Below are 136781 nucleotides of genomic sequence, written 5' to 3' on the forward strand. Positions count from 1 at the left end.
TAGCACTGTGACTGCTAAATTAAAGCATTGTCACTAATTAAAGCTTTCAGAGCCTAATAACTAATGCCATTATTCGCCTTGGAGGTGCCTCGACGAGAGGGCGATTCCTGGGAGCATCTGTGGCATCTGCCGCGGTGCTCAGGGGACACCTTTGTCCCCGCAGGACAGGGCTGAGCCCCGGAGCCCCCAGCTCGCCTCCCTCACCCCGGACACTTGGGTGACCCGGCAGCACCGATGGCACCGGGTGGCACTGAGAGCATCGGGGGCGCGGCGAGGAGCCGCCTCCGCAGCCAGGAGCACGGAGGGCAGGGCGAGCATCCCGACAGCGGCGTCCCTCCGCACGAATGAAAGCGCAGAGCTGGGACTTTGAAACTCCAAGCTTTATTGAGTTGCTTCGGCAGCGCGGGCATCACACGGGGGGAGGCGGGAGGCGAGGCCGCGGGGGCACAGCGGCGGCCGGGGGAACGCTTGCTCCGCTCCCCGCGCCCCGGCACGGGCCGGGGGCTTTAGTTGGTGGGGTGGTAGGCACCGCGCTGGTGCCACTGCATGTCCCGGATGCGCCTGACCGACTGGATCTGGGGGTGCTGAGCGCCGAAGTCTGAGCTGTCCTTGTAGTCCCCCTTTTCAAACAGGTACTGGTAGCCCCGGTAGCCGGGGTACTGGTATCCCACCCACCTGGCAAGGCAAGCGCGGGGGAGGTCACACAACACACGCAGCCCAAGCGTGGCCCGGCGGAGCCCAGCCCCGCGGGGATGCTCCGGCACCGCCCGGGGCCCCCCCGCGCCTCCCCCGGTACTTACGTGCCGCTCTGCACCCGCACGGACGAGACCTTCTCCTGGTAGCCGTGTGCGTGGAAGCTGGGCACATCGTCGTCTATGATTTCAATCTTCTTGCCGGTGAAGCTGGGGTTTTCGTACAGCACGATCTTGTGCTCCTGGCTGTCCTGCAGCCCGGGAGAGCAGAGACGGGGCTCAGCGGCCGCGGGCCCCGCGGGGCTGGGCAGGGGGGGCAGAGCCCAGGGCTGTGGGGGAACCCGAGGCCAGGGCCGGCACTGATGCCGGGGGTGCTCCGCGTCCCTCCATCCAGCTCGGAGAGCCGCTGCCTGCGCGGGCACTGCCAGACTTACCAGCAGACGTTCCTCCGCTCTGGGGTCACCTGCCACTGCCCCCGTCCCCGCGGAGTGTCCCCTCCGACCCCCCCACGGCTCCCCGGGCCCCGAGGGCTGGGGCGAGGGTGCGCAGGAGGGGCTGCCCCTCCGCCCGCGGGGCTGGGGAGGGCGGGGGAAGGCTGGGGAAGACTTCTGGCTGCAGACCTTGGTCTGGCGGGTGGGTAGTGGCTGTCTGGGTGCTCTCACCACTTTGATGGGTCTCAGGGAAGTGATGCTGTCGCTTCTCCGGCTGTTGGTCCAGGAGTCCCAGCGGGGGTACTCCCCCTTCTCAAACACAAACTGCTCCCCTTTGCAGCTTGCCTGCTCGTAGCCCACCCAGCTGGAAGAGAGCAGGGGACGCGCTTCAGAGGGGGCAGAGACGCGGGGATCGGCCCCTGGCACCGCCCCCGGCGATTGCCCGGGCTGAGCCCCGGCCGTGTCCCCTGCTCCATGCCAGGAGGGGAGAGGTGCCAGGGATGTGCCAGGCGGGGCTGCGGCGCCTCCAGCCAGCAGTGGCACCGCAGGGCTTCCCGCTGGGGATGCTCCGACCTGATGGCCACCCGCCCTTGGTGCCTGGGGACTCAGAGGATCACCCAAATGTCCGAGCTGGGGTTGTGCTCCTACCAGCTGCCCCGTTGTTCTGGGAGCAGCACAGTGGGTGCAGGCTGGGAGCACTCCAGGGGCTTTTTGAGGGCTCTGCCTTGCCCGGAGCCCGTGGCTTGGAGAGCACACACAGGGCCAGCAGGTGGGGAGAGGGCACCAAGCGGGTCCCAGCCTCACCTGTCCCTGCACCCAAAGGGAGGGAAACCAAACTGGGGGTAACGCTGTGATCTCTGCCCATGCCCACACCCCTCCATTCTCCCGCTGCTGAAAGGGGTTATCAGCCTGTCCAGGTGACAGTGTCACCCCCTGTTCACCCGTGTCCCCCTGCTCACCTGCTGGCACCCCCTGGCACCGGGCACTCCCTGGGGTGAGGTGGGCGAGCAGCTCAGCGGCGTCGGCCACACGAAATCCACGGTGCCGTGCGGGTGTGGCGGTGGGGAGACCCCTCCTCCTCCCCAGCCCCCTCCCTGCCACCCCCAGGCCCCAGGTCCCTCACGTACGGTCCGGAGTGCACCAGGATGGAGCCCACTTTGTCCACGCCGGCTTCCTTCAGGTTGGGGCAGGCCCCGCTGAGCTCATGGCAGCGGCCCTGGAAGTTCTCCTGCTCGAAGATGGCAATCTGGAGGAGAGCAGGACCTCAGCGCGGGTGTCACCCCGCCCCTGTCACCACTACGGGGGGCACACGCTGTCCTCAGCACATCTGCAGCAGTCCAGACCTCTCCCTCTCCCAAAACTGCACTCCAGAGGCTTTTAAGGAGCCTGCGAGTCAAGGCACTGCTGCTGACTCTCTGAGGATGCAGATCTCACTCACGGGTGCCCACCAGGCCCTGCCAGCTCTGTCCCAGTGCCCCGGTGCTCCTGGCAGAGGGATGGCCAAGCTCACAGCAGGCATCAAACAGCCGAGGGACTCGGGTTGTGGCAGCCACCAGAGGGACACGGTGACCCAGACACCCGGGGACAGGTCGGGGACAGCCCCGGGGCCGCCAGCTCAGCACAGACCTTGGGGTTAATGCAGTGGGGACAGATCTGCTGGGTGTGGGGGATCAGCACCTGATCTGTTCCCAACAGCTCCACCTGCACCGAGGCTGCGAGATGCCAAAAAATTCCCATTCCCCGTCCCCTGGCCCTGCTGCAAATGGCTCAGCTGTGCTTGGCACCAGCTGGGAGTGCCAGGGCGGTTGGCAAGGGGAGTTCAGCTGCTCCCAGCAGTGCCTCCGGGTATGATTTGGGCACCCAGAGAGGCTGAGGGTGCCCTCACCCCCCTGCAGGGCCGGGCAGTCTCCCACTGACCTTGGAGCTGGCTTGCTGCTGCTTGGAGGCTGGCATTTGGTGCTCGGAAGCCATCATCAGCTGGGCTGTCTGCTGCCTTGGGAGAGAAACCCAGCAGGTTAAAATCTGCCCCTGAGGACACGCTGGGACCCTGCTCAGAGCCCCGTGCCCTGTGTCCATGCCCCCATCCATACCCTGCCCAGGGAAGAGGGTGGTGGGACCAGGGCTTGCAGCAGATCGGGCTCAGCCTGGGGGTGCCAGGGACAAACTCTGCTGAGAGCTGCTCAGCACCCAAAACCTCCCCAGGCTCAGAGCACAGGCAACGGTCCTTGGGACCTGCCTGGAGTCTCCAGCACGGGGAACTGTGAGCCCAGGGAATTCCTAAATCATTCCCAGTGGAGCCAGGCCCTGTGATCGAGGGTTTCCTGCTGTCCCTGTCCAGCAAGGGACAGCTGAGTGTCCTGGTTCCATGTGGGGGCTGGCAGGGTGATGGAGAGAAGGACTGGGGCTCCCCTGGCAGCCCCAGCCACAGGAGCCTGTGCCGAGCCCTCCCGGGCCAGCCTGGCACTGCCAATCCCTGGAAGGAGCCCAGAGGGACCCTGAGGATCTGAGCAGCTCCAAAACAGGTGAAAACTCATTCCTGACAAAAAAGAAACTAAGCCATGGCAGGGTGGCTTTGGGCTGCGGGGACAGGACTGTCCCCAGCTCAGCCACCGCTGGCACTGGGAAGGGACCCGGGGGTCGGGAGGGGGCTACAGCAAAAGAGAAGATGATAAATAGCAAAGTCTTACCAGTTATACCAGTACCCGCTTGAGCCAGTGACGGGCTGGGCCCGGGAGGTGGAATTTATACCGAGCTGCAGCAGAGAGGTGCCAAAACTATTTACAAACTAGTTAAAGCCTGATTCAAAGCGAGAACGCTGGATTAAACCCCAATGAAAACCGGGGTCAGCTGATCCCGCCGCTGCCTTTGTCTGCCCCAGCACCGAGCCCGAGTTATTTCATTACCTGTCACATTCGAGTCACCCGCTTTGTCGGCTTGGTGGCGAGGAGATTTGGACTTTGCAAGCATCAGCCGAACGCGTGCCAAGAGCTGGGGAGGGCTTGGCCAACAAAGCCCCGCCAGCCCCGCTTCAGGATTTTTGGGGCCAAGGGAATTGATCCCCCCCTGCCGCCAGCCTGGGGCTGCTGAGCTCGGCTCTTTCCATGCGGGATAAAACGCCCCAAAGCGCTGGGGATCGTCTGGTTCTGCCCGTCTGCAGCCCGGGGATGGGCAGGGCTGGGGCAGCACCCAGGCAGGGTTGGGTGTTGGGCTCCTCCTCGCCTTTTTGGGGTCCATGGGAAGCAGCCAGGAGCCCCTTGCTTTGTCCTGGCTGGATGGGCAGCACGGGCAGGATTGGGGGGCCAGGACAGCAGCAGAATCCCTTTGGTGGCATTGTCCCAGCAGCCAAGCCAGGAGGCTGCACGGGGCTGGGGGTTGCATCAAAGGAGGTTTCACAGAGAGGGAGACACTGCTGCAGCACCCACCAGCCTCCTTCAACCCCACAGAGGAGCTGTGGCACCCTAGCTATGAACAGACCCCACACCTTCCCCTTCTCCCATACAGCACCTCCCGAGGGTCCCACAGCAGGTGATGGGGGCTGTGGGGTCACCTCTGCCCCAGGGTGGGTGCACACAGGGTCACCCACAGGGTGTTGGAACCACAGCCTGCTCTGGTAGTGATGTGTTGGGGGGCCAGTCCCCGTGGTCTGGGGTAGAGGGGCCAAGGTGACCTTGCAGCTCTGCAAGAAACCCATGGACAGGTCAGGGTGTGATCCAGAATTTCCAGCATTCCCAACCCTGGAATCTGCCTTTCTTGCCCGTGTGTCCTGCTGCAACCCCACAGATGGACCCAGTATTGCCCTCCCCAGCTCCTGGGTTAATCCCTTCAGTTAATCCCGAGCCTGGACCCTCATGGACCCATTCCAGGTCCCTGCAGCCACATCCATCCCCTCAGCAAGGGGCTGCCAGAGTGCTCAGGGACCCCCTCCCTTGCCTCTGCTGGGCTGGTTTAGCTCATCCCAGCCCCGGGCAGTGCCAGTGCCACAGCCCCTGGCCGTGGCAGCCCCATGGACTGTTCTGGAAGCAGCTTCTCTTCTGCCACTCGGGGCCAGACACTCACCTTTCACAGCCACCTACCCCCCCCTCAAAGGGAAAAGCTCTGGGGGGTTGCTCAGGACCTGCACAAAGCCCTCGGGTGGACTCAAGCCCATGTCCCATCCCTGCCCCAGCCCGGTGGGTGCCCAAGCGTGGCCACTGTGCCCCTGGGGAAGGGCAGTGCCAGGGCAGCTCAGCTCCCACCAGCACCCGTGGTACCCCTAAACCCCCCACCTCTGCCCCCAGGACAGCCCCCCCATGTCAGCGCTCATTCCCGTGGGGAAAAACCACCCCAGAACTGTGGGAAACTTCCTTGGGGACAGGCTGGAGACGCTGCAGGATGCTGAGGTTGGGCACAGCGGGATGAGCCCCCCTTGGGGTGCACAGGGCCTGGCAGCACCCAGGGGTGGCCGCTCCACATTCCCCCCGGCCCCCTCCCTGCCCTGGGACTGGCCAGCAGCCCCGGGAGCGGGCAGGAGCTGCTGTGGAAAGGGACAGAGGCACTGGAAAAACCCTGACGCGGCAGCACCGGGGGTTATTTGTGGAAAGCCGCAGCCTTTATGTAACACTGCAAACATTGGCACTGCCCCCTCTGCCCTGTGCGGGGCTGCTGGGCACCACCACAGCCCCATCCCCATCCCCCTGCCCCCCCTTCCCCAACCCCCCCAGCCCAGGACCAGGCAGGCCCCGGCAGCCTCCAGCTCAGAGCTTTATTGAGGTTTTTGCACAAAAAACACCACGGTCACGGCAGCAGCCGGGGGAGCCCGCGGGCGGCCCCGGGGGGGCCGGGGGTCCCTCAGCTGTTCTCGAAGCAGCCCCGCTGGTGCCACTGCTGGTCCCGCACGCGGCGCACGGACTGGATGAGCGGCTGGTTGGCGTCCCACTCGTTCCAGTGCCGGTACTCGCCCTTCTCGAAGACGTGCTGGCGGCCACGGTACCCGGGGTACTCGTAGCCCACCCACCTGCAGGGACCGAGGCAGCGCTCAGCAGTGCCCAGCCCACAGCCCCACAGCCCCTGGAGCAGGGGCAGTGTCCCCATCCCAATCTCAGTGTCCGTGTCCTCATCTCCATCCCAATGTCCCCATCCCAGTGTCCCCATCCCAATCCCAGTGTCCGTGTCCTCATCCCCATCCCAGTGCCCTCATCCCCATCCCAGTGCCCCCATCCCCATCCCAGTGTCTGTGTCCCCATCCCCATCCCAGTGTCCTCATCCCCATCCCAGTGCCCCCATCCCCATCCCAGTGTCTGTGTCCCCATCCCCATCCCAGTGCCCTCATCCCCATCCCAGTGCCCCCATCCCCATCCCAGTGTCCTCATCCCCATCCCAGTGCCCCCATCCCCATCCCAGTGTCCGTGTCTCTGCCTGCCACAGCCCGGTGATGCTGCCCAGGGCCACTCTGTCACCGAGTGCCACCGCCCAGGCGGCACCCGGGTGGGAAATGCCCTGTGTGCCAGGAGGGGATGGAAAGTTCATGGAGAAGGAAGCACAGCTCCACTGCTCGGTGGTGGCTTAGGGCAAGGAGCCATCATCCAGCCCCAGGGACACCGGCATGGTCCCTATTACTCCTTGTGGGCCAGGGAAAAGGTGGCAGCAGGGAGGGAACAAGGGACACGATGGGCACAAGCAGCACCATGGGAGCAGCTGCCCTGCTGCAGTGGCTGTGCCTGGTGCCCGTCACCACCCTGGGGGGACCAACCACGGTGCCACGGGCAGGAACCCGTTGGGGTGTCCCCTGTGTCCCCATCCTTACGTTCCATTCAGGGCCTTGACGCTGGCCACGCGGTCCTGGAAGCCGTGGGCCCAGAGGCTGGGCACGTCGTCATCCACGATCTCCATCTTGCGCCCGGTGTAGCCCGCGTTCTCAAACAGGTGGATCTTGTGGTCAGCGCTGTCCTGGGGGACAGGGCGGCTCAGGGGCTGTCCCCGCTGGTCCCCAGCGCTGTGGCCAGCCCAGCACAGCCCTACTCACAATCTGGAGGGGCCGGATGGACATCAGGCTGTCGCTGCTGTGGCTGTTGGACCACGAGTCCCAGCGGGGGTAGTCGCCCTTCTCCAGCACGAACTGCTCCCCGGCGTAGGCCTGGCGCTCGAAGCCCAGCCACCTGCAGGACCCCAGGGTCAGGGGGATGCTCTCCCTGCCACCCCCTGGAGCTGCTCCACCTTCCCCACCCCAGACTTACGGGCCAGACTCCACCTGGATGGAGCCCACCTTCTCCATCTCCTTCTCGGTGATGTTGGGGAGCTCCTCTGTCAGCTCACACCTTTTCCCCTGGAAATTCTCCAGCTCGTAGATCGTGATCTAAGGTGGGGAGAGACGCTGTCAGCCACCACAGCAGGGGAACGCCCCAGGAGATGGGGGCAGCAGTGATCAAAGGGCTCTGGCAGTGTCCTTCCATGCCAGCCATCCTGTGCTGAGGTCACTCCTCGCCTGGCAGAGCTGGGTCCTGCCAGTGCCTCAGTCCTGAAGAGCTCTGGCCAAGGATGTTTGGTAAAGCACAAGCTGGAATTCTGTCTGTGACAGGCTGAAAACCAGATCACACACAGCACTGGAAATGCAGAAGATTTGAGCTAAGAAAATTCCTGAGCCATGGGCTGCCTCTCCTACCCCCAGCCTGGTCACTGCCCATTATCATTTCCTTATCACTGCTCCCTCCAGATCCAACCATCCCCGTGACTTGGCCTGGCACGAGCTCTTTGTTCAGTGTTTCTTTCTACACCCTGCCAGGTGCAGAGACCCCAGTGGCTCAGGGGTGCCCTGCTCTCAGCAGAGCCTCGAGGCTGAGTTGCAGGATGGGTTGGAGCCAGTCCCAGCGGCCAGAGCGTGGCACAGAGCAGGGCCCAGGGTGCCCAGCACCATTCAGGGACCAGGAGGGTCCAGGGACCAGTGGGGTGACCCTGGCACTGTCCCAAAGGGGTCCCAGCTGCAACACCTGAGTCTGGGACAGGGCAGAGCTTCCTGCACACACCACATAATGGGGACCTCAAGGGATAGAGGTGACACCCAGGTTCCTCAGGAGCTTCTGTGCACCCCAAACCAATAAACAGCCCCAGGTCCTGGCACCCCTCTCCCACTGGCAGGATTTGCTTCCACCTCCAGCCTTCCCTGTCCAGGAGCAGCTTTGTGGGAAGCTCTGCACCCACTGCATTCTCTCCAGCTGATTTACCTCCAACCAACCTACGAGCTGAATCCCAACCTACAAGCCCACCTGGGGAGTTTCAGTGCCTGGGCCCAGAGCTGATCCTGCTGTGCTGGGATGCTTCAACTCCTGGATGAAATCCCTGGGCAGCTGCACACCAGCCTGGCCAGCCAGTGGCCTTGGCAGCCACGCAGGCAGGGAGCAGCAGCAGATCCCCAGCCCCAGCTGCTTCCCAAACCTGCAGCCCACCCTGGGCTCAACACCAGAGTGGGGCCACCCCCACTGCTGCTGTGGGAGAGCTGGAGGCCACTCCTGTCCCCAGCAGTGCTGCCACTGCTTCCAGCCTGGCGTGTGCACACCCATCCCATGGATGCACCCAGCATCCAGCTGTCCCCAGTACAGCCCAGTATAGCCCAGTATACCTTGTAGTTGCCACCTCGCTCGCCAGCACCCTCCCCAGTCGCCATCTGCTCGGGGGGACTTTGCTGCTCGGTCATTGTGCCTGGAAAACCCAAATTGCAGGAAGTTAAGGCGGGAGGCACCAGGATTTACAGCTGGGAATGAAACAGAGGATGAAGCTGGCATGGACCACGCAGCACGGGTTAGCACAGACCCTGGTGCAGCAGCTGTAAATCCCCAGGGATGTCCAGGCTAGCAGCAAGCTCCGTTCTCCATCCTCCTCTCCCTCCTGCACACAGGCCCAAATCCTCCCCCAGGCACCCACAGGACTGAACCGAGCCCCGTCCCAAGTGCCACAGAGCCCTCTGCCCAGGGCAGCTCGCCCAGTCACCACTAAACTCCCCTCTCACAGCCCAGCCTTTGCTCCCAGCAGGAATTTCTCAGCTTCCAGCTGCTGACATCTTTCCCCACAACATAAACCCGACACCTCTCCCTCGCTCCAGCATCCTGGAGGACACCAAACCCGGCTGGGGGGATGGCGGTGAGAGCCCCCTCCTCTCTCTCCAGGAACATCCACAAAACTCTGCTCCAACACTGGAACACGCCTTCCCCGGCCACGCCACGCCGGCGAGGGGCTTAGGAGATGACAGAGGAGTTTGATATCGTCCTGAATCAAACCCTGCAGCTTCACTTCTCGCCACACCCTTCGCTGGGGGCCAGCTGGACCCAGACACACCAACTTTGCGACAGCCCCTCGCAGTCCCGGCAGCGCTACCTGTCCGTGTGGTTCCGCTGTGCCGGGCGGCGCGGGTGGCCCCGCTATTTATGGGTCACTTCTGACCAGAACAGCAGAATTCCCCGAGCGCTGATGCAGCAGCTGCGTCCACGGAATTCCATCCATGAGATTTCATCTCAATAGCGCGGGCGCGCAGCGAGCCATGGAAACATCACCCGGATTTCTCCCGGCCGTCCCTCGGCCACGGGCCGCTCGATTTACAGAAGATTAACGTCGAAATTCACATCAGCACGTTCACGCTGCTTCTTGCCAGGTTCTCTGGAAAACTCTGCCGTCAGCAGTTCACGGGAGGGTTTAGCCTGGAAACTGAGCGCAGCACGAAGCAAAATCCGAGGAAAATATCCCCGTTTGTGGGGGCTCCAGGGCAAGGTGCAACTCAGGGCCGGGGTCAGCTCCGGGAGCTTGGCAGGAAGCTGGAGAAGCTCAGCATTTCCAGAATGGTGTTCTCGATTTAACTTTGCTCCTCAGCAGCTTCTCTCCATCAAGTCCCTTTTCTTCCTCTGCCCCAGTCTGGCTCCCTCTCCGGTATTTCCCAGGAACAGGCTGGGAACCCATTCTGGGGTGTGTGACAAGGGATTTCGGGAGCCTGGCACAAGGGTTTGTCCATCTTCACAGGCACAGGATGATGTAAGGCACCAAACTGGGAGCATCTCACACCAGGCACCAAACTGGGAGCATCTCACTCTGCTGGTAGCAGGCCTGATTCCCTCTTCACCTCTGAGCGTCCTTTCAGACCCAAACCATCCTGATTCCTCAGGGAACATTTTATTCAGCTGCACAGATCCCAATTTACTTCGGCCCTTGCAGGTTTTTCTACCTGCTCTGAGTGTGGCTCATCTGAAACCAAGAACTACCCACGAAACCTTTACTGTAAAAGCCAGAAAGTTGAATCCCCTGGGCCAGGCTGGACAAGCTGGATGGAGAGGGATGGAAACCTCTCCTGTTGTACGTGTTGGAATGAGGCTCCTCAGCCCCACCCCACCCCTGGCCTCGCTGGGTGATGCTCCAGGCCTGGTATGGCAGGGATGACCCAGGTGTCTCCCACTGACTCTTCCTCACTCTGCCCATCCTGTGCTCCCTGATTTTGCTGTCCCCATCAGAGCTGCCCCACAGCTCGAACAGGCACAGACTGAGGAGGAACGGATTCATTTCTGTCTTCTCAAACACAACATCAGCTGTCCTCAACAAATCAGAAACAAAGAATTTCTCGTGCCAGTCCCTTCCTCCCCAGCAGCCTCATTCACTGAGCTCTGTCACGGCCACAGGGCCCTGGATCCGCCTCTCCCAGCTCTCCACACTGACAAGGCAATTCCAACAACATGGCAGAAGGGGCACTGGATCTCCTTGATGCCTCTCCCAAACAAACCTCAATTTCCTCTTGCTGTCAGCCACTTAAATCCCTTTGAAAAACGACTGTTAGAAAATCGGTATTTTTTGTTAATACCTGCCAAAGCTAAACTGGAACGGTAATGTTGCAGAACAAAACAGAGCAGCCAGGATATCTTTATTCCCTAGGAAACTGTGTAACACAAAATACAGGATTTCTATCACACTATCTATGTGATTTTCATCTATGTATTTATTGTGACCCAGACTGACAGACTCTATAAGGCTACGTGGAGCAACATAAAAGCTTGATCTCCACAAGAGCTCCTTCAAAACTAGATTTCATACAATTTTGTTTAATATGGAATGAGAAAAACCACCAGATCTTGGCCCTCCTCCTCTGCCAATCCCACCAGAAGAACCAGAAGTTATTTCAGATTATATTTTTGCAATACATTTATATTTGAGTGAACAGGACAGGCATGGAACAGCTCACCACCAGCTGGGGAAGGATTCCCACCCTTCACCCTTCTCCACTCCCAGGCTGGGAGCAGAACTAGAGACTCTTCAGCCTCTGTCAGAACACCCCAAATCCCTTTAAAGCTCCATGGAGGTGCTTTCATAGAATCACAGGATTGTTTGAGTTGGAAGGGACCTCAAAAAGCTCATCTCATTCTGCCCCCCTGCTCCCCCAACTTTCCACTAACCCAGGTTGCTCCAAGCCCTGTCCAACCTGGCCACAAAAGCCTTCACCTCCTGGAAGCTGATTTTTAAAAGGAATTAAAGCAAATACCTGTTTTTCCTTCTCAGCAGTGGGCTGAAGGGATGGATCCAACACTTCCCTCACTTGGCTGCAGCTGCTCCTGCACCAGTGTCCTTCAGGGAGGTGCAGGCAGTGACCTCGGGCTGATGGGGAGCACAGTTATGGTGACAGCTCTGCATTTCACTGGAATAGTTTGTTTTACCCCCCGAGCTGGACTGGGGACAGCAGTGACAGCACTGGGAACTCACCCCAGAGCTTCTGTACCTGGACACACCCCGTGGCAGCACCCCAGAACTGCCCACCTGCCCCTGGAACACACCATCCCTGCAGAAACCAGGGATCTGCTGCTCCAAACCTTTTACAGGTCACACTTTGCATTCCCAAATCTGCCCCAGTTTGAAAACAAGCAACAGGGTGAAACAAGCTTCTGGGGGAGTGGAAAGGGGATGGTGTGTGGGGGTTAAGTCCTATGGAAAGTCTGGGATGTCAAAGGTTGGAGAACCAACATTGCTTCTTTCTCTGCAGGAAGTGAAAGGCTCTGGTGGATGAGAAGCAAATCCAAGATTCACAGATGTTAAAAAGGTGAATTTGCAAACAGAAAAATAAAAAGGAAGAAATCCACAACTGGGAATTCCAATAAAAAGCAGTGGAGCAGTTGTGCAAGTCCTTGACATGCCACATGGAGCAGGGATACCTGAGGATCTTGAGAGGAGGGCAGGCAGAAAGTGTTCCTGAATTCCACAAAACACATCATCCCACCTTTAAAACCCAATATTGATGTGGCTTTTTAAGCAGGAAGAAACAGCTGAGGAGCTGTGAGGGGAGAGACAAAGGAAATGACAGGGCCTCCATCACCTTTAGCATCACTTTTTGGACAAGAGCTGAACCTGCTCCAGGCAGGATCCAGGAGTGAAGGAAGCAGCACATCTGAAGGAACATCAGAGCTCACTTCCATCTCCAATCAACAGCAGGAAAAAGCACATGGCAACAAAAGTTAAAGCATAAAAAATTCCAAGAAGCATTATTTGGAATTAAAATAGAATTATATAAAGTGTATTACAGTCTGTTCTATCATTTAAGAAGTAATAACATATTTATATGTCTTTTATTACAGAGTGATAACCCAAAGAGAAGTCGATATTTAATCCATGTACAATATAAAGAAATAGCAGAAGAAACACTTTCCCATTCAACAACATTCTAAAGATGCTCTTTAATTAGACATTTAAGCATTAAACATTTCTCAGTAGTAGGTTAAACTACTCAATACAGTAATTTCAGTGCATTGTCCAAGCAGACGTGGAAATGCAAACACATTCAAGGGCTGTGTGGAAACCTCGTGTCAATCCCCTCAGTTTCCTCAACACAAACAGTTACAGAATTTCTGGCCTGCACCAGGAACCAGTAAATCCTCCAACTGTGTGGAACACAACACTGTCACCTGTGGAAGTGGAAAACGCAGCCTGTGTGAATGTTCCTGTGAGCAGGGACTGATTTCTGGACGTGGGAGGAGCAGCCACCATCATCCTCCTCACCTGCACGTGCTGCTCGGGCTGGGCCAGGTCAGTGTCACACCTGGGACACGCCCACGGAACCCTTGGGTGCTGCCATGGGAATATATCCCAAAAAAACATGCCAAGAGTCACCTTTTCCACCATCATCTAAAGGGCAGGGAAGGAAAGCTGTGCAAGGTTTTAAAAGGAGCTGCTCAATGGTGGTGGCTGCACTGACACGGCCCCTCCCAAAATTCCATCGGAATCCTGGGGATCGCTGCTCTGCGGGGAGCAGAGGGGCTTCCAAAATAATAGTGGCAACAGCTCCCATGAGAAACAGGGCAAAGCAACAGGGAAAAGACTTTTACATCAGACAGATGTCTCCAGCTCATCTCCAGGGAGCACAGGGAGCTGCCACCGGAATACAACCCGGGAGCGAGAGATGTGCAGATGGAACTCGTCTCCTGCCATCCTGCTGCTATTTCCTGCAGATTGGGACTGCAAATCCTCCCCCAAATGACTCCTCCATGAGGTGAATTGGCACATGGTTTTGGCAGCTCCAAGCCTGACAGACATTGGCCTGGGCAGGCCCCACGGGAGCCACGCTCCCAAAACGCTGATTGGGGGGAAAAAAAGACAAAAAGGAAAAGGAGCTGAAGTGCTGGTGCTTTATGGTTTGTATCCAGAGCAGCCCCCCAGCAGGATGTGGGGAATGCAGCCCAAGGAGCTCTGCCAGGTGAGGAGAGCTCTCCACTCTCCTTTTCCCTCTCCCACTTTTTCCTGGTTGAGCCTGAGGAGCACCTGGAGTCACCTCCCTCCCTGGGCTACTGCACTTTTAAAGGGTACTGGAAGAGCACTTATCTGGGGCAAGAATCGAGTCTGTCTTCCATGGCTGTGGTGGGTGGTGCTCCAGAATGAGTGTCCAGGGACAGGAATATATGAGAATTAGGGATACCCAAACACCCGTGTGGTCCAGGAGGTCTCTACTCCGCTATCAGCACGTCTTGCCAAAGGAAAGGCAGGAAATCAGCTGAGAAACTCAAGATCACATTTAGGTTATCCCACGAGATCAGCATAAAAATAAAAACTTAAACCTGGTATTTACAGATTAACAAATAAAAATATGAAGTGGGACTATCTGAACTGCTATTAAAGTGACATTCAACAATTAACTGGAACCCTGATATGAGCGTAACATCCTCCCTCTTCCCTTCCTTTTTTGTTATAAAAACAGTATTTACAATATTTTTACTTGTTTTTTTAAAGAGAACTGGTTGACATTATTGCTTGATCCTTTTTAGGAAAGACATTCCAATGAAGCAATTATTCCACATGCTGACAAAACTCAGAATACACCACTTCAAGAGTGACAAAAGTTAACATTTTGTTCATCTAAAAATTATCTCCATCTGCCAGGTCAGCAGATCACATGTAAATACAAGCCAATCAAAAATACATTTTACAAAAAATAATCAAGTTTCCTTTTTCAATATGGCAGTAAACATGATTTGTTCTTCCACTCTCACCTTCCACAAATTTCATTCTAAATAGGAGCTTACTATTTGTTCACGAAAAAAAAAAAAAGAAAAAAAAAGATAAATTTGATTAAAATTATTATTTTCATAAACAAACACAAAGCCCAGCCAGATATCTCCCAGAGGTGAACACCTACAGAGTCTGCTCCACGGTGAGGGGAGTTCCCTGGATCACAGCACTCCCAGATATCTCTCTTTTCCAAGACTTTCTGAAGTGCCACCCATGACCCAGGGGGGTTCTCCTGGCAGGCAGGTCTGAAGTGCCACTGTCCCCACAACTGACAGACACAGCTTTGTATTTGACTATGAATTGAAGCAGCTTTTCTCCACAAAACAGGAAGGCACCATGCACAGAGCAGTTGAGGCAGGAAGCAAACAGCAGCAACATGACATGGGGGTTTAGGTTCAGATGAGTTAAGGCTTCTGTTAAACTTCTTTATCTTCTCCTAGTTAGATTCACTGTCTGGAAAGGAAAACAGAAGGAAGGGTGTGATATGGCCAGCTGGAACAGGAACCCCTTAAAATGTGTTTTCTGTTGTAGTGCCACCTTGGTTTTGTCTGTTTAACACATTAAATGCTTAAGAGCCACCCAGAATTGTGCTGAAACCACACAAAGCTTTCAAACTGGGAATTCCCAACAGAGTGAGGGTTATGGAAATCAAATTATGTGCAGAGAATCAGTGGAACTGTGAATGGGAATGGAGGAGCACCAATTCCTGACACCCCTGGTGCACAGGGCAGGGGAAGGGCAGTGTTGGTGGGGCCACAGTGGTGACACCAACACATCAAAGAAAATGTGAGTTTGTCACTGCACATCTGCACTCAGCAAAGCCCCCCTTCCTACCCAAGTACCTTTTCAAACCTGATTCTCATAATGGCTCTGTCTCTTCTTTGATTTCAGCTCCTTCAGCCACTGAGGAGACTTTTCTTCTGACCTAAGATACATATTTAAAAAATACTCTTTATTCTTTCTTTATGAAAACTGCCAGAAACAACAACAACAAAAAAGGAATGACCAGCTTGTTGTATTATTTTTTCATTCCACCAAGAAGAGCTGGGATTCTCTCACCTGTCCTCCTTTTCCACACTGGAGGGCAGCACTCTGCTGCCAGGAGTGCCGAGCTGTGCTTTGGGGGATTTGAAGAGCTGAGCAGAGCCGATGTCACCAGTGCTCTCAGACTCCTGTCTTTTCCTCAGTTGGGCCTAAAGATAAAAATAAAGAAAGGGGTCCTTTTAAGCCAGCATCCAGTGGTTTTGGGTGGGTTTTTATGTTTGTTTGTTTTTTGGTGGTTTTTTTTTTTTGGAATGCAGAACGGATCACTCCAGATTTATAAAAACAAAAAAAATCCCCTGAAACGAGTGAGGGAATTCCTTGCACCTGCAGGTACTGAACTGGTTTATCTCCCACCTACTGGGCTCTGCCTGAGCTCACCTTGAGAACAGAGTGATCCATCCCTGGGAACACGGGCAGTCTCTGGGCTTGCACAGAAGATGACTTCGGAGTGTGCTGGATCTTCTCTTCCTCCTCAGAATCTTCCTGTTGCATAGTTTTCTTCTCTTCTAATTAATTGTTACCAAGGAAAAAAAAAAAAAAAAGCAGAGGTGGAAACCATGAGCTGGCTTTTCATCTCTGCCTTGCTCAACATTTCTCCCTGCACTCAAGCAGGAACGAAGAGCTGTATTTAAAAAATGCCTTTTACAAACTCCTGCCCTTGCACCCAGGCTGACCACAACCAATTACTCCAGGTGGCTGAGGGGTTACCTGTGGAATCTTTGAACATCCAGCCATTATCTGGTTCTTCTGTCAAGGAAAACCTGTTCTCCAGGTCCAGCCCTCTGCTCCTGCGCAGCGAGTGCGACGCGGGCGCCCGGCACCGCCGCTTCTTGCTCAGCTGCACCCGAGTCTTCAGAGCACTGGAGTCCAGGACAGCTGTGTGCTGGAGAAACACACACCTGGGAATGAGCCCCAGCTCCCCCACAGGGAAATCCCAACCCACCTGATTGCATCCACCAATTAAAATGGGTATTTGTCTGATTATTGTTATTATAGTCACTTAACGTCATAGTAAAGAGTGTATGATGAGGATATGGTACTTCGTGGCTAACTGGGTGTAATCCTTTGATCTAGGGTGTGGATACCCGAGTTGCATGAATAATTTGCACTAAATTAACACAAAAAATAACTGCAATAATCAGGAGTTTAGTTCCTAGAGTGTTTTATGAATACAGGCCTCGCTAGTTGGTTGCAGATGACGGCAAATCCCGAGATTGGGGTCTAAAAAGAACAAATACACAAAACTCCCTTGGAGTGCAGAGCTGCAGCTTCCCTGCCAGCCACAAACAAAGCCACTCACCAGCACCAGGGACACTCCAAGTTTAGTGTCACAGCATTCAGAAACCTGTGACCAGTCATTTCTAACTCGTCCAATAAGCAGTAACATCTACAGAGCTGTAATTTATTTACTTGCTTAAAGCAATGTGCTGTTATAGATTTGCCTGTAACCACCAAATATCCCTGAGCCTCCCCTTCTCCAGAATATGTGGGTTTGCTCCTTTTTTTCAAAAGACTCAAGGTCAAGAATAAACTACTTATCACACAGCATTTGCCAGCTGCACTTAGAGCTATTAATGTTTTACAGTGACACCTTCAGTGGCCCAGGGAAAAAACAAAACCTTCTGAAAGTGTTAAAACACCGTGTGGATGTGGAACTTGGGGGTGGCCCTGGCAGTGCTGGGATAACAGCTGGACTCAATGATCTTAGAGGGATTTTCCAAATTAAACCAAGTTTTTGCAGCACTAGACCTCAAAAACTGTATAGTCAGAAACTCCTTGTCTTACACCAACTGCAAAATTATTCAATATGAAAAAAAAAATCCTTTAAAATGCAACTGTGAGCTACTGTGGAAAGAAACCGATTGTAAAATAAGAAAAATATTAATTAAGGTCCTTAAATTTGCCTTAAATTTGCATGGCTGACAGCACAGCAGCCACTGACTGTTTGTGTTATTTAATCATACTTCCAATATTCATCCCTGGAAGTGTCCAAGGCCAGTTTGGAGAAAGTCTGGTCTAGTGGAAAGTGTCCCTGCCCATGGCAGGGGTAGAACTGAGTGAGCTTTAAGATCCCTTCCAACCCAAACCAGTCTGGAATTCCATGACTGATTATCCAAGGCCAGCACTTTATGGAATCTCACAGAACCTAAACACCGCAGAGACTTATAAAAACTCTGCAGTTTTGATCCTAAACTTTTCAAGCAGGAAAACATCTGGCAAAATTCAGTGTGGGAGAGGCAGGGCAGACCAGGTTGCAAAGTTTCCAGAAGGAACTGGGGAGGGCTTAACTGAGGGAACACACGATGGCAACTTACATCAATGAAGGAGAAATAACTCTTGTCCTCGGGGAGCGTGTCCCCTGGAGGAGGCAGATCAGTGCCATCCGTGGAGTCCATGTCCGTGCTGGAGCGGTCCAGGCTGGTGCTCCGTGGCTCTTTGGAGAAGTCATGGTGCTCAGGCAGGGAGGGAGGCTCTGTCTGCGAGGACAGCGAGGACGCGTGGCTGCCCGCGGGCTGCTTCCGCCCCGACCCCGCCTCCGTGTCCAGGGAAGGAGATTCTCCCACAAAGCTGCAAATTGGAGCAAATGGAATCTCTTGAGACTTCGGGGCAAACACAGGCCTGCAAGGCCAGGCTGGATCACACGTGATCAGCAGGGGTTAAATAAAAGTGGAACAGAAAGTTTGAGTACCAGCAGCATGGTGCGGATCCCTTCCGCTGGCACGGCCCTCACCCCTTGGATTCACAGCGTGTTGGGATTGGGGTGTATTTGGGGTGCATTCCTGTTGGAACTCAAAATGTCTCTCAGACATTTTTAGAGGTTCCAGGCCTTGGTCAGAAGCATTTTAGACCCTGGCAGGCAGCTGGAAACAGCTGTGATTTTGAGTTTGAGCCATGGAATGAGTTACCAGCTTTGGAGGTGGAACAAGCAGTCACAAAAGGTTAGATAGTATAGTAAAAGTAGTTACAAAGTAGAGGGGAATTTTTTTTTTAGTATTGTACAGGGGGGTTTTAGCACCTGTACAGGGGGTTTTTTACTTTGTACATGGGGCTCAGAAGTTCTAAGATGGAGGAAAGTGGGCTGATCCTGTTCTTCCTCCTTCTTCTTCCTCAGCTCCATGTTCTTGGTGATACTGGCACTCACAGATTGGTTTAGAGTAGAAAAGCACTTTGTAATATAGGTAGTAGGTATTGGGGGCCAACTATAAACATGTAATACGTAATATATCATATAAAAGATAGCAGCAGCCCTGGGTGGGGGGAGAGAAGAAGAAGACACAGACAGAGAGGATGTCAGGGTGTGTGTGTGCCTCTGCCTGAGCTGTGAGCAAACCACAGCAGCCCGAGAAGAAAATCTTTTAGATAACTTGCAATAAACTGCCTTGAGACCGAACAATAGAGACTGCTGAGCCTTTCTTTGGAAGCTTGGGTTGGAGGAGAGACTTTTCCACCACACGAGACCCCAGACCAAGCCCTGGGTTCTCACACATTCTGCGCAGCCTGAGGATTTTTTCCTTCAGGAATGCTGGAGATGAAGAGAGCTGGGCACCAGGTGGCAGCCTAAGGCAGGGCTCCATGGGCAGAAGGAGGGCAGCAGCACCTGCTCCCCGGTGTGGGATGCTCCCAGTGTATTCCTAGAATTCCTCCCATGGCCCAGACTGACAGGAATGAGCTGCAGGGTCAGGACTGAAAGCTGGACAGAGTTGTGTCTGCCTTTGTTACAAATGCTGGAGTATTCTTTGAAATAGGAACATTCTATTGTCAGTAAAAATTGGGCTGTCGTGCTTCTAATTCTCAGTTCCAAAAAAACCAAAACCGAAAGGATTTAGTTCTGATTGTTTTTTCCTCCTCTTAATAGAAGTCTTTTGCCACTAAGCAGCATTTCTTGGGCACATATCTAGGAAAACTGTTCTAAACCTAAAAAACCCACACCTCTATCAACATATGCACATCTTTTAAGCAATAAAGCTTACTATTTGGTACAGAAATCCCAGGATAAAAACACTTGGCAGTTTAACCACTCAGCATTCCATCAGCACCAGCACATGGTGCCATGTCCAGTCTGGCAGAGCAGACACTGCCCAGAGGGTTTCCAGCACACGAGCAGAGGGAATGCTGCTTCCCTCCTTCACCAGTGGGCCCCAGGATAATTAAGAATGGCACTAATGAGCTCTGGGGGAAGGTTTTTGTCTAGGATTTTTGCTTCAAATGACATTTGGTATCTGCAGCATTAGGCTTTAGAGCCACTGCAATATGGAAAAATGGAGAGGGGAGGGACAATGTGCAGGACCTTTCATGGAAATTAAAGCGTGTGTTGAAAGGATCCTGTTGGACTTGCACATCTCCAAAAAGTCTGCTACATCCCAGGGCTGCAGCTGATACAATTCATTGAGGTTTTTAAAACTGAAATATCTGAGATTAGTATGTGATGGAAATCCAGCTGAAATAGGACTGGTTGGTGGTTCCTCATTCCCAAACCTTCCCAACGGATTTTCCTTTGGAGTTTATGCACAATTACAGCCTCATACACCAACCCCTATGGCACAGCTCATCCCCAAATGTGGGAGGGATACCCAGAGTCCAAACCCAGTTATGTGCAGTGGATTCTTTCCAGTGAACAGCTAATGAGAGGGAAAATTCCCTTTAGAAAAATGAAATTGAAAACATATTTTCAGTTCTCATTACTGAGATATATTATGCACCTCTTTCTATTACTTCATTAAGATTTCAGGGTTTGTGAGTGTATCCATGAGCTACCCTGATGCTCCACAGGTACATTTATAGACACTTCTGAGACATCATCCCTCACGTGGAGCACACAAACCCAGCAGGATGGCTATCACAATGGACAATAAACTGACAGCAATCCTCACTTCCAACTGCAATTAAATTTAATTAGTTTTAGCATGACAGTGTATAGAGGCCATAAAAAGGTGTTGCTTCAGCCTGTGAAATGAGGAGTCAGAGCTGTATGGCTCCACCATCTAAAACCAATTCCTTTCCTGTAAAAAACAAAAATTTTCCTTATGAAGATTGTTCTAACCTAAAAGGATTTTCTACACTGCCAACTTGGAAAAGCTCATTAAAGCGCTTGAGAAAAATTAAAACCAAATCTTTTAGATAAACTAAGAAAAATCCAATTAATGCCTCCAAATGGGAGGAGATGGTTTATTTAATCTCTGTCCATCCCAAGGAGTTACTGGCCAAAGCTCACTGGAACCAGCCCAGAGGAGCTCCTTATGCTAATTCCAGCAGTGGCTCAGCTCTAGAGGAAAATACTCCTTCCTTCACCTTCCAAAAGCTCCTCTAGGAAAAGGACAGTGCTCATCCTGTTGCCATGAAGTTATGGCTTTTGATTTCAAAATTCCTCTCCTCTCCCAGAGAAGCAGAGGAGTCCCCATCCCTGTTAGTGTCCACATGCCAAGCAGAGGTGGCTCTGCTTGGATGAATGGCCACAGTGGGATTCAGGAGAAGGCTGCACTCGGTCATCTTGGAGGTCTTTTCCAACCTTAAGGACTCTGTGATTCCATGAAGATGAGGTCATTCCCAGAACACTCCTCAAATGATCCCTCCATGGCTGCAATGCTGGGAAATGCCCCAGGCTGGAGGTTCCCCCAGCACAGCAGGAGGCTGTGACACCCCTTGGTCCCCACGGGGTGTGACACCATGGGGCTGGCAAGGAAGTGAGCCAGGCCAAACAGGAAAACTGAACCATCAACATCTCCTGAGTGTTCCTGCCTCCAGCTGGGGTGAGGAGGAGGCACCAAAGGCTCAGAGCACCCACAGCAACATGAGGAGAACATCTGCACTGCTCCTGACAGGGACTTCATCCAAAATAAACCACAGACAAAATGCTTGTTCAATATATTCCAGGAAGACTTCCATTATTTAAAAGTACACTAATCTCATTTCTCTTCAAGTGCCTGAATAAATACAGCAGTAATTCCCCTCCAGTGAGCTGTAAGTCAAAATAAAACAGAGCAATGGGGTGGCAAAATGCTGAAGAGTCTCTACACTGTCACCATTATACTGTAAAAAAGGCAAAATCTAAATACTTCTTGCAGTGCAAACAAAATTCCAGCACATGGGATTGAGTCCAATCCTTCAGTGAACCGGAACGTTTAGGTGGAGCTGTTTTCATCAGGATGGATGGATTGAAATAACTCTCCAGTGCTGTCTGCTGTGAAGCTGAGACAAGCACCTTTGTTAAGAAACTGATCTCAGAAATGTCTGTACCATCCTGGGATCCAAGTTAATTTTACAGCAGCGTGGCTGTCACTGTTGGCACTCATTTGGCTGCTGAACCTCGAGCTGGTCGTTACCCTGATTTCATAAGCAATAAAAATATTCATAACACGCAGTGCTCAAGTGCAGAACAAACCAAACATAATTGACATTAATGTCTGCTGTAAGATCCCAACAAGTATAGCATAAAAACCAGATAAAATGCTATTTTCACACTACACTGAGCAGACAGGGTACAAGTTCAGGGTAGATCAAGCTGTAATTTATACAACAGGTGTGAACTATAAAAAAAACTCACACTTTACCGCTCTAGGTTTATTTCACTAAATCATTCTAAGAGCAAAAAAGCATCAGCAATACTCAATATCAGTTTTACTCAGCTGATACTCCATTTCATCCTCCACTTCACCACCAATAAAACACTCGAGAGTCTGAGATGTGGGCATGGAGAGATGCACCCTGTGTCACCCCACCTGAGGCCCAGAGTCCCTGCTCCAGAGGGATTTTGCCACTCTGCTATTCCAGAGAGATTTTGCTATTCACCTGGTAGTATTTTTAAAGGAAAGACAATCAGAAAATCTTTTAAAGGAAAGAAAATCAGATTAGAAAACAAGTAGAAGTGTCCGAGAACAGGGCTTGGAGCGACCTGCTCTAGCAGAAGGTATCCCATGGCTGAGGGTTGGAATGAGATGATTTTTAAGGCCATTCCAGCATGGAACTATTCTGGGATGGTGGGATTGCAGCATCCCCAAGCTGAGCAAAGCTCACCTGTCTCCGCTGTGCCGCTGCTGGCTCCAGGTGCCGTAGTGGCTGTCGGGCTCCTGCACCAGCGTGTCCGTGTCCTTCGCCCCCGGCGGCTGCCTGGAGAAGCATTGCCTCAGCTGGTCCTGCAACAAAACCTTCACTCAGAGCTCCAGCCCCTGCCCCAGGGACTAGCAGGTTTTATTGGCAATAATGCCTCGGAACCTGACAGTTCAGCTCGGCTGACTGGGAATGAAGTTGAGCACAAAGAACTGCTGTGAACTCGGAGCGACCATTCTCTGGACAATAATTCTCTGGACAATGATTACAGTAATTGTTTTCCCGGGCAAATAAAGGATTCCAGAGGTTGGAGCTGACTCCTTGTTTCAGGAACTCCATGCTGCTTTAATATGGCTCTTATCTCGGGTTGCACAGAACTTCTCAAAGCACCTATGCAAGCACAAGGAATTCTGCTGGGAATGATATTTCACCTCCTCAAGCACAGCAGGCAAACATCAGCTCCACTGCTCTTTTCCTGTGTTTAATAGAATGATCCTTTACTTTTTTTTCCCCAAGCTTTCTTTGGATGACAGTCAAAATAAAATGCATAAATACATAAATAAATAAATAAGCACAGGGCCAGACACAAAAAGCTTTCTACAAACGGGTGTAACATCCAAACCCAACGCAGGACAGACCACAGTGGGTTTGCTTTGGTTTACTCTGACCTCTCCTTTCCTGACAGTTTTTATTCCATGGATCTGCTGCTTTCCTAAGAAGGAATGAGTGGATCCCAGGCCCTCAGCTTTCCAGGGAGAGAAGTGGGTCAGTGCTGGCACCCCAGATTTGCAGCACACCAATGTCAACCCAGCCCTGCAGTTGTACCGAGTTATTCAGGGAGCTTCAAGAGTTCCTGAAATTCTACACTGGGAGCAGATAATTAACTCTTGGTCTCTTTCACCTTCATTACCCTGAACAAATACAAACATGGCTTTCAGCTCCACATCAGTTTTGCTTATCAAGATTTTATCTGACAGCAAATTACATGGTTTTCCACCTGCCCTTGGTAAAACCCAAGGATTTTTCTCTCTATTTAAGTACCCCTTGCCTCTGACCCTCTGCAACTGAGCAGAACACATTGCTGGGACTAGAACACATCTCTTCAGGCAGCACACACAAAGAAACAATAATTAAGAAATCCTATATTTAATATGTAGAATTCATTCATATTACTGGGGGGGAAAAGGGAGATTGCATTTTTTTTTATTATTTTGTACACCTAAAGAAAGCTTCCTTAAGACTATAAAACCATTACTAATAATTCAGCAGTGCTGACACCTGGCTACTGAGAAATACCACAACACATCCAGTTCTCATAACCAGTTCTTATTTCCCAGTGGCCACAGCCACTCTCCAGCCCTGTCATGTTCTTTGCTGCTGACAGGAAATACAAAAGGTTCCACCATTTGCTCCAACTATCACCATGCACCTTGAAGTGAAAGACTAAGCTAAATTCTGTTTGCAATACTCAAGTTAAACGGGCTTGGTTTGTGAGTTACATGGAACAGATAATTCCTGTTTTTCTTACTCCAGATGTTCCTGCAGCCCCAAAATTCACCCGTTCTTACACTTTATACAATTATAAGATCTTTAAGGTTGGAAAAAAACCTCAAAAAGATGGAGTCAAACCTATCCTATATAGATATCTAAATAGAGATATGTACATGAATGCCTGGAGGCGAGTTAAGCTCTTACATTTCCCACTCCATGCCAGGTACAAGATTCCAAATGCGAGCCAGGCACACGCTGCTTCCAACACAGGAGACAGTCTGCTATTTCCTAGAAACCACAGGGTACTTCCTCCTGCTTGGCTTGGCTGGATGTTTTGCCTTCCACAAATTCCCTCTGCAGCTTCCCAGTCCCATGATTTGCTCCAGGGACTCCTGGGCTCAGCTCTCACCCAGTGGCCACGGAACCTTTGGCCAGTGGCTGCTCTTCTAGGAAAGGGACTAATAAATACCAGTGGCTCTTCTCACTTCCCTCCCAGCTGTCCACACTCATTCAGGGGATTATTTTCCACCTTGATGCTTATTATGAATTTTTTGCCAATCCCAAATCACGAGTTATCCCGCTCTTACAATCTTTTTCCACTGGTTACAACTAACGCCCATTAACTCTACACACGGCACCATTTTATTTGCAATCACCCATGCTGTTTCTACTAGAAATTAAGACTAAAAAGCTTAGAAACAGGAACGGGAGCAGCTTTTGTCGTGCTGCAGTGGGGAGCCCTTGTTTACCCAGCTGAGTTATCGGGGCTCGGGGGGCTGTGCAGGAGGGGTGTGGGCAGCCCAGATAACAACGGCTCAGCAGCCACAGGGGTCAAGTTTGGGTGCAAAGACACCACTCCTGAGAAGGCTCAGGAATACCTAACAAGATCTTACACTGCTGCCCAGAATGACACCATTAGCAGAGTTATTTCTCTGTGCTAAACCCAAAACAAGCCTGAAAAAAGAAATAAAATTACTGCTTCTGAAGGCATTGTGAAGTTAAGTTCAATGCAACAAACTGAAGCTAAATGTCAGGAATAAAACCCTCCAAGCTCTAGGAAATCTAGAGTTCGCTGTGTTCTAAAGACTTTGTTATATTCAGAATCATTATTTTATTTTGCTTCTGGAGGAAGCTGCTTATTTCAAAACGATTGTGTCCTTCCCTGACAGGCCCTTTCAACACGTTACTTTTAAAGGTGCCAAATGATTAATTGGAAAAAATAAACTCTCTCTAGGTACCAAGCAGAAAAATAAGGAGTGGGAAGAGGAGCTGATCCTCTCCTTGGCTGGTGGAGGAGGTGTTGGCTGGGGGCACCAAGAGTGGTGCAGAAAAGCAATTTATAGCCTGTGCAGCAGCTCAGAGGAGAGGGGGTGCTGAGGAAGGAAGTGACAACAAACCAGGAAGATTTGCCTTGCCAGAAGGTGATTATTAGTAAGAATGAAGAGTTTTAGCTTTTCTTTTGAAGATCTCTTTTCTGTTATTGTCACCACACTCCTGAAAGACTCAAGGCAGTCAACACAAAGCCAGGAAAGGTACAGACATTTCCTCCATAGACAGAATATTCAGGAAACTGGAAAACCAATCATTCCAAAGGAAAAAGCAGCAAAGAGGGGTCTGGTGTCTTTTTAGCACACAAGATAAACCCAAATTGGAACTTTTCTAATTTATGATGACAGAAAAATCTCCCAAATCAAATAAAACCCACGCCTGATCCAGGTTTCAAATGCTGTAATTCTCCATGCTTTGATCTTTAACTCCCCAGTTCTCACACCAGGAGCTAGGGGAAAAAATCTACTTAATTTTTCTATAAAATTAAGCAGCTGAGCTGTGTCCTGCTTTGCCTCTGGTTCTTCTAAAATAAGCCATTATGATTATGCCTCTTTCAGTCCTCCCTTGGAATTAAGCTGAGCTTGGCTACAGTCCAGGGCTGATTACTCCTGCAATTTCCCATTCCTGAGAACGATGCACACACAACGTTGGTCCCACCAGCCCCAAAATCACCCCTAACTCTGAGTCAATGCAGACATTTATGTGCAAAAGCCTCCTGCACTGATGGGAAATGAAGACCTGGCACAGGAGGAACACAAGCTCCCAGAGATCTCCTGAGTCAGAAGCTGCACAGACAGTTTCAAAAATATCTTTGTTTGCCAAGGAGCCCGAGACATCAGCCAGCCAAAGTGACAGCCCACAGCTTGAGTGTGAATGTTCAGAGCTAAATTCCACTGGCATGGGTTGGGTATGAAGAGGAACTGCACAATGGAAGGAAGTTTTGACCATCTGCCTTGTTAATACACAACTCAGAGAAAAAATGGTGCTGATTTCTTGAAAAGGGATGCTGCTTTTTTTTTTTTTTTTTCCATTCCTCCTCTCCTTACTTTAATTAAAGAAGCAAAAAATGTGGTTAAATTGCTCCTTAAGTGTGACACTGCATTTTAGCAGAGCTTACAAGTTCTTACAAATCCCAAAAACTATTCCAGCTGCTCCCTTGCAGTATCCCAGAAAGACAGCAACAGACTTCCATTTATTCATATTTTATGGTATTATTTTGTAGTGAACTCTGCTTTGAATGGGATGCTTGGCTTGATGAGCACAATAAGTCCTTTATAACCTAAATTATTCTACAATTACTCTAAGAATTCTAAGGACCAAGAGGTGAATTATGCATTTTGGAGCACTAAAAGAATTATCAGAACATAACATCAGATTGAAACCAACCAACACTGAAAAACCCACCACAATAAGAGGGCCTATGGGTCACAGCCCATGGATTTTAATTTGGAAGTACCCAATTGCCAAAACAGCAAGTGGGAAGAGGATCCCAGGATTTCCATCTGTACTTACTATCCATCCAATGAATGCTGCCCATAAGGAGTAAGTCATGGCTCCAGCTCCTCTTAATTCCCAGCAATCAGGTGGGATTCAGACTGGTGAGATCAGCCAGCTCTGTGCTTTAATTAATTGCTGAAGGGGAAGGTTCCAGGCTGAGGCAGCACCTTCTGCCCCCACCCTCCCTGCTGCAGCCCCAGATAAAGAGTTCCAGGAACTGCCCAGCTGAGCTCAGGGATGAGTTCCAGACCTCCAGCATGAGGAAAGGCTCCCCAGCTCTCCCAAACACCCCTTCCAGCACAACAGCCTCAAACCCTCAAATGAGCACTGCCCCATCCCTGGAGACCAGCCCTAAGAGCAGGGGCAGAATAAATGGAATTATCTCAGAACCTCCAGGGCTTTCCAGCCTAACACAGGCAGCTCCAGGGTGGTCAGCAGGTAAGGAGATGGCAGAGTGGCTGTGGTGTCTGCTCAGGTGGAGCATCCCTCTGTGGGGTGTCCAGCTCTGGGGTCCCAGCACAGGGAGGATGTGCAGATGTTGGAATGAGCCCAGAGGAGGCCCTGAAGATGATTACAGGGATGGAGCAGCTCTCCCATAAGGAGAGGCTGAGAATTGTTCAGCCTGGAGAAGAGGAGGCTCAACAGAGACCTTACTATGGTCTTGCAGTATCTCAAGGGGCTCCAAGAGAGCTGGGAAGGCACTTTGGACAAGGGGGAATGGCTTCCCACTGACACAGAGTAGGTTCAGATTCATGTCAGGAAGAAATGCTTCCCTGCCCAGGGCAGCTGTGGCTGCCCCTGGATCCTTGGAAGTGTCCCAGGGCAGGTTGGACAGGGCTTGGAGCAGCCTGGGATAGTGGAAGGTGTCCCTACCCATGGCAGGGGCTGCAATGGGATGAGCTTTAAGGTCCCTCCCATCCCAAAATCATTCCATGTTCCCTCTGGCCCTGGTGCATCCTGGGCTGGGCAGGACAAGCTGGTTTTATGTGGAAAACTGGAGCTGCTGCTGCTCCTGCTGAATGCACAAAGAGTGCCTGGAGAAACACACGTGTGCCCCACGTGACTGTGAGCACTCACACAGCACACTCAGCTCTCAGATCCTAAGGAGCTCCACTGCTCTGCTCAAAAACCCTTTAAATAATGGATGTTTCCCTCTCCCATGGGCAGTGGAGTACGTCCCAGTCCCACAGTACCAAGCATCTCATAAATGCCATCAGGCCTGACAGCCTCCCTGTTGCTATGCAACCCTGGGCTGCTTTTCCATATGAGTTTTCCCTGCCTCTTCCACAGGGATATGATACCCAACCACCAATGGCATCCCTGATGCTAAAGCCTGACAGCATTTCCCTTACAAAACAGGAGTTGTTTTTAGAGGGTGACTGGTCTAATCCTCCACCTTCCCATTGCTTCCCCATTGATGCACAGGACTGGATCCCAAGCCTTTCTCCCTGGAAAGGCACAACAAAAATTGCAGCAAAGCAGATGTACTAAAGGAGCTCCAAGAGAGCTGGGGAGGGACTTTGGAGGGGAATGGTTTTAAACTGGCATAGGGCAGGTTTAGATCAGATATTAGGAAGAAATCCTTACCTGTGAGGGTGGTGAAGCCCTGGCACAGGCTGCAGCACCAAAGAGAGACCCAAAGTCTACCCTGCATGGATTCTGGCCACAACAGAGAAATGTGGTCAGATGAATGCAGATGAAGTTGGTTTTGCCAGGGATCTGGTTACCATCATGCAGTGACATCAGCTCCCTGCTCCTGCAGTGACTCCTGGTGCTGTTATCCTCCTCACTCCACAGAGAATTTCAAAGACATTTGAGAGTTTGTAATTTTTTTTCCTACCCTGCAAATCAAGCTGTTCTGCCTGGCTGTGAACACTCACCACACACAGGTCAGGAGGTTCAGGGCAAGGCTGAAGATGGAGCAGAGGTTGACCCAATGTGCAAAAAGCAGACAAGAATCTAATTCTAAATATAAGCCTTGCTAGGGCTGAGTGAGCCACAACAGCACTTCCTCTGAGAGGTGGGAGTGTACAGCACCACAGCACAGGAACTAGCAGGGAACATCTTTAAAACCTCTCCTGTACCATCAGATTAGATTTCCTTCTCAGCTTCAGGCAGCCAAGCTGATAAGGAATGAACCCCTAAGAAGGCCAAGGCAGCAGGGAGGAGCCAGAGGCTCCATCAGGAAGATCCTGAGCAGTGACAGGGAACCCAGGCTCTCCCCAGGGCACGTGGAACTCTCATCAGAGTTAATAAAACCTGGTTCTGACCGTGGAGCAGGATCCCTGACTTCAACACTGCAGGAAGCACAAACCAGAACAAGGCCATTTCATTCTGGGATGCCAAAGAGGGGATAGATTTGCTTTTTTTTTTAAAAAAGCTGCATAGTTGAAATCAACACCTCCTACTCCAAATGCTGCATTTCACAGCTCTTCTGCACAGTTACTGTCTCTCCACATGAGACACAAGTTAAACTTCAAACAAACATTCCTGGGAAAAAAGTGCTCCTTAGCTTCAAGCCTGGAATTAAAGATGTAGAGAAAGTGATAGGATTGCCTGACAACAAGTGAATAACAAACACACAGCTCAGGAGATGTTTTAGGAGACAGCAGTCAAAACACACACACAGTCACCCCCCAGTGAACGCCAGGAGTGCTTCCCAAAACTTTCACAATATTACCAATTCCAATAAAAATGGATTGCCAGAACAGAGAGGCTGTGAGGCCCTGGCACAGAGTGACCAGAGAAACTGTGGCTGCCCCATCCCTGGAAGTGTCCCAGGCCAGGCTGGAAAAACCTGGGATACTACAAAGTGTCCCAGCCCATGGCAGGGGGTGGGACTGGGTAATTTTAAGCCTCCTTTCAACCCAAATTAGATTCTATAATTCTAAGGCTTGCATTCAGAGAAGTTTTTGTATGATGCAATTTATTTCCCCTGAAAGCTGTCACAACTTAAAAAAAAAAAAAAAAAAAAAAAAAAAAAAAGAGGCAGCAAGGTGAATGACCACAAAATATCAGCTCTAAATCTATTTATACTATTTTCTTCTTGTTTAAGGGCATGGTAAAAAACAACTCCTTGCAGTCAGCCTAAGTGCAATCACAGAGTAAAGTAGTTTAAATAATCATTCCTGTCAAAATAATGAGAGAACAACAAAGGCAGCTACCAAATGTCCATCACTATGGGTTTCTGGCCCAGATTTATCTGCCAGCTACGTTCATGGCCTGTTAAACCAAAGAGAAGTTATTAAGAATGAGAAAGCAGGAACTGTTTCAGCACTGGCCCTTGTATCTTCATTAATTAAACTGAACAGCTTCACTCCTCCCCCCAGCCCCAAACAAGACAAACAACTCATTTTTAAAGCCTGCTTGCTGCAAACTTGCTTCCCTTACCCTAACAGCTCCCTGTGAATTTAAAGATAAAATTTAAAGATTAAAATTCCATTTACTGGTAGTACCAAAATATTATTTTTGAGAACAACTCACTGTGTCCTCAGTGAATATTAGGGCAGAACAATTCAGCAACTATTCACCGTAGGGCCTGTACCTATTCCAAATTCAGAATCAAAGTGCCAACTTGTAGTAATTTCTCTTTACAAATTGTTTGTTGAAGGATGTTCACCATAAAGGACAAACTTTTTGCAGACAGATTTGGGTACAACATAAAAAGCACTGCAGATCAAAGCTCTTCTATAAGCAGAGACACAGTCCCAGGTGAATGCAGGTGTGGAACTCAAACCAGGGCCCTGCCCTGCTCCTGAAAGGAATCCTGTTTGATGGGAAAAGGCAGAGTCCACCAGCTCTGCCCAGCAACAAGCTTAGAATGAAACATCTGAGAAGATGAATAAAAACCAGGATGGGAATTTCAGCCTCTAGCAGGGAAAGGGCTGTAGGATGCAACAAAAACCCTCAAAAGGACTAAGTGCCCTCCCAGCACATCTGGGACACATGCATTGAACAAATCACTCTTCATCTTCATTTTGGAATTAATAACTGAATCAAAACTAAGTAATGGTGATGCTGCCAGATGAATTTTGAATGAAAACATTTTTTTTGGACTGCCCAGTACACCAAAAGCAAAGCACTACTAAAGGCACCCAGGTGCTATTTTTAGCATGCATCAGAGTAATTTAGGTAAAACATATGGACCACTCTCAGCCCCAAAATTCATCTTTCCTGTTCTGTGTGAAACACCTCTGAGGTTTTCCATGACTTTTTTTAGCAGTGTAAGTGGAGCCAAGGGAATGAAACAGCTTGCCCTGGTTTTATTTTATGGCAACAAACCTCGAGACCTAGAACAGTGCTGGCTGTGAAACCAGATCTCACACCTATAATAGAACCATGACCAACAGACCCTGATTAAATCTGAGCCCATGTTCAATGCATGTCTCTCTGCTCCTCTTACAAAGACACCAAGCTGATGACATGAGATGAAAATGGATAATTAACTCCATCAAAATACCTGAAAGAAAAATCAGCTTCTATTTAAAAGGTCTCACTGCAAAGTAAAAACTTCTGCAAGCTCAGCTATGGATTTGCAGATGTGAGGGTGAAGAAGTTGACTCACACTGACTTGAATTGTGCTGCCTGAGTTGAATTTGGAGAGATTTCTGTGCCAAGTTCCCCACCAGAAGCCACCAGTGGCAGCAGGGAAGGGAGCTGGAAGCCCTTGGCTGTGTCAGGCAGGGGTTCACGGGCATGGCTGCTCCTTCTTTAAAAACTCTGTCAGCCCTGAGTGACTGCTCTACACTACAGCCCTAAAGCTGAACAAAAATCAGTTCACATGCTTTTTACTCATTCCGTAGTTTTTTCTAGCACAATGTCAAAGGACTAAGATAGGAGGATCCTGTTGTAAAAAAGCAAAAAAAGTACCAGCTCCAGGTCTGTTTGCCACAGACACAATGGCACCAACCACAAACTTCTAGGAGTGCTCAGACCTTAAGTTTGAGCCCAAGTGAAACCAAATTCACACATAAAGCCAAGCACAAGCAGAATTCCTGCTGAAACAGAGGAACAGCAGCTCCAGCACTGTCACCAGTGACTTAAGTGAAAAGGTCACCCCGTGTCTCCTGATTTCTGCTCCGTAAGCAGTGCTGTGTAGGACAGCAGAACATTTGTCCTTCTGCAGGTTTCACATTCCCATTTTTCAGCCTTCTTTTACAAGAGGTGTTCATTCAGATGATTCCAATAAATCTAAAACGCCAGCTTAAAAAAAAAAAAAAAAGCCAACAGAACTTCACCATGCTAACACTGTAACAGTGGTTACCAAATATTTTCTTCTTCATTCTTTTGTGCTTACTTGACACTATATTCTTTCCCACTCTGTCCAAACAGGACACAGAGAGCAAGCTGGGACAGAAATGCACTACCCAGTGCTGATAGAGAGCAGTGGAAAGAGCCATATTCAAACACCACACCTGCCCAAGGAATGCAGCATCACCTGCACTCATTCCCTGAGCAAACCCTGCCAGAGCTGCCTGTGTTTACCCTTCACAATGAGTAACTGTTTTGTTTAATAATAAATAATAAAAAACAAACCAAACCAAAACATTTTAGCCACTTCAGAGAGTTTGGATTTACCCACATGTTGGCACCAAGGCTTGGGGCCCCTTTCCACACAACTCAACCACAGTCACTGGTCAAACACTGGGCTTAAATCACCAGTTTCAGGTACAACTCAAACCACTGGTTTCAGCTCCTTTCCATGAAATAAACTGAATAAACCAGCATTTCTTCCCTTTTCACTCCCTACCACCCCAAACCTTTGCTGCTTTGCAGGATGTGCCAGATCTGGAATTGGGGGTGTCAATAATGGCCAGGAAGGTCGTGGCAGCTGCAGCCCTCAGGAAACCAGCCTCTCCTCCACCTCTTTGCCATAGCATGGAAACAGACAGTTCTTCCTGAAAATAACCTGGAGACCAATGGAAAAGGGAGGGGAAAGGGCTCTGTCTGGCACAGAGCTGTGGAGAACCAAGAGCTCTTCACCTTTCCTTTGGTCTCAGGAAGAGCACCCTTTCTCTGCCATGCCACAGCCTTCACAAGTCACATTGACCCTATTGCTTCTATGGCATGACAAAGTAGGAAGCATGCTGGGAAGAAAACACCTATTTTTCAATAAAAGAAGGAAATAGTGATCAACTACATCACCTGCACAGTGACAGCACATCACTCTTCTTACACATTTAGCTTCAGGCATTTTTTACTAGAGAATCACAAATACTGAAGCACACCCAAAGCTGTGCTGGCCTATGCTGGGGAACTGACCAACACCAGCCCAGTTTCAGCTTAACTTTCTAATTTCAGACCAATACATGTCTCTCTTCAAAATCAACCACATTTTTCCCATTCCCCAAACCTCGATTCCCTGGCAAATGAAATCATCCACCTGCGCTGCAGGAAGAAAGCAGTTGGGAGCAGACAGACAGACAGCACTATCTGGAGGTGTTTTGGGGGCTGTTTTTAGATGGAAAAGCAGACAGGAGGGAGGTTTCGTTAAGAGATAAAATGCTGCAACAAACCCCAGGGTTTGCACTGAATTCTCTCCCTTGAGGGTCTCAAAAAGGTGCATCGCTTACAAGCTCGGGGGCCTCTGAGCTGGGCTGCCTCTTCCTCAGAGAGGAAAACCTCTGCTGACTCCGCACTGAAAACCTTCGGAAGGACTCTCTGCTCCGGGATGCAAAGTGCCTGAAGGAAGAGGTTCTCTTGAAGGGAGTCCTGGTGCCACCTTCCCCTCCACTCCGCTCATGAGCCACCGCAGTAGTGACTAAATTTAGTGCTTCCTGCAAGGATCTCCGCACTGTGCCCATCCACTGGGTCATGTGAGTTTGTGCCACTGTCAGTTTGTCTCCAAGGTAATCCATTTCTTTTTTTTTCCAGCAGAGATGAAATATCAATATTCGGTAGCAATTAAAATATATTCTCCTTAACAGCCCTGATTTATTTTGCCAAAAGCAATTCCAGGTATAAAATATTTCCAGCTAACGTAAACAGCATTGCACTATCACCCTCAGGATATTCCTAAAATTAAATAACCAAAGATGTTAGGTGGGAGACTGGTATTTGTCAAGTAGGAAAAAATAAAAGACTTTTCCTACTTACAATCGGCTTTGTAGAGTTCCATCAAATTATGTTTAATTCAGCCATGTTAAAGAGATAAATCAGTGTTTAAATCCTGACACAGTCACTTGAAACGAGTCCATTTGCAAGCAGAGAATAAGGATTTTACTCTCTCATTTCAGAGCAGGAAGAGCAACTCCCTTTTTAAGCCAAGTTTTTGTTCTGCTGTAAATATCAGAAGCATAAAACAAATCTTATTCTCCTGGCTCGGCCACTCGACAGGTGAGAGTACATTGACCAAAGTTCTGGCGCTCCTATGCAATCCATTTAGCAGCAAATCGATACAGATCTTCTAAACAATAAATCCAGATTCTTCTCAAACTCTGCAGCGGGGTGTCAGCAGCAGAATCCCCTCCTCACCAGCCTCGCTGCCTTCAGAACCATCCTGGAGCTCTCCCCTGGCAGGACTGCGGAGCGCAGCCGGGGGAGGCTGAAGGGGAAGCGTGTCCAGCCCTCCCTGTGGGACTCAGAGCCTGCCAAAAGAGCTGCTGGATGACATCAGCTCCTCTGCTTCCAGGGGGGCTCCCAGCCCAGGGACTGTCCCCACGCCTCCTCTCCCAGCAGCTCTGGATGTGCACGGCTCTTTGCTCCCGGCGCAGGCACCACCGGGTCACAAGCAGAGAAACGCTGCCGTGCCTCTGGAACGCCGATCCCGGTGCTGCTCCGGGGAGGAAACAATGAGGAGGTGACCAGCCGCAGAGGTCTGCCCAAGGAAGGATCTGGGCTGGGCTTTATTATAGTACAGGCAGGGTTCCCATGGCAACGCAGGGAACAGCATCTGCTGGCTCCGGAGCAGGCAGGAGTTGCACAGATCCATTGGAATGATTCATAGTTTGCATACGTCACGTGGATTTTGCTGATTTTAACCCTTCCTGGGGAATGCGGCCCTGCCAAGGAACGTCTCACACCCACGCCAGAAGATTCCCACTGGGAATCCTACACCTACGCCCTCGTCCTGCTGCTCAACGGGCACCTGGGCAGTGCCAGCACCTGGACCTGGTTCGCTGTGCCATTCCTGGCCTCAAAGGGGACACGTCCCAGCCAGTGACTGTGCTATCAGCACAGGATAATGATTAAGCCAGAGGCTCAAACCAAAGCTGAACAGGTCTGACCATTGGAAGCTGGATTTTTCCACTTTTATACACCATTCCCTATTGTGAGAAACAGCTCCGTGTCCTTCCTAAGCTCTGCTCCCTCCCCAGCTGCTGGGAGACCACGGGGTTGGTACCGCAAACCCAAAATGATTGGGGGTAATGAGAGGACCCCAGGTGTCACCAGCCACGGAATTCCTGGGAACAGCCCACTTGGGAGGACAGCAGGAATAAAAGCTATGGGTTTAAATCAATAAATCTCAGTTTATGACATCAGTTTGGACTTCAGAATCCAAAGTCAAGCTGTGACTAGTTCAGGACCAAGGGGAAAGAAGCAAGACAGACACGTTGGGAGCTGCTCGCTCTCTTGTTTGTTCAAGGGGGTTTGTGGCTGTTGCTTAATTTGCCATACAAAGTACCATGAAGTTGCATCACCCTCTGCTCCTCTGAACTATCCAGGAAGAGATTCAATGGAACAAAGACTTTCTAGATAACATTTGATGCAATGATTCTTGCGTAAGGTTTATTGTATCAGAAATGTGCCTTGCAGACACACATGAACCCAAGATGCCCTGAGGAAACAGGGTGCCTTTCCTTTTAATCCCTATTTTTAGGAGCTCGGCTCCACCAACCTGTAACTTATCTCCAGGAAAACCTTCAGTGACAACTCTGTAGCATTCCCTAACTTATTTTCATTTCTGAATGTATTTGTTTTGAACATTTGCAAATTAGCAGCCTTATAAAAGCCCTCAGTAATCAAAAAAAAATTCAGCTAACAGAAAAAATATTTTTTTCCCCCACCTCACACAGCTCTTCTCTTGAAGAACTGTGGGGTATTTTTGTATGGAAATGGAAAGAGATAGTTTTGACCAGATTCCCTAAGAGCAGGGTGTTTCTTATAATTGTAAAGAAATAGGCAAAAAAAATTAATTTATCCACCAGAATTATGGATAATGCTTCACAAATGATGGAGATCCTGCATCTAAGGCTGGAATTTAAGACTTACTGCACATTTTCATGCTGTTAAATTTAAGTGTGATATTTCAAACATCTGCGCTCTTGCAAGTGCAGCTCAGTGCCTGCTGCAGTGCAGGGATTCTGCCCGGGGCACTCTGCCATTCCAGAGGGTTTCAAGCTCCATCTGATGCAGGAGCCCCTGAAATAGCAGCCCAAGAGCTCTGCCTGGAGCTGCCATGTGAGTTAGTCAGCAGTTCCCTCACCTCACCAGGACAGGCAGAGCAGAACCCAAATTTAACTCCCCATCTGGATGGAATATCACCTGGGGCAAAGGTGGGGAGAGGCACAGCCAGATTTCACCCAGGATGCACAGAGCAGCAAGGACTCCTCACATGTGCCTGCAACTTCAAGGGTCTGAAAATGCTCTACAGAATATATTCCACTTTTTTATTACACCTCCCCTGAAAAATAGCGTTATACCAAATAAACCATTTTTGTCCTTAGAAGATTGGAAAACTGCTGATTTGAATCTTTCTGCAATACTAAATTTAGGATATTCTGGCACCACGTGAACACACTGCTGGGTATTGAAGCATCTAAATTACTGCTTAGATTTACACCTCAATTAACATCAGGGCAAAATGCTTTGGAGAACAATCCAGATGAACCTTCACCATCAAATTCAAACAGTGAATTTTCCAGCAGTTCAGCTAAACTTGCAGGGGAGTGGAATAAGATGAGCTTTAAAGCCCTTTCCCTTGGAGGCCATGGGTATCTTCCACTACCCCAGGTTGCTCCAAACCCCATCCAACCTGACCTTGGACACTTCCAGGGATCCAGGGGCAACCACAGCTTCTCTTGGCACCCTCCCAGGGAAGGATTCTCCAACTGGCCCCCAGCCCAGCAGTCCTGGCTGAGTGAGGGTTTGTTCCTGAACAAGAACAGCACAAGATGATCTGCCCTTGACAAATCTGAGTGATTATCTCACCCTGGGTCTGTCAGGGATCTGCAGCTCCAGAAAACAGAGCACAAACACACACAGCTACCCAAACTGCATGACTAATTACCTCAGTATAAATGGGACCTCGTTATTCAAACATCACTGGATACTGCCATTATTAACATCTTCCATTATTAACATGTATTCCACCTACAGCTCAAAACACAACCCTGCACAAAGGCCTAACAACCCTTGTTTCTCCCCTTATTCAAGTAGAAAACAGAATTCCATGGTTACATTATATTTTCCAAAAGCCTCTTACAGCTCATTTGGAGCTTCACCTGCTCTCAAATACATGTAATTATGTTAATGGCTCTGTGGGATTGCAAGGTCAATTTAAAGAAGGCCTGCAAGCAGCAGAGCACAGAACACACAGCCCAGGAGGGGCAGGTGGGACTTGCAGCCTCTCTGTGGGTGTGAGTCCTTCCAGCCCATGGGCTTCCCCTGCCACCAGCTCCATGGAACAGGGAAGGAAATCCAGCTGAAGACCCACCAAAACACCTGGGATTAGTTTTCACCTCTACTGGGTCCCCTGAAAGATCCTTTGCCAGCAAAGCAGAAGGATGGACAACCTTAGTCTGGACTAAGCGTGACAACAGTTTCTGCTCTTCCCTTGTGGCAGCCTCAGTCAGGAACTCATTCTCTGATGGGTTCCTCCTATCACCCCCTCCCCCCCATCATTTCACTCCAATTAGGATTAATTCAGGCATTTCCAAAGGGTTTTCTGTCAACCATCATCCCACCTACAAACAGCAGGACCCAGCACTTGTGAGGACCAGGGGCAGCTCCAGTCCCACCTTGTGACACCCCCGGAGCAAAGCCTGCCCTTGTAAGGCTGTCCCAGCCCTGCATTCCACACCAGCTCTCCTTCTGCTTCATTAGTAAGAGAACTTAATTTAACCTCTTGTGTTTGGCATGCTGGACTATTTAAAGATGCAGCACTGGGCTGGGCTGGGTTGCTCGGCTCCAGACTCAATTACTCTTGGGCTCCTCAGACATGACAAACAACTCGTGGTTTTACAGGCTCCTTATTTTTGCTTCTGTATTCTCTGCTTAGCCAACAGAATTGTCACTTTCCAAGAAGGAGCAGCGAGCATTCCTAAATACACCCTGAATTTCTCACGTGCAACACCCCATCACGAAGATTTTACCATGTCACCTTCCAATTCTCATTTAAAGTAAAAAAGAAATGCTTGGCTGCACCTCTGGCAGAGAGAGGCCAAAGCTCAACAGCTGGAGCAGAGGATCTGCTCCATGGCAGATACCCAGCTCGCCACCATCCCAATCCAGGAATTCTCATGACACTTAACAAAAAGACAAAAGGCCTTGGTGGTTTTACCTGTTGTTTTTTCTAAATTTTCATGGTGATCTATTACTGCAATTCACTGAGATGCCCAAACAGCCTCACCTGTAGACAGGCACTCCAGAGTCAAAATAAAAAGGCAAAAAAAAAAAAAAAAAAAAAAAAAAGAGGAAAAAGATTGGAATTGATGGAGTGTTTTAACACAAGGACTTTAGACAGTGTCCATACAGAGAAATCTCTTTTGTAACATGAAACTCCACGTATCTGGAGTAATATTTACACCAAATATTTGCTTTTCATTCCTACTTTCGTTTTCTACTGAAATTAAGCAAGTTACACTCAGGGCCAGAGCTCTACTTAATGTTTATTCACAATCTTGGACAACTTGCAGAGACACCTTGGTATTAAAGGTGTTCCCCTTGCACATACCATCTACAAGAAGCTGAAATTCCATTTCCATACTTTTTCCTTCTGCTAGGTAATTTTAAGAGCCCCCAGAGGCCTCACAAAAAAGTGAATAAGGAGAGGCTGGGAAAGCAACAGGCTCTGCATCAATACTGGTAAAGTTTACACAAGTCCACACTGATATGAGAGGTTTTTAAAGAAAGGTGCAAAAGCATTTCATAAAAGATCCCATCAATGGCTACTTATAAAAGTTTTTTTTTTTTAAACAGAGAAAAGTTAAAAAAATTAAATCTGCATTCCTTGTTTTCCTTACAGAAGTACCCTTGTGATAAAGAAAATGCATTAATAGTTTTTATGACTGAATGAATGCTCCATGTATTTGTTTATACCTGCCAGAGTAATTTTTCCATTCTACTGCCATGGTGATCCTTGACAGGATCAGCAAAAAAATGAACTTTCCCATTTTAGTTGTAATCAAAAAGTCAACCACCCTTTCTATGCTCAGGATTCTGGGCACTTTTGCAGTAGCATGTCATTACCTCAAGATCAATAAAAATCTGTAAATAAGAGTATCTGTGAAATAAAATTTTTACTCCAAGTTTTTAAACAAGTTGAATCAACTATCAGTCATAACTGCAACAACTAAAGCACAACAGTATTTCAGAAAATGCCAATTCTTTTGTCCCCAAACTACGTTTCTCCTGAACCTAAGCAAGGCCCAGTTAAACATCCTGAACATACACAGCTTTTGTGCTTTGAATTGTTTCAGTGTAAAACAAAGCTATCAATGTTAAAGCTGAGGAAACCAGCTAAAAATACACGAGGTTGTTTGCAAGCCCATGTCCATAATCCTGCAGCACTTCCCTTCTAGCTCAATGGAGGAGGAAAAACTGAAAAAACAGAAACAGGAAATTCCTACAGAACAAATAAGCTGGAAAGGACTAAAACAATTTTCTTTACATTTGTTTATGTCTAGGGGATGAAGCCAAGCAAAAGATGGATGGTTACAGGTTGTTTTGAACTTGTACAAACAAAAATCCAGGATGAAGATGCCTGCAATGGATCTCCCTGCACCAGGGAGGGAAAACAAAGTAATGCCACAGCCAGGGCTCTCCTGGGAATTTCAACACTGAGCAGTTGCTGCTCCATCACTTGACCCAATGGACATGTTAAGCACAGATAACCACAGAACATCTTCAAAAGAGACTTCCTGAGCACAGGACATAGCCTGAAATACCTTCACCTGCTGAACTTTTCTCCCAGGGCACACAGGGTGAGAGGAGTGCACAGAAACGAGCAGGAGAACACGCTGCTCCTGCTCCACAGAACCTGCCTGAGGAGATGTCAGAGCGTTTGTTCTCCTCACTGAGGGTGCTCAGGAAATCTCCAACTACTGAGGGCTCAGATCTGACTCACAAAATTCAGAGAACACTCTGAAGGAAGAGCCTTTTTTTTTTTTTTTTCCATGCAAGGGATTTCCTTCTTCAAAGACCAGTAACAAGGAGCTGCTTCTGAACCCATTCCAGCTGTTCCTGATGTGACCACACACTGCCCAAGGCTTGTCTGAACACTGCTCCTCCATCTTCTCCCTAAAAAACACCATTCCATGTGTCTTCCACTCACATCAGGCACTGCTTGATGGCAGGATTGACTAAACAGCAGCTGTAAGTTAACACAGTAATTCCTTCACCCATTTTAACCCACTTGATGATGAGAGCAGAGGATTTATTTGAGATGGCTGTGTAACCTGACTGCACACATCTTCCTTTACTTCCAGGTATCTCTGCTCTTACTGCCTCCTCCTCCTCCTCCTCCCAGACACAGCACAACAGCCCCATGCCCCCACATTCCCCAGGACATGGACAGCACTCAATCCATTCTGCCTCCCCTTAGATGCCAGGGATTTATTGATCCCCACCATGAATCACTAAACCACACCCTACATTTTACCAAGCTTTGTTCAGGCTCCAGATTTACCTGAAGTTACACTTTAAGAACACCTGTGCCCTGCAGTACAAATCCTGTGGCATTCTGAGGAAAGTCCTCTACAAAGAGCTACTTTCCCTGTGCTCAAGTAGCTCCCTAAAATCACTGTTTCCTTTCTGCACAGTAAACACACACTGGCTGCATGAACAACTCACCACTGCTGAAGGGACAGGAACAATAGTGGGAACTTGGCTGTCTCCCAGCATCAGCAACACGGACAACAGCTTGGGAAAGCAGGAACTGAGTCAAAACAACTTTAGATCAAAACATTCTGAGGCAGGCAGTGAAGTTACCTCTGCTTTGTGTGTATAAATGAGGTTTAACAATCCTCTTTAGCCTCATGTTACAGAATGGTTTGGAAAGGACCAAAAGATCATTCCTGCCATGGCCAGAGACACCTTCCACTATCCCAGGTTGCTCCAAGCCCTGTCCAACCTAGCCTGGGACACTTCCAGGGATCCAGGGGAAGCCACAGCTTCTCTGGACAATCTGTGCCAGGGCCTCAGCACCCTCCCAGGGAAGAACTTTTTCAGAAGCATATTCACAATTCCAGATTTAAAATAAGGGGAGTGAGAGCAGGCACAGTCAGCCCCACTTCCAGCTGCTTTGAGCCTGGAACAACAGTGACTACAGAAAAATTACCAGGTCCATAAATGATTACATCTTACTCAATGAAACCCTTATTGCGACAAGTTAACCTAGAATGTGCTATTCCATGTGAGCATTTTCTGGTAAATTAAACTTAATGCCACACCTCATTAGAACAAACTGCTGTGCACTGAGCATGTGTCCCTGGGCTGGGAGCGGGGATGTGGCCGTGGGCCAGCGGCGCTGCGTGGTGGAACAGCACTCCCTCGTGTTCCCACTGGGAATGGGGCTCCTCAGCCAGGCTGACCTGTCTGCCAGCTCTCAGCAATGCCACAGACACCACAATTCCTCTTCTGCAGCAGCAGCCAGGAATTGGGGAAATGCCTTTCCACATATTCCTGTGCAAGGGTGTCATTTACCGAGGTTACGGGAGAGGTAACCCAGGTTATCTGCTCCTGCTGGCACCAGGAGAGCAGACACCTGGCTGGGGAGGGGTTTTTAACTCTTTGGAAGACACATCCCCATCTACCAAAAGCAAATCCCACAAGGGAAGAGCAGCACAGCCCATAGGAACTTTCCAGAAGTGCAGAGAGAGGGAAGGCACAGCACACCTGCACAGAGCCCTTTCCTTCCCCCAGAGCAGGGATAATCCCCTTGAGAGCAGGGATAACCCCCCCTCAGAGCAGGATGATCATCACCCTGGCTCCAGACTAATGATTTCAGTTTCCTCCCATCACCAACCCACCTCCTCTCACAGTGACATGTCAGGACAGTGGTTCTTAACCAGCTGCCGCTTCCTTCAGAGTCACCTGACAAAACATATCAAAACTACTCTTTAAAGGCAGCAACCAAAATCTTGTCAAAACAAACTCTAAATCTTACTTCTTCCTTAAAAACCCTAATTTTCTTTTGATTTTTCAATTGTTCAATTCATGACTATCAATAAAGAACAAAGTCTTTTTAAACCATCGCAGTGCTGCAGAGGAACCTTTTATTTAAAACAAGCATTTGCTTTGAGTCCTTTCAGGATGTAGCATTTCTTTGCTGTTTGAAAAATGACAAGTGCCAGACTGGGAAAAAAAACAGTCCATCGGGACTGGTACCAGCATGGGCAGAAGAGCCATCCATCCACTCCAGAAAGCCAAAACTGAGCAGGAATTACTGACAACTGAGAAGGCCAAGGGCAGGAATAGAAGCACCAGAGCAGTCCAGTAGAGGTTGTGTGCAGCAGGAAGCCAAAAAAATCTGGTTCTTGGACACAGGGCATTGGAACAGGAAACCCCAGTGCTGTGGCTGCACACCTGGCACCACCAGTCTGACCCTGTGCCTGATGAAAAACCATGGAGCTGCACTTACAGGACTTCCTGTGCAAGCCAAACCTGAAGATGTCTTGTACCAACTGCAGCAGAGCTCCTGACCAGCTGGAAAAGGGGTGATAGATACCCCAAGCACACTGGAAAATACTCAAATGTATACAAGCTGTGGGAAAAAATGTGTCACTGGACACAAAGACACTTGTCAGAAAGCCAGAGGTGTCACCCACCCACAGGACATGGTCACACATGGACTGGGGCAGGCCACAGACCCTGCTGTGCTCAGAAAATGCTGTTTGTCACAGCCAGACACATCCTGCCCAAAGATCAGGGGAGCAACCAGCAAGGAATTAGCAGAGAGCTGGCACTGAGTGAGTCCAGTGATGTCCCACAACCCCAGGAGTAAACCAAATACACAGCAGAGGAGATGAAAGCCAACAGTAACTCCACAGAGTAGCTTTAAAAGCAGATTTTTGTTATAGTACTTTTTAATTAAGAGTAGTAGGTTCTTCAGGTATGTCTGCCTAATGAATAAAGCATCTTAGCTCCCCAAGACAGATTAAATAACACTTGACAACCAACCCAAACATCTCTGGTTACTCCTGACTGTAAGTAGAGAGAACAAATAAGTATCTCCTTAGTAGCCTCCAGCTGCAACAGCAGCACAGAAAGTGACAGAAGGAACAATTGTGCATGTCCCTTCAATTTCTTTTTTTAACATCATGAATATCAGAACTGGCATTCTAATATTTTCTTGCAGTAAATCAGGAAGTGTGCATGAATGAAAGTGTGTAAGGAATGCTCCAGGGCCTCTAAAAGAGAATGTGCACCCACAAAATACAACATTCTGTTCTGTCACAGCCTAGAACTGCACAATGCCCACCATCCCAGGCACCTTCTGGACTGATCCAAAGTTTAGGTTGGTTTGGGGTTTTTCCCCCCTGGCCTTATAGAAAATCCCATATCCAAGCAAGAGCAGGGACAGAGCTCTTTCACATTTCTCACACTGAAAAACCAGGAAAAAGATCCACCCCCTCATCACACTAATGACTAATTTTTTAGTTTGCTATTTAAAGGAAGCTTTTCTCTTAAAAATACAGCTAGTCAAATAAAAAAATGAATTAATGTCCAAGCACTTCCATGCTTTATGCTACTACAGTCTCCAGCAGGAAAAAGTTTTCAATAAAATCCTCAGTTCTTCAAGCACAATTTTCCCTCCCAGCTACAAGAAATTCACAGAAATTCACAGGGCAATCTCGCCTCACAGCTGATCAAAGGACATACAGGCAAGGATTGCAAAAGTAAACTCAAAAAGAGAGAAGGAAACTCTTTGCTACAGTTTTAAAACGCAGTAGCAAATAGCTAACATGAAAAGTTGGTGCTGATCACACTGAATTGACAGCTGAAAAAATGAAGATCAATGCAAACTCCAACAAGCAAATGAAACCTGATCTTTGATGAGTACAGGAGAAATTAAAACATTAATTAGTTCAAAGCAGTACGGTATTTATTTATAAAGGCTTTTCAGCTCCAATGCATGTTTTATAAATGTGGAAGTTTCAGACATACAGCAGCCTCTGTACAAAGCTGGCAGGGCAGCACAGTCAGAGCCTTGCTAAAAAAGAGCTTTTCATGACAGACAGCCCTGAGGAGTGTTGGAAGAGGAAGTGCTCCCTGAGACATCGAAACCCATGAAGAGTCAAATTAAAAACAAGTGAGGAACTGTAAAATGACACACTCCTAAAGCCATGAGCATGGCTGTTTTCCTGGAATAGCAGTGGCTGTACCAGCAGCAGGGCAGGAGGGTTCTGGGGTAGCAACCCCAGAGCCAGGCAGAGCTCTTACACAAAGAGGGAAAAATATTCCTAACACACACTAAACTAAACCCCAACTCCCATGGTTCTGCATAAACAAGGAAGAAACGTTGATTCCTGAAAGGGTTTTCCAAGGCACATTCGGGTAGTCTACAGTTTTAAGTATTAGAGATAAAACAGCCTTTCTCACCCAAAATAAATCCTGAGTTTCACGCTACTACTCGAAAAGGAAGTGCTGAGGAAAGCTTCAGCACATAGGAACACTCCCAGGATTTCTGAAAAGAGTGGAAAAAGCCAGCTCTGGGAGCACGGCGACATTCCAGAGCACACTTACCCACAGATACTGCAGGAACTTCAGCAGACGTGGACAGTAATAATACTCCATTTTCCACAGCTCCGAGTTAACGCCAACCCATCCCTGTTCCAGGCAGCTCGCAGCTCTCCCCGCCTCCAGCACCAGTTAAAAGCAGAGTGGAGCAATTAAAAACACCATGAATAATGTAATAATGTACCGAGTGTGTCTGGCCCCACGTCACCACCACGAGCTGGGGCTCCTCAGGAGCAGTCGCTGAGCCACGGGCAGCACGTGATGTTAACCACTTGTTATTGAGCAGCCCAGTGCTCCCAACGCCGTAATCCGGAGTGGCTCAGGCTGGAATTAGTGACAGGACTTTGGGTTTTGCAGTAAAGGCCCTCCAGAAGGAAAGGGAAGCTCTAAACCCCCTCAGTTACGAAACGCTCTGAACACCGGCGGGGTCGCTCGCTGACCTTGCTTTGGGTGATGTGCAGGAAAGACAGGAACCCACACATGTAACAAGAGGAGCTGCTGGTTTTATGTTCTTTGAATATAAAAATGTCTTTTGTGAAGGAGAAGAAATAGACACAACCAAGTGGCTTTTTATACACCCCTGGAATGTTCCCAGGGAACGAAAACTGCCAAAAAAGGAAGAAAGCCCAGGCAGAGCTTTACCCACCCCCGGGTCGTCCTCCCCAGGCTGGGTCTAAAATAGAGTGGTGGAGTTGTTGGACATCAGCAGTGGGTGGTTTGTGAACAGCAAAAAGGGGAATTGTAACACTGCCTTTTTTTTTTTAATTTACGTCCTTTTTTTGATAGCAAAAGGGAAGATAAGTGACAGGAGCCTGTCCAGGGAAGGCTCCTGCAGCATGTCCCCTCCCAGCACTGCTCTCACCCTTCCCAGGGAGGGACAAGGTTGAGGTGACACAAAACAGCTTCCAGGATGCTGCAGCCTCCTCTCCTTGAAATTTTGATACTTAAGGAAACTACCTCTCACTTTTCTAATCATCACCTATAAATTCCTGTAGACCCCAACCAAAGTATTTTGATTTTCTTCCAGGTTGCGTCAGTTTTTGGGGTAACAGAACAACTCAAGAAGGGTTTCAGAAGGAACAAAGCTCCAGTTTTAGAGGCTTTACACAATCCAGAAAAAGAGAAGGTGTGGTTTTCAGTGGGCAGGAGACAGACCTGTCATGGGCAGAACTGAAAACAACTGGTGAACTGCAACAAGCCAAACCATAAATTCATCTGCACATGTTTATAAAATATTTATCTTCTCTCCCTTGCACTTCATTTCCAAGATATTTTAGGATTCAGCTCACGATTTTCTTCAACAAATCCTTCTCCACCCACACATCTCAGTCTCATATAAATGCATCTTTCTATAGAGACCATTAGAGAGATTTTCCTCCCTAAATGACAAAAAAACTCCAGACTTTAATATAAAATAAATAAATAATATGTTGAGAGACTTCAAAATAACTCCTGCCTACACCAGTTCTAGTAGCAGTGCTCTGTTCTAACTCCCCAAAGCAGAAGTTTGGGTTACAAGCTGCTCCATCTCCAGCTGAAGGTGCAAATCCCCCAGCCCCACAGCACAACTGCAGTTCCTTTATTTGGAGGATGAGTCCAGCACACATTCCTCAGGTTTTCATTCCCAACACTCTTATCAGTCTGCATGACTCAATCAGGAATCCAGGCTTGTGATTGAACGTCAGCTCTGATGGCATCACAAAATTTATGGCAACACCTCCCGAGGTCGTGGCTGCCCCTGAATGTGCAGGTGTGGCACTGAGTGGGACCAGCCCCACATCCAACCACAGGAACCAGCCCAGAGAGGGTTTGACTGCTCAGTCTCACACCTGTCCCTCCAACTGATTCCAGACATAAAGGAAAAGAGTCTCCTGCAGGCTCTGAGATATGCTGCTGAGTCAGTGAGAGAAACCCCATGCTGTCCAAAGCACAGAATTTAATTTTTTTACCTACTTTGTGCTGCAGAAGGGTTAATAAAGAGGGAAGTACCAGCCATAGTAATACCACAGATTATGGCAGTCCAGCAGTGATGCCTTACTCTGATTTTTAATCAATACAAACTTAAAGTAACTGAACAATGTGATCTAAAGGATTAAATCTCCAAAGTATCATCCTTTGCAATTTCAAACAGCAATCCCACATTACCACTTGTATTTTGCAATGGTTGATTTCAAAGTCATCCTATGTAATGTTATAAAAGCCTAATTCTCTGGAATATAATCACAAAGAAATGGCTTCTGCAGAGATAAAATGATACTACCGCACCTTGCTTTCATTTGGAGTTGTGTTTATCCATAAGAACCTAGCTCATCAGCTGTCCTGGAAAATGCCATTCAAGAAGTTGTTCACCATCACAGATAGATGTGGAATAATGCAACAAATGGATATTCTTGTAAATTTGTCTGGCAAATATAAAAGGTTATCAATATCAGTTCTTCACTGCTTTCGTGGTGAATGTGAACCAAAAGGAATTGTTTATTCTACAAGACTTGTCACTTTGAGCACTCAATCTCACTAGAACAAGACCAATACAATACCAATACCTCACTGACCAGCAATATGGACTGGAGAATAGATTTTGTCAATAAGCCACAAGGAAAAAATAAGTAACTCCCCAACCACATAGACCAGAAATCATTCAAAGCAAACAGCAGCATGATGCTGCATTTCCACCTAATCCCCCTTTCTAGCTGCACCGAGGGAAATACAGACTGCGTTGGGATTCCAGGGAAAAAGGGGATTTAACTGTGACTCCCGTGGCTCTTTCCTGACCCCTCGTGTCTGTGCACCTCACACAGCTCGGATGTGTCTCCAGCAGAGGGGAGTGTTGGAACGCGCTGGCAGAATTCTGACTCCGCACCCAAAATCTCTGTTTTCTCCAAGGGAAACAAAGGCATGGCCTTGGTGCAGAAGAAATGGTTTGGTTTTATGTAATCTTCTGCAGTACCTCTGTGAGGCTTTGGAAAACGTCAATATAGTGAGTTTTCCACCTCCCAAATGCAAGTCAAAGCCTCTTCCATGCACTCACTCACACTTTACACCCAGGAGGAGCAGGCTGCCCTCTGGCTCCCATGGCACTGCAGTGTCACACCCCAAAGCAACACACAGGAGCAAAGCACTCGGATCCTCCTGAATTCCACACAGGTCAGCTTTCTCTTTTCACGGAGCTGAGGCTCCACTTGGTGAAGCTGAAGGATTATTCTGAGTAACCTCCCAACCAACAATGAAGTTGGAGAACAGCAGCTGTATTTATCTGAGTACAGCACCTGAACAGTTCAGTTATCCAGCCCTACTTCCAACAGCCCTTCTGTCCCACATTTCCTACCTGGTCAACACCACCTTTACATATTTGCACTCTAAGCTGATGGCACATAACTGGATAAATGTCCATTCTGTCAATAACCCAAATTCCTTAAGGTGAACCATGCTAAGAATGGGAAAGAAAAAGGGATATTAGCCCTTGGAAACCTTCCACGAAGCTTAAAGATTAGAACTGAAGGACAATTTGATCCCTTCCAAAACTCCGATTAGGAAACTTGTTTATAAAATCCTTTGAGGTTTAGGTGCTCTCTTTTTCTTTGCTAGAAGGAAAGAAAATCCTGAGGTTTTTTTTTATATTTGTGTGTTCTCTGCTGAAGAGCAGCAAACAGCAGAGTGAGCCACGACAGAACAGGGCAGTGCAGCACCTCACTGCAGAAACAGGACAGGGAAGGTGACCTTGGGACAGTCCATGGGACAACATCCTTCAGTCTCCACTTTCCAAATCCTTTACTTCCCTCAGGAAACGTTGATATTTCATTTATTGCACATCTTTTGGAACATCCAGACCTTTGTTTTGTATTTCTCAACAAAAGCTGGATGTAGGATGCTACTTCACAACATAAAATTCCTCTGAGGGCTACAGTAAGGATATCCTTCTAAAACTGAGGAGAACAGCATGTACCAACATCAAGCAGGAATTCACCTCAACAATTTGTGTGTTAGAGACAAATCAAACCACCCAAAATGTCAGCTGTGATCTTTCACAGAAACTCTTCTCTGTGTGTTGCCAACAGAAAGACAATTAAATCCATCATTTCTCAGGCTGGGACACAGTTCTATTTGTCTGCACAAGCTGAGAAAATAACAAAAACTGTAGTGCTCTAGAGCCATCTTGAGTTCAGGATGAAAATTCTTCACTCAGAAAGAAAACTGAACAAGCTGCAAGGCTGAGGCTTTGTGCTGGGAGCTTTGGCTTGGAGCACTGGGGTGGGATCCCAGAGAGGGGCAGCCTCACCACTTCAACCCCTCAGCAAATGCTTCTCAGCTTGGCAGATACATCCTTTAGCACAGCCCTTTGCAAAAAGGAAAACAGAGCTGCAGCTCCCTGATCCCACCCCAAACCCCTCCGCCAGGGTCACGTACCATCCCAAAATCTGCTCTTCTCTCCTTGTAGAAAATGTGGTGGCTCCTCTGTGTAGACAGTGGGGAAAAGTCTGTTCCCTCTGTTTTGTCTGAGCTCTGCTTGTTCCACTCTTTCCTGGGAGCCTGTAAAATACAGATGTGAATGTGATTAAATATAAATGCATACGGACATACATATATACATTATATATGTATATATAAAAAATATGTCTTTCAGAAAAAAAAAAACCAGGAAACTCAAAGCTGAAAACACAAAATGGAAAAACAAGATAGCCATGAGCATGCTACACTTTAATCACAGAATTATAGGACCACTAAAGTCTTTTCCAACCAAATCCAACCTCTGGATTTCATTCACATGTCACTGTGTGCAGGGAATCTCTTGCCATTCACCCAAATCAGGAAAGCAGTGGAGTTTCACAAACAATTGAAGGCCATTCACCCAGTAAAAATAAAAATAAAATTTGCTTCCTTTAGATAAAGACAAAAAACAAATAGAGGTCCAAAAAGATCACTGCTGACAATTTGTAAAATAAATCCAAATTACTTCTTTTCAAGTAAATATAAAATTGCAGTTAAAAATTTAACCTTACAGCATTACAAAAATAATCGGCACACTTTTTAAAGCTTTTTCAAGCTCTCCACAAAAACATCAGTAAGTATTTCTAGACTTGAAGCAAAAATAAGGAAATCTATTGCAATAGCCATTGCTCAAGAAAAGAGAACCCAAAAAGAAGCAAACTCCAGTGAAAAGTATGTATTTGGTGCCTTGCAACAGAGCACTGAGAAGTGCTACAAGGACACAATAAAATCCTTAATAAAGAAAATCTCAGTTACAGTTACATGAAACACTTGGCCACCATTTGAAAATACCTTTTTATCCTCATGGAAGAGTGGTTCTGACTGAGCTGACACCTTGTGCTTCCAGGAGTTATCCACACTTTCCAAGGGGAAGCTTGGCCTGGATCGATGCAGGTCCTTCCTCGCCCTCATCTCCTGCATGAGGGGCAGGCTGTCCCTTCCTTGGCGGCATTTCTCCGAGTAGGATCGTCTGAGATCCGCGGGGACAGTCCCAAACCCTGACATGCAGCCCTTCCAATCGCTCTTACTTTTGAAAGAGTCGCCCTCAAACATTTTATTTGTGCTGTCCTTGCTTCTCAGCGTAGCGCTCCTCACTATGTTTCTGCTCCAGTCGACCTCTGGAGACACCTCCAAGATCTGTTCTTTTGTCACCAACTTCTTCTGCAAGAGCCCATCATCAGCCTTTAGGGACAACTTGGAGGCCAGATTGACCTCCAGCCTCTGCTCTGTACTCACTGCATTTATGGGCTGCACCTTTTCGATGACAAATTTTGCACCCTGATTTCTGGAGGTCAGGTTCACTTCCTCGCCCTCATCAACAATGAAAGTTTTCTTCCTAGCAAATTCCACAGGTGAGTTTACCAACTTCTCTGGAAAAATGCTGCTGGGGTTTCCCCAGTAAGGAGGGCTGACCTTTTTGTCTTTGGACTTCTGCTTATCAAATTCTGGGCTCCGTAATTCCAGTTTCTCTTTGCTCTTTTCATTTTGGATTAGTTTCTCTGGCCTGTGCTGCTCTTCTGCACGTTCACCTGGTTTGTTATTAACTGAATAGTGGTCTGATGCACTCTTCCACTCGTTCCAGCTGTAGGTAAGAGTCATCCTATCCGACACATTTCTTTTGTTCTTGGATTTCTCCCTGCTCAGAGAGCCGAGATCTTCAGAGAGCTTCTCCTGAACTTTACTGGCCTTTGCTGATTCTTCTTTATATTCTGCCATAAGCGCATCGATATCGAGAATTTGGGACCTGTACCCATCCTCAGCTTTCCTTCCAGGCAGATCAGAATTATTGTCACTCCTTTTCTGGGGGCCCAGCTCGCTGTCCTTGCGCACCTGCACGGAACGTGGCGGGGACCGGGGTTCGTGGTAAGAGGAGATTTTCCTTCTGCCACTCTTAAGAGCAGCTTGAGCTGAATTTTCCAGATCATGATTTAACAGGAAAGCATCAACATCTATAATTTTCTCTTTAGAATGATCCAGACCTTTTTCATGATGCTGTTGGTTATCTTTCTTAGACAAATGAAAACCACCAAATGCAACATTTTTGGAGAAAACTGCATCTTTCTCAACTTCTTTGACCCAATCCTTGCTAATACGCACTTCCCAAGAGTCTTCTCTACAAGTTGAACTTGTCACATTTTTATTTGGTTGCTGCAATAAAGGCTTGGACCTTCCAGGAAAAACAGGGTCCAGATTAATTGCTGCTGCCTCACTTGAACTGGAAACCGTATTAATTTCACTTGCACTGGGAGCACCAACAAAGCTTTTCTCTTTTTTGATACCAGGAATCTGATAAGTCACTGCAAAATAAGTTGCCTTTGGCTCAAAGACAGAACTCTGATGTTTCATGTAATCATCAGGACTGCCAAGAACAGCTTGGTTAGCCTCACTCCCTTCCACTCCATCTTTGATATTTTTGCCTCTCTTTTTAAGTAAATTTTCATTCAATTGCAATGAATCTGTCCGGCTCAGCTTCTTGATATTTTCAGGAGTGAGCCACACAACTTCTTCCACCTTGAGTGACTCATGGGGCAAGGTCCTCCTCCTCCACCTTTCAGAAATCTTCAAGTCAGAAACACTACTTCTGCTTCTCCTGACTTTCTCTTCTGGATCTGCTCCTTGGAGTTTCTCATTGTTTTCAGGAGTTGCACAAGCCAAGCTAAACTCTTGCTCTTTGCAATTTAAGTCCAGACTTTTCCTCAACCCAAAGGCCCCAGACTCCTCTTTAGTAACATTCAGACCTTTTGTATCAGAGGGGTTGCTACTGGAAGATTTAAAATATTGCCCACTTGCAAGCACTGAAGCCTGAGCCCCTTGTTTATTGCCACTGGTGGAAATCACTTCACGATCCAAGTTGGTTCGGAATTCATGGATGTCTGTCCCACCTGCCCTGAAACTCCTTTTCTCAGAAGAGCATTTCACAACATTAATCCTCTCTGATTTCTCTACAGAAGAGACTTCACTCTTATCACCTTTAATTTCAGCATGTAGCTTGCTGACTTTTTCACTCATTCCCAAACCTTTACTTTTGTTTGTGGAATAAGGTATTTTCTCAGCTATAAACAGTGGCTCAGGATCAGTTTTATCAGAGTCTCTTTTCTGTTCAGGTAAAGTGCATTCACTGGAGAGAAAACCTGCAGGTTCTCTCAACACAACCTTGCTTGTGAGAACTTTTGCCTCTCTGGCTTCTGAAGAAATATTATCTTCTTTCAAGTAAAGAGTGTGACTACTTGCCTTAACAGATTGCCCTGTAGGTACAATGTCCTCATCAGTTGTATTCTCTTTCACAGATGATTTTCTAGTTCTGAGTGTCATGGCCTTTTTCTCAGGAGCCATTGTGACGGCTTCACTAAGAGCTCTTTCACCACATGTCTGAAAGATTTCATACCTGGGCTCTATTCTTTGGTAAATTTGAGAATCTTCTGCAGTTTTGGGAGCGGGTTTTTCACTTTTTTCAACCAAGGATTTTTCTAAGACAATCCCTGGACTGATTTTCTTGTCTTCACTTGAAGAAGCTGGTTTTGGACTTTTCTCTACAAGTGCTGGAGGTTTTGATGGATCAGGCTGCTTGTGATGCTCCTTTGCAGTGGTGCTTTCCTCCCCTTCTCCTACCCACGAGCGTCTGTGCCCTGAAACCACCAGGTCCTGCTTTGCCTCGGGCTCCTGGTTCTTTTTTGGTGCAGGATCAGCCCCAGAATGCTCAGCAACAACGTTGTGCTTCTGCACATTGTGCTCAAACAGGGTGGCCCGGACGGTTTTAATGAAGGGCTTTTCCAAAAGAGCTGGGTTTAATTTCTTTTCAAAGTTGCTCGTGAATGAGACAGAACTCTCACTCTGCTGTGAGAAATGCTGACTGTCTCCCAGGAAGCTTCCTTTCCTCTCCAGCTGATCAGGTTTATTGGTTATCTTTAAAACCTGCCGGGATTTCCAAGGCTTCCCAGGAGCAAATGCCTCGGTGGAATCTGTGCCATGGGTGAGCTTTAGCTCCTTGCTCTGCAACAACAAAATCCAACAGTTATCTGAGTTTAAAAATGCTAAAAAATGTCTAATAACATTTATTTTAAAACTTACTTGCACCTTCTTTGTGCAGCAGAGCCTGGACTAGTCAAACCCATCCACATTCCCTGAACACAAACTCCTATGAGACCAAGACTAAGGGAATGTGTAGCTTGAGCTCTTGAATCTTGATTTTAACAGAATTATCTCTCTAATAACCAGTTACATGGTCAAACTGCAAGGAACATGGAGATCTGAGTAAATATCACAGCTGGAGCTGCTCAGCTATGAGAAATGTTAAGCTGAGCCAAAGTAAAAAAGGAAAGATGAAAATTAGTACTTATTACCAATGCTTTGCTATTATCTACTCCAGGAAATACAAGCAGCATCCTAAAAGATGGTATTTTTAATAGCACTTGCTGAAAAAGCACAGCATGCAAATAATAAAGGGAATCAAAGAATATTAGAAGTCTTACAGGAGTTCAATCTTATTCAAGTTTAAAAATTTAAAACTCAGAGATTACTTAAGATTGTCTTAAAAAAAGCTGAGAACATCATAAAATTAACACTAAAGGTATTTTTAAATGAAGATTTTTAAGTCTGAGCTATATTCTTCAAGGAATTTCTTTAATCCTACTTTATTGTCAGATTCCGAAAACAGCACTTCCATTAATGAAAGATTTTCTTTTTGGAACAAACTGCTCTCCTTGAAAATAACACAGAACTACAGAAACTTTGCACCTGTAGCTTCTCCTTACCACATACTCCTATCTTGGACAGGAAAAAAAGCCATGAAAACTCACTACAGACACCCCTAAACTACATTAAATCTTGTCTACCAAGAACTGTCACCAGAGAAATTCTGTTTTGCAACATTGAAGTGTTGCTTAGAAACAGAGAGAGCCTAAAGCTTCCACAGCAAATCCCCATTTTCCCTGGAACACTTTGTTGTCTAAACTGGTCAGGTAAATGTTGTTGAGACTGACCAAGTACCAGGCTGGGATTTACCAGGAGCTGGTACATGGATGCAGGAAAGCACAATCTTAATGCTCTGCCTGGAGAAAATAAAGAATAATCACTGCACAAACCCACCACAGCCACAGGCAGTTCACTGGGGTTTCATACATCAGAAATCCCTTTAAAACAATGCACAGAATATTCTTCCCTCTCTACCACTCCCATACTGAGCAGTGTGTACGTGGAGCTTGACAAACTCAGCTGGCACAACACTCCTGAACTTTTCTCTGCACATCCTAAAGACAAACTCACACCAGCAAATCCACTGGGATTGTGTCAGCCCTAATACTCTCCATACCAATAAAAAGTCACTGACTGATAAAGCACAACAGGACCTTGCACAGCCAGCCAGAGCCCCCCAGCTGCTGCCAGTTCCTTACTTTTGGATTTTCCTGCAGGTCATGGATCGAGTCAGCTCCAGCCTCCCCAGGTTTCTCAGGCTTTGTTTCACCCCCTGATGTTGGACTTGAAAACCTGAAATAAAAGACTGGTGTTATTTCTTTAGTACAGCAGTGAGCAGGGTGGTTTCCTACCAAAGCAGGCTGGTAGTAATTATCCATCAAATCACATTTCCTAAAGGAGAACTATCACTATTTCATAGTAAATTACTCTATTTGGTGGTTAAATTGTACCTAGACCAAATTAATTTCCAATATTAATATTAACATAACATTTTTAATAGAAATAATATTGTTAATTATGCAACTTAATTGTTAATAGAGGATTTACAGATACATAACAAGCTATAATATCCCTCACTGATAGTTACACTTCGATGCAAAGGTCATAATATTAGCAGCTTTATTATTTTCTTCAGCTGTTGTCAGAATATATTTAATTTTCTCTTTTTCACATTAAAAAAGGCAGGAAAGGAGCTTAAGAATAACAGTAAAAAAATCACATTAAGTGGAAGCAAAATGATCAACCTTTTCTTACTGGACTGAGAGAGGAAGTTTTACTGAACAACATGAAGCCAAGAGGATTAAAGAGAATTTCTCTGTAACCTACATCTTGGTTAAGTCTGCAGAGAGCGGCCGTGACTGCAGTGACCGGCGCAGATTTCCTCCCTTCACATCAGGATTTTCTGTTGTCAGCTCCTTGATCCTCTGCTGGATGGTCACACACCTATTTTCCTTCTCAGCATTTGCTGGGAGAAGCTCTGTATCCACTGTGGCACTGGGATTTTCCAAAGTAAACAAACTGATGTGTTTTTTAACACTACCTCTTAAGATATTATTCTCTTTTTCCGAGGAAGCTGCAGGACTCTCACAGGCCAGGAGTGTGTACGTTTCCTTCTGGTCTGGTTTTTTCCCCCCCTTATTAGTTCTGCTTTCATTGGTTGTTTCAGGGCTTCTTTCAGGACCATGCAAGTTAATAATTATTTCTGGCTTTGTCTCAATTTGTTCACTTTTAGATTTAAGTTTAGTTTCCCAGGTGTATTTCCCATTATTTAGGATGCCAATGTCCTGACTACTGCATTTCAGATTTGTTTTAGAGGAACTGCTTTTATTAAATTCAATTTCTTCATGTTTTGGCCCCGTTTCAGACTGATCATGACTACCCACATCAGTAAAAGCAATTATGGATACATTCTCCTTGCTTTCGTGAGATGAACCAGCCTTCTTGCAAGAAGAAAGATCTTTATGTTCAAATTTAGCTGTCAGGTCCATGGATAAAGGCCTTGGTTTTCTAACCCCGGATTTCTCCGTAGGAGATTTTTCCTCAGAAGCTTCCGCAGTGTGATGCTTTTGATCACGTAAAGATTCCAGAAAAATGGCAGACACTGGTCTATGTTTTGCCCTTTGCTGGACATCAACAGAGAAATCAACTTGATTGTTGAGATTATTTGCATCATCATGGTTTTTCTCCCCAGGACCAACTTCACGAGCATCCTTCTTTTCACCGGTTTTGAGGGAGTTCCAGGATTCTGGTCTGAGACTGGAAGAAAATGACAAATGCCTATGGAGAGACCCCTCAGGATTCCTGGGTGTCTCTGCTGCTTTCACAGAGCCCTGGAGGTCCTTGAATCCCCTGTGCTCCTGAGCCCTTTTCTTCTCCTGGGCCAGGCTGACCTTGGCTTGCTCGGGGCCCCCTGGCTCGAACAGAATGACCGTGTTGGCACTGGGGCCCGTGTAGAACGTCACATTTGTCACCATGTCAGTCTGATTTTCAGTGTCAATGGCTTTCTGATCCACTAAGGGAGGGACATTGCCACTCAGCACCTTCACGGAGGACGTCTCCTCAGTGGTCTTTCTCACCATGCTGCTGGATCTGAAGGCTGGGACGGGCGCTTTGACATTTGCAAAAGTATCTGAGCATTTCTCTTTACAAAAAGGCTTTGGGAAAAGTCTCGGCCTTGATCCCAGTGAGGGCATCGTTGCAGATCTCAAGGAATTCCCAAATTTCTTGTTTTCTTCGAGAGTCAGCGATGCTGAGGCCTCCTTTGCCTTGTTGCTGGCATCTGAAAGCACACTGACATACACACGCTGTGCCTTCTCCTCAGCTCTGAGCTCAGCTAGGTCAGGGACTGTCGTCAAAGACGCCAAAGTAGAATTTATTTCTACTCTTGTTGCCATAGTTGGAATTACACATTCAACAGAACTGAAAAACTCCAGCAAGGAAAAAGAATCTACAAAAAAAAAAGAGAGAAAAATGCAAGTATTGATGTAGAGTCAGCACAAACATCAAATAACATCATTCTCACATAAATTCACAAGGAAGCAAACTCAGATTAAGGTGCCTTTCAGATATGCTGATCCCAGAGTTTATCACACTGGAAGACATAGCGTTCTTTCTCCAAAAAGCAAGAAACACCATTATTTACCAGCTTGGCCCAACAACCAAATGCAATGGCAATAAACATATCCTGCAAATTTCCACGCTCCCACTTACCATAATTTGCTGCTGCAAGCAATCCATAGGGCCTGAATCCTTTCTCATAGTGACAACAAAAGCTTGGTCACCATGGGCACATTAAAGACAGGGAATGTGATCACTACAGAGACACTGCCCAGACCTCACCTGCAAATAAACAAAATATTCCAAATTAGGTGTGGCACATACCCAGACAATGCCATGTAGGACAAAAATGCATTCCAAGGATAAAAATCTGGTACCCAAGCTGAAGTGACCTCATGCAACTGTAAAAAGGAGAAGAATGTTTATTTTTCAAACAGCCATTAAATTACCACTTAAAGGTGTAACTGAAAGGTGAAGGGGGAATAACTCAGACTGCACCAAATCTGAACAGTTAAAACCACATTTAGGTAAGACTTTTTGCATATTCAAGTGCTCTCAATCACTGGTTAAACACAGAGCTTTGCATTACTGTAATCTCAATTACTGTAATTTACTTTCTATTGTAAAGCCCTTTTCTGGGGCAGCAGTCTGTGAAGTGCTACCTGAGCAGCTGACCTGCAAACCGCTGATTTTCCATCAAAATGGAACTTTTACCATGACAAAGCAGTTTCGTATCTCCTTGCTAGCAAAGGCAGGAGAAGAGCTTTGGCTTTAATTATATTCTCACTGCAGAGAAGTGGGAAAACCAGCAGTAATTAGAATTTCAGCTACAAGAAGTAACCTGAATCTTTCCTAACAGAAGTATATTTAAACTCGTAGCAGATGCAGGCAGCTATGTAAGGTTAGATTATTTTTTCCTTCAAAAGCTGTCATACTCTTCATTTTTAGAAAACTCGCACTGTACTTCATAACCAGGGGCCCAAATTTGTGTTGCCACCCTCTTGTCTCTTTTGGGCAGCCTTTGAAGGGGCAGTTTTGGATTCCTCTCACTGGAATATTGGTGTGAATTTACCACGCAAATAAACTTATCTGTAGATTCTGTGGAATATGGAGCTTCCTGATTGTGATTATTAAAAAAACCCAACCAGGATCTTGCCTTCCTCAGTCTGCAGTCTGGACAAGTGGTTATTTCACCTTCAGCTTCCCTTGACCAGACTTAGCCCATACTGGCACTGAAATTGCAGGGATTTATTTTTGTCCCTGCTTGTGCTCCCTCTCTCAGGCAGAGAATGAACTCCACTCACCTTGTCCGTTCCCTTTCATCTTCCAATCCACTTGGGAGTTCTGTCTCAACCACTTATCCCTGATGCCACCCCCCTCCTCCCAAGTCCATGACCTCGTCTTTCCAAAATAGCCACTAACCCAATCAGCTTATCCACATCAATCTGCCCCTTCCACCATCTCACAGATCTCCATGAGATCTTCCTCCCTCTCCCACTCCCAGTTCTAAGAAACGCCACGAAAATCCTATTTAAATGCTCTCACATTCCAAGGATGCAAAGGTTTGGGAGGTGCTCTAAAAGGAAACTTGCTGGAATGAGGCTGATGCTCACAGGCAATATTGCAAAGGGAAAAATTCAGCTGTGAAAACAGCATCGGTCTTGCAGTAGCTGAGAATGAATTCTCTCCTATCATTCTGTGGTCCCTGTTTCTCTGGAAAAGAAGAAGGGGGCACAGAGCTTCTTAAATGGACTAAAACTTGATCCTCAATGGAACGCAGAGCAGTTAATTTACAGCGTGGGACCTAATCCCTGGTAACAGAGCACAACTCGCTTCTCCAGCCAATACTCCTAACAGAAAATTTACCCCTTCCTTAGTTTCATTACACTGCAGTTTTACAGGACTCTATTTTCCCCTACATAATCTACCCAAGTCAGTTTTCATGTTTTAAATTCCGATACCTTACAACAGATATGAGGCCCCAAACAGACAAGTGTTTGAAAAAGAACAAAAATTTAGTGGAAAAAATAATCACCTAACTTTGAAAATGATAAAGCTCCTTGATACAAGTACACTTGATAAAGAGGAATCATGTCATCAATGCCAAGTGTAACATACACTAGACACTGTGTCTCAGTTTTGAAACATATCTTGTTTTAGATAAACTTGTTTCTTTCTTACTAAAATACCTCTAGTCCAGTTGGCAGCGTACAAAATTTGGGGCAATTTATAAAGATCAACTGCAAATTAAACTGCAGGAGGATTTCAGATGCTATTAATATTTAGTAATACTATTGTAATCATACTATTACAGTTGTAAATCCCTCACCATCACCTACATCATGTTATTCCCTCCCTGACATCCTCTGCCCAGGGACAGTCAGCCGAGTTGCCCATGCTGCCCCTGCATGTCCCCACCTTGTGTGGCAGAGCCTCAAAGCCAGCTTGTCCCCATTTCTGGGCACCTTGTCCCCATTTCTGGGCCCCCTGTCCCCCATTTCTGGGCACTGCTTCTCTCTCTGCCTCTCTCAAGCAGTGCCCACGCTCCCCTTGGCTGTGGCAGGTGCATTCTGCACACAAAATTAATTATAAATGCCACTGAAATGACTCTTTAAATCCTCCAGCTTTTATCAGAAAGGTTGGCATATGAAGGCCTGGCTCTTCCCTGCTGCTCCTCTTCCTCAGCTTCCAAACACGTGTGACTGAGATTTTTTTTTCCCTGGGTTAAGCTGAGCCACCACAGGGTGCCACAGGGATTCAAACACTGCTCCAGGCCCCTTCAAATCTTAGTGCCCTCAGGTGTTGCCTGCATTTTTAATTAAAGATCTATCATTGCAAAAATTATCAACGTTCCTCATAAAAAACCAAAATGGATTATTCACTTCACAGAGTTATTTTTGCAGAAGATCATTTGGGAAGGGCTTCACCCCAAACACGCCCTCGCTTTGGCACTTGCCCACCCACCACACACACAACTATTATTTACATCACTAATTCCTTTAAGCCTATTAAGGCAACAGCAACAGCCTGCAGATAATTTTTCCACCATGAATCATGTGACTATTGCCAACTTCCTCGCTCAGAAACAAGAATGTTTTAAATGACACAAAGCAAAATTATCTATAATCTGGCCCTGAACCTCACAGCAGATAAACAAGTCCATCTGTCAGTCTCTAAGAGTGGAAAGCATAAAAATTCCACCAAGAAAATGTCTCTGCTATTAAAAAAAACCCAAACAAACAAAAAACAAAACCAAATATGTTTATGACATGGAGATCAAGCAGAAAGCCTGGCTCCAGCAGCAAATACCCACTAAAAATGCTCCCTAGAAAATCACCTAATAAACATGAAGTTTTTCTTCTTTTTATATACAACTTTATAAGCAAATCTGCTTCTAGCATAAAAAAAGTATTCCCTTATTGTGTAGATACAGGAAGTATTTTGTATAACAACATATATTAGCAGCTCCTGAAAACATGGCTTTGTCCATGAATGTGGTTGAGAGGCTGGGACTGGGTGATGGCTAAGGACTCTTCCATCCAAACCAGTCTGGGATTCCACGATTCTGTTCATTCCCCTGGCCCAACAAGCCACAGGAGCTACTGGGAGCAATGACCATAAACCAAGATTTATTTCATCCCTCCTACAAAAGGTTGCCCCACTGTCTAAAATGATTCAGTCTTTACAAACAATTTTCTTCTCTCTTTTCTCCTTCCTGTCCTCACTGACCGAACCCTGGGGTCAGTCAGCAGCAATCCCTGTCTGTTCTCCCCAGAAATCCTCCTGCTGCTGCTTCCTGCACTTGGAGAGGTGCTGATTGGATTAAATAAGAATTAACAGAGCAGATCCTATCACTTACTGTGCACGTACTGTGATTGTGAGTGCTGACAAGAACATAACTTACTACAGCGCAACAAAAATAACACAAAGAAGGAAAAAAACTTTCATAACTAAGTAGATCATGAAACTAATTCAGTAAAAAGTAGGCTTTTTCTATTTTTGGGTTTAAGTCTAATTCACATTATTATTCACTGCAGTAGGATCCATCAATTGCATTTAAGAGGACATTCAGGGTCTCTTAAAGGGAAATATTATGAAAAGTACTTTCATAATGGCTCTGATTTTTTATTTGCCAGGACAAATTAATTCACAAAGTAAAAACAGCCAATAAAATGTATTTATATTTTCCCAGATTCACAGTAACTCAGTTCTGCTTCTCAATAATAAATACTAAAAGGCTGAGAATTAAAACTACATCTTCCAAATCTCACAAGCCAGATCTGCAAAGCCCCACAGATCACTAATATTAGAATTCCAAATTTAAAATAACCTTCCTCCATTTCCCATGTCCAAGTCTCTTGGAATCTTCTTCTCTTTTACAAAAAGAACTAAGTGCTGCACTTTTGAACATTAGAGTCCAGTCCCAACCCAAGGATGAAAGGCTCCACTCTGACATTTCCTCCCACTGCAGAAAAGATTAGCAATTTGTTAAATAAAGTGTCCATCCTATAAATAGCAGCATTTACAAGCACTTGTAAATCTCTAATTGCTCCTGCCAGTACAATTGCATAATGATCATCACCTGCCAGAGCTTCACCCCCATGCAGCTGCACTAAAGAGCTGCAACATTTTCAGCCACTCTTTCCATTAAGTGCTGCCACCTCAGTGCCACGGTGAGAACTTTGCACCTTGTATTTTGATCTCCATGCTGCAAAGATTAAAATGGTAACAAGTTATAGAGCTGCAGTTCCAGTAATTCAAGCTGGCCCCATAGAGGCCATAACATTTATTTATTAAAGCAAAACTTCGATGTTAAATACACTGGAATGTTCAGTATGAATTTAAGATCACATTCCTGATATAGGAGGACAATCGGCTGAGACAGGGATTCAGGAAAACACAGTGAGGGTCCTGGCACAGGTTGCTCCATCCCTGGAAATGTCCAAGGCCAGGCTGGACACAGCTTGGAACAACCTGGGCTAGTGGAAGCTGTCCCTGTCCATGGCAAGGGTGGCACTGGATGAGCTTTAAGAACCCTCCAACATAAACCAGTCTGTGATTAATTTATGGTAGAGTAAGATTCAACAGCAAAATGTTACTGTGTGTAACCAGGACAGAATGCACCATGATGGCTGTGGGGCACAGGGAGTCATGCTCCAAATTTTCTTGAATTCATGAGACAGAGATGTGTCTGGACAGAATGATTTGGGTAAAAAATTACATGTAATAATCTGTTTCCACAGCTGTCAGTCCATGCTATTTTCATAATAATGTCCGTGTGTCGCATATAAAACATAACCCAACAGGATTAATGTACAAAAGATTGCTCCAGTTCTTTCTAGAAAACAACTTCAGAATGCCACCCTTTAGAAAGGCACAGTTTGCAACCATAGATTTATCAAGCACCCATTTTCTGTAATGGGCACTTTATACTAAGCTCCAAAAATTTCAGCTCTGGGTTTTGGGGGCAATGACCACTGCTCTACAAACAATTCAGGCCAACACCTTGGTCAAGATCAACTTTGTCCAAGCCAGGTCTTGGCTGGAGATTTTCCTCTTTGTACATTGTGTTCTACTCAAGAGATCCCTCAAGAGCACAGGGACTGACAGAGCACGTTTGGCATTTCCTCTGACCTGCACAACTGCCTCATCACACCCCAATCTTCCACAATTTCCCTCTCCCCAACCCTCTCATTGACAGTTACAGAGGAAACTCTCTTCCCTTCCCAGTTTCACAGAAGGTCTAATTTGTTTTGAAAGTCTCTTGAGTCTCAGGTAGAAAAAAACCCCAAGCGAATGAAAATTACATTAAATGTAGGTGATTCACCATTTTTTGGTACCAGAAGCTGCATATCCTCACCCTCCTGTGTGAATCATCTTTTACTTCCAGCGTTCCACACAAGGGATTCCACCCAGCTCATTAGTGGGTGGGTTATTTTCAGAAAGTCCAATGCTTTTGGCAGTTGAAATAGGGAATAAAAGCAAAATCCTGATTTCTGCCAGCTAAGGATGACATTCTGCAGTAAAAACATGAATTATGGGATAAGGCTGAAGTGAGGCTAAAAGTGTGTTTGTGCAAAGGTGGTTAATCCCAGCAGGCCTCAGAGTGCTGTTCTGTTTGCTTCTCTCATCAAACCTTTGCTTTTGTGGTCAGCTTCAACTTCTGCTAATGTTCTTTTAGGTTTCATCCTTGCAAATGCCTTTAAACCACAAACAAGACCTGCAAATAACCTCCCCATGCAGTTTAGCAGGGGAAAAAAGACATTCCAGAAACAACTGCATTGCGTGCCAGATAAAATATTAATGATCAGGTTTGGCTACAAGCAAGAAAAACTGAGTATAGAACTGAAAAAAGGTAAGTAAGTCCAATTAAGGCTCTTCCAGGAAGACATTTGGTTGTTTCAGGGAGGACTTTATTCTATCTGCAGATCCCAAAGATCAGTGGGGTCATGTCCTGGACACAGCAGAAGGTGGGTACTTGAATTTGCAATTTGGCAAATTTCTCCTCATACCTTTTCAAAATCATCATGGAACTTCCTGCTGGCTAATTGCAACATGGTCTTCTCGTTGAAGGAAGCTTAACTTCACTTTTAACTGTATTTAAAACAAATTTTGGCTAGAGCTAAGTTTTCCTGCAAGGATTCTGAAGGAATGGGTTAAGTCCCTGACTCTCTTTTTGATATCTTATGCTACACATCCTGAATATGATGGAATTAATCAAAATCTAATTTATTTATGCATCCTTTGAGTGTATTTTCTCCACGACCTTGCTTTAAAAAGGTGAAATTTGGCTCATTATAGTTTCAGACATACATCAAGCAGAAGTGAGGCAGGGCTGTTTTTGCAAAGGTTCCAGCTTTGGGTGGGAATGCTCTCGTTTGGCAGGCACACCATGGACACAGCTGAAGGAGTGTAAGGAGATGGATGAGCCAGCTGCAGCACAGACAGAAATATGGGATTGAAAAACAACTTTGGCGTTCTTCCATTTGATACTCCCCTCCACGATACCACGCTCCGTACCATGTTTCAGCAGTAAAAGGAGCTTAAAGACCACCCACACCTGGAAATATTTACTGTAACTGTGCATATTTCTCATCCTCTTGGCAACAAGGGAAGAGGAAGGACAACTATCTGATCTCAGAGCTGACAGCACATGGATATCACCACTGGATTTTGTTTTATTCCCTTCCTTCAGAACCACCAGCTGCTGCAATTCTTTAAAAGCAGCAATTATATAATTAGCACATTTTCCTCCCAAAACAGTGGTGGGAGCTACTTGGACACTGACACTGGAACTCCTTGATGAGCAAAGGTGCAGTAAAAATAGTCTTGCAGCACAGCACCTTGCTAAGCCTGGCAGCCAGCGTGGGGACACCAAAGCTCATGTGAATTGTGGGAGGTGCAGCACTCCCGTGGGAGACAGGGCTTGGCTGACCTGCTGAGGAATTCAAGTCAAAGGATTGAGTGAAGCAGATCCGTGGGCTTTGGTTTATTGAAAAAATCCACCTACTTGTTACAAAAATAGGCAAGTGCCTCCACAGCACTTTGAAGGCTTCAGAAATAAAGCTGACCCACGGCCCTGTACCCCCAGGCAGGAATCAGGGGAAGGATCTTTTCACACAAACTCAGCCTCTGAAGGTCACTGTAACACAGAAATAGCATGAGGTGAGAAGACATTTCCTGCTTGCCTTCATGCACAGCAGGTGCTTTTGTGTCAAAAGGACAAAGCCCCTAATCCTCTGATCTGCCTCCTCAAATTCTAATGGATTTCCAGCACTGGAAAACAGCATTTGTGGCCTGGCACAGTAAACCACCTTCAGGAAAGTACACCCAGCTCAAGCTGTCTGTGATTGACATGGGGTCATCAGGACAAATTTATAAATACTGAGCCTTTGTACATTCGTCTGAGGCTTAAAAATTAATTAAGGTATTGCCATATGGAGAGAAAAAAAAGTGGTTTCATCCAGACTTTCAGAAAACTTTAGGCTACTGGCCTTGGAGCACAACCTTGAACACACCGAAAGATCACTTCAACAGTTTAACCATCTGGAGAAAACTTGAACCCATAAAACTGGAGGACAAAGGAAAGAGAGTGATGAGCTAGAAGACCAAAATCATTACATTAAAAATTATATATGTGTATATACATAGCTCTGGTGACTAACGTGTATCCGAGGGCTATGAACTGACATTCCTTTTCTTCTGCAAAAACAAGAAGGCAGGTTTACAGTGCATTATTTTTATACCTGCACTTTTCCTGACAGACACATTTGGAAGCTGCACAGTCGCCAGCAAAGGCTCATTCACAAAGAGCACGTGGCAGCTACTGATAAAACACTCAGAGCAGAGATGCTGCAATAGATTACACTGTTCCTAAGCTTTCACCTGGACTAAAAGAAACCACATGGTCACAGCCTGGCTCAGGCTGGAAGGGACCACACAGGGTCATCTGCTCCCATCCTCCTGCTCAAGCAGGGTCATCTCAGAGCACACAGTTCTGGAATAACTCCACTGAGGGAGACTCCACAGCCTCCCTGGAAGATCTGGGGAAAACTGTCATTGCACATTCTTGGTACAAATATTTATGTACTGCTTCAGCTCTCACAGCTCTGCCATCAGATGTCTCCTCTGATTTCTTTTCAGATGTCTTCTCAGCTTTCGATTTGGCTGCTAATGACACATTTTCTATCAAAACAGAGAGCCAACACTGTGTCACAGCAATTTCTCCACTCAGTCCATCATTCCACCTTTCAGATATTTGATTAGTCAGAGCATAAGCATGTAGTCGAGTTCAGTCAACAAGCAAATACACTCAAGCCCAAAATACTCGTACCAGGCACGGCTCTAGAAATGAACTGCAGCTGCATGGGAGCAAGCACTGATAAACAGGGGGCTGGACCAGGTGGTTCCCAGGAACAGATGATTCTGTTCTTGAAAAAATGAACAATTTCAGAGCCTGCTCCTCTGAGTGGTAGCAACTTCTGCCCTGAAGATGAAGCCTGCAAAGCTGCAGCACAGCAGTACCGAGCTGGAGATAAGGAGATCTCCCTGGTACTGCTGCAGGAGATAAGCACTGTGACAACAGATTGGCAGAGCTGGCACTAATAAACAAACAGCTCCATCTCCCAGGCAGCACCTCCATGCCCAGCTCTACAGCAGCAATTCAAGTGCTTCACAGAAAAGATGACCCAACTTGCAACAGGAAAATTATGAACAGTATTAAATTGGATTAATTTTACTCCAGTGTCTTTCAGGATACTGATGGAGCCATTAAATCTCATTCAGATCAAATGGACATAACCCTCAGATTTACCATTTCCACTCCAGTCTCACAGATACTGAAAAAAGCACTGGACCAAGGAGAGATGGGTGTATCTATTCTGAGTCAAATAAAATATTGTTATAAAAGCCAAATACTTGGTGGCATAAATCATTCTCTCAGCCAAAATCCCGTATGTCACCCTCTGCCCTAAACACACTGACATACTGAGACATGAAATCCTTTTGCCTTTCAGGTTGTTCCCAGTGTTCCAACAGCCCTTTGATCTCTTGTGTACTGCACCTGGCATTAAATCAGGTAGGATATGGTGCTGCAGCAGGGTGCTGCCTCCTGCCAGCCAGCAATAAACTGCCCTGAGCTGCACACCCAGAACAAACCTGCTCTGCCAACAAAGCCCGACTTGTGCCAGAGGAGCTACTGCTGCTGCCTTGGTAAGGCTCCTCCTTTTCCTTCAGTGGGCACATCTGGCTTTTCACATATGCAGGAAATAGATTTTTTCCCCTATGTTAATGTAAATGCCCACCTCAGAACCACTGGCTGGGTATTTTCAGCTTGTATGAGTGTCCCTTTGGTTGCCTGTGAGCAGGGCATTGTTACCAGCAATCCACAAAGGAGCTTCCTCTTCCCCCAAAGCCCCACGAATGGAACTGAGCACAAAGGGTCGTGTGTGACTGTAAGGAGCCAGAGCAGTGATGCTGCATTTCTCCTCATTTCTGAACAAAAGGGTGTTTAAGCCAAGAACTCTGACAGCTACAAGTCTGCACATGCATTGTACGCTACCTTGTTCTTCAGAAACACAACATTATTCAGCAAAATCAAGGCCTGTAATGAATTATTGATAACACATACACTATCCAAAAGCTTAGTGTGTACTAAACAATCTCCTCCACCTCCCTACATGCTTGAGAAAGCACAGAAGGGGGGAAAAAATGCCTATTAATTGAAAGACAACAGTTCAGGCACTAAAAACATTAACAAATTTATTCAGGGTAGTGAAAGAAATAGCTGGAGTGGGAAAAACCAGCTCTGAAATCCAAGTGGTGGCACTGGCAACCTGGGAGTGCCTGGATGTGCACAAGCACTCGTGTGGAACATCCCCAGCACCCAGCACAGGGACAGGGAACCCCTGAGGGGCTGCTCAAACCACACTCACAGCTTTTTTTTTTTTTTTTTGGCACAGAAGGGCATTTGTAACCACAAGTGAACCCTGGGGGCTTTTTAACTTTCTGGGAAGTTTTAAGCACAAAGAGCAGAGAGGCACTTTAACATATCAAAATGAAGATAGAAGAGTAACATGAAAGCACTTGAAACTCCTGGTCCAATGGAGAGATCACCTACATTTTAAGGCAGGGTAATAATGAATAGCTGACACAGGCATATTCTGCAGCTCACAAAAATTAGGAGGAGTGAGAGGAGTGAAAGATCACAGGTTTGTCCTCACCAGTTCATCCAGACCTCAGCATCTAAGCACTCACTTGTCCATGAGCAGCCAGAGCATGAAGCTTCCCACAAATCACCCCCACCCAGCCACACTCACACCACAATTACAGCAGCCCTGGCACCTGATCCCTGTTTCTCAGAGCATATCCAAGGAAGGGATTTAATAACTTGAAAACGATCTCACAGTGAATTTAGAAACCCCCTTCTGAAGTTATGACAAAGGAGGATCCTTGGACTGAAATCTGACTCAAAAGAAAACCAGGATATGCCGAGTTCTCCCAGCTCCCCACCTCTGTTCATGCCTGTCCCCACAAAGCCCCACAGTGAAGCATGACCCACTGATCCCAATGTGATCACTGCTAACACCACTGGAGGCCTCTGGAAGGCACAAGACATTCACCAGCCTCAAGAGGCACAGCAAATGCTGCAGCTACTGAGAAATCTGCTGAGCCAACTCCCTCGCTGGCATTTTTGGTACAGGTCTGCAAGTTCAAAGGGTGGCATAAAGCTGTCATAAAAACAGATAACTGGCACTGAGTCAAGAATTTCTGGAGAAGGAATCCCACCTGATCCAAATCAGTTCAGAACAGGAGCCACACCAATCCAAACAACTGAATGTGAAGTGGCAAAGTTGGAAAGGAAATTAAAGATCCGCACGTCCCAACATCTTTCAAGGGACAGCAGCTGGTGCAGGATACTTCAGAAGTGACGTAGGCACAAAATCTAATTTCTTGTTATTTTCTAGCAATCTGCAGCTTTGAGACTTGATGAGCCAACAGGAGACACCTGCTTAGTTAAGAAGATTAGGCAATTTTTTCATTTTGTTTCATCACATATGAATCAACCAGCAAACCACGGACACAAGGTCCATGTGAACTACCGCACACAAACTCTGCCCAGGAACTGCCCTGATCAGCCTGATGAGTTCTCCTCCCCGAAGTCATCAGGTTCAAGAGCCAAAGTGTTCAAAAATCAGCGTTAACAAAAAGCAGGTAGACAGGCTGCAAGAGCTGTGTGGCCTGTTTGCTCTGCAGCAAAGTGATAAACGCCACAGACTCTGAAGTCTAATAAAAGCCAGTCCAACCTACTACAAACACTGTCTTGCACATTGGTAAACAGTTATAAACAACCTTCTGGTAATTATATATTTTAAAATATACACTCATGCCTTAACAAGTTTTTCACTCCAGCCTTCAGTCCAGATGTGAGCAGGAGCAGAGCCATTAGATCTGACAAATTGTGGTGCTGACTCTCTCTGTGAGCAGCTTCAACCCTGGGCTCTGGGAGCTCAGTTCAAGCCCAGCTTCCCTGGGTTATTAGACCAGATGTGACAGGGAAGAGAGCACAACCACTTCTACAGTCAAGATGAACAAAGATGGAAAAAGTTTTAACCTTAAAGTAACCATTTTCAGCATTTTTGAAGTGTGCAAATCTGGCATGAAAACTGTTAAATTAAAAATAAACTCAGTGGAACTGAAACAAGAATTTTGGAGACAATTTGAAAAATATATGAACCTTCTCCCTACAGAGCCAAGCCTGTGAAAACACCATCTCAGCCAGCCATAAATCTACAGTAGAACAAACCTGGATTCCAGATGAATTGCTTTGTGTATTGTGTGCAACAATCCAATATCAACAAAGACAATGCTCTGTGTGATCATTACTTTACACATATATCACAGGCAGCACAAATAATCTCTGAAAATTCTACACATGCTGATGTGGAAACAATACTAAAACACATTCCCAGTATTTAAGAACAAATAAGAGAGAAAAGGCTCAATATGGTTCATCAGAGGTGTCAGTACTGGGGCCTAAGTTACACAGGTGCTTCAGTGAAGTGCCTTTGGGAAAGGAAAATATGTATTTCATCTTAAGGCTCCAGCCTCTCCATCATCTCCCTTTGATATCCTCCTCATGTGTGAGCACCAACATGACAGTGACACTATACAAGGAAATATTTCACATGAAGAACAGATTCACACTGAGCTCTACAGACGCTCTTCCTGTGTGTGACTACAACACAGGCTACAAGAAAACCTCTCCCTGCCCAAAACTAACCCTCTGTGCTCCAAGCACAGGGAAAAGGCTCCCATGGAATCTGCAAGCACTGCAGAAGCAAAAGGAAGCACAATTCCAATATGTTTAACGACTGAATTAGCATAATGCTCACAAGGCAGAAAGCAGCCTCCCTGACCTTCTTTAAATGCTGACCTGTAACTATTGATGAGTTTCTGATGGGCGCTGTGATTCAGCCAGCTGGGGAAGGAGGCAGGGAAACATCACTGCCCTGTCAAGTGAGAGCAGGTCAGACATGTGGAAACCTCTCCAGCAGCCTCACACATCCACACAGGAATAGTGACTAAAACTGTACTTAGGAAAACAACAAAGACCTGAAGTTGTGCTGGAAACTCCGCTGTAATCAGAGTGATTCATTGAATCTCTCCTTTGCAGACAGCAGCCACAGAGCTGCCATGCTTTTTTAAATATTCATTTTGTGAAGACATTAACTGAACATTATGACGACTTGTAAGAATTATGATACATAAATCTGTGTTTGAGAAATTCTTAGTACTACTTGGATAAATGAATATATCTATTATAAAAGAAGTGTTAGAAGAGACCTTAAAGCTCATCTCATTCCACCCCCTGTCATGGGCAGGGACACCAGGTTGCTCCAAGCCCTGTCCAGCCTGGCCTTGAACACTTCCAAGGATGGGGCAGCTACAGCTTCTCTTGGCCAGATCTGTTACTGCTGTTCAAAATGCAAAAAATCCACACTGCATCATGTTTACAGCAAGAACAGGATGGTATTTAGATAACTCTGCAGTCATCATGATGCTGAAAACATTCTAATGACAGATTTACACTAATATTTGACATTCAATAGTGCCAATACAGTAAGACACTGTTTGACAACAATAACAACAGTGACATTTCTGTAAGGTCTCTCAGTTAGGGAATGAGCCAGCCGTGCTGCTCAGCTTCAGCAGAAAGGCCTGCTGTGCTTGTTTGGGTCAACGAAGAATTCCCAGTGTTCTCGTGAAATATCAAACAGTTTCAGTGGCCAGAAATTCCAAATCTGTTTAAAACACATGCTAGCTTTGCTGGCCTCCTTATGGATGAGGCAGCTTTGTCCATCGAAAGCCTTGTATGGTTGAACATACTCCCAGCAGATAAACATCCCTCCTAAAAGTTGGCACAACTCCCTCCCTGCGAGGAGCTACGGCTGCACTGAGACAGCCTAGCACAGGCTCAAGGCTGAGCTCGTTAAAAGAGCAAAATAAAGACCAACTTAAAATTCCGCTCCTGTTCCTGCCTTTCAAAGTCTCACCAACACTGTAAAATAATCATGGTCCTCATTTTACAACAGCAGGAATAACCAGTTTTAGAATTTGACATTTATTAACATCACTTGTTGAAAGGCACTGAAAGCACAATATTTAACCAATACTATGAATTACAGAAACAGTCACTATGAAAATATAAACAGAAGAGGCTGCTGTGTATGGCAACAACGTAGCAGCACTAAAAGCACACACAAATCTTCTTATTTTCATGCATTTCACTAAAAGACCAGAAGCTTCATACCCGTGGAAACTACGAAGGGTAATCAAAATCAAAGAAAACCTAAAAGTACAGGCTGAGCATCTTCACTTCTTCACCTCCTCCCCAATGCTCTAAACACACGTAGTTTAGATTCAAACAGAATGCTAACTTCTAACTTATTTTTCCTCTCTTTTTGCCATCCATCTCCTCGGCATGGCCGCGCTGCCCCTGCAGCAGAGCTGGAGTCTGGAGCTTCCCGGAGCTCGGCGCAGGAACTGGGTCAAGCCCGGAGCTGGAGTTACAGCCCACTCGGCTCCTGGCCATTCCCAGCCCCCAGACAAATGAAAGGGGTGTTTTGACCTGGAAACAAGGCTCAGCTCTCCTCCCTCCCCGTATTGAAGCCCATCAAACTGTGTGCAGTGAGACAAGCCTGACTCCAAAGCTGCCCATGCTGCGGCGTCGCTCTTTGGAGGAGCTGCTGGAGCGCACAGCTTCTTCCCTCCAAGACAAAACTGGGGAGACACCAAACCTCCAGCAACTGAGCTGTCATCTCTTCCTGCTCGTTACACCAGCCTAATGACCATCCTGACTCGTAATTACTACAATAGTAAGAAGCTTTCAGTTCTCACGCTGCTCCAAGACCAACGCTACCTCCTTTGAGGCAAGCAGAGGCTTTACTCTAGCACAAAACTGGAAGTTTTGGCACTTAATTCTGGTAAGAACTTTTAATGAACAGCTCTGTAAATGGCTTTAGAAGAGCCCAGATCCCCCCACCCCCAATGTTTAAGTGTGTGCTCACTGGACATGACTCAACCACAAACAAGCAGTGTTTTGGATAATAACCCTCTCTGTGCCCTGCATCACCACAATCACACAACCCTCAGAAAACATTCATTTCCTCTTCTCAAGCGTGTTTCGTAGAGATGAAGAGCATAAAAAGAAAACTCAACTCCCATTGTCTCAACGTAAGTGTAAGGCATTCAGGAACTGCAAAAATATGTATTAATGATCTCCTATTTATACAGATGCACTGAAAAATATCCCCCAAGCTGTTTGAAAGTGTCTTTGTTTGCAGAAGTTCCAGCATTACATATTCCCAGAACAAACCAAAGACAATGGGAACCAAGAAAATAAACCTCCTTGATTTGAGAAAAGAATCTAAAGACAAGGTATGTGCCCATAAACAGCTTAATTTTAAGAGTCTGAATTCTTTAAGCCTAGGCCTGAGGAAAATCATCACTGAGTAGACTTAAATATCCTTTTGTGATCAGATATTTAGGTCATACCAATTACAAGAACAAAAGGAAAACCTTAGGCATTTTCTTAAGCAATAACTGCAAACAGATAAAACAGTCTCCACACTAAATTTAGTATGTTTTGACAACACTCAATATCCAGGTTTTCATAAGAATTTGGTTTTCCTGCCAGTTAGCAGAACTCAAGACACAAAATCCTCTTCACCTCCAGAAACTCTCTCAAGGCAAAGAGCAATTGACTTGCTCTGGCTTTGTTATTTGTAAATTTTTAAATTATTCCTGGAACACAAAAAGAAATGGCCTGAGAGTTCAGAAATTCATGGATGTCCTTCAATCTCACTGAGAGTCAATGAAGGGCAAGAGAACAGAGAACCAACTTCACCTCTAACCCAGCAAGAAAAGCATCTCCTTGGAATCAGCAGTCACATCTCACTGGAAGCACATATCCAGACAACCCAACAGCCAACTCCTGGAGATTTTTAGGAAATTTCTGCACATCCAGCTGCCTAGGGCAGGTGCATCTCAAGTTTGTCGAGCATGGAGACTTCCAGTTAAGCTGTTAAACCTACCAAGCCTGTGGTCACACCGAGGGCCATGATTAGGATTCAAGACTGGTTGCTGTGGAAAGAATTCCTCAGCTCTCCTGATGCTATTATTCCAGTCTTTTTGGCTGCAAGCTCAAGACAACCACACAGTGGTTTACACTGCAAATCCTACTACCACAACCAGTGACTCTTCATTTAAAGAGATTTCTGAAGCAAAAGCAAAAAAAAATCTGTGGCTTTTGCCCTACAATGCCTTTGGGCAATTCTTACACATAAAACTAAAAACACACCTAAAAACATTGCAACATTCCCAGGTTCCAGTCACCCCTGTGCACCAAACACAAACCAGTGATACAGACTGGGCTCACAGCATCACCACAAGCCTCATGCCTGGGCTTGCAGAATTGAGCATTTATTTCAGTCTCGCTTTTCCAAGCAGCCCACAGCAGGATCTCCTGCTCCATAAAGGATTCACTGGAATGTTCCCTTCCTCCCCAAATGCTGTCTGCTACTTGAGAACTGAACAAGCTGCACCTACCCTAAGAAATACATACATTTATAAAAATCAATGGGCAGAAAGACTGCAGCACTGCACACCTCCCTATAACCAACAGCATCATGGACATTTCACACAGCTCGGGAAGCGAAAGACCTCAAACCTCATGCAAGAAAACATTCCATTAAAATAAACAGCTTGAATATAAGGAAAGAACAGCAACATTACACATAAATGGATGCAGAACACTTCAGTCTGCATTTAGACACACCCTTTTACCAGTCAAATTTTTCACTAACTACCCAGCATTACCAATGCATTGCCAAAGGACACTTCCCCTGGATAGGGAACAGTGCCAAGTTATTAACTTCTGTGGAGTATCAATTTGAGAAAACACACCGTGGCTTGGAGAAATACCTTGATCTAGGAAACTGCCCAACAAGAAACCAGCACCATTTTTAAACACATGAGCAGCCAGCAGAGGAAATCACAAGTGTAAGGTGTCCCTAAATGACACACTCAGGGAAATCATCTCCAACGTGCTCCTGAATCCTGATGTGCACAGCACTCCTCACAAGCAATGCTACACCAGAATTTTCAAGACGGTGGGAAGTTTTCTTATCTCTGTTTACAAACTCAAGGACAGAGAAATCCTATCAATTTGATTCACGTTACTTGGAAAATCTGCCAGAAGGGAGGAAGCTCCATAAGCAAAACCAAACAGGGAATAACTCCAGGGCAAGGACCAGGGAGTGAAGAGCAACGCATTCCTCACCACAGAGATTTAGCTCCTTTTTCACTCAGCAGTAACCAAACACGTGCCAAAGAACGGGCAGGTGACAGGACTGGTTTCAAAATTATCTAATAGCCAGAGAAACATGAGTGCTGAATGGAGCAGAGTCCAGGACAACACCCAAGTGAAATCACAGAGCTGTGCAAAGAATCCCAGGAGCAGGAATACCTGAGCTCTCCATCCACCTGGGACCTGCTGGTCAGGACTTGCTTCTTTCACATGTAGTCTGAATGTCACCTTGAGCACATGGAGCAGGAAGGGTTGGTAAACTTATGAAACAAAGTCTGAAATCCCTGCTTTCAGTAAAGCCTATTTTCAAGTTGTAACTGGGTTTTTTCCCCTTTGGTAGAAATCAGGCATTTGGGAAGCCTACTGCCACTGCCAGAGGAGTCTGCACATTTAAGGGGCTCAGTTAACACCCAATGTAATGGTGCTGCACATGGCTGAAAATGGAAATTAAAAAAAAAACCACACACAAAAAAAAAAAAAATCCTGCAGTTACACAAAGCCTCAGTATGGCAGAGGGAAAAACTGCTTCATCATCAGCCATGGAAATTTTCTGAATCCCTGGTTATCTCGTCAGGCCAGAGCTGCGTGAGGAGGAGCACAGATGGGTACTGTGCCCTTTCTCCTGCCATAAGAGCAGCAGCTCCAGAACTGCAGCGTGAGCACAACCCTGGGGCTGGGGCTGTGCACATCCTTTACTGCCACATATAAAATGAGACAGCAAAAAATGATAAACCAAAGTATTCCAGTTGGAAACGGTCCTAGACTTTGCCTCCTTTTAGGGACTTTCCATACTGTGACACTCCAGAGTGACTTGGTTCTGTGTCTTCTATACATTAGGAAGGAAACAGTTTAGAATTAGCTCAGGGCAGTGTCTGAAACAGAGGAAAAGTTTACACACCCATTTTCAATAAACTCTACACCTATCAAAAGGGAATTACAGCCTACAGCATCTATTTAAATATGGTTCCAACCTCCTTAACTACTCTGAAGCACAAAGGCTTTAAAGCTTTACTTACTAATAAATATCCTTGATAATTCTTACAGGAAAAGGCAGAACACACTGTGAAGAAAATCCTAGCCAAAAAAACAAAAGAGGGGAAAAGTTTATAAATTCTTTAAAGATTTTTTTTTTTTTTTGAGAAAGTCTTTACTTGAATTAAGCTGCCAGGCAGCTTTATTAGCATTTCTGCCACACAACTGTCTGCTTCCCTACACACCCTGCAAACGTCACAGGAAAACAAAGAAAACTCCCATTTTCATGTGGTCGTTAGAAAGATGCAAATCTTTCTGGTTTGTGGAGGAGAGACAAGGAAAAGAAAATGCCAACAACCTTCAGCTCTGGCAAAAAAAGTACCTCAGAAGCAGCTGAACAACTTCCCAGTTACCCTGGAAACAGAGTTTACCCCTCAGCAGACAGGGAAAATTGCCTGCAATTACCACCCTAGAGTAAAGCACCAGTTTGGACAAAACATCAATTTCTGTTTGCTGCAGCTCCTTTAATGTGATCCCAGTAATTTATCATGAGCAATATTTGATCTGGAATGGAATTCTATTACCAAAGCCCAAAGAGCCTGAGCTCTATTACCAGACCTGCAGGTACAATCAAAGGTTACAATATCTCCTAATGGCACAGAAGAGCTCCGCCATCTGCCAAGTGAGATTTCCCCTAATCCCATTCCTCACACACAAATCAGAATCACCCGGATTACACCACAGAAATAGAAATCAAGTCAATACCTGAACGCAGGGGATTAATCTCCCACCTCCAGACGGGAGAAAGGCAAGAACAGCAACAATGCTGCAGGAAGGCAAAGCTTTCCAGCACACAGGAAATTCTGGGATTTCACTGATTAGCTTCACCCATCCAGAATCCCAGGGCTGCTCCCTCCCAAATCCGAGCGCAGGACTCCGTGCAAATTCAGGGAACTGACCTCCACGGGATCTTTTGGAGCAGCTATTTCCACCCTGAAGCGGCACTCCGCGTCTCTCCGTGCACTTATAAACCCCTTGGATTTGCAGTTAGCAGGAAAAAAATTAACAAATGAGCTGCATATCACCAGAACAACCCAAATCACCGTCCACCCAAGTGCTTCCAAAACAAAAATTTATTCCCTTAGCAGGGGCGTTGGAATGAGATGAGCTTTAAGATCCTTTCCAACCCAAACTATCCTGAGATTCTACGTACACGCGATGCCAACAAACAAAGCTATGTGCATCTTCAATTAAAAAGCAGCATGATGACTTTAAAACCGGCACTTCGAAGTAATTTTAACGAGCAGAAAATGTATTTCCTGAAATCCAAGGCATTAAGGAGTCACATACCACTCTCGGGAATGCCTGAATCCCTCCTGCTCTGCCCAAGGAGCCGTCGCCCGGCTGTAAACCGGGAGGGGAGGGGATAAAGGGGGAGCATCTTTATTTGTCCATTTAAAACCTCCAAGCACATTATCACCCTTAATCCAGCGAGGAACAGATAACTGCAACCCTCGCGGATTACAAAATTCGGTAATCCACAGAAACACGAGCAACAACACCACCCACCAAAAAAAAACAAAAAAAAAAAAAACCAAAAACACCTACAACCCCCCTCCCCACCTCCAGCGGCCGATTTGGAAGGGCAGAAGGGGTTTTTTTGGAGGGGGGCTTTTCCTTTAGCACGAGCCGCGGGCTCTGACGCAGCGAGAAAGCAGCAGCGGGGAGGTCCGGCGGCGGGGCGAGCGGCCGTGCGCTGCCCCACGCCGCCGGACCCCTCCCGGTTCCCGCGGAGCCGCCGCGGAAGGCGAGGCAGCCCCGGGGGAAGCGGGGCAGGGACTCCCGGAGGGTGAGCGAGCACTGCCCGCCTTTGTCCCAGCGCCGCCTCGCCCCTCTCACCAGCAGCACTCACCCAGCCAAGCCACCGGCCGCTCCCTCCCTCCGCGGCTCCGCCGCACCGGGGAAGTTGCGTGAAGTGAAGTTGGGCGCGCAGCGGCCTTTCCCCCGCGGCGGCGGCGAGCGGGCACGGCCGGGGGTGGGGCGGGGCGGGCAGGGGGCCGTCCCTCGGCGCTTCCCCGGAGCGAGGGGCTGCGGGGAGGCGGGAATGTCCCGCCCCGGTGCCGGTCCGGCCCCTTCGCCCCGGCGGCCGCGGGGCCCCGCGGGAAGCGCCGCCGTTGCCGTGGAGACCGCGCGGTGCGGCCGCGGCCGGCTCCGCCCCGCTCCACCTGCTGCGCTGGGGTCGCGGGTTCGAGTCCCGGCCCCGCCGTCCCGAGGGACAGGGGTTGGGTGGTGTGGGTGGTGGTGGAAAATTGGGGTGTGTCAAGATTATTGTGTTGTGTGTCCTCTTCTGGACAGGGATAAATGAAAAAGGGAGGTGCTGGAGAGGGTCCAGCAGCGGCCACAAGGATAATGAGGGGTATGGTGCATCTTTGTGATGAGGAGATACTGCAAGAGCTGAGCCTGGTCAGTCTGGAGAGAATCTCACCAATCCATACAAATAGTGCATCTTTGTGATGAGGAGATACCGCAGGAGCTGGGCCCGGTCAGTCTGGAGAGAATCTCACCAATCCATACAAATAGTGCATCTTTTTGATGAGGAGATACTGCAGGAGCTGGGCCCGGTCAGCTGTTGCCCTAATTCTTAAGATTTTCTAAAGCCTTCTAAGTTTACATTCTGTTAGAAAACTTTCCCACACAATTTCTATAAACAACATATTGTTTGACATTCCTTCATAGAGCTGAAGAAACTTAATATACTAATAATTTATCCAATATCTTTGGAGAGGTGGCCCATTCACTCTCCAATCCAATGTCACCTTTAAAAAAGTATAAAAATTAAAGTCAAAAATAAACCTTCTTCTTTACCTTGCAAATAGCAAGCAGCTCGCGTTGTGGTTCCACATGTCCTATAACAACAGTCAGCCTGGAGAGAATCTCATTAATCCATACAAATGGTGCATCTTTGTGATGAGGAGATACTGCAGGAGAGAATCTCATTAATCCATACAAACATCTCAAATCGTGTGCCAAGAGGATGGTGCCAGGTGCTTTTCAGTGGTGCCCGGTGACAAGGAGCAGTAAACACAAGATCCACCTCAATATGAGGAAGAAGCTCTTCCCATGGAGGGTGGCTGAGCACTGGGACAGCTGCCCAGGGAGGGTGTGGAGTCTCCCTTTCTGGATACATTCCAGACCCACCTGGATGTCATCCTGCGTCGCCTGCTCCAGGTGACCCTGCCTTGGCAGAGGGGATGGACTGGATGATCTGCAGAGCACCCTTCCCACCCTAAATACTCTGGGAGTCTATGATTCTAATCAGTGGAACAGGCAACAGCTGCATCCCTTAGTCAAGAACACCCTGAAACTACAAGCTTTAAGGACCTGAATTAAGAAGTTGATGTGTGTTTATGTAAACATTGGTATCTTTCAAAGCCGGTTTGTTATAATAATAAAAATCACACCTACAGGTTAGAAAGACCCTGCCCAAGTGAAGACCCTTCCCCTGGGCATGTGGGGAAAGCAACTTGTATGGAAATTACTGACAAATCCCAATAAAAGATTGTGTTTGGAAAGTTACTAACTCTGAATTTCTGTGTATAAACAATAGCAGAAAAGTCCAGTGTGGTGGGCTGGATTTGTGGAATACACCGAGCACCCAGGCTGCAAAACCCTGAAATAAATAGTCAATGTCTTTTTCAACTGTGTCATTATTGGCTTGTCACACACCAGGTAAAAAATCCAATTTTGTGGCCACCAGTGGCAGCTCCTTGGCCACCACTGTCCTTCTGCCACCCTCAGGGCAGCACAACTGTGGAGCCCCATCCAGGGAACATTGCCTCAGAGCAGAGAAAATCAGAAAGGGAACGTTTCTGCTCAGACCAGGGAGTGTTCTTCTTTAGTCCCCTCCTCAGGAATGGCACCGGAGTCATTGGATCTGCCCGCTGGCATCCTCTCCATGGCACAGCTGTCACAGTTCAAAAGCTCCAAACGCTGCTTTTTGTCATTACCAAAGGTGTGGCTCTCTGCCGAGGAGGCCAAGGTCGGCTGCGAGGCGAGGCCGTGACTCACGGCAGGAGGAAGGAGAGTGTGCATGATGGGCTGGCCACAGGCCAGGGTGATGCCATGGCACAAGGAAAATGCATCTCCAAGGAAAATGCATCTCCATGTCCTCATCCCAGCTCTTGGCAGGACAGGGAAAGACCAGGCAGCAGGTCCTGTGTCCCTGCCCTCCATGGAGAACTCATTCATCTGCCTTTAAGCAGCCCAAATCTCCTTCTGTTGCAGGCACAGGGGTCCTGACCCAATGGAATGGGGGATCTCTCCATGACCCATTCCAAGGGAGCCAGACAGGGTCTCTGTAGCTGCCCCTTAGCAGGTGCATGGATGGGAGCAAGAGGAAAAGTTTCATCAGCAAAAACATCCAGCCCTGTAACAGCAGCAGGACTATGGAGCTGCCTCGCCTCCTCTGTTCCCACCCACATCCCATTTAAATTAAGATCGCTTTCCCACAGCTTCCCCCCTTGCTCCCAAACCAGGATAATATAGGTGTTTTCCCCACCTTAACAAGCCTTTTATCTTCACCACACCAAGGGATCCCAGCTCCGTGACTCATTTGCCTTTTCACTTTTCCAGAAGCCAAGCCATAACCCATCCCCTGAGCCACCTTTCCCTGCCAGCACCCTCCGATCCATGGCTGGGATCAGCGCCTCTGCAAGGAGGGCGTTCCTGCCTCTTACACCTCTTTGAAGCGGTTCTTGTTCCGCCCATGGCTGGGAACCCCTGCTCCAGCACATGGGGCTCTCAGCAATTCATAAGGAACGAGGATTAGCTCCTGATCAGTTATTCAGGAGCCACTTAATGGCAGCTCCCTCCACAGAAACACCTACACGGCGACAGAGCTGGAGAACTGGGCACGCCAGGCTCCGGCAGCTCCACAGCCCTGGGAGCTGCATTCAAATGGACACTTCAAGAGAGAAGCTATGTTCCCAAGGAGCTGCTGCCTTGTTTCCCACTGTTCAAGGAGGAGCCTGTGTGAATGCCCTGGAAGATGAGACCTGGGAGCTTCAAAGTGGCCACAGAAACTCGGGCTGTCTGGAGCTGCGGCAGAAGCTGCTCTGGTGGGATGGAGCAGGTCAGGCCCGACCCGTGTGGGGCCACAGGGGCCAGATCCTCACCCTCACCTGGTCCTTCTTGCCTGGGGGACACGCTGAAGCTGTGGGAAAGGGAATGGCTTTAGTGCAGGGCCAGCACAGAGCTGTGGGACTGGCAGTGCTGCAGTGGGGAGAGCCCCGGCTGCCACAGCCAGCCCTTGCACCCCAGCTCTGGCACCAGGCAGAATTGCCACCCTACTGCCACCCCACTGCCACCCCACTGCTGCTGCTCCCTTAGAATCACAGAATTATTTGGGTTCAACCACCGAGTGCAACCACAGCCCTGCCCGGGCCACCCATGTCCCCGAGCTCCACATTGACACATCCGTTAAATCCCTTCAGGGATGGAACTCCACCACCTCCCTGGGCAGTCTGTTCCAATGCCTTACAATCCTTTCTATGGAGAAATTTCCACAATATCAAATCTAAACCTCCCCTGGTACAGCCTGAAGCCATTTCCTCTGGTTCTGTCCCTTGTTCCCTGGGAGCAGAGCATGACCCTCACCTGGCTGCTCCTGTCAGGGAGATGTGGAGAGCCAGAAGGTCTTCCCTGAGCTTCCTTTTCTCCAGGCTGAGCCCCTTTCCCAGCTCCCTGAGTTGCTCCAGGTGCTCCAGACCCTTTCCCAGCTCTGTTCCCTTCCCTGGACATGCTCCAACACCCCAGTGTGTGTCCTGCAGCAAGCAAAGGGCAAGGACAAGACCTGGCATGTGTCACAGCCCTGGCTCCTGGAAAGGTTCTTCCCCTGTGCTCTGTCCCCACCTGAGGCCCTGCATGAATCTTTGTCCCACTGCGTTTACCAGCACTTAGCAGAGCTGAGGTGACCCCAAAAGGAGCAGAGTTAAATGCAGAGCCCTGGCCTCTCACCCCATGTATATGAATTAGGGCTGTAATTCCACCCTGCGGCGTGGATGGCAACAGTGAACAGACATTTCCAGACCCATCGTGCAGACATCTGAGCTTTGACCCTCTGTTTTATGACTTCACTGGAGCCATCAGAGCGATGGCAAGCAGCAATCTACAGTGAAGGGGTGCCTGCACTCAGAAAAGAATGACAAGTCCCTTATCTATGACGTTTCCATTCTTCAGATACAGTTTTCAAACAAAAGGTTCCACTCCTCGGATGAGTAATGCCACTGTTTTTCCTCTCCACCACACAATTAACTTCCAGGCAGGGATCTCCTCAGAACTGAGCTAAGAATGGCACAAACCAGGGAGTACCAGTGAATGTTCCATGCACCAGTGGGGCTGCTCCGGTGATTTATCTCCTCTCACACAGCCTGTCAGTGCCCTGCAGTGGAGAAATGGGTTAATTGCAAACGGCACATGGACATTGCCCGTGACACACCTGCACACAGAGGGCAGGGACAAACACTGGGGGGGCCCAGGCAGAGCCCCCCAGCCCCTGCTCTGTCTCATTTCTGTCTCACCCCTGCCTGATTTTGGCAGGTGTGACAAGATCCCCTCCTTTGTTCCAGCCAGGAACAGTCTCCATCTCTTCCTGCTGAGCCAGTTGCTCCTGTTATGTGAAGAGGTGGAGGTGTATGCAAAAACAGCCTGTCTGGGGCAGGGGAACACTGATCCTCCAGTGCTCCCCTGCTACCCTTCCCAGACCCATGTGGCACTGAAATGCTCTGGCCCTCAGCAGGGAAGAACCTCAGTGTCCTGCCTTGCAACCTTCCACCAGGTAACTGCTCCCACAAAAGCCAGAATTGTTGGTGATGAGCCCCAGGAGGAAACAGGCTCCCCACACACCTCAGGCACTGAGCACTGCAGGAAGGTGCTCCACTGCCCACTACATATAATCTGCATAAAGGAAAACAGGAAATCCTCCCACTCTCCATCACCACCATAGCAGCTGTCCTTAAAAGCTCCTTTCCCACCTCTTCTTGCTCATCCACCATGGAAATCAGTGCAGAGCTACACAGAGAGCCTGGTTCAGAGCACAGGGAGGGCACAGCCCTGGCACTGCCTGCCTAATAAAATCCCACTGGCCATGGGGCCCTGTTTCTGCCTCTCCCATCCTCAAGTTTGACTCGGGAACAAGGCTGGGAGAAGGAAGGCAGGAGAAAGAGTCCTGTTTTAAAGCTGTTTTAAGGGAATAGTCTGTTAAACACTCAGTCCAATGTCTTTGTGAATGCTGAGCTCTGCCAGGCCCTGGAAAGAGCATCACCCCTCCAAGGGGGTGCAGGGCCTGTGGGATTACACCATGGTGTCCACACAATTTTTCTTCCCCCAGAAAGGAGAAGTTTGGGAAGGCAGAGGCTGTCGAACCTCAGCTGCTGAAAGCAGCCATAGCCAAGGAATCCTTGACTAAAAAAAAAGGATAATTGAGTGTCAAATTTGTATGTATAATGCTCTCCAGTAGGAAGGAGCTGTTAGAACGCACCGCCACGGAGCTTTCAGTGCAACAGAGGGAAGAACCAGTGGGAGTGGGATTGTTGCCAGTTATATAATCCCTGGTGGCTTTGCCTGCACTGGTGTGGGTGAGGACATGGCCCCATCCTGATCCCTGTGCTATCAGCCAGCAGCACATGGCCAGACTCGGGGGGCTGTGGGGAGAACAAAGGGATGCAGATTTCCTGGGACTCTGCTTTTGTTTTGCCAAGCAGAAGAGTGACTCAGATTTCAGCGCGCTCCTGTAACTCAGCCAACAACAACACGTCCTTAGTCACGGCGATAAAGCCGAGGATCTGTGTTCCATTTGCTGAACTATAAAAAGCTCAAACTCATCCACCCAAGGGCCAGGTCAGTCACTAAACCAGAGACAACCCTGAGCTGTGTGCAGTAATGGCAGCATCTTCCTCCTCAACAACCTCTCAACTCATGGAGACTACTCAGAAGATCCACTGAACCAGCACAGATAATCTTGGTGCTGCACTATCACAGAGCTCTCTGATAACTCCTAAGCACTCACATGTTGTTCCAACAGGGCTGCCAAAGCCTTGCAGAAATGCTTTCACTTCCTGAGAAATGCTCCAGGAAACAGCACCGTACTTCCTTGTCCTTAAGGACTGGCTTAACACATCCCTGTGCTCTTGTCTCCTGGATCTGTTTTTTCATGGCTGTGAGGTACATCCACAGCTCATTGGAAGTGCCAGAGCGTGGATTGCTCCACCTCAGTCATTGCACTCAAAGCAAACAAAAGGAGAACTTAAATTGACAAAGGGGAGGTTTAGATTGGAGTTTAGGAAGAAATGCTTCCTTGTGAAGGTGCTGAGGCTCTGGCAGAGGTTGCCCAGAGAAGCTGTGGCTGCCCCATCCCTGGAAGTGTCCAAAGCCATGTTAGATGGGCTTGGAGCAACCTGGGAAAATGGAAAGTGTCTCTGTGAGTGAGATGCACTTTAAGGTCTATTCCATCCCAAACCACTTTGTGTTGCCCTGAGATTCCCAATCACAGGGTAACAAAATCCCTGTTGTAGAGTCCTCCATCCCCCACTGCTGCAGGGCTGGGTAGGAACCCAAGGCTGTCAGCCCCTTACCCTGCATCACTCAGGTGGTGTCTGTCCAAACTGGGTCTCTGCGAGATTTACCCAGGGATTGCTACAGCTGTGAATCAGCCTTTGAATTTTCAGCTTCATTTTTCTTTGGAAAAGGCTTCTCTGAAATAGGTGCTGGAGCACCTTAAGGCAGCAGAGAGAGCTCAGGGTGTTGCCAGGACAGCACCCACCTGGGCAGATGTTTGTGCCAGGACTCAGCGTGTCCATTCATGCATGTTAACAAAGGCTATAAATACTCCAGGTTCTTCGGTGCCACGTGCCTGAGCCTGGCAGGAGGGTGTGTGAGGACGAGCACTCCTAGCTGGGCTCACCAACACAGCCCCCAGTGCCCCCCATCACCCCCAGCCCTGGGCACGGCCACAACCAAACTGGTTCATCTGCCAGGAGGGCCACCAGGGAACCAAAGGATTGGGCTTGTGGAGCAGAGGATCAAAACTGGGCATGGAAAGTCCTGGGGCTGCCACCACCCCTTGGAGGAGCTCCCATAATCCACAGCTGATGGTGAACATCTCCTGAGGAGCCCTTGGAGGCACGGGGTTGGAATGGTTTCTTCTCCTGCACAGGACAGAGCTGCTCCACCAGCTGCTGTCTCCTGCACTGCATGGAAGTAACAACTGATGGAAATTTCCATGCACTTCAAAGCACAACCTCAGGACAGCTGCTTTTTTTGTGAGAAACTATCCCAAGTTAAAAATTAATGAAATTCACTTTTAGGATCATTTACTTTACTCTATCAGAACAGCAGGATTTTTGCCAGTCTCTCCACTCTGGAACACAGAACATTCCTGCTTTGGCACCTTGGGGATGTGGCCTCTGGTGGTTAGGTTGCCAATTAATATCAGGTAATTAACACATTTGCTAGGGTTGGTTGAATCCCATCCTGACATTTTGCAAACTCTGCGTGTTTGGGGAGCGTCTTCATCAGCTTTTGAAGTTCTGAGCTCCCTGCAAACCTCAACCTGCACTGGAAACTGGGGCTGGGCCATTAGAGCAAACATGCCTCAAGAAGCAAACAGATTAAGGATTAATTAAATACCAGGATTTATTTAATTAAGCCTCTTCTCATAAGTAGGTAGAGGCAGGAATCTGCAGCGAGCATCCAGGCTTCCTTGCATTCCCATTTTTAGAAATGCAGTTAAATTCTGTGCTGCTTAAACACCACATTGGGGTGATGTGGACCCTTCCTGTCTCCAAGAGCAGTGCAAGAAATGACACCACAGAAAGGAGGCTGGGGGCACCTCTTCCCTCTTCCCCCCATTGAACAGCTGGAAGATCCACAGGCACCCAAGGATCTTGTGGAATCCAGACGGGTGACAAGTGCCAGCCCCAAGCAGGGGCAGGGGGCACAGCAGCTTGTCCTCCTCATGTTTTTGATGAAAAACTTGTCCCTCCTGTTCCCTGCAAGAAAGGCACCATGGCCCATCTTCTCACTGCCCGTTTAAAGGTCTGGAGACTGATCCAGGAAATAGCGAGGCAAGAGAACAAGATGAATGTTGGAGCTCAAAATGCCCCTCAGACATTTTTTGATGTTCCAGGCCCAGGTCAAAAGCATTTGAGACCCTGGCAGGCAGCTGGAAACAGCTGTGATTTTGGGTTTGAACCATGGAATGAGTTACCAACCTTGCAGGAAGAACAAGAAGTCACAAAAGTTTAGATATTACAGTAGAAGTAATTACAAAGTAGAGGGGAGAATTTTTGAGTGCTGTACAGGGTGGTTTTTACTTTGTACATGAGGGTCAGAGGTTTTAAGATGGAGGGATTTGGGCTTGCCCTGTCCTCCCTCTTTCTTCTTCCTTGCCTCCATGTTCTTGGTGATGTTGGCACTCACAGATTGGTTTAGAGTAGAAAGGCACCATTTAATATAGGTAATAGGCATTGGGGAAAAACTGTAACCATGTAACACGTAATGTACCATATAAAAGATAGAAAAGCACCATTTAATATAGGTAATAGGCATTGGGGGAAAACTGTAAATATGTAACACGTAATGTCCCATATAAAAGAGAGCAGCAGCCCTGGGCGGGGAGAGAAGAAGCAGTCGGGGTCAGAGAGGATGTCAGGGTGTGTGTGTGCCTCTGCCTGAGCTGTGAGCAAACCACAGCAGCCCGAGAAGAAAATCTTCTAGATAATATGCAATAAACTGCCTTGAGACCAGACAACAGAGACTGCTGAGCCTTCCTTTGGAAGGAGAAGTTTTTCCACCACACGGAGCCACCCCACGACCCAGGGTGGTCTTTGACAGGTGAAGCCCAAGGTCATTTTGAACAGGGGTGCAGAATGCACTCCCTCACCTCCTGCACAGCTCACCTGGCAGCACAGATCACACACAGGTGTAAAACCATCCCCACCACGGCCCAGCTCTGGGCTGCCACCCTGCCAGGGCCAGGGTCACCTCCCCACCTGCTCTGTCAGGGGCAGCTCACTCCACACAGCACCAAGGAGCTGGCCCAGCCCTTCCCCGGTGCTTTTCCTCCTCTTCTTGCTCTGTTTCACCATCAGTTTAAATTCTCCACGTTCAGAGGGACAGGCTCAGCAAAGCTGGACTGAGCAGGCCAAGCGATGGGGATGGGGGAAAGTGAGGACCATGAGGGCAAGGAGGGTGCAAAAAGCAGCCCAGGTGACAGCAGGGTCCCCAGCACAGGGGACACTCACCACGAGCAACAGGGGGCTCTGGAATCTGGAAATACAGAGCATTTTGGTCACTCCCTGCTCAGGGTATCCCCATTCACTGCCTTCCCAGGGACCACACAGCCGGAAAGAACCACCACGATCTGCTTGATTTGAAAATACATTAACCATAGAGAATAGAGCTTTAATTTTTCTTTCTCAACAACAATAAGGAACAGTTTACATTAAAAAAAAAAAAACAAAAGCATGAATAAAATAATATAAAACAGATATTATACCACAGTGTGGGATTCAGATAATCTAAGAACATTAGCAGCACTTCTACAAATAGATTAAAAGCTGTAAGTGCTCGTTAAGCTCAGATCGAGCAACTCCCAGAGACCAAAATGGCATCCAACAGAGAAAAGCAGCAATTCTGTGTAGGGCAACAGAAAAGTTTAATGCCAGGACACCAGATACATTCAAATCCCTGTGCTGAGGGGTAATTCCCTGTCCCACAGAGCCCCCACGATGGCTGTCACACCCTGTCACCCTGCCTGGCTCTCCAGAACACTCTTAGAACAACAGAAGTGACAATCGTGGGTCTGAAGTTACATCCACGTTGCATTTTCAAAGCCTTTCATTAATTCTGTTTGGGAAAACAATTTATTCCCTGGCTTCTGGGAATTACTCTCCAGAGAGGATAAACTTCTGAGAATTTAAGTCAATCTTACATAGTCACAACAATGATATTTTTAGTCTTTTGGTACCCAGGATCAGAATTTTCAATTCTTTATCATCCTTAGCAGCAAAGCCATACTCATTCCTTAAACTTCCAGGTATTTAAGATCTTGTGCATAGTTTAATCTTTAGCATTCATTTGTTAAAAAATAATTTAAAAAAAAATAATAGATGGTGCTTTTTCCCCCCTCATCAAAGCACTGATGCTCTTGCTCTCAGTTATGTCCCACTGCTGATGGCTCAGGAGCCACCGTGGAGAAGGGACTGTCCCCTGCAGCACCATCCACGGGCTCTGCTCAGCCTCCATGTGCAAAATCCATCTCTAAAAGGAAGCCATTAAACCACTGAACAGGAATTTAAGGTGGAATATGCTTATCACAAATCTAAAATTAAATTAGAAATTAAACGAGACACATTAAAAGACTTTCACGGCCATTCCAACCACGTGCATTCTCCAGGAAGTTCGGGATTTGGGTAAAGTTGGGAAGGAAGCCACACACTGAGCTCTGTGAATGTGTGGCTGTGGCACCAAATGGCCTCAGCCGTGGCCCACGTGGCCATCAGAGGACAGAAATGTGGTCACACTGAGAACCACAATTGTTTAGATGCCTTAATCAGTGAAATATTGCTTATTAAGGGCAATGAGGATGCTGACCTTGAGTGGAAAAGCAGGAACAATCAGTGGCATTTGATCTACTTCAGGGTGTCCAAAAAACCTTTTATAGGAATTCCTGACACAGGTTCTGGTGAGTTCCAACCCTTCCATAGTGCTGGGAAGGGTTGGAACTCCATCTCTACGTTGTGCTCTATCAGTTTGTGCTCACACAATAGTAAAATGCTGAAGACAAGCCCAGAACTGCTCAGTACTTGGGGAAATTCCCAAATGGAATGAGAAATAAAACACAGGTTTTGATGACATGACCATCATTTTGGTCCTACTGATCAAAGGCTCAGAGGCTCCCACTGTGCCTCTATAGAGAAAAGTGATTTAGATATTGTAAAATATTTCAGAAGCAAAGTTAGGGGATGAAAATCCCAGAACTGGTCCAGTCCCTGGTCAGAGGCCCATTGGCTACAGTGGCTCCCAGTGCAGGGAACCAATCTCAGGAAAATCCAGGAAAGAGAGGGGAAATAGCCGGGCAAAATAAGAAATAAATAAATAAAAAAAACAAAGAATAAGAAAAACTTAATCCCATAAACTGTTCTTGGCCACAAGGCCTGTGTCTCCAGGGATTTTGGGACCCATCTCTTCAATAGTTCCATCTCTCAGCCTTTTTTTCACCTGTCAGTGACAAGAGGTGACACCTGCAGTTCCACTGCTGGCTCATGTTGCACTACCAGGTGCATTTGGATGAGTTAAGGGATGTTCCCCATGCCAGGGGCTGGATGAGAGCAGGACAGGGACACAGCAGGAAGTTCCCCCACAAAAAACAAACAAACAAACAAACAAACAAACCCAAAAAAAAACCTTTTCTCAAGTCTTCATGAAAAATATGAAAAATATTCACAGCAAAGCGATTCAGGGACTCGACAGAGCAAGAGAAAAACTCTTAGGAAAATCACACATTTAGGAACAAACACAACTTCTAAAGGGTCTGCACGGGTGACACCAAAAGAGATGGGTACCAGGAGCTTGTTGGAGGGTTGCAAGAGCAGAAAGCTCAAATGCAGGAAGGGAATCCACTTGTCACTCCCTCGGGGGAACACAGGGCCAGGACACAAACACCCAGTGGATTTACACACCCAAGATTATCTGAGCTCAGCAGCTGGAGACAAACCCCAAACCCCACAGCAAAGGGGGTGCTGAGTGAGGGTGTGATGGGAGCTGAGCTCAGCCCGTGGAGCCCATCCTTCCTTCCTCAGGCTCAGCTTGGAGTGTCTGGGGCAGGGAACGTGGGCTGGCAGCTCCTGCCACCCTCCTGCACCCAGGGGAGAATGGAGCAGTCTCCTCAGAAAGCGTGGAGTTATGAAATGGTTGGAGTTGGAAGGAAATTTCAGAGATCACCCTGTTCCACCTCTTGCCATGGCCAGGGACACCTTCCACTATCCCAGGCTGTTCCAAGCCCTGTCCTGGATTCCAGGGACAGAGGGTGTGCCAGTGCCTTGTAGTGCAGAATTTCTTCCTAAAAACCCAATCTAACCCTGCCCTCTGTCAGCTTAAGGCACAGAGCTCCAGCGCCTGTTCCCAACAACAGGCTAAAACAGTCCTGGGCTGGCAGTGCCATTGTGGGGGGGATTCCAGCTGCACAGAGCTGCTGGGATGAGACATTCCTCTTCCCCAAGGGGCCAGACAAGATTACTGTATATGGGCAAGCCTGGTGACAGCCCTCTCCCGCAAACGGGCCATCCTTGGCTGCACAGCTGGGAGAGATCCCTGCTGGCTTCCAGCACCACGATTGCCCTGTCAGAATTCCAGAACAAGGCTTTATCTGCTGGGGATCCAGCAGGGAGGCAGAGCCAGGCAGGAGAGGATGAGGCCAGAGAAGACCCACAAGCAGCTGCAAAGCAAAACTTTTGTTTTTCAGCTTCTTAGCAGCTTTTAACCATCAAAGAGAGCCACAGGCTCCTGGTGGAGTCTCACTGTGGGTCCCCACAAGCACAAGAACTTGCCCAACAACACAGCTGAAACAAAGATTTTTTATATTAATTTTCCCTCCTTTTTCTTTATTTTTTCCTCTTGTCCAGTCTTAAATTCAGAGCCAAGATGAAGCCAAACTGAGGGTGTGATGGTGGTGCTGCTCTGAGCTTCCTGTTGCCCCACCAGAACAACTCTCCCAGCACAGGGACAGTGACAGATTGGCACATCATGGAACAGGTGCTATAGAAACCACACAGTTCTTAGAAGCAAAAGATTCCTCACCCCTCCCCATCAAAAAAATAACCCACTTAGTTCACATATTTTCTCTCTATACTGTATATATATTATATATAGACACAATTCTCTGGTAAACATTTACAAGATATCATAAATAACATTGAAAATTTCTATTTCCATTTGCACAACAGCGCACACTCACACGCCAGCACACAAGGACACATGGTCAGGTACAATCAATAAATAAATACTTTTTTTCTCCCCCTCCTCAGAAATTATTCAAAAAAACACTGCTATTGAGCGGCCCAAAGACACTCTCAGTAAATACAGACAGCAAATATTGTGCAGAATTTCTTGGCTGTTTTTGTTTAAAAACCAAGGAAAGAAGCTTGAAAGGTTTAGTGTCAGCGACGTTGCTCGGGCAGGTGGTGTTTAAGGTGACCTGCAGGTGGAATGGGAGAACAGAGCCCTTCCCTTTCCCTCTAGACAGGTGACAGATCTGTCCTGGAACCCAGAGGGAACAGGAGCAGCCTGGCAAGGAGGGAGGACACGAGCTTTTCACTCTGCTTGATGGAAAGATGAAAGATTCTCACAGGAACTGGCAGATGTCAAGCTCTTTTTTTCCTGTGCTACTGCAGCCCAGCACCCTTAGAGGTGTTACTGCTTCAGGGAATTCCCAGATTGTTGGGATTAATAGGAGTGAAGGACTTCCCATTGCTCTCCTCCTGCCCCAGCCCCTTCCCCATAGGGTTCAGGATGTGCCACTGCCTTTTCCAGCTGTGACCTCCCTGTCCCAGAACACAGAAATTGCTGATTTGCCCATTCCACCACGCTGCTCAGACCTTCCCTGCAGCAGAAGTTTTCTCCTGTGCAGACTGACAGCCACCTTTTTCCTGCCAGCAACATCTGACACGAGGCAGCACAAACCAGCACAGACAGATGTTCCACTGAAGGAGGAACTTTTTTTTTCCCTTTCCCCCCTGTGGCAAGGCAGGAGGAGGGCCAGAGGAGAGCACGCACACAGCACACACTGCACCAGGGGGGAACACAAATATTTGCAGCAAAACTTGAGAGAAAGTGCCCTCAGAGAGAGCTCCAGCCCAGCACCTCCAGCACTGCTCTCCCCAGCTGGGCTGGACCCTCCATCCACCCACCCCTCTCCTCTTCCTGCATTGTTTTTACCTGAGTTGAAAAATGACTCCGAAGCCTCTGCAGGGCAGCCTGTGTGGGACACAGCAGCTGGAGAGGCACTTCATGCAGTGGGCTCCAGGCTGTGCAGGAAAAGTGGCCACACAAGTGCATCTTCCCAAAGCAAAGCCCACTCAGGGACCTTGGGCTATTTTCCTCTCACAGGCCTGTGGGAAAAGCCCACCAAGACCTAACTGGAGATGCTCAGTGGGTTTACAGGACTCAACAGCCAGTCCTGAAGCTGTCAGAGGGAAAGTCAGGATAATCAGGAGCTCTGACTTGCCTTCTGAGGAGCCCTTCCCTCACAAGAGCTCAGAGGAACAATAAGAGACCAGACTCCTACCACAAGCAGCTAAAGTAAGGCAGGTAAGAAAACCTCCAGCCTGGAGCTCTCAGAGGAGGTCAGGGCCAGATTTCCCAGCGTTCAGAGAACTTACATTGAAAAATAACCCCAATGCTGAATTTGGAGCTGTTCTGAAAATCCATCCAGAAACTAACCTCTTGTGTGCTCAGATATTGTAGGAACACTGTAAAATCCCAGGGAGAAAACAGAGCCCTAAAAAAAGAAAAAACTGAAGGGGAAGCAATGCATTGAGGGACAAGATCAGAAGAGGAATTTCTGCGATCAAAGTCCCCCCCCTTTACTGGCAGAACATCATTTTGTTGGTGAGAAGCTGAGAACCAGCAGCATCCCTGGGCTGGCAGGGCTGGCTGCCTTCCCACACCACAGGGAAGGGTTGCAGCCTTCCAAGGAATCAGCTTTCCCTCTGTGCCACCAAGCTCTGCTCCCCCAGCCCCCGAGCTATGCCCCGGGACGTGGCAATGCCTGGGCAGTTCTGGTGGCCACGAAGCTGCTCCGAGGCCAGGAAGCCACTGCCTGGTGCTGCTCCCAGCACAGGAACACACCTGGAGGGATCTTTGGTTGAGTCACTGCAGAAGGTCTGAGCCAGGGCCTGTGCTGAGCCCAGGGGACTCCCAGCTCACACAGCAGCACGTGTCCCACCACCTGAGTCCCACAGGTGTGGCACTTGGAGAAACAGGAGAAGGGAGGGGAGTCCTGGCTCTGTGGGTGCCTCGCCTGCCCCGGCTCCTTCATTTGTTCTCGATCAGAGTCTGCACTTTATAGACCAGGTCCCGAGCCAGCTTCAGGATCTGCTTGGTGTTGTGGCGCTCGGCCATTTCTGCAACACAGAGCAGACAGCTCAGAGCAGAGCAGAGCAGCCCCCAGCCCACATTCCCAACCTCCCCTGGCTCTGGAGAGCCATCCTTAACCAGCCCCCAGGATGGGGAAAGCACAGCTCAGCTCCCACCAACACATCCAGGTTGGCCATTGCTGAGGAGGGCAGGTGTGGGTCTCAGATTCAGTCAAAGAAAGAAACTGAGAGTTTCTAGCCAGGCAAAAGCCTGGGAAAGAGCTGGGAAAGAATGTAAATAATTCTTTATCTCTCTTGTTTTTCACATTGTTTATAGTTAAGTTCTATCACTGTGCTTCAAGCACTCTGCACCAATGGTGGTGGGTTGTTTTCACTTCAGAACCAATGGATTTGATCCTTGTGAAGCTCTGTATAAAAGAGCAGTGTATTTTGAATAAATAGGAGTTTTACTCTCACAGCCTTCTGAGTCAGAGTCTTCTCATTCCCGTCCTGCCTCGACAGCGACAGGAAGGTGGATTCCAGCCCCACCAGATCCCTCAGAGCTCTGGGTGTTAAACACTCCTACACCTGAGCAGCTGCCCCAAACTCAGCCCAACAGAGCACGAGCCGTACCATTGAAAAACTTGATGATGTCTGTAAAATCCATGTTGTTCTCCAGGATGATGTCCCGGTACATCTCCACCAGGGCCAGGGCTATGAAGAGCACGTAGTGAGCAGAGGAGACGTGAGCAGCAGCCCAGATGGTCTCCCAGACAGCAAAGACATCGTCGTACACCAGCTCTGTGAGCAGAGGACAGCAGTTACCACTCCACTCACCCCACCCTGGCTCACAGAGCTCACAGCAGCACTGGGGAGACACTCTGGGTGCTTCCTTCCCACAGGAACCTGCTCCACCTGGAAGCAATACATCAGTCATCTGTAAGGAGAAATATTCTGCCCGGCAGCAGGTGACACAGGCCCCAGGGCACACTCATGGAGAGGCTCAGCAGCAGCTCTGGAACAACAGGTTCTGTATCCAGACAGAACAATCAGCCAAACATAAACCAGGGAAAAGTGAAAAGGAATTAAAAATAAGTTTAAGCCAGCTGAGAAGCCTGGAAGCAGAGCTTGCCCTACCCTTGGGTGGTCTCAGCACACACCTCTCTTGAAGTCCAGGAGAAACCATCGGTAGCAGAAGTAGAAATGAGTGTAATCCCCATTCTGGTGCATCAGCTCGAAGAGCTCAGAGTCCAGAATCTGTCAAGAAAAGCAAATGGAAACTCAGGGATGCACACACAAGGCACCAGCCATCCCTATGCCTATTTCCCTCCATCCCACTGCTCTCCTTCTGCACCAGCTCTCCTTTCCTGGCACACACTGCTCCAGGCTATTCCTTAGAGCCCCTGCTGCCCCTCCTGCTCCCCAACACTGAACCTCCCCATCAGCCCCCCCAGGACCAGCTTTCCCCCTTGGGTGTGAGGAGCTGCCATCCCCATGCCAGGAACTCTCACCTGGATCAGCGACCTCATGTTGGCGAAGTGGGTGTCCATGGCTCCTCCGTGGGGGAAGTTCTGGTTCATCCTCTTCATCAGCTCGGTGAAGCAGCTGAAAGCCAGAGCCTCTGTGCAGGGAGGAGAGACATCACTGCAGGGCTGCACAGCCACTGCTGCTCCTGCAGCAGCAATGCCCCTCCAGAAAGTCCAGCCTGGCTCCAGGGTGGGCTCCTGGGAGCCAGGCAGCATCACAGACAAACGGGATCCTGCTCCACACCTCCAGGCACTCCACTGCAAAGGGCCACCACCCACCTGGCACATCCCCACACAGGGACAGGGAAAGCAGAGCAGAGCCACTCACCGTCATCCAGGATGACCAGGAGAGGGGCCAGCAGGTCACACATCCCCTGCACGTAGCCAATCTCAATGTGCTGCCAGATGTAGCTGTGTGAGAGAGCAGGAGGGGTGACCTGGGACCTGAGTGCCACCACCTGTCACTTCCTTTGCCCCTGCCCTGTCTCCCTTCCCAGGATGCTGGGGTAAATCTGTTCATTCTGTTACCCCTGTGCAGCAAATAATGAAATTCTTGTGATGCCTCCCAGGTAAGGCAGGCATGGCACAGTCCTGGATCAACACCCTGCCATGGCCACATCCAGGGTCAACCCAGGGCTGTGCCATGGCCATTGCAGGGAAAATCAGCACAGGGAAAAGCAAAATGGTGGGAAAGCACAGCACAGTGGGTTCACTGGTTAAAGGGTAGAGACCGATAGAACTTGTTCATCTCTCATTCTTATCCTTCTCCCTCCATTCATCCCCGTGGTTCTCTGCAGACACTGCCTCCCCTTCCCATTCCTAGTGTCCCAGGGAGCACCCAGCCCTGCAGGGATATCTTCCCTTTTTTGGTAGCAAGGCAAAATGTGTTCAGAGAGGACTCAGATCTGCTGCTGGCACAAGGGAAGGATCTTTTCCATCCTGCCCACTGGTTTTCCAAAATGTGCTGTGCTGAAGGTCTAATCTCAGCAGGGATCTCCAGCTCTGGCTGTCGGGTGAAGTGACAGCACTGATGGAACAGCAGCTTCTCCTCATGTTTGCAAGATGAGTAATAATATTTTAGCCTTTGCAGCCTGTGAAGCAGCAGCTGAGCTGGAGCCTCTGAGTGTCACTAGGCAAGCTCAGAGTCACGGGGACTCAGAAATGCATCCAGGTCTGGCTCTCTCCTGGGATTTTGGGCAGGCACAAACCATTCCAGTGCTTCAGGCACTTTCTCATTAGCACTACAGCTCTGTGGGCTGATCTTCATCAAAACATTTGCCAGATGGGCTGCACTGCTTCCTGGGCAGCCCAGAGAGCCCCTGCCTTGGCCAAAACCCCAGGACACAGGGGAAGGACAGCCGGACACCTCGGTCTGGGCACCGAGGAGCTGTGAATTCTTGGAGCTGTGGCCCCAGTGCTGGGGTGATGAGGGGAGGAAGGCAAGGAGCAAAACTCCATAACCACAACACAGTTTGAGGCTCCAGCCTGCAGGTGAGTCCCAGGAAGGCCCCCGGAGCCCCCACCTGCACATGACGTTGCGGAGCTTCTCCAGGTTGGCGGGGGTGAAGTACCAGTAGTTGCGGTCACAGCGCTGCACGTCCTTCTCGATGCGGTGCAGGTTCACCGTGTACATGTCCAGCAGCTCTGGCTGCCCAAAACAAGAGCAGAGTTGATTTGTTTTCCAGTAAAAAGCAGGGAGAGAAATGCAAGGGCAATGGAGCGACAGGGCAGAGTTTGGTTGGAAGGTGGGAGCCCCTCTATGCCCAGCTGTGGGATCAGTACTGGGTACAGGTAAATCCACTCAGCCCCAGTGGGGCACATCTGGAGTGTGGTGTTCAGTTCTGGGCTCCACAGCTCAAGAAAGACAAGGAGCTGCCAGAGAGATTATTTGGAGTCTGAAGTATCTCTCTGATGAGGAGAGACTGTGGAACTGGGCCTGGTCAGTCTAGAGAAGAGAAGACTGAGAGGAAATCTCATCAATCCATACAAACAAATCATGTGCCAAAAGGAGAGTGCCAGACTCTTTTCAGTGGTGCTGAGTGACAGCACAAGGAGGAATGGCCATAAACTGAAACAAAACAACATGAGGAAAACTTCTTCCCATGCAGAGTGGCAGCTGCTCAGGGAGTGCAGGGAATTTCCCTCTCTGGAGACATCCCAAACTCACCTGGACACGTTCCTGTGTCACCTACCCCAGCTGACCCTCCCTTGGCAGGGGGGTTGGACTGGATGATCTCCAGAGGGCCCTTCCCAGCCCAGCTGCTCTGTGGGCTGTGAGACAGCCAGGAAGGAACCCCCCATGCCAGGTCTGTACTTACAGAGTAGGTGACACCCGTGGAGGAGAGAGCAGCTGGTTCACTGCTGGTCAGATCAGTCACAGTCAGAGAGTCCAGCTGTGGGTACAGACTCTCCATCTCTGGCTCCTCAGAGAGGTTGTCCTCACTCTCCACCAGGCTCTGCTTCTCAGCCTCGCTGTCTGCCCAGCTCTCCACCACAGTCAGGGCCACAGTGTCACTGTCACGCAGGAGCCCCGCCGAGCCCTCACCCATGGGGACAAAATCCACGCTTCCACCAGCAGGGAATTCACCTTCCAGGCTGTCTTGGCCCTGCAGCTTCTCCTGCTGGACACTGTCCATGTCTGGTGGGGCTGGCATGTCAGACCCAGCAGCCTTTCCCTGGGAGCTGGATGAGGATTTGGTGGTTTCCAGGGCACTGTCCTCGTTGCTGAAGCTGCGCTCCGAGAACCCCGATGTGATGGAGAAGTTCTGGGAAGAGGGGTGCCCAGAATCAGGGGAGCACGTGCCGTTGGGGACTGTCCCATTGGGGATCTTGCTCTGTTTGCCATCTTCCAGCTGAGAATCTACTTCAGTCTGCTCCACCTCATCCACAGATTCAAACACCTGCAAAGTGGGAAGGCACCCCAGGCATTCAGCAAGTGTTGGGAACATTTGCACTACATCCCCAAGAGCTGTGTACTCATAATGCCCATTATCCCAGCAGTGGAGAGGGAGGAAAATCCCCCTTTAGCTTCTTCTGCCTGGATTTGAGTCATTTGCACAACTCCAAGCCCACAAATCCCTGCTACAAAGGACTATGCTTTGCTTGGCATTATATACTGGGCAGAAATTTCAACTGGCCATGAACACAGGGAGCAGCCGTGGGCCTTCGGGTGTGAGGCCAGAGCTGGCAGGTGAACATTGAACAGCCCAAGGAGAACACAATTCTGACATTAGCAGCTCCAAAGCAAGCTGGGGACTCATTTCCCACTTCCAACACTGCTTCTGTTTGCCAGAAATCACTGTGGTTGTGCCGAGGCAGAGCCGTGGGGACAAGGAATGGAGGGACAAGGAATGGGGGAACAAGGAATGGAGGGACAAGGAATGGGGGGACAAGGAATGGAGGGACAAGGTGCTCACCTGGGTGCTGGAGCTGGAGTCGCTCTGCAGCCGGGCGTGGTTCTGCCGGCCAGAACTGCAGCTCTGCGAGGACTGAGGGGGTAAAAGTGAGAAAGAAAAGAAAGGCAAAGGGGTCAGGGTGAGGGAACTCAAGCAGAGGTGGCCCTTCCGTGGCTGAAGAACAAACAGAAAAGGCATCCAGTAAATATCTGATCCACGGAGGACGTTCCTGTCACATCAGTGCTGCTGCATCACCCAGCACAGTGCCCTGCCTCAGCCCTGACACTGCTGGGAGGGTGACAAAGCCAAAGCTTTGTCAGGTTCAAGGGCTGTGTGTTGGGCCTGAAGGAGCTGCTTTCCTCTGGCCTGCACAGAGGTCACGCTGCCTCCTTGGAGTGAGAATTTCTACAAATCTCTGTCCTAATTTGGCAGCAGTGCAGCTCAGCCCAGCTCAGTTTACATAAACGATGAAGTCAGGCTATAAAACAGTCCCTCCAAGCATATTCATGCTTTTTTCCTTTTCCTCAAGGACAAATATTGATGCTTTAAGCCAGACTCGGTGGAAGCAGCTCCTCTCAAAGTCATGAGCACCCTGTTCTGGCTTCCAGCTGAAGCACAGAGGGAAGGGCTGGGCTTTGCAGGCACCAGCCTGGCTCCGTGGGTCCCTCTGAACAACCAGCCCACAATGAGAGCGAGTCCTCCCCATTAACTGAGCAGAGGTGCAGAGCATGGCCATGACATCACACACAAACAATAGGATTTTTAAGAAAATACAGCACATTCAGAACAGCAGCTGTCCCCACCCTTCTATTGTGGGTGTTTGCTGGGCAAGGCTCTGGTGGGGAAAGGAAGGGCGACAGTTTTCCTCCATTACCATGGGAGCACTTAAAACAGGAAATTTCAGGTTCAGATGGAAAAAGGGGGGAACTTTGCGTGTGTTCACTCTGCCAGCTCCCTTCCCACGTGGGTCCAAAGGAAGAGCCACGGTGGAGATGCTGAGGGGATGGGAATGATTCCCAGGGCTTCAGCCAATGGAGCTGCTCACCCTGAGAGCTGCATCATCCAGTTCCACCCTGCCCCTGGCTCAGACCTGCCTTCCCTGCATCTCTCCCTCTCTGGGCACACACGTAGCCTGCAGGACTGGGGCTGAGCTCATTTCTTTCCCAAAGCACTCACATAAACTTCCCAGAGGGAAGCAGATCAAATCTCCAGCGCTCAGCTCCCCTCTGGGCCAGCAGCCTGAGGTCAGGGAATGCTCTGCCATGCTGGGCTCTTCTCCTCCAAGGACAAAACTCTCATGGAAACACTCCCTGGACTCTGTTCCCAGGATTGCCTTTCCTTTCACAGGCTTTTCCCTCCACACCCTTCGGTTTGGGCTGTGGATCTCATTCCTCACTGCATTGCTAAAAGCCAGTCCCAAGGTGCTGTGGATGAGGGTGTGCTTTGGCTTGCTCCATGCTGGAAAAGGAAGCCAGGAAGCCCAGCGCCCTGCTTCACAGCCCCTTAGCACCAGGAACATGCTCTTCCTCCTCACCCCTACTTCAAACCATCTTCCATGCCCCCAGGAGTGCATCAGGCAGTGAGCATTTCACTTCCACAGAATACAGTGAGGAACAAGGCGCACAGGTGGGCACAGGAGGAGGCTGGGCAGGACCTGTGTTTCCACCCCACACAGACTCCGGGTGGGCACTGCCCAAGCCCTCACCTCGTTGCTGATGGTGGAGTCCCTGTGCATCATCCTCTGGATGTGGGAGTCCAGGCTGGCCCCCGAGGAGCACTTGGCCAGGGCTGCGGCGTGCGACTCCTTCTCGCGCTGCCGGACGATGGCCTCGCAGCCCAGCCACTCTGCCATGGTGTGCTCGTAGCACGCCCGGGTCTGCTCGTCAGCCTGGGACACGAGGGGACAGGGGCTGGCAAAGGCTGTCCCTGCAGAGCCCCAAACCAGCCCCAGCTGTGCCCCACACAGGGCGGTGCACGTTCGTGTGAACTGCGGCTCGTGGGACGCAGCCACCCTTATCCTGCACAAAAATTTTGGATGGAAAAACGCCCATCCATCTCCTCCCTGCCCTCCCAAGGTGCACAAGGCACTGCACAGGTCAGTGAGAAGCTTGGCCCTAGCAATGGCTGCTGATCCAAGGGTTTGCCCCACTCCTACCTACAGCCCGGTGCAGAGTGGACGTGAGGCACAGTGGGCTCATCGGGCAGCACCAGGGCACACCAGTGAGCACACCAGGCAGCACACCCTCACCAACCTCCTTCCTCTCTGCCTCTGTCATCCCAAACTGGTAATGGCCCAGCAGGAAGGGCCACACAGCCTTCCTGATCTCGTGCTGGATGCCGCCGTAGTAGATCAGCCGCAGCAGCTCCTGGTCCTCGTAACTCTGCGGGAAGAACCTGGGTCAGGGCACAGACACAGCCAGGATGTATGGGTGTCCCCAGCCTGGCTGTGCCACCCATCAGCACCCCAGCTGATGCCTCAGATTTTAGCTTTTATATTTTTCACATTCTGTGCTGCTTTGGTGTGTAGCTCTGAGCTTTATATTAGGGGATGGTGAGCTCTCTGCACAGAGCAGGGAGACAAAACAATTCCTGCTCCAGCTGGGGACCAAGGACAAATGATACAAATCTCAGGCCCAAGAGCACAAACAACGTGGGCTGAAGAGAGAAAAACAAGCAGGATGGGACTTCATAAGCTAAATCTGTAAGTGGACAATTAACTCCAATATGCAAATGGACCAGAACTTATAAAAGTGAGAGACCCTGTGAGCAGTCGTGCATTTTGTGACCATTTTGGTTCATCTTGGGTGCAGCCCTGGCTGGCTCTTGTGCTGCCCAAGGTGGATCTATTGAGGCCTTCTAATAAATACCTACTTTATTCTTTATCTCTTTCTAGTCTCTGTGTTAGAGATTCCCCAGCCCCACTGCCCATGATCCCTCAGAGCCCTGCCTGGGCTTAAGTAGAGCCAGAGGCTGTGGGGGGACATTTTGGCTCTCCACACCAAAGAGTGGCTCACCAAAGTCACCGAGGGCCACCGCTGTGCCTCTGAGCTGGCAGGACCCCACTCAGGACAGCAGAACTTGGGTGACAGCCACTGCTGCAGGCAGGCTCTGAGCAGAACCACTTGAAGAACAGCAGTGCTCACTCCCCAGCTCACACACGCCAAGGATCAGGAGCCTCAGGCTGTGCTCAGCCTGGGACAGCCCAGCTGACTTCCCTCCTTGAGGAACTCCTTGATGTGTTTCACCAGCTCCCTCCCCGTGCCACGCCCGCTTCAGTGACACTGCCCTGGGCTCCCCGAGCCCAGCAGAGCTGGTGTGTCCCCAGGGGTGGCCCTACCGAGCTGTCCTGCAGGTATCTGTGCCAGATGTCCACGGTGAGCCCCGCACTGGCGCTGCAGGGCACGTCGGGGGACACGATGCTGTGGTTCACCAGCGCCGACAGGTGCGTCCTCACTGTGGACAGGTGCCTGCAGTAGGCCAACCCTGCAGCAGGAACACCACAGGAACACCACACCTTCAGCTCTGGAACTCCGGGAAACGTGAGGATGAAGAGCAGCAGAACGATCTGGTGGGGCTGTGTTGGAGTCCAGGACATCCCTCTGGATGTCTCCAGACCCTGGCGGGGGTCTCAGAGACCTTGGCAAGAAGTCAAAAACACCTGTGGCTTCTATTGTAGCCTGTGGGAGAGGCTGCCAACTCTGTATGAGGAATTACAAGCCACAAGGGTTTGAGTAGTGTAATAGGGGAATTGACACAGGCTGGGAAAAGTAGAATTTTAGGGGGTTTAGAATGTAATTCAGGGGTACAAGATGGAGGAATCTGTGCATGTCATGACCTTCTTTCCTTTCTTTTTGTCCTCCATGTCTTGGTGTGATGGTGACACTTTTCTATTGATTTAGGGTAGGGACACACTGTCCAACATAGATGTCAGATACTGGTGCATTTTTATAAACAGACTATATGTAACTTTTGATATAAAAGGTAAACACCACCCAGAGGGCACACCAGACTGCACTAGTGCACTTCTGCACTAGGCAGACCTCAGCAGGTCAGAGAAAAAATATTATAGATGAGGAGAAATAAACAACCTTGAAAAAAAACTTGACTTCACGTATTCCAGACCTCTTCCTCAGCTGCTGGGCTGGGGAACAAGGACTTTCACACTGTTGGGGTCTCACCAGCTGACCCTGAGAGGGCCCTGGGGGAGACTCCCTGCAGCCACATCCATGCTTGGAGCAGGGAGTCTACTGGGACAGGTCGCTCATCTTGTAACCCCAGTGCTGCTGCTCATGGGGTCAAGGCTGAGAGGCAGAGCCCAGCACGTGCAGCAGGCTGGTCCCAGCTCCCCCAGCCACTGCCAGCTGCCCCAGCATCACTCCCAGCCCGGAGACCAGGACATCACCCTTTCTCCTGTCACACATCCCAGGGCAGCAGGGGGGTGACAAGTACTCACATCCATAGAAAGCCCGGGACAGGATCTGGTACTTCATGTTGTCACATAACAGCTTCAGTGGAGCTCTGCCAACAAAAAAAGGATGTGAGGGCAGAAAACACTCCTGTGCATCCCCTCAGCCTGGCTTTGATCCCCCTGATCCAGCTTTGCCTGCAGAGATTCACCAGGAACGCTGCCCGGGTTCAGAGCAGCAATTCCTGCTGCCAGGCTATGGAGCAGCTGAGATGTCCCAGCTACAGGGACAAGCCTCACCCCGGGCACATCCCACTGAGCCTGCCATGGTTCCTGGCCACTGAGCCCTGGCCCTGCTGTGCCCCTGTGCCCTCGTACCTCTCGTGGCTGCAGCCATTGGCAGGGCCCCCGTCGGAGGAGCCGCTCTGGGAGCAGGAGGAGCAGGAGGATTTGCGGGTGCTGGGCTGCCACATGGGGGGCAGGACAGCCCCCGGAGCGTCCATCAGGTCCTGGGGCACTGCAGGAGGGCAGAGAGGAGCATCAGCTAGAGCCTGGCACTGCCCTGCAGTCAGGGAGCTACAGGGGCCCAACAGAGAGAGAGCTTTCACTGGCAAATGCAGCATCCTGCTCTTCCCAAGGAGGCTCCAGCAGCCAAGCAGGAGCCAGCACAGGAATCACAGCACTGGTGAGCTCAGGAGAAAGGGAAGGGAACAAAGAGCACTGATTAGAGAGAACTATTGCTAATTAACCAGCTAATTCAGAAAGCTGATCTTAAACTGCTTCGTGCTGACCAAGGCAGAAACCCAACACCAAGGCTCCAGAGAGAAAACAGGATTGAAATCAGCTGCTGTCCCAGGAAGAGTGGATTACTGCAAGGGAAAAGGCCCGTCCTCCAAAGGATGCCATCCAAAGTTCAGGGAAAGAAGGGAGCATCCAAATCACAAGACAGGAGATGAAGACTTGGATGAAGAGGTTGAGAGGCACAGCAGGAGCTCTGCATGTTGTCACTTGTTAATCCCTGCTTAAACTCAAATTGCTACTGCAAAGGCCTCGGGTTCTGCTCAGGTACCACCCACACACAGCCCAGGCCACGAGGAATAATCCTCTTTATTCCTCCTTGGAAATTAAATTGTGGCAGAAATTTCATCTTCTGGCTGGGCAAAGGTGTCCTCGCTCTCCCTTGGTCTCAGTGGCTCTCCCTGCTTGTGATAAGGAATGAATGACATTGGCAGGAAAAATACTGAATTATTCCCACAGAAGTCCCGTCCCCTCCCACTGAGCTGATGGGTCAGTGACAGTCAGTGGTGACAGGGCCAGCTCTGCAGGAGCTCTCAAGTGACAACACAGGTGAGCTGAGCACCAGACCCAACCAACAGCTCATTACACTGATGCCAAGAGGTGCCCAGAGCAGCACGGAGAGCTCGGGATCTGCCAGGGAGACTCAGGCACCATTTAGGGATCACCACCATCTTGCTTCCAGCTGGAATCTTCACGATCTTCCCTCTCCCAGCAGTCACGGGTGCAAGGAATGGGTGAAAAGCACCATTAGTGGCAACTAGAGACACAGAGAGAGGACAAAGGCACCAATGAAAGGGGAGAAAGGAAGAATCTGTGGAGAAGAGAGAATGATGCAGTTCCACCCCTGGCTGAGGAGGTGCACAGGAACAGCACAAGCTGTGATGATGCCAGCCGAGGAGGTGGCAGCAATTCATTTCCCAGAAAATGTGGCCCCCAGCATGGAATTTTAAGGGGTAGATCAAAAGGCAGCCACAGAAAAGCACATCTTTATCTGCTGTTTTAGCTTCAATCAGGTTTTTATCTGACTCACTGAATTGTGTTAGTCAGCTGAAGGCAGGGAGAACCAAGTATAATCTCAAATGACGTTATGGAAAAGTCACAGCGGATGTAATTTCTCCCTCATAGCCTCCAAAATGTAGGGAAAAGGTTTCCATCCGATTTCAGAGCTTTTTTTAAAGAACACTCCACAAGTCTTCCATCTAAAACTCATGCTCTCCCCCTTCTAAAGTCACCTATGATGTCCCCAGAGGCCAGGAAACAGTTCTTGGCATTCCACAGAAGAGTGAGGACACATGTACAGACATTTCAGCCAGGTTCAGATCATTCACCACCAGACATGAAGAGGCATTTCTGGTTTGGAGAATCCAGCAGCATCCCCTCCCTCGAGTTAGGGACTGAAGACAGGAGGGTGCAGCCTGGCAGCACCCAGAGCAGGGTGCTGGGACCTCCCCTTTGTGCTGCAGGAGCCACACTGAAGGAGCATCACTGGATTTAGTGCAGCAAGAGAAGATTCAGCCCTGGGGGCTTGTGGTGGCAGAAGGTGGCCCCCAAGTGACCAAAGTGAATCTTTTTACTAAAATTATGTGAGTATTACTAAGAGGGGTTTTTGCTGACCATTAATGCTGCTGTGCAGCTGCAGAAACAAAGGACTCGGTAGCAAGTGGAAGTTAAAACAAAACAAACAAACAAAAACCCCAACAAAAACAAAACAAAACCCCACAAAACACAAAAAATAGAATCATGGAATGATTGGGTTGGAAGGGATTTCAGAGATCATTTAGTTCCACCCCTTGCCATGGGCAGGGACACCTTCCATGATCTCAGGTTGCTTCACACCCCGTCCAGCCTGGCCTTGAACATTCCCAGGGATGGGGCAGCCACATCTGGCTGTTCTCTGTGCCAGGGAGGAATGATGTTCTCCCTCCCAGGGAGGAATGATGGCATTTAAATCAGGCAGCACTGGCACAGCCAGAGCCCCTGCCCTGGAACCACCTCCCAGTTTGCCCCAGCTGCTCCAACCCCCTCCAAGCCTGCCCTGCACTCACCAAACTCTGTCTGTGTCCCGGGGTAGATGATCCTGAAGACATAATCCGTGGCTTCATCATCTTCCTTGTCAGATGCAGACTCAGAGGAGCCCTGGGGGCTTCGCTTCTTCAGTTTGGGGAACACCTTTCCCTGGGGAGCAGGACCTGCCCTTCACGAGCCACCCATGTCCAACCACTCCCTTCCCGAGCTCCTGCCCCACCTGCTTTGCCATGTCTGCACATTCCCTGGGCTGGAGCAGCCCCTGGATCAAGTTTCCAGTGGCAAGTGAATCCATGACCCTGCTGGGCACAGGGCAAGTACAGCCCAGAGAGCCAAACCCTCATGGGCAGCCCTCCCATAGCACCCCCCACAGCTTTCCAGAAGGGTCTGTATGGCTAGGCAAGGCCATTAGCTAAACCCAACCACCAGATTTTAATATTAATTAATTGAATTTATTAATTCTGGGAGGGGATCATTTAAAACACAGCAGCCACTAATGCCAGGCAGAGGGTCCACAGGGGAGCCCCAGCAGGAGCAGGCACCCACCTTTCCCCGCTGTGACCAGAGGGGTGGATCCAGCTGCCCGTGGGGCAGGAGGCCGTTCTCCAGGCAGGACAGGAACTGCAGCAAGTGCCCTCCACGGGGGAAACGCAGAGGTGGCCTCTGGATGCCATCCTGGCTCACCAGGACAACCGTGCCACCGCTGTCTACTGTTGGCAACAGCGAGAGCAGACACGGCCATCAGGGAGGGAAACAGCACAGGCTGAGAGGCAGGAAAGCTCAGGGAATGGAAAATAAGGATTTTCTTCCTTGTGGGGATTCTACTCCAAGCCCACGATAAGACAGGCTCTGGAAAAGGCTTGCTGGGATCACCCCTTTGGAAATCAGAGCTTTCCCAGGAGCTGGGGAAAGACTTTTCTAGAAGCACTGAAATCATAGTGGCCACCAGAGCTGTGGGCATCTGCCCTGGAGCCAAAGCAAACAGTGTCCCAGAGGTAAGGGATGAAGTGCCAGGTGGCACAGCCCCCAGCAGCCCCAGCTGTGCCTTACCCTGCTGGTGACAGTGCAGATACACGATCTCCTCCAGGCGAATGGTCATGGCATAGTCCCAGTACACGCTGGAACAGAGGGACAGGGAAGCCGTGAGCCTCAAGGGTGTGAGAGGCTCTGCTGCTGCTCACAGCAGCTCCAAACCCTGCTCCTGATCTCCTGGCAGCAGCCAAAGCCACAGAAAGGATGAGATTCCCAGAGCAGTGATGCCAGCCTGATGAGTGACAACGTCCCTCCAGAACCAGGAACCAGGAATTGTCCTTGCCACCTCAGCTCAGCCAGGGCCAGTCCTGCCCTGCCTGCCCTGGGTGGTTTCTCTGCCCTCACACTGTTCTCAGACAAAGGAAACGTGTCCATGGATCCAGGTAACTGCAGGGAGGGACTGGAGCCTGCAGAGCACCCCACGAATCCCTCAGGAGCAGCTCTGGAGCTCCAAGGAAATGTGCAGTTAGGTCCAAGCTGCTGCTCTTCCCTGGGAAGGGAAATAAACCCTCACAATTTGTGGGGCTTTTCCCAAGCTCACAACAGATTTGGTCTCAGCTGTTTCTGTTCAAGAACTGTCTCAGCACAAGCACCTCGAGGTGTCTGAGCAATGCTGGAGAGCTGGTGGCCACCAGACAGAGCAGAGAGGCAGGGTTTCATCCCTGTGGCGAGCCCAGCACTGCTGTCCAAGGGTGTCAGCACTCAATCACATCCCACTTCTTTGCAACAAAGCAAATTTCCAGATTCTGAGCAGCAGCAGCATCTGCCACTTCATAAAAATAGTGCTTAAATAACATTAAAAACAGCTCATGAAGGACGGGAAGGTGTGCAAGAGTGACTCCTTGTACAGTCATACTTACTGTGCCATCTGCCTCCTCTCTTCCTTGGTCACGTCTTGACACTGGGAATTTTTAGAGCTTAGGCTGATGCCCAAGGCAAGAACTCAGAAAAGGAGTGTAGAGATGAAAACAGATTTTAGGGGGGGGTACCAGGCACAACTGAATGGCCCAGGGGCCAAGAAGAAAGGGGAGATGAAAAGCACACAGGTAAACAAAACCCAAAAAATACAACTGACTATGCACAAAATCGAGGCCAAGTTCTGCTAGAGATCTCTAGGTCAAAGCATCAGTGTCCTAAACACTCACAGCTTTCTGGAGCCAGGAGAAATCCAGGAGCATGGTGTGCTGGGAGAGAGGGAGGGAATTCCCCTCAGAAAATCCCCCAGGGCAACAAATGAAACCACGTTGTGTGTTTTGGAACAAGCCCCACTCCCTCAAGCACTTCCCAGCAGACACACTCCTCACACCACCTCCTGCCACCCTCTCCCTGCCTCCTTCCCATGACAGGCTCAAGGATGATGGCGTTTTCTCTGGGAAAACAGTGATGGCTTTGCACCCCAGATCCAAACTCTGACCCAGGGGAACAGTTTCCCCTCCTGCTCTGGCACACTCAGAGCCAGTCACCTCTTCTCGTAGTCCAGGTCGCCCACGGAGCCGTTCATCAGCTGGTTGGGGGTCCACTTCAGTGCCATGATGTCAGCAGTCTGGTGAAGGGACAGGTATCCTGGGATTGCCTCCATGTCATCTCGCTTGGGAAGAGAAACACGGTGACAGAATCAGCTGGAAGATGCCACAAGCACAACGCCCTGGAGCTCAGCTGTGGCCCCCCTCACACAGCCCTGCCCACCCGGTCACAAGCAGGGAGGAACCTGCTGTGTCCCTGGGAAATTTCCTAGCAGAGACTCCAGGACACCTCAAGGCCTTGGAAAAAGGCTAAGAGCAACTGCCCAGCAAGGAAAAATTAATAGTTCCACCTTTGCATTTTATTTATTTGACTTCAAGAAGCAGCACAGGACAGAAGGAGGAGTTTTGTGGTAAAGAACAGGCAGGGAGAGGAGCAGAGCTCTTCCATCCCACTGGGAGGATCCATATCACCAAGACCTCCACAAACACAATCCACTCACTGTCTTCCCAGATGAAAAAAGGGCTTTTCTCCATCCAAGAGCAATTTGGGACAGAACAGGGTGCTGAGGAGCAGAGCAGAGTTTCAAAGCCCAGGTTTCCCAGCAGGAACTCACCGGCTGCACCAGGACGTTGTTCTTGCCGTACAGGAGTGTGGCTCGGGAATTCTGGTGCAGGGACTCCACGTAGTCCCTGGCAGACAGGGATGGCCTGTCATCCATGCTGCCACTGGAATGTCTTTTCTGAATCTGCAAGAGACAGCCAGGAATGTGAGGTAAGCACAGACAGCCTCTGGCTTCCCAAAAGCACCTCTTGAACCTCATTCCCTCCTCACTTACCCACTTCTGAGAGAAACCACTAGCAATCCTTCCCTCAGGGTCCTCTGTGGGGATTTCTGACTCTGTCCAAGCTCAGAGAAGCCCCAGGACTGAATTTTGTTAATGCACAGAGCAAACCCAGCTTTCTGTACATACATGATGGTCCCAAGGGACACAGACCCTGGCATGCAGCGCCAGGAGGGGCTGGCACCCCAGGGCTCTCATGGGCCACGTTCCCACCACCTCTGCCTCAAAGACTTTACTCATCAGAGGGCTCCACAGGCCTTTCCAAGCAAAGGGAGCCCAGATGCTGTGGATGTAGGAGGAGCAGAGAGAGGTGATGCCCCACTCACGCAGAGCGCCGGGCGCTTGGTGGGCGAGTCCTGGCGGCAGTGGGAGCTGTGGATCCGGTGCCTCTGGACCAGCTCATCTGCAGAGGGGTCTGTCCAGAAGTGGTCAGCAGTCTTCATCTTGGTGTATTCCAGTGCACAGGGCCCCACTGTGGAGAGGAACACCCCAAACATAAGAGAGCCAGCCTTGACCCCACAGTCACCTCCTGAACCTGCAGGTCACAGATTTGGGAGCATGGGTTTGGAGGAAAGCAAGTAAATAAAGTGTTACCCAGTAAAGATGCTAGAATTGGCCCATCCACAGGATCCATCAGGAGAGCTTCCTTCTCATAGTACTTACTAGAAGAAATAAAGGACAGCAGAACGATGGAGCACCACAAAGTTATAGACAGTGGTTTAAATCCTCATCATGCCCTTCTCTTTCTGTATCTCCCCTTGATGGGGAGAGGGTAAGAAGCCCTAAACAGAAATTCCTGGGGAGCAGCAACCCTCCTGCAGCACATTGCAAGCATCACCATCTCCTAACTAACCTGTCCCAGGACAGGACACCTGAGCATGCAGATCCCAGAAGACAAAGACAACACAGCCCTGACAACCCAGCCATCACCAGGGCCACTGTGGCCTGTATTTTAGGGAGTGTACAGTGTTCACCAGAAGCAGGGCATCCACCAGAGTCCCCACGATGGGCACTGAGTGACACACCTGGCCTGTGCCACCCTGGCCCAGGTGGACACTGGTGTTGCCCAGGCAGCAACACCCCCAGTGCCACGGACAGGACCTGGGTGGGCTGTGCCAGTGCTCACCTGCTGTTCTCCACCAGGTAGTGCACGATTTTATCCAGGACCTTCTCGAAGAGGGCCGTGCGGATCCAGAGGTGCTTGATGGCCTGAGGGGACAGGTTGGGCAGCTTCGGCACCTTGCGCACGTTCTCCGGGACCCCCTGGGCTTGGTTCCGCCTTTAGAGGTACGAGACAAGAGACAACAACACCACAGGCTCACCCCTGAACTCTGAGGGAGCCCAGGGCACTCCTGCCACCAGGAGTTTGGGGGTGTTGACCATAGTGGCTGGGGGATTGCAGGGAATTAGCTCTGGAGGTGCTTCCTGTCCCCATCCCATCCCCTGCTCCAGAGGGGCCACACCTGCATTTGGAACCAGAGGTCACCAAATCAATTCCCTGCTGTAAAGACACCCCAGAACTCTGCTCGCCCTCAGCACAGTCCTCCAGCCCACACACGTTTCCACAGCTGAGCTCACAGGCAGAGCAGCTCATCTTGGGACAGCTCAAAATTCCTGCCCGCAGGTAGCTGCTCCATCCATCTCCCTGCTAATTGTCCAAGGATGAGTAATCCTCTCCCAAACAGCAGCTGAATTACTGCAGCTTTGAGCCCTGCACACTGAGGCCAAACATGGTTCCAGCTGGCTTGGTGAACTGGTCCATGAACCGTGACAGCTCAGGAGCAGCGTGCTCAGCTGTCCTTGAAGCACCAGAGCAGAGGCAGAGAGATTTAGAACTGCTTAAACCACAGCAACCAGTTTAGTCAAGATATAAAAACCCAGGAGAAGACTGAAGGAGCAATTCCTCCTGTCGAGGCACAAGTTGGACCCAAACCACCCTTCCCACCCCAAAACTCGAGCGAGCAGAGAGGATTGGCAGCCCTGCTGGTTCCTTACGCGTTCTCAATGAGCTGCTCCAGGTCCTGCACCTTCCTGCAGAGCTCCTCTGCCAGGGGGAAGCTCTTGCCCACCTTCATGAAGAGCGCTGCGATCTTGTTGCTGCGCAGGAACCCGGCCGCCCTCCGCTTCAGCCCGAACAGCACACAGCATTCCACGGCGGCTGCAGAGAGCACAGGCCTCAGGATCAGGGTTTTCCCACTTGGAAGGACCCACAGGGATCATCCAGCCCAGCTCTTTGAGGGATAGACCCGTCAGTGGGACACACAGTTGTTAGCACCACGAAATCTTGGCTTTAGTAGCACCACGCTCTACCCAACAGAGCCAGCCTCGGGGTCACTGGAGCACCTTCCCTATTGTCCTGGCTTGTAAGATAAGCATGGATTCTATTGCCATCTGTTGGAGGTGGGGCAGGTTTCTTATCTCTTCCAAGAACAATGTCTCCCTCCAGGGAGATCTCTTCTGTTAATGAGCCATTGAATGACTCACTGCATGACTGGTAAAGTTGCATCATCCCATGGTGAGATGCTCCACCCAGAGGGAGGAGCCAAGCACTCTTACCTGCATAAAATCTGCACTTTTTGAGACACTGGCAGTCCCTTCACTGGATTCCCAGAGGAGCAGCTTCTTCCCTGCTGAATTCCCAGAGGAAGACCAAGCCCAACTACTACCAGACCTTCAGAGAAAACTCCACCCTTCTAGAGATCACCACTTCAGCAGCATTTCATCTACCACTCCAGGAGGAGCAGCCACCATTTAACTGGACTACTACCAACACCCTGACTCCTCAGGGTGTCAGGTTTCTGACTCCATCACTAGTTTTGTTTGTACTAATTACATTTTTTTTTTTACTTAGTTTTTCTCCTAGTAAAGAACTGTTATTCCCATATCTTTGCCTGAAGGCCTTTTTTTAAATTGTGGTAATTTGGAGGGAGGGGGTTTACCTTTTCCATTTCACAGGAGGCTTTTGCCTTCCTCCACAGACTCCTGTCTTGTCAAACCAAGACACTTATGGAGTCAGGCTGAGAGAGGTGGGGCTGTTCTGCCTGGGGAAGAGAAGGTTGTGTGGAGACCTCACAGCACCCCAAGGATCTGAGGGGATTGCAATGAATCCAGAAAGGGACTGTTCATCAGGACCCCTCCTACTAGACCAGGTTGCTCTAAGACCTTGAACCTATCCTTGAACACTTCCATGGATGGAAGCTCCTAAAACTCCTCAGACAGTAAATGTGAAGGCAGAGACATCCCCACGTGGGCTTCAGGACATTGTAATCCCATCCCACATGGGAATTAGCAACAAGCACCACAGCTTCTCCAGGCAGTGCAATTCCTGTGCTGGGCAAACAGGCTGACACTCCTTTTTTGTGGTTTTTTTTTTTTTTATGTGTGGTTTCTTGTAGATTGTGGAGAAATCAGCATCTCCCTGATGTTTTCTCTTCAGCCCAGTCTGAGGGATGGGCACAGCTGGAACAGGAGGTTTCACTCCCTCTGCTGGGATGGTGCAAGTCAGGAGCAGAAAGCTCAGGAGCAAGGACAGGCACCCTGAGGGTTTCTAAAGCAGCACAGGAAATGGGGCAATTTCCCCCAGAAAAATCTCAATGTTCATAGAAGCATTTTTCTGAAAAACTGAAAGGAACAAAGACCCTGGGGATAAACCACAGGCAGTGCCAGCAGCTCAGTCTGGCTTTGGGGACTCCACTGGCACTCAGGGACACCAGCACTCATTAAGCCCCTGTGGAAGGCTGTGCCTGACTCCGTGTCCTGTGCTGTGCTCAGAGGCACTCACCAAACCCCAGTGAGTGCCCAGACAGCCCCAGACACCTTCCCTGCCCTGCCAGGGTGAGCAGGAATCCCAGGAACCAGCGATGACTCCACAGAAAGGCACACACACACATACAGGCTCTGCTGCCAGCTCCTTCCCAAAGCCCCTGGGAGGGCTCAGGATGGATGTCTAGTGCCAAACACAGACTGATTAAACAGGCTGATCAAAGCACTGGAATATCACACGGATCCACAGTGCTCAGGCCCTTGATCCAGGGCTGACAAGGAGTTCTGCTCCCTCCTCCCCGGGAAGCCAGCGCTGCTGAGTTGAGCCCGGATGCTGCTTCACCTCCTGCCTGGAAAGGCACACTTCCCTGCAGCTGAACACCTCCATGGAGACATGGAAAAAGGCATTCCATGCAGCCCCATCACAGCAGCTCCCAGGCTGGGAGAGGCTCATTATCCTGCCTTGATCCATGCTGAGCTGGTGCCGAGCAGCAGCATCTGAGGGGGGGATGAGACACAGCCTGTGCTGGCAGAGCAATAACAGATTTGGGCCAGCCCAGCCCTGCTGACCCCCAGCATCCAGGCAGAGCCACTGCATGGGCATTCAGCTTTGAAAGCAGGCCCTGCACAAGCCCTCCCAAAGCCCAGAGGGCTTCAGCTGCTCCAGGATTATGTGCAGCTGCAAATAAAATCAAACCCAAACTGCTCCGTGGCTTTGCCAGAAAAGCCAGCATCTCTCTCATTTGTACTATGCTCCACGGCTGAAATCCAAGTGACAAACAGCCTCACATGCCTGGGACTGCACCCAGGGGTGCCCATTTGGAGTGCCCAGCTCAGGCTGGTGCTGAAAGCTCAGGTACCCACAGGGGTTACATGCACTCCCAAAAACTGAGCTCCCAGTGCCACCAGTTCCATCCCAAATTCCCAGCTGAGAAACAGGAGCACGGGTGCTCTCACTGTGCTCAGGTCACAGGCAGCACATCCCAGCTCCTGCCAGGCAGGGAGAAATCTCAACTCCTGACAGGCCTCTGGCACAGAGCACCCAGACAGAGCTGCCAGCAGCATCTGTTCCCAATGCCAGATCTGAACCTGTGCAAAACACCTCTCCTGCTGGCCAGCTGCAGAGAAACATGCAGCTTCCACAGGAAAAGCTCTCCCTGTGCTCTACGAAATCCAGGGGTGATGGCAGGATTTTTGGACGAGTTTTGGAGCTCAGTTGTGTCACCACTGCAAAGAGATTCTCCTCATCCCTCAGGATATAACTCACAGCAGAGCCAGGACACACAGGATGTCATCTACAGCAGATGCACGTGGTGCAGCTACACCCAGGTAAAGGGGAGCTTTGATTCCTGGCAAAAGAACTGAAGATATTCCTGAGCTCTGACACGATCCAAACCTCTCAGGCTGAGCAGCCTTGGCTGACGTGGACACCAAATCCTGGGCTCCCCATCAGCCTCCCAGGGTAGCCTGGATGTGACAGATGCCAGCTCGTGTTTGTCTGCTCCAAAGCCCTCCCCACAGCACCAGGGGGGCTGCTGCCCTTCCCTGCCAGACCCCTGCCTCCATCCCCAGGGCTCCGTGAGGAGGGCTCTGCTGGGAAAGCAGCTCTCTCCAGGGAAAAGGGCAGCTCTGGCAGCCAGAGTCAGGCTTGCAGCACGCTCTGCTTGGCAGGGAAAGAAGTTATTTATAAGCTCACCCAGCTCCTGGAGAGCCACAGCACTGGGGAGGGTGAAGGAAGCATTGCAGTGAGAGGAACAGCAGATGGAGCAGGAGGGGAACACCAGGAACCAGGGAAATGCAGCAGCATCTTAAGAGGCCAGAAGGAACCAAGGAGCCCTTCGTGCCTGGATGCCTCAGCCCCCTGTCACAGGAGCCTATAAATAATAATCCTAGTTTGAGGAGCCTCGTGCTGCACAGAAAAGCAGGGAATGAGTCACACCTGGAAGTTTCTGCTCTGCTCTGTCAACCCCACACGAGCTATGGGCTGGGAACAGGCTCCTGGGTGTCTCTGATGTGAGGGCCCAGCAGGAGAGGAGAAAGCTCAGCCTCCTTTCCATCAACTCCTATTCCAGAAAAGATTTGGACTTGACAGATTTTCAGTTGGATCAATTCTCGAGGGAATTTAAAAAATAAAATATTGTTTCTAGTCCTTCCTCACTGGCTGCACACACTGCCAGCACCCCTCCCTCTTTTGCCACCTCCCTGTATATTGAAAGCACAAAGACCTCAGGGACTGTGACCTCTGCCAGAAGAATCCATCCTCTGGCACTCCTCATTTCCCCAGCCCAAGGTCCTGGAGCTGGAGCTGGAATGGCACAGCCCAGGCAGGGGATGCACAGCACCAAAATGCCCAGTCCAGGCCAGCATGGGAGACTCACCACAAAAGGAGATGATGTGGCTGCTGTCCTCATGCACAAACTTCCTCGTCACAGCCTCCTCCATGATCTGCTTCACCTGCAGGACAGAGAGAGTTGGGGAAAAAATGGAATTTCAGCCATGGGCAGTGTGGTGGGGTGGGTGCACAGGAGCCCCCTCTGCTCCCAGGTTTTCCCAATGGCACAGGAGATCTCACAGAGGATTGATGCAGCTCTGCCTGCTGAGCATCACCAGCTACTTCAAAAAGGCATAAAAAAAGGGTTGTTTCATTTCTGAGAAACTTCACAGTAGGAAAACAATGAGCCGAGGATTAACTGAGGGAACTGAGCATCACTTAGATAAAAGTCATCTAATACAGGTACCCAAATCTCACATTTAATGTTTTAACAGCATTGTTCTGTCCTCTCATTTTGTTTGACAAATTTCCTGTGACACAGCTGTCCCAAATGACTGCAACTCTCCATCAATGCCTAATTCAGCCATCACCTGGCAGCAGCTGTGCCCAGGAATCCCATCTGCACAGCAGTGCCAGCAGCTCTGCCCTCTCTGGCTCACCACTGGCACTCAGCTGAGGAAGCTGTCACTGAATGCTCCTCAGGGCCACGATTAGGGGACAAAAACCAAATAGGACCCCACACAAACAGGGAGGGCAGTTGTTGCAGGGAGCAGACAGGTCAGACCCAGCAGGTCAGGGCTGGCAGCAGAGTGGTGACTTCCATCCCCAGCTGCCACTCTCCCTAATCCTGCTGCAAGCAGCCAAGGCCCAGCTGAATCTTTGCTCCTTAAACATTCTGTTCCCAACCCCTTTTCCTTTCAAGCACAGCTGCCAGCATGCCTGGATCTCTTCTCCCAGCGCCTCTGTAACATCTTGGTTTTGGAAAACACAGGGGAAAGTGTTGCCAGCACAGAGCTGAGGGTGTGAGGGAAGCTCTGCTAAGCAAGGTGTTCTCCCTGAGGGCACAGGGAGGAGGAAAATACAGCAGGTCAAGACTTGGCCAAGCGAACCTTGGCATGAATGAGAGACTTTTAATGGCATCATTTGGGGAATTAAACTCCTCTGCAAGGTATAATCAAGGGCAGTTAGGCATGGCTGACAGCTCCATAAAGGCAATCCTGGGTATGGATTAAGAGCAGAGCGCTCTCTGAGCCAAGAGCTGCTCTGTCAGAGCTATCAGGTGAGATCCCAGCCCTGCTCAGAGCCCTGAGACTTCCCTGGGTGCCAGCAGCTGGCATCAGCTGCTTCTGAGTCAGGAAGTCACAGCAAGGAACCTCACTGAGATGTGGAACTCATCCCTGGGAAATTCCTCCTGGTCCAGGTCCTGCACCTTCCCCATCTCCCACATCCCAGCCCCATGCTCAGAGCAGTAACTCCACCTGCAGGAGCACCCCAGGGACCAGGATAAAGCTCCATCTTCCACCTCAGTGCTTTATTGTGTCCAAAAACTGCAGCTGTCCCTGGTCAGGGCACCTCCTGGAGCTCCTTCATTCCTCCCACCTGCAGCTTCCCCCTTGTCCCACGCTGGGCACAGGGAGGGGGCAGCTGCAATCCTCACCGAGGGCTCCTTGCTCCAGCACCATTTTATTTCACATTTCAGCAACAGAAACAGGGACAGAGCAAGAGGAGAGGAGCCTCTGTCTCACACACATCCCCCAGCCTTGGCTGCAGGATGGATCAGGGATGGGGAGCAGCACACACACCTCGTGTGCACCAGCCAGCCATGTGCAGCCCAGAGCTGCCCCTTTTCCTCCACCTGGAACATCCACCAGAGATATTCTGACATCCTGCCCAGCCCAGGAGCCATCCCTGACCACCCCTGGTATGGAGGTTCACATCTTGGAGCCCTCAGGGATTCCCTGAAATTTGGCTGAGCCACCCTTGGCCAGATGGCTCCTGACCTTCACCCAGGCAGGCTGAGCTTCCTCTGTCAGCACACATCCAACTGACCTCCCAGAAAATGACCACACACAGATATTAAATGTACAACTCATGGCAGCACTGGTGGTACCAGGATTTTACCCCCCCTCTCCCACCACAAAATACACCTGAAAATCAACGTGCAGAGTTATGTCTTTACCAGCTTCGGATTCAAGCAGGGAAAATTCCAATATAAGCAGAATATTCAAATATTTGTTTGAAATTTCAGTGCCACAGGGCCTTCCCCAGGGCAGTGACCATCTGTCTGTCCAGGGCCTGGGGACCATCCAGGACAGCAGGACCCGGCTCTGAGTGGGCATTTCAGTGCCAACACTGCACACACCACCTGCGTGCTCGAGGCACAAACAAAACACCTTCCAAGAGACACAGTTCAGTGGAAAATTACTCATTAAAAGTAAAAAAATTTAAAAAATAAAAAAAATGTTAAAATGGCACTGCGCTGACTGAGGTTGTAACACTAAAAATAAATCAAGCCTAAAGGACTGGAAGTGGAAAAGGCAACAAGGGCACTCACCTGGTGTGTGTCAAACACAAAGAGCAGCCCCAGCAGGGCCAGGCCAGACAGACAGACAGACAGACATGGCCTCATAACACAAAGCAAGGGATATCCTGGAATGGTTTGGGTGGGAAAGGACCTTAAAGCTCATCCCATTCCACCCCCTGCAGGACAGGGACAGCTCCCACCAGCCCAGGCTGCTCCAAGCCCTGTCCAACCTGGCCTTGGCCACTTCCAGGGAACGGAGCCAAGAGATCCCAACTTCCTCTACATGTCAAGAAAGTTTTCCAACAAAACCACTTTACATCTGCCCAAACAGACACAGTTGGCAAACGTGGGACAGCTCAGAGCCAGAGAAGCCCAAAAGCCCTGACAGATCTCCCGTGCTGCTGTCCCAAAGGACTCTCCCACTCGGAGCAGGCTCTCCACAGCCAGCTGGGATCACCAGGACCACAGCTGGGATCTGCCAGGGGATTTGTGACACCCCTTGGCTCCCTCCACAGAGAAGACTTGAACAGCCTCTGAATGTGCTGCATTTTGATGCTAATTCTCAGATTGTAGCCAGAACAATCCCAACAGATGAAGCTGCCCACTCTGGATCTCATGCCAGCCTAGGGAAATGAGATGTTTGCTCTCCTTTTATTAGAAAGGAAATTAAAACAGCAACTAATAATTTAGCTGTAGGTAAACTCGAGAGGAATATCAGCAAGTATTCCACAACAGCACAAACAGCCCCCCTGGCTCCACAAGTCCCCCTGGAAAGTGAAATCAAACCCTCACATGTCCAACAACCCCAGGGAGGGATGAAGGATGAAGGCTTAGACCTCTCTGCAACAAAATTCCCAGGGATATGCACCATCCAAAGTCCAGCTTTGCTACCACCCAGCCCTGCTGTCATTTACACTGCTGGAACAAGCCAAATATTACCACAGCCACAGCCACCACAGAGTTGCAGGGACCAGGGGCACACCAAGAACTGCAGGTTTAATTAGTCCAAGGCAATATCAACTCGCAGCTGGTTCTACCTGGTCGGATTTTTCCCTATAGAACCTCTGGGTCATTCCCAGTCTGTTTTCCTGCCTCTTGCAAAGCCTTTCACTGGTTATTAAGGCATTTCTGTGGAAGCACAGCACCTCCTGTCTATTTGGCCATGCTCATAACTCTGTGGAATTGTTCCAGCCAGCCAGATGCAAACAGAGCCCCCAGGGAGATCCTTTTCCCAGCCCTGTTCCAGGGTCGAGCTCGCTCACGTTGCCGCAGGCTGAGGGCAGCTGTGGGGATGCTCCTGGCCACCAGATCCAGAAAAGGGCCTGGTTGCCATATCCAGCACCAAAAAAACACCTGGATGAGGAAAAAAATGTGGCACAGCAGCCCCACACTGGAGCCAAAGCAGCAGGAGAGCATCCCAAGCCAAACCCAAAGGATTTACAGCTAAAAAGCTAAAAATAGAGATGAAGATGAGGATGGAGATGGGGGTGTCTCCTGCTCCCTCTGAACATCCACCTCTAACAGGCTGTCAGATCTGATGGATGAGATGCTGCAGGACCAGAGCCAGGAAGCTGCACTGCCTGTACCCCCTCAGAACCATGGAATTCATCACGGAATCATGGAATTGTTTAGGTTGGAACAGACCTTCAAGGTCATTGAGCCCAACCATTTACCCAGCACTTCCAGGTTCACTGTTCCTGTTCAATCCACCTGGCCCAGGATCACCATCAAGCCATCCAAAGCCATCAAACAGACAACAAAATCATTTTTAAAAACCCAAAACCACCCAATCCATTGATGAAAGAAGCTTTAAACTTGATTTGCTTTTGTGCATTTGCTTTTCAAATTCTTTTCCAAGCCGGAGCTTTCCCATTCCCATCATCATCCTCATCACTGCTTTGATTATGTGTTTAAAGTTAATTCAAGCACTTAAAAAAAAAAATCCCATTTTCCTTTTCAGTTTTGGTGCAACGAGTGCATGTGGGCATTCCCTACTGTAGTCTGAGCTCTCCTGCAATTTTTTCTCCCAGCCAAGGTCTCTTTCCATGGAAAAGCTCCCCAGGAAGCAGCTCCCATGCCGAGATTGTAGAAAGTCTCTGTCTCTCAGGCCCTCTGCCAAAGAAGAAGCCAGAATTGGTCTGTGCTGGTTTCCAGGTTGTTTATTCTGTTTATCTCTCACATGTTCTGCTGCCCTGCCCAGCTCTGTCCTGCAGGGCAGCGTGTGGGGCTCTGCCCTCAGTGGGATGTGACAAACATTAAATACCAGAAACTCCCTGGGCTGCATTTACAAGAACGTGCCAATATCTGTCACCTACGTTGGACAGTGTGTCCCCAGCCTGAACCAACAGAAAAATGCCAACACCACAGTGAAACATGGAGGGCATGAAGAAGGAGAAAAAGGACAAGGCACACCCAATTTCCTCCATCTTGTCCCCTTTGGACCCCTCATCTAGAATCCTAAAATTTTACTTTTGCACCCGTGCCACACTTAATTATGACTCATATCAAACACTCAGAGCTTGTAATTGATCCTGTAAGATTGAAAACTCTTTTCCATGGACAGAGATCACAGACAGTGTCTCTGGGGGCTCTGTCCAGGGGGGTTCCTGACCCCTGCCAGGGTCCCAGACCTGCCAGGGCAGCCAGAGGGAAGCCCTGTATTCCCACAATTTTTAGCAGCCTTGTTGATAAAATTCACATTTTCAAACGTGGTGCTGCAGGATTTCCTGCTTCTCCTGCCTTACCACGTTCCTCATCTTTCCAGCAACAAACACCCTGATGGTCCCAAAAGCAGGTGCCAGACACTGCTCAGCACCACCACGAGCTGCAGCCACGCTCTGCCACTTCCCCAAGAGTTCACTGGCTGACCACTAAAATAAAAATCCCAATTAATTGTGCTGGGATCAGTTAAACACCCCCAGCTGCAGGGCACAGGCATCATTTACACCCAGAGATATTTTGGTGGCCCCTGGCACGAGGGGACAGCACAGGGACAGCTCTGATGGCACCAGGCACTTGCCTTGAAAGCCATTTGGCAGCTCCCTGTTCTTGCTGCCTCAGAAACATCGATCACCCTCCAGCCCACTGAGAGCTTTGGCTTTTCTAAAAGTCTGATTTAATTATTTATGACCATTTGCTGAATAAAATATGGCACCTTCTGCAGCTAAGGGATCCTCCACGTGACACCCAGGAGGGAATTCCAGGCCAGCCTTCCCCAGGAACCACCTGTGCTCACAGCTGGGGATTGGGGTGAGGCTCCTTGGGGGATAACAGAGGAGAAGAACTCTGAATATTTGTGCAGTTTGCTGGAAAATGAATTTAAAATATATTAATGGAAGGATCCATAATGCAACATTGCACCCTGGGGGACACAGGGGTGATCCCAGCCACGTGTATTTGCTGGGGGTGTTTTGCAGCAGACTTTCTTCACAGAGCATCAACTTTTGGCCAAAAAATCCCTGCTTACAACACTAATTTAAGCTGCCTGAGATCACGTTATAGCTGGTTCTATTCCTGTTGTGCTTGTCAAAGGCACATTTCCACGCCATCTGTGGGCACCGCTCGCTGTAAATGCTCAATACAGACATTTAAGGAAACATTTATGGCAAACTTTAGTCATTTCTGTGTTTCCAGCACACCCAACCTCCAAGCTGGGCTCTGTTCTCACCACATCCCAGAGCTTTTCCCAGGTAGTGAAGTCACCCCGATGAATCTTTTGGAATCACTGAAACATGGCAAAGGATGATGCTGGAACCGAGGGCAACTTCCAGCTCCAAATTTCCCCAAAGTCCTGAATCTGTGCAAAAAAAACAGGTATTTCCATGGCAACAGCCAGGATGCAGGGGGGAAGGAGGGCAGGATATTTTGGCAGCAGAGCACAGAGGGTCCCCTGGCCCAGGGAAGGTGTGAGAAAAGGGGGAAACAGCACAAAAGCTGCTCTGGGGATGAAGGCTGAAGCCAGGGGTTTCTGCAGCACGAGAGCTCCTGTGCAAAGCCCTGCTTTTATCTTTGAAAGGAGAGGAAATGGTCCCCAGGGATCAGGGCTGCTCTTCAGGGCAGATCGATGCAGGCAATCGAGAAATGCTGCATTAAAGGCCCTCTGCTCTCTCCTGGTACAGAAATATCTGAAAAAGGCTGTCCTGGGTGCTTGAGAGACATCAGAGAGTCCCTCTGCCAACAGCAGCTTTCATTACCAACCTGCAGCTCATCATCCTCATCCTTATCTTGCCTGAACACTTTTGACAGCTACACAAAGGCCTTTTCCCTTTTTTTTCTTTTTTTTTTAATAAACTGGCCCTGAGAACACTTAAAGCTCTCAACATTAATTTTTCAAATCCTAGTAACATTAAATTAATTTACAATTTTCTACCCATCCAGAATGAAATAGCTGGCACTGATGCCTGCAATCTGATATTTTGGAATAGCAGGCACACAGAAAAACAAACGCAAGCTGCAAAAACATTGGTCTTACCAGTCATTTGTGTTATTTAGCAACAAACCAGGCAACATGGCTGCAAAGCAGGGGCTTCTCTGAAAGGGTGGGAGGAAGAGACTGACTGCTGTTCCCATGACACATGATGGAGGAATTAGTCAACAGCTACACAGTGACAACCATTCCAGCTACTGAAAAATAAACAATATATCTGGCAGAAGACAAGCAGGCTGTGGTCAACCCCAATATTTGAAAGAATTCGAAGAACAAGCAGCAAAATGTTCAATCCAGGTTCAACAGTTACTGATGAGTAAAGACTCGGAGCTGCTTCCTGAGTGGCAAGTTAAACATAAACTAAGTTTTTGCAGAAGAAAGACCAAGATGAGTGTTTGCTCTCACACAGCACTCAGCTGACATTCCAGGGAGACGTGTGCAGGTGGGATTGCACAGGTAACACCTGCTTCCCTTCCTCTGTGCCATGCAGCTGCCTGGAGGGAGCTGAAAACAGACCTCAGCACTTTCCTCCGTGCAAAACAAAACTTGTAAAAGAAGGAGAAAATTTCTAATTACAAGAGGAATATTTCTAGTTGAAAACTCACATCCCTCCAAACTTGAGTATTGCTGGGTTAGTAAAAAAAGCCTCATTTCATCTGATAAAAGCTCTAAAAAATCAGAGAATGTTGGTCATGCTGCTTATCCTGCATAACAGGACACAGGGTGCCTGACAAAGTCAGACTTCACCCCTTCCCTTGCAGCCTGCTGACAAACAGTCAGTTTTGCAGCTTCCAGGGTTGGTTTGATTTATTGTGGCCATATGGGGGTGGGGGGGAGGAAGAAGATGGTGACAGACAACACAGCTCATCTCAACCTGCACATCCACTGCAGCACAGGACTTCTCCAGAACCCAACGCCTTAACCATGGCAACAGCCAAATACTGAGGGCTGCTCCGTGCCCTGGCTAATTCCAGTTTATTGTTTCTGTCCCTGCACAGATCAGCCCTTCTTCCCAGTGTTTGTCTTCTCAGTTATGGCCCTGGGGTGACAGACGTGGCACAGCTCCCCAAGGACAGCCCTGCCTGTCCCTGTTCTCAGCTGGGCTCACCTGCACTGAGGGCTGGAGCAAAACCAGGCGTGGCCTCGTGAAGTGAGAATAATACAGCTTTGGGAAAGGTTAAAATTCTGGGAGTGGGGGAAAAAAACACACCGAATTTCTGCAACTGGCCCTTTCTACTGCTCCTTGGAGTCTGCACAAGCTCCTGACTTAACCTGAGGTTGGCCTAGAAGAGGAATAAAAACCAAAAGCATGAGCAGAGAGCAACAGGCACAAGAATGCCCCACCTGCTCCTGGTTTCAGGGATGGTGCTGAATAATTGACTCCATAACCTACAGGATGATGTTTCCCCAGGTTTTTCACTCCTACCAGAGCAAAGCCCAGGTGGAGAGCACAAATCCTGCATGGAACTCCCCCACCCACAGCCCCCATCGCTGGACCCAGCCCCTGTCCAAGCTCAGCACTTCCAGCAGGAGTGGAAGGGCAAGTGGAAGGCAAATCCCAATGGAATGGCAACCACCTGGTACCTGCAGGGAGCCCACATCCACACCAACACCCCGAGCAATGGGATCACCAGGAAAAAGCCTCTGCTCTGTGTCAGCACCAAGGGGCTGCTGAGAGAGAGCCAGGAGTGTGTCAAACTCACACTCACAGCACCGTGGTGGCACTTCACAGGGCAGGAGAGCTTTCCCCACACAGTCCTCCCTCCCTCCCTCAGGCTTTACCCAAATTCACCAAACCCACATTATCTGCCCCAAACCCACATTATTTCCCCCAAAGCCAGCAGAAGGGCAGGAACCAGCCCCAGCTCTGCTCCTGGAGGTACCAGCTCCACTTTCCCCCAGCCCCTGGGAGCCAGCAAAGCCAGGCACTGAAGGGCAGCACAGGAGAGGCTCTGGGGGATGCCAGGAGCAGCCCCGGCTCCCACCCTGCAGCAGCTGTGTCTGCACTCAGGAGCTGCCACAGACAGCAATAATGAGATGGCAGCTCTATCCACAACGCTAAATAAATGTCATGCCCTTTTCCTGGTTTAATAGCCGTTGCTGAGGCAACCGGGAGTATCCCTTAGCACCACACCCGGCACAGGATTAAAGGTGGGAAGTGGTCTGGGTGGGCAGCGCTGTCACCCTCCCCAGACCCACCACCCACGGGTCTGCTTCTCCCGGCTCCAAGCAGCGTCTTCCACTCCCCGGGAGCCTGCAAACCGGAGAGCGAGATGCTCGTAACACCAGAAACAAAACACCACACACCTCTCCCCCCACGTCCCTCCGGCATCCCGGGAGGTGACCTGCGGGGACAGAGCGTGGGCAGGACACGACAACATCTGCCGCTGACCCAGCGCTCCGGCACCGGGCGGGACACACGGGATAAACACGGAGCTCCAGGCAGCTCAGCATGAAACAACGCACAAACTAACAGAGTTAAAGATGTCTGAGAAGGGGGAGCACGGCGAGATGCGGAACGCCATCACCCTGCACCGGGCACACACATTTGGGGCTCCCCGTCCGCAGCATCCGCCGCTCCCCCCGCCCTGCCAAGGAGCGCCGTGCTGCGGGAGGGCTCGTCCCATCCCCGCTCCCGAGGGAGGGATGCAGCACCGGGAGTCGCCCCTTTTCCCTGCGGAAAATCCCAAGTCGCGGCGTGCTCTGCCCCCAGCCAAAGGCGATTTTCCGAGGATGCCGGGCACTGGCGCTGCAGGGATGCTTCTCCGCCCCCCGGGACCCGCAACCGCGCCAGGGTGGGTGGGCTCTCGGCCGCACTCCGGGCTGGTTGTTGGGGGGCTCTGAACCCCAAAAGCAGCAGCAGAGCCAGCGGATGCCGCGGGCGGGCCCGGAGCTCCCCGCGGGCACCGGGCCGGGGCTGCTCCCGGGGGTCCCGCACCCACCTCCTTCTTGACGGTGCGCAGCAGCCGCTGCCGGGTCTCCGCCTCTGCGGGGAGAAACGAGCAGAAGAGACGCGTTAGTGCGGCCCTGCCCCGCCACCCCCGCTGCCGCTGCCGGTGCCCCGGTCGCGCTCCCCGCCCGCCGTACCCGCCGGGGCCGCCGCCATGGCCGCGCTCGCTCCGCAGCGCCCGCAGACTGCCGGGCACCGGGCCGGGCCCGCCGGGCCGCGCCGCCCCCGCCCCGCCGGGGAGGGGCCGCCGCCGCCGCCAATCCGCGACCGGCACCGGCTCCCCGGTACTCGCCGCTCCGGTACCCCCGGTACCGGCATCCGCGCTACTCCCGGCATCCGCAGTCACCGGCACCGCCGGCTCGCCCCGTACCCCCGGCACCGACGGTGGCCCCGGCAGCGCCCCGAGGGGCGAACGGCTCCGTGCCGGTGCTCTCGCCCGGGTGTCAGCCGGGACCGGTGCCATGGTGCGGTCACACCCGGCCCGCAGCTCCCGGTGTCGACATCACCCCCCCCCCCCCCGCCAGGAGCTGAGTCCCGTTATCCCGGCCAGGCTCCCGCACCCCCGGCCCGGCCCCGAGGTGCCCGGGACGGCGGCGGCGGGGCTGGGTGACACGGGGCGGGGAGAGCCCTGGGGGTGTCCCCGCACCTGGGGACGGCTGGGGCAGTGGACAGAGGTTCGGAGCTCGGCGGGTTCCTCGCAGGGGTGAAACAACCGCGTCCTTTCAGGCGTGAGCCATGCGGGCCCGCTCCGGTGAGCTCCGGCACAGCGGGAAGGTGACAACGACCAGAGACCCCCAACGCCTCCTCCCCAAACCACACCGGCACAGCCCCTCGGAGGGCGCCCTGCCTGCAGCTCCGTTGCCATCTCTCCTGTTTTCCTCTTCCCTGGTTTACTGTTCCAGGACATTTCCATAGAAACAGCATCCTGCCTCCTCCGCAGTCCAGTTTCCAATAACTACGAACCGCGGCAGCGCCGGGGCAGCGGCCGCCGCCACGGCCCCGCTGCCACCGGGCTCGGTCCCGGTCCGGACGGCTGGGACACCCCCGCAGCCCCCCGGCCTGCCCCCGGAGCTGGGCTGCATCCTCTGCCTCGGAGCTTTTCCTGCCGTGCCTCAGTGTCCCCAGTGACAGCAGGGACCAGCATCCCAATGGATGGGTCCCTCCACTGCCCTGGCTGGCAGGAGAGCAGGAGGGAGCTCCGGCCTCGGGGCTGACCCCAATCCGGTCCCTTCTGTACCTTCCAGGGCCAGGAGGAAGTCTGGCCCATACCCATATTTCCACGTACTCTGTTTGTTTTTCGCTGTTTGTTTGCTTTTTAAATACCCGTTTAGCACAAATGTAACTCAAGGGAATGAGAGTTCTGGACCAGATGGGTCCAGAATCTCTGGGAGAAAATCGTCTGAAAGAAGCACAGGGACAAGCTCCCCCCAAGCCTTGCTTGTTCCTTTTCCTTGGAAAAGCCAGGTGGGAGACGACTGGCCCCTATTTTCTGGAGCTTGGAGAGCTTAAATGAGAGCACGTTGATCTATACTTAATGTGATTAAGTTACATCTCTGAGTATCATGCTAATTAAATTAAACTTCCCACTGCTGCCTCTGAGGCTTAAACAGGATAGTTGTTTTAAGACCACAATTCACTCCCCTGCACTTTCCTGCATGGATGAGCAGGTGGGATAAAAGCATTCTGCTGATCAAGCCATCATAGTGTTTAGAAACAACTTCTAAAGCAAGGGATATTCAGATTTAAATCTGATTTGAGTTGGATTGAAACTCTGCATTTTCAGTCTGAAGTGATTTGTGCTTTGAATAAGGAAAATAACAGGGAAAAAGCAGAAGTGGCTGAGGCAGTGCACAGAAGCAGGCTATTGGGAAGAATTCCTCCCTGTGAGTGCTGAGGGTGCCCAGAGAGGCTGTGGCTGCCCCTGGATCCCTGGAAATGTCCAAACCAGGTTGGATGGGGCTTGGAGCAACCCAGGACAGTGGAAGGTGTCCCTGCCATGGCAGGGGGTGGCACTGGCTGATCTTTCAGGACCCTTCCAACCCAAACCATTCCATGATGTGCCCAAGACACCTCTCCCCCTGCCTTCCTCCCATCTCCAGCAGCTCTTTCCACCTTGCAGCTTCTAAAAGCACGCGGAGATCTCAAAGCTCTGCCGTGATGGATCTGACAGCGCGGCCCTGCCCCGCTGCCGGGAGCACCGGGAGCATTCACGGCTCATTCCCCAGCGAGCCCGGCGGCTCTGCCCGGGATGGAGCTACCGAACCGACGGCTCTGCTCAGCCCTGGGCATCCGCCGTGCCCGCTCCGTGCCGGAGCGCAGCGAGCTCCCAGCCAGCAGCGTGAGCATCCCCGCGCTGCAAACCCCGCACGGCTCCGGCCGGCAGGGCTGTGCGAATAGCTCCGGCCATGGATGTTCCTGCAGGACCAGCTCTGCCCCCCCGGGCGTGATTTGACAGCCCGGTGTGAGGGACACAAGAGATTCTTCAACGGAGAAAGGAGCTCAACTTGAAAGGGATGCTAGAGTTTGAACAGCCGCTACTTCACGCTGGGAAATGGGTCCCTGTCCAGTGCTCGAGGGATGCTGGGGGCTGTCCCTGCTTCCCGCAGACCCCACAGATCCCCGAGACCCCTGGCCGTGCCTGAGCCCATCTGCTGAGCCCTCCTGAGCAGGGGCAGGACGTGGGCACAGAGGGGTCTCCCACTTGTCCCAGCAAACCACCCCACGTAAACCACACCTGAAGAAAAGAAGGGCCAGCAGAGAAAGAGCTGTTCTTTATTCTCTAGTCTCTATTATCTGTTCTCTAGTCTCTGTTATCTATCCTCTACTCTCTATTCCCTATTCTCTAGTCTCTATTATCTGTTCTCTAGTCTCTATTATCTATTCTCTACTGTCTATTCTGTATTCTCTATGATCTATTATTTTTCACAGTTGTTGGGGCACCAGCTGCCTCAGTTCTGTTATTTACTCCTGGAGGTGATCTTTGATCAAGGGGTTAAACCCCGCTCCACAAGCAGCAGGAATTCCTCCCCTTCATCCCAAAACCGGGACAAGGGCAGCTCCACTGGCAGCCCCCACAGCCTCGGCTCTCATCTCCACTCTCCCGCTGAAGGGTTGGGATGCACGGCTCTGGAAAGTGCCAGGAGGGAAACAAATCCCCTATAAACCACAGGAGATTAACTCTCCCTCACCTGTGTGCCGGGGGGAGCCACACCAGGTTTAGGAGCAGGGGGTGATGGAGGGGCTGTGCCAGGACCCCCCAATCTCTGCTCGCTCCTCCCCAGCCCTGAGCACCCCCAGCCAACCCCTTTTTGGGGAACATCCTCGTGGCTCCACGTAACCCCACCAGCAGAAAACTGCTGTATTTCACAGGAGAGGTGTCCAGAGAACAATTATTTCATCTTAAAGCCACAATAATTTCAAGTTCCACAGTGGAGAGGGAGAGGGTGGAGTTCAATCCACCCTGTGGAGGGACTGACAGGACCGGACCCACTTTTAGGCTTTTCCAAGCGAAACAATTCCATGATTCTGTGATTCCATTCTATGATAGCCAAAGCAGCCAGGGCCAGACATAAACAAAACAAACCAAAAGAATATATAAATGTGCTTTTAACTGGAGGTTTCTAACAGGTCCCCGTGTGTGTGCCTGAGGGATTAACAGTGTCCAGAGGCTTCCCGTGCCGGGCAGCTGCGTCACGTCGTCACAGCAACCCGCTCACCATGGCCCTGCAGCCGCAGCTCCCTCCTGTAGATTCTTTTAATTAAAGATGGGAAAGGCTGTGAAAGACAGGGCTGGAGGCCCTCAGAGCCCCGGGAGAACCCGGTGAGCCCAGGTCTGTGCAAGCCCTGCACAGACACCTTCCACTGCAATGAATTTTGCTGTGAAACTGTCACAGGGCAGAGTGGTGGCTTTGGGGATGCTGCCATCCCCTCCTGGTCACAGCTCAGCTGTGAAAGTTATTTCACTTTTGTGTGGCTTTTCCCCAGCAATTCACACCCCAGAGAGACCTGTCGAGCCCAGATGGATGAGATGACCTTTAAAGGTCCCTTCCATTCCAAACCACTCCATGATTCCTGAAGCATCAGTGTCACCTCCTTAGCAAAACACACCAGGGAGAGAGAAATAAGGATTTGTCAGGAGGAAGGAGGAAACACTGTCCCATTTTACCACCTCAGCCCCAAAAACTGAGCCAGAATCCCCTCCCCTAGGTGGGACCCACGGGATGATGTTTATTCACACAAGGTGAGGTTGGTCCCCATGAGATGATGCTGGTCCCTGCAGGGTCAGGTCCCTGTGGGATGATGCTGGTCCCTGTGGGATGATTCTGGTCCCTGCAGGGTCAGGTCCCTGTGGGATGATGCTGGTCCCTGTGGGATGATGCTGGTCCCCATGAAGTGATGCTGGTCCCTGCAGGGTCAGGTCCCCATGGGATGATTCTGGTCCCTGTGGGATGATTCTGGTCCCTGTGGGATGATGCTGGTCCCTGCAGGGTCAGGTCCCTGTGGGATGATTCTGGTCCCCATGAGCTGATGCTGGTCCCTGTGGGATGATGCTGGTCCCCATGAGGTGATGCTGGTCCCTGTGGGATGATGATGGTCCCCATGAGGTGATGCTGGTCCCTGCAGGGTCAGGCCGGTCCCTGCAGGGTCAGGCCATTCCCCCGCCCTGGGGCTGCTCTCCCTGGCTGCCTTTGATCAGAGCACGGCTCTGTTTCCCTGCTCTCCGTGGGTTTCCAGCGGGAGGTGGGGAAGTGCAGTCAGCCTGACCCTCCCCTCCTCGGATCTGTCATCCGCAACACAGAAATCCTTCCCAACTTACTCAGCCTGAATCCTGCAGGATTTACCGGGGTGGCAGCATGGCAGAGCAGCCCTGCCTGGGTCCCCCTGCCAGCCCTGCACCCCCAAACCCCCACACCCACCCCAGGGACAAGTGGAGCAAAAAGGTGGATTTCCTCCTCTCCGTCATCGGATTCGCCGTCGATCTGGGCAACGTCTGGAGGTTCCCTTACATCTGCTACCAGAACGGAGGGGGTAAGGACACCACTGGGCTTATTTAAGTCTTTTTTTGGAGAAAAAAATGTCTTTTTCCTCGTTTTCCATCTTTCCCACCCTGAAGAATTCACTGTTTCTTTCTCCTTCTTTGTTTCCAGCTGCTCCACTTCAGACAGGGCGGTTTAAAGACTGACCCAACTTCTCCCGACATCTCTTTTCTGTTTGTGTCTTTCTTCATTCAAAATCCTCCTCCATTCCCTCCATCCTCCTTCCCTGGGGTCCTTTCCTCCTTTCCTGGTCTTTCCCTCCATTCCTCATCTTTCCCTCCTTTCCCAGTGGCGTTAGAGGTGCCTTAGCAGCTCTAGGATCACAAAGGGAAAATTAGCATGGTCCAAACTGCACAAAAAGGATTAAGATCTGTAAATTTGGGCTGGGAAGCTCACACACTTCATGATCTTGGGACTCTGGGAAGCTGCCCTTTGGGATGGCTCCTGGTTTAAAACCATCCTCATGAGCTGTGGATCCTGGCTGGAGCTCCTGAGCAGCCCCAGCTTTGAGGGATCACTGGGAAGCAAAGACACAGAAACACCACAAAGGAAAAAACCTTCAGTAAATGACAACTAAATAAATTGCTTGGAATGGAGCAGGATAGAAACCCCCCTCCCATGGAAACGAAAAAGGAGGGATGAGAATTTTGTGCTGTTTGTGAAAGCGCAGCAGATTTAATTGCCAAAGTTGGCTTTCGGGGAGCATCCTCTACTGCTTGGGAAAATTAGAAAGAGATAATTAGTTCCATACTCAAGGCAAAACTGTGGATCCCAGGTGCCCACGTCGAAACACAGTTATTTGCGAGCTGCTCCTGTGGGACTGGGAGCAGAGCTGAGCCCCTCTGCGTGCCTGTGCTTCAGGTGGGAGGTTTTCACCTGCCCCACACGCACGGGAGGGTGAGGAGTTCTGGGGGAGCACAGCCCCACGGAGGGGGAACGCTGGGATGGGCAGCACTGGGCTCACCCACAACACTGGAAACCCTTGGTCCTCTTGGGCCAGTCCTGCCAGGCAGACAGGGAGGCTGCAGGAGGGTGCTGGGGACATTTGGGATACTGGAGGTGACAGGGATACTGGGAGTGCCGGGGTTTTGGGGGATACTGGGGATGCTGGGGTGCACCACACTCACATCTGTCACAGGGAGGAGCCGTGGGGGTTAAATTAACTAATCCCAGCAGAACTCAGAGAGTAGATCCACTTCCAAAAGCTCCATGGGGTACAAGTGTAGCCCCAGTAAAAATGAGGATGTTATGAATAATGCAGATTACAGCACTAATTACGTGTCTTGGGGTGGATGTGAATATTCAGTCAGATTTTCCTCCAAAACTCTTCCAGACCTGAGGGGTGCTGGGTGTCCCCTCCCCTGTGCCCCGATGATTTGTGTGGTTCTTTGTTCCATCCTGGCCAAATGGAGCCTCCCCAGCAAGGGCTGGGACTCCAGCAGGGCTGTCCTGGGAGCCCAGGAGGCTGCAACACCAAGCAGGGTCTCACATCTCTGAGCTCCTCTGAGCAGATCATTTCCAAATCTTCTCACAGACACATCCAAACCTGCTGGGGCAGTGCCAGAAAGGAGGGAGGGAGGGAGGTGACAATGCTGTGGTCCCTTGGTGTTCACCCTGCTCTGCTCCCCACCCTGCAGGAGCCTTCCTCATCCCCTACACGCTGATGGCTGTTTTCGGGGGGGTGCCTCTGTTCTACATGGAGCTGGCCCTGGGGCAGTTCCACAGGACAGGTGCCATCCCCATCTGGAAGCGCATCTGCCCCATCTTTAAAGGTGAGAGACGCCAGCTGGGGTGACACCGTGACCCCAGAGTCCCCAGGGCCGTGTCCCAGGGCTGAGCCCCATCCTGCTTTCCCCAGGCATTGGCTTTGCCATCTGCATCATCGGCCTCTACGTCTCCTTCTACTACAACACCATCATTGCCTGGGCTCTCTTCTACTTCTGCTCGTCCTTCTCGGGCACCCTGCCCTGGGCGAGCTGTGACAACCCCTGGAACACCCCTGACTGCACCAACTACTTTGGGAAGAGCAACGTGACCTGGACCAACTTCTCCAGGTCCCCCGCCGAGGAGTTTTACACGTAAGTGCTCAGGGGTGGATGGTGTGAGCTGGGCACGTCCCTGAGAGGGCTCTGAGGTGGGAATGCTCCTGAGGAGCTCACGGATTCCCTGCCTGGTGCTGAGCCTGCTCCCAGCCGTGGGGATCCCTGCCTGCAGGAGGAAGGTCCTGGAGATTCAGAAATCCGGGGGTCTGGATGACATCGGGGGGATCCGCTGGCAGCTGCTCCTCTGCCTCTTCCTCATCTTCACCATCGTCTACTTCAGCCTGTGGAAAGGAGTGAAAACCTCCGGGAAGGTGAGGAGAGCTCCAGCACTGCCCTGCCAGGGCAGGAGGGGCCCCTCACCTGGTAGGATCTTGCCACCCACCTGACCATGGAAGAAGGAATGTCACCTCCTCCTCATCCTCCTCCTCATCCTCCTCCTCATCCCCTGCCCCTGAGGCTGCCCCCAGTGAGCCCAGCACGGGGCTTTGGGTGCTGTGTGGTGACACAGGGTGACAGCTGCCTCCCCCCAGGTGGTGTGGGTGACAGCTACGCTGCCCTACGTCGTCCTGCTCATCCTGCTCATCCGAGGGGCCACCCTCCCTGGAGCCTGGAGAGGGGTTGTCTTCTACCTGCGCCCGGACTGGGGCAAGCTCCTGAGCACCACGGTGAGTGTGGGCAGCACCTGGGCTATGGCAGAGTCCAGGACACCCAGCCAGCCCTGCCCACGGGTCTGGCCCCACCACAGGGCAATGGGGCCCTTGTTCCCACAGAAACAAGGTGCCCTGGACAGGCTCTTGGAAATGTAAATCCATAATTGAATCACCCATCTCATTCTGGCTTGGTTTTGTTTGTGCTGTGCTCCCCCCTGGGCTGACAGTGGGCTTCCTGTGGGTAATTACCAGGCAGCACTTGAGAATTCTCATTAAAGGTAATGAGGGCCGTGCTGCCAGCACTGAATGTGCCAGGCAGGAGTGGGCACGGCAGGCTTGGGGGCTCCCCTCCATCCATCCCTGCTCCGAGCGTGGGCGAGCACGGGTGGCACTGCTGCTGCAGGACCCCAGGGTGGGAACGAGCTCACTCCATGCCACAGCAGCTCCTCAGCCCTCAGGACATCTCCTGGAAAAGGAGATGGAAAAGGAAAGATGTCCAGGAAAGGTGTCTGGACATTTGTGCCAGCACAGCCCCACCCCTGTGCCATGGGATGTCCATGCCCTTGGTACTGTGGGGCACCTCCCAGCTCCATCCCAGCCCCAAGGACCTCCTGCCCTGCCCATCCTCCTGTTGTTTCTCCCTCCAGGTTTGGGTGGATGCTGCTGCACAGATTTTCTTCTCCTTGGGCCCTGGATTTGGAGTCCTCCTTGCTCTGGCCAGTTACAACCATTTCCACAACAACTGCTACCGGTGAGGGTCCATCCCAGTGGGCACAGCTGCAGTGGAGGCACCTTCTGGTCCCCACTGCCACATGCCAGCAGCTCCTGGTCCCCAGTGACACATCCCAGCAGCTCCTGGTCCCTGTGGCTGCAGGCTGGGCATCTTTCCCCTTTTCACTGATGGTTCTGGTGTGAGGGGCCAGGAGAGGGAATGGGAGTGGGGGAAGGCCAGGGCAGCTGGAGCGGGGCGAGGGCTGAGCTGCAGTGGGGTCTCTCCCTCCTTTCTGCCTCCCAGGGATGCTCTGGTCACCAGTGCTGTGAACTGCCTCACCAGCTTCCTCTCAGGCTTCGTCATCTTCACCGTGCTGGGCTACATGGCCGAGATGAGGGACGTGGAGGTGGAGGACGTTGCCAGAGATAAAGGTTCTCCTCCCTCCAGCAGCCTCTTCCCCAGGTGGATTCCCACCCGCAGGGCTGTGCCAGGGAACAGCCAACCAAGGCAGTGTCCCCTCCTAGGGCCCAGCCTCCTCTTCATCACCTACCCTGAAGCAATTGCCAACATGGTGGGATCCACCTTCTTCGCCATCATTTTCTTCCTGATGATGATCACCCTGGGGCTGGACAGCACGGTAGGAGGGGACAGTCCAGCTGTGTCCCCAGCAGGGACCGGGGGTGGCCATGTCCCACGGCTGATAGTGGGGTGACTGTCACTCTGTTTCCATCAAAAAAAGAAGAGAAAGAAAAAAGAAAAAGAAGAAGTTTTATTTCTGACCTCGCAATATATAAAATTCTAAAAGTGAGAGTGGATTGGAGGATGAAGTTGCCATCTACAACTACACTGGTTAAACTAATAGTCTATCAATTCTCTCTTCTCACAAAGAATGGAAAACAATCATTATTTACATAAACAGTGTGTGAGAACTCCAGTAGAAAAATGTAAACATCAGAAGGTATAGAAAACTTTGAAAAGAACTTTAAAACTTTTAAAAGAACAGGGTGACAGGTGGCAAGGCGAGTTATGGGCATGGGCATGAGCATGGGCATGGGCATGGGATGGGATGGGATGGGATGGGATGGGATGGGATGGGATGGGATGGGATGGGATGGGATGGGATGTCCCTGCTCTACCATACAGAATTACTTGGAGAGCAGGGCTGTCCCCACATCCCATTCCCCCACCCCACACCAGCATTTCCTTTGCAGTTTGGAGGCTTGGAGGCCGTGATCACGGCCGTGATGGACGAGTACCCCCAGGTCCTGGCAGGGCGACGGGAGCTCTTTGTGCTCGGCCTCATCACAGTCTGTTTCCTGGGCTCCCTCAGCACCCTCACCTACGTGAGTTCCACTGGCACCACCCTGCCCTGGGCCCCATCCCCTCCTTCACCCCGTGGGGTCTGCAGCCTCCCCCTCCTCCTGCTGCTCCAGGGGGGAGCCTACGTGGTGAAGCTGCTGGAGGAGTTCGGTGCTGGCTGCTCCATCCTGGCCGTGGTGCTGCTGGAAACCATCGCTGTCTCCTGGTTCTATGGTAAGAAACTGCCTCTGTCGTGGAAAAGGCACCTACACAGGAGTGTGGCCCTGCACAGGTGGGTAAATCCAGGGCAGGATCCTGCGTGTGGCTCCTGGCCAGGCTGGCATGGGAATGGAGGGCGTTGTGTCCGTGTGGATGTCCCTGACCCCACGTCCCCAGCGGGATGCTGGGGTTGTGAGGGCTCTCTCCTCTGGCAGGGATCCAGAGGTTCTCCCACGATGTCAAAGCCATGCTGGGCTTCACCCCGGGGCTCTTCTGGAAGCTGTGCTGGGTTGCCATCAGCCCAGCCTTGCTGGCGGTGAGTATCCGTGGCCAAATTACAGACGAGGTCATCACTGTCCCTCTGCACACCCTGCAGGACAGCCCCTCCCCTCTGCTGCCCAGCTCCCCGTGCCATGGATAACTCCCCTCTCACCCACACGAGGTGACCAAGCTGCCAGGAGAGTGGACAGGGCTGTGGGACCTCATTGCAGCCCTCCCCGTGCTGCTGCTCCTGCCACAGTGCCCACAGCCCCAGGACCTCCCCGAGAAAGGGAGCTGGAAGTTCATTTCCCAGCCTTTTCCACAGCTCCAGGGCAAAGCTGGGTGCTCACACAGGTGCAAGCTCAGCTTTGTCTCATCCTGCAGCATCCCTGGCAGGGCCAGCCACGGGTCCATCTCCCGTGTGCTGGGCTGGATCTGTCCCTTTGAAATGCCAGCTCCCACGGCACTTCAAAGGCTGCCATCGGCAGAGGGGTCTCATCTCACCGGATCTGCAGGAGAAGAGAACTTGTGAGGATTAATTATGGCTCTAAGCACTTTGCCCTGGTTATTAAGAGAGGAGTATTATCATCAAAGCACACAGCAAATGGTTTTGTTTCAGCACGGGGCTGAGCAGCCCTCGCAGGCCACCGGCTCACGGGGCTTGTTAGACGGAGGCCCCCAGCCCTCACCCAGCCAGGGAGATGTCCCTGTGATGTCCATGCTGGCTGCTGGCTGGGATTTGGGATGATGGGGGAGCAGCAGGATGTGGAGGGTGCTCATAGAATCATGGAATAACAGAATGATTTGGGTGGGAAGGGACCTAAAATATCATCTCATTCCATCCCTGCATCCTCATAACCTATGGGGTGAGCTGCCACCAGTGCCAGGGCTGGGGACATCCGGGAATTATTTAGGTTGGAAAAGATTAAAGAGTTCAAGCATTACCCAGCACTGCCAAGGCCATCACAAGGCCCACATCCACACATTTGTTAAAGCCCTCCAGGGATGGGGACTCCACCACTGCCCTGAGCAGCTGTGCCAGGGCAGGACAGTCCTTTTGGTGAGGAAATTTTCCCTGATGTCCAATGTAACCTGGCACAACTTGAGGCCATTTCCTCTGGTTCTGTCCCTTGTTCCCTGGAAGCAGAGCCCAACCCCCACCTGGCTGCATCCTCCTATCAGGGAGTTGTGGGGAGATAGAAAATCCTTCCTTAGCCTCCTTTTCTCCAGGCTGAGCTCCCTCAGCTGCTCCTGGTGCTCCAGACACTTCCCCAGCTCTGTTCCATTATCTGGACATGCTCCAGATCTGTTTTGGTGTGAGGAGCCCAGACTGCTCACAGGACTGGAGGCCCCTGTGGCTCTGCTCGTTACAGTTGATAGTCATCAGCTCCCTCCTGGACCAGCCACCCCTGACCCTCTTTGAGTACCAGTACCCCGAGTGGAGCACCTCAGTGGGATTCCTCATCGGAGCATCGTCCTTCATCTGCATCCCCCTCTACATGGTGTACAAGCTCGTCTGGACACCGGGGTCCCTCAAGCAGGTCAGGAGCAGGACTGACGGTCCCACGGCTCCTGGGTGGGCTGGAGTGGGCAGGGAGCCCACTCGGGTCAGCCCGAGGCTGGGAGCCGGGCGGGATCCTCAGCATCTTGGAGCGGCAGTGAAATCCCGCCGGGAGAGCTGCCCTGGGAAGCAGGAAGGAAACGCTCTGTGTTCCGTCTCTCAACCAGCGCCTCGCCGTCTGCATTCGGCCCGAGAAGCTCATGCGAGCCCCCCAGGCAGAGGGGGTGGGCATGGCCCCCGTCCTGTAGCGCGGTGGCACGGCCGGGGGACACGGAGAGTGCTCGGGATCCCTCCTTGGCACAGCGATGGGGCAGCTGCCATCGCCCTCCGCACCTGGCATCTCCCCGAGCATCCCGGTGGAAGCGGCACCGGCGGCAGAGCCCGTTCTCGCTGCCGGCAGGGGAACCAGCAGGGAGAACGGGAGCACCGCCGCGGCCCCTGGGCTGGCAGCCGGGCTTGGAGGAGCATCCCAGCTCCCGGAGCAGACGGAGGAATTTGCTCGCGGCTCCCCGTGCGTGTCTGTGGCTGTGCCGGGAGTGTTTGGGAAATAAAGCTGATGCCGATGCTCGGAGATGAGGGGAGGGAGAGGAGCCGGAGCTCGCCGTGCTGTGTTCATGGAGCGCCGTGCGTGTTTCAGCGCTCGGGCTGGGGGACACGGGGAGCCACAAAGATCCAAAATCCGGCGGAGGAATCGCCCGAGCTGGGGGTGGGTCCCAGGCGCTGCCGAAGCCGGGCAGGTCGGTGCCTCCTGCCGCCCCATCCCGGCGGATCCAGGGAATAGGCATCTGAAGAGGGACAGACCCTAATACACCTTATTTTCAAACCAAATCTCGGCTCGGGGAGAGGCCGGTGTGAACCTGCCGGAGCTCCCAGAGCATCATCACCGTTCCTCGGGCTTTGGGGCCCATAAAACACCCAAAAGAACCCACGTTGGGGACAGCGGGGGCTGGGGGGACGA

General features: G+C 49.9%; 5 protein-coding genes across 13 annotated transcripts; 1 reads left to right on the plus strand and 4 right to left on the minus strand.

Moving 5' to 3' along the window:
• Positions 1-359: 359 nt before the first annotated feature.
• On the minus strand, positions 360-5770 carry CRYBB2 (crystallin beta B2). 3 transcript variants are annotated; one of them, XM_085593195.1, is made up of 6 exons: positions 3811-5770; positions 3041-3116; positions 2251-2369; positions 1355-1487; positions 801-943; positions 360-675 (listed from the first exon to the last, which is right to left on the minus strand). In XM_085593195.1, the coding sequence occupies exons 2-6, from the start codon at positions 3095-3097 to the stop codon at positions 507-509; spliced, it is 621 nt and encodes a 206-aa protein (XP_085449321.1). In that variant the 5' UTR covers positions 3098-3116; positions 3811-5770; the 3' UTR covers positions 360-506. The 3 variants fall into 3 exon arrangements, with proteins under 3 accessions (XP_085449321.1, XP_021400238.2, XP_085449320.1); XM_021544563.4 differs by lacking the exon at positions 3811-5770 and having other exon boundaries at positions 3041-3349; XM_085593194.1 differs by lacking the exon at positions 3811-5770 and having other exon boundaries at positions 801-1487; positions 3041-3349.
• A 75-nt stretch (positions 5771-5845) lies between these two features.
• CRYBB3 (crystallin beta B3) lies at positions 5846-12610 on the minus strand. Of its 2 annotated transcripts, none has more exons than XM_085593197.1 (6): positions 11607-12610; positions 8715-8794; positions 7336-7454; positions 7125-7257; positions 6906-7048; positions 5846-6116 (listed from the first exon to the last, which is right to left on the minus strand). In XM_085593197.1, the coding sequence occupies exons 2-6, from the start codon at positions 8787-8789 to the stop codon at positions 5951-5953; spliced, it is 636 nt and encodes a 211-aa protein (XP_085449323.1). In that variant the 5' UTR covers positions 8790-8794; positions 11607-12610; the 3' UTR covers positions 5846-5950. The 2 variants fall into 2 exon arrangements, with proteins under 2 accessions (XP_085449323.1, XP_085449322.1); XM_085593196.1 differs by having other exon boundaries at positions 9467-12610.
• Positions 12611-12757: 147 nt separating this feature from the next.
• KIAA1671 (KIAA1671 ortholog) lies at positions 12758-77625 on the minus strand. Of its 3 annotated transcripts, none has more exons than XR_014958672.1 (14): positions 77404-77625; positions 57305-57433; positions 55421-57041; positions 54793-54886; positions 50195-53392; positions 49322-49444; positions 22670-22788; positions 17974-18226; positions 16367-16541; positions 16037-16164; positions 15674-15807; positions 15457-15539; positions 14742-15067; positions 12758-14627 (listed from the first exon to the last, which is right to left on the minus strand). XR_014958672.1 is itself a non-coding variant. In XM_085593191.1 (14 exons), the coding sequence occupies exons 4-13, from the start codon at positions 56986-56988 to the stop codon at positions 15461-15463; spliced, it is 5871 nt and encodes a 1956-aa protein (XP_085449317.1). In that variant the 5' UTR covers positions 56989-57041; positions 57305-57433; positions 76451-76525; positions 77404-77536; the 3' UTR covers positions 12758-15067; positions 15457-15460. The 3 variants fall into 3 exon arrangements, 2 of the variants coding, with proteins under 2 accessions (XP_085449317.1, XP_021400381.3); XM_085593191.1 differs by adding an exon at positions 76451-76525 and having other exon boundaries at positions 12758-15067; positions 77404-77536; XM_021544706.4 differs by having other exon boundaries at positions 12758-15067.
• Positions 77626-86926: 9301 nt separating this feature from the next.
• On the minus strand, positions 86927-124292 carry SGSM1 (small G protein signaling modulator 1). Of its 4 annotated transcripts, none has more exons than XM_085593192.1 (26): positions 124181-124292; positions 124036-124079; positions 114250-114325; positions 110105-110267; positions 109236-109388; positions 108704-108771; positions 108436-108581; positions 107882-108013; positions 107268-107392; positions 105823-105890; positions 105319-105479; positions 104793-104922; positions 103334-103504; positions 102328-102466; positions 101998-102062; positions 100882-101027; positions 99797-99925; positions 99250-99432; positions 97566-97637; positions 96468-97049; positions 95673-95797; positions 94478-94560; positions 94135-94244; positions 93784-93880; positions 93257-93424; positions 86927-92671 (listed from the first exon to the last, which is right to left on the minus strand). In XM_085593192.1, exons 1-26 carry the CDS (start codon positions 124197-124199, stop codon positions 92583-92585), a joined length of 3444 nt encoding a protein of 1147 aa, XP_085449318.1. In that variant the 5' UTR covers positions 124200-124292; the 3' UTR covers positions 86927-92582. The 4 variants fall into 4 exon arrangements, with proteins under 4 accessions (XP_085449318.1, XP_077643340.2, XP_085449319.1 ...); XM_077787214.2 differs by having other exon boundaries at positions 105319-105482; XM_085593193.1 differs by lacking the exon at positions 103334-103504 and adding an exon at positions 106665-106727 and having other exon boundaries at positions 105319-105482; positions 124181-124291.
• Positions 124293-128756: 4464 nt separating this feature from the next.
• On the plus strand, positions 128757-136413 carry LOC110478139 (sodium-dependent serotonin transporter). Its single transcript, XM_021544590.4, has 13 exons — positions 128757-129071; positions 130717-130851; positions 130938-131157; positions 131294-131432; positions 131652-131786; positions 132419-132522; positions 132787-132914; positions 133008-133120; positions 133695-133826; positions 133917-134016; positions 134217-134317; positions 135636-135803; positions 135991-136413. Exons 1-13 carry the CDS (start codon positions 128897-128899, stop codon positions 136069-136071), a joined length of 1731 nt encoding a protein of 576 aa, XP_021400265.3. The 5' UTR covers positions 128757-128896; the 3' UTR covers positions 136072-136413.
• The last annotated feature ends 368 nt before the right edge of the window (positions 136414-136781 follow it).

The sequence above is a fragment of the Lonchura striata genome, chromosome 15, assembly GCF_050655825.1.
Source record: "Lonchura striata isolate lonStrDom1 chromosome 15, ASM5065582v1, whole genome shotgun sequence".
Classification (NCBI taxonomy): domain Eukaryota; kingdom Metazoa; phylum Chordata; class Aves; order Passeriformes; family Estrildidae; genus Lonchura; species Lonchura striata.

What these genes read in the sequence shown, in the direction of transcription:
- CRYBB2 (XM_085593194.1), bottom strand. Translation starts at nt 3,211, where the DNA reads ATGGATGGGGGCATGGACACAGGGCACGGGGCTCTGAGCAGGGTCCCA. An exon ending in AGCAGCAAGCCAGCTCCAAG is followed by an intron (nt 2,370 to 3,040) that starts GTCAGTGGGAGA and finishes GCTCTCCTCCAG; the next exon opens with ATTGCCATCTTCGAGCAGGA. An exon ending in GTGCGGGTGCAGAGCGGCAC is followed by an intron (nt 676 to 800) that starts GTAAGTACCGGG and finishes TTGCCTTGCCAG; the next exon opens with GTGGGTGGGATACCAGTACC.
- CRYBB3 (XM_085593197.1), bottom strand. Translation starts at nt 8,789, where the DNA reads ATGACCGAGCAGCAAAGTCCCCCCGAGCAGATGGCGACTGGGGAGGGT. An exon ending in ATCCAGGTGGAGTCTGGCCC is followed by an intron (nt 7,258 to 7,335) that starts GTAAGTCTGGGG and finishes GGGGTCCTGCAG; the next exon opens with GTGGCTGGGCTTCGAGCGCC. An exon ending in CCATCCGGCCCCTCCAGATT is followed by an intron (nt 7,049 to 7,124) that starts GTGAGTAGGGCT and finishes CCTGTCCCCCAG; the next exon opens with GACAGCGCTGACCACAAGAT.
- KIAA1671 (XM_021544706.4), bottom strand. Translation starts at nt 56,988, where the DNA reads ATGGCAACAAGAGTAGAAATAAATTCTACTTTGGCGTCTTTGACGACA. An exon ending in ACCTGCAGGAAAATCCAAAA is followed by an intron (nt 53,393 to 54,792) that starts GTAAGGAACTGG and finishes TTGTTGTTGCAG; the next exon opens with AGCAAGGAGCTAAAGCTCAC. An exon ending in CAGCGGCACAGCGGAGACAG is followed by an intron (nt 18,227 to 22,669) that starts GTGAGCTTTGCT and finishes TCCAATTTGCAG; the next exon opens with CTTTGTGGGAGAATCTCCTT.
- SGSM1 (XM_077787214.2), bottom strand. An exon ending in AATGGCTGCAGCCACGAGAG is followed by an intron (nt 102,063 to 102,327) that starts GTACGAGGGCAC and finishes TTTTGTTGGCAG; the next exon opens with AGCTCCACTGAAGCTGTTAT. An exon ending in TCTCCTGGACTTCAAGAGAG is followed by an intron (nt 93,425 to 93,783) that starts GTGTGTGCTGAG and finishes CTCTGCTCACAG; the next exon opens with AGCTGGTGTACGACGATGTC.
- LOC110478139 (XM_021544590.4), top strand. Translation starts at nt 128,897, where the DNA reads ATGGCAGAGCAGCCCTGCCTGGGTCCCCCTGCCAGCCCTGCACCCCCA. An exon ending in CATCTGCCCCATCTTTAAAG is followed by an intron (nt 130,852 to 130,937) that starts GTGAGAGACGCC and finishes TGCTTTCCCCAG; the next exon opens with GCATTGGCTTTGCCATCTGC. An exon ending in GAGTGAAAACCTCCGGGAAG is followed by an intron (nt 131,433 to 131,651) that starts GTGAGGAGAGCT and finishes GCCTCCCCCCAG; the next exon opens with GTGGTGTGGGTGACAGCTAC.